Source organism: Diadema antillarum, unplaced genomic scaffold (assembly GCF_040938485.1).
Source record: "Diadema antillarum isolate AM-2024a unplaced genomic scaffold, OU_Dant_1.0 scf00000019, whole genome shotgun sequence".
Lineage (NCBI taxonomy): Eukaryota > Metazoa > Echinodermata > Echinoidea > Diadematoida > Diadematidae > Diadema > Diadema antillarum.
This window is the reverse complement of record NW_027270908.1, coordinates 33,897-178,075: the sequence shown is the minus strand read 5'-3', so window position 1 is coordinate 178,075 and position 144,179 is coordinate 33,897. Positions and strand designations below refer to the sequence as shown.

At 39.1% G+C, this 144,179-nt stretch overlaps 7 protein-coding genes across 7 annotated transcripts in view; 4 read left to right on the top strand and 3 right to left on the bottom strand.

Annotated features, from left to right (window-relative positions):
* Window positions 1–1,301, bottom strand: part of LOC139728406 (polynucleotide 5'-hydroxyl-kinase NOL9-like) — a 13,625-nt gene extending 12,324 nt beyond the window's left edge. The window contains exons 1-2 of the mRNA XM_071639349.1: window positions 736–1,301; window positions 1–39 (exon numbers count right to left, since the gene is read on the bottom strand). The exon at window positions 1–39 is cut by the window's left edge and continues 391 nt beyond it. Coding sequence (XP_071495450.1) covers window positions 1–39; window positions 736–1,301 — 605 coding nt within the window. The remainder of the gene's footprint in view (window positions 40–735) is intronic.
* Window positions 1,302–4,763: 3,462 nt separating this feature from the next.
* On the top strand, window positions 4,764–23,852 carry LOC139728228 (guanine nucleotide-binding protein-like 3 homolog). Its single transcript, XM_071639194.1, has 14 exons — window positions 4,764–4,854; window positions 11,804–11,859; window positions 12,361–12,498; window positions 13,291–13,407; window positions 14,039–14,261; window positions 15,901–16,004; window positions 17,082–17,226; window positions 17,832–17,919; window positions 19,020–19,131; window positions 19,565–19,773; window positions 21,307–21,443; window positions 22,039–22,265; window positions 23,055–23,244; window positions 23,737–23,852. Exons 1-14 carry the CDS (start codon window positions 4,833–4,835, stop codon window positions 23,850–23,852), a joined length of 1,884 nt encoding a protein of 627 aa, XP_071495295.1. The 5' UTR covers window positions 4,764–4,832.
* A 10,798-nt stretch (window positions 23,853–34,650) lies between these two features.
* LOC139728395 (mitogen-activated protein kinase 14B-like) lies at window positions 34,651–64,620 on the bottom strand. The gene is made up of 10 exons (XM_071639339.1): window positions 64,332–64,620; window positions 44,971–45,103; window positions 43,839–44,009; window positions 42,319–42,396; window positions 41,031–41,145; window positions 40,238–40,309; window positions 38,868–38,947; window positions 38,303–38,427; window positions 36,384–36,511; window positions 34,651–34,724 (listed from the first exon to the last, which is right to left on the bottom strand). Exons 1-10 carry the CDS (start codon window positions 64,481–64,483, stop codon window positions 34,651–34,653), a joined length of 1,128 nt encoding a protein of 375 aa, XP_071495440.1. The 5' UTR covers window positions 64,484–64,620.
* Window positions 64,621–65,077: 457 nt separating this feature from the next.
* Window positions 65,078–84,282, top strand: LOC139728217 (methylglutaconyl-CoA hydratase, mitochondrial-like). Its single transcript, XM_071639184.1, has 9 exons — window positions 65,078–65,234; window positions 74,129–74,196; window positions 75,025–75,112; window positions 75,823–76,002; window positions 77,965–78,021; window positions 80,039–80,226; window positions 80,944–80,994; window positions 82,509–82,556; window positions 83,921–84,282. The coding sequence occupies exons 1-9, from the start codon at window positions 65,078–65,080 to the stop codon at window positions 83,996–83,998; spliced, it is 915 nt and encodes a 304-aa protein (XP_071495285.1). The 3' UTR covers window positions 83,999–84,282.
* Window positions 84,283–87,874: 3,592 nt separating this feature from the next.
* On the bottom strand, window positions 87,875–109,893 carry LOC139728383 (cadherin EGF LAG seven-pass G-type receptor 3-like). The gene is made up of 14 exons (XM_071639329.1): window positions 108,694–109,893; window positions 107,478–108,248; window positions 106,461–107,081; window positions 103,586–103,757; window positions 102,996–103,200; window positions 102,580–102,689; window positions 100,663–100,958; window positions 99,476–99,639; window positions 92,336–92,482; window positions 91,758–91,868; window positions 90,909–91,068; window positions 89,957–90,216; window positions 89,093–89,276; window positions 87,875–88,068 (listed from the first exon to the last, which is right to left on the bottom strand). The coding sequence occupies exons 1-14, from the start codon at window positions 109,661–109,663 to the stop codon at window positions 87,875–87,877; spliced, it is 4,365 nt and encodes a 1,454-aa protein (XP_071495430.1). The 5' UTR covers window positions 109,664–109,893.
* A 350-nt stretch (window positions 109,894–110,243) lies between these two features.
* Window positions 110,244–111,316, top strand: LOC139728208 (cadherin EGF LAG seven-pass G-type receptor 2-like). The gene has a single exon (XM_071639173.1). It carries the CDS (start codon window positions 110,306–110,308, stop codon window positions 111,314–111,316), a length of 1,011 nt encoding a protein of 336 aa, XP_071495274.1. The 5' UTR covers window positions 110,244–110,305.
* A 5,133-nt stretch (window positions 111,317–116,449) lies between these two features.
* Window positions 116,450–130,482, top strand: LOC139728660 (cadherin EGF LAG seven-pass G-type receptor 2-like). Its single transcript, XM_071639599.1, has 2 exons — window positions 116,450–119,748; window positions 129,625–130,482. The coding sequence occupies exons 1-2, from the start codon at window positions 116,853–116,855 to the stop codon at window positions 130,473–130,475; spliced, it is 3,747 nt and encodes a 1,248-aa protein (XP_071495700.1). The 5' UTR covers window positions 116,450–116,852; the 3' UTR covers window positions 130,476–130,482.
* Window positions 130,483–144,179: the final 13,697 nt, after the last annotated feature.

Below are 144,179 nucleotides of genomic sequence, written 5' to 3'. Positions count from 1 at the left end.
TACATCGGGTGGGATGATTGGGTGGCTACCTGGAATATTCTTTTTAGTGAACCAAGCAAGCAGGGCAACTACGGGTATCATTGGTAATAATATGGCATAGATGTGACATCATCAAGAATTTTATATACACACAAGTTTTGTTTCAAGTGTGTACTCATTGGGATTGATTTCAGATTTAGGACCATTTCGGTTTCTACACATGGGACACTAAGCAGGAAACCTGAAATTCCGCTCATCCCCATGTTATCAGTTGGACCTGCATTATGTAGGTTATCTATGGAATACAATAATGTCACATGCCTCATAGAAATTATGTACCTTCATGTCTACATGCTGGTTGAGGATGTGTGAGCATGGCAATAGTGGCGCTGTCTAACTACAACATTATCTTTTTACTCCAGTCATTAATATACATACATGTTCAAGAAAAGTGTTCAAGGAGGGCTTTGTCAAGCCCTACTCTGATGCGAAAAAAAGAAGAAGAAAGACCAAGAACAGAAATTATTGAAAAAAACATTACTTTGATAACTCTGCATGGCAAACTGTAACTCAAATTCCGTCATTAGCTTCATAATGCACTGGGGTGGATTGAGAGACGAAAATTGTAGCTCACAACTGTTACATTTGTACATGCTTGATTCTTCTTGTAATGTAACACTGTCATTACTGAGAAAATTAAATACTAGAAAAATACAGTTTCACATGATCATGCCTGGCTAACACATGGTTACTCACTTGTAGGGTGGACTCACTGCATCTTTCGGAGAGTCACAAAAATCTCTGATCTCACTGTTGTCTTCTGAATCGTTGCCAGGGCTACCATCTTGGACATCATTCCCATTCTCCAGGTCCGACTGCTGGAAGGAGGAGGATGAATCTTGAAGGGACACACTGCCAAATGACTCTGACAGTTCAGTTGAGGGCGAGCGCTCGTGCATGACTACAGCATCTCTGCGGACCATTTTGAATGACTCATCACTGCTTCCCGACTGGTCACCTAGAGCATCTTTAGAAGAGGGCCCAGAGGGGCTGATGATCATGACCTCTGCACCATGACCACTGTTGGGATTGGGCTCCAGGTCATTCAGTGGGGAAAACTGATTATTACCCCGCTTGACTCTCTTGCTGGAGGGTGTACCTAGGGGAGTGCTGGCTAAGTGGTCGACCTCACTGGCCCCCTTCCTTGTTGGGGAATTCTTTCGTTGATCTGCTGGTACTTCGAGAACCTCAACCTGCTCCCTGTCCACAGAAGAAGAGCGTGCACCCTCCCTGGTTCTTGAGCGGGATCTCTTTGGTCCCATGATTTTCACTTGCAAGTATCACTATCTGCAAGTAGGGTGGAAAAGATCAATTTAAAGAAGAGAATGAAGATAGAAGTGTGTTCACCTTTAGCATGATCGATTCAAAAGAGGCCTCAGCTTTTGATCCCAGCAGAATTTTCGTCAGAGGCAAAATGACAAACATACAGGGTATGCAGACACAAGACAGTGTTACTGGACACACACACAACATGCACTGTCTGGGAGGGGCAAGGGTCACAGAACAAAGAAAACGAAAGGGGTAGGATAGGAGTTTTGCTTTGTTTTGTTTTTGTTTGTTTGTTTTTTGCTGCACTTGTAGCATACACAAATATTTCAAAATGTTGAACTATCATGATATTCGAGCATAATAAAATGTCTCTCATTAATGGAATCCTTTTCAGTGATTGTTCTACACGATATACTGTAGACAATGTTCGTTGAAAAAAGAAATGCCGATGGAAAAAAAAAATGTCCATACGTGACAATAGTCATAGTATTATTCATAGGACTAGCATTAGTGCACTTCCTATACCAGGCTGTCAACAATTTTTTTTTCATCAATAGCATATGTACATGCTATATCTCAAATGCTATCGCCCTGGTATTGGCCTAAAAGATAGACCATGCTGTATTTAAATCCTGTCCTGTCCTCTAGCTCTACTGCAATGCTGCACACTGGCACTGGTCTGACGGTTCCTGACCAGAACAAAAAAATCACTGCCTGACCACTAACTTTTTCAGGAATGGACCAGTAAAACATGGAAAAACTTGGTACCTACTGGTCTGACAAACAGGTCTGACCAGTAGAAAAAAAATGGGTTAGTGTGCAGCCCTGTCTACTGTACACTGAATCACAAATTTATATGACAAGGATCAGACTCAAAGCTTGTGAAATTTATGGTATCTACAAATCTAGAAAAGTGCAAACATCTTTATTATTCTCTTTCTTTAAGATTTTAAAACGTAGAGGTGTAGACTCTATTCAGAAGGTAGTTAGGAATAGAGCAACTGTTAGTCTGAGGGAAAACACCTTATGACCTGTGGTAGGCTGCTGTAGCTGAATGCATGCTAGTGTCTATTTGGGTGCGAAAGTACACTAGCGCCAAATAGGGTGAATAATGCTGAATACGCACTTGGTACTTGAATAATATGGTACCGGTAGGTGTCCAACACATCAACACTGTGCATTGAAACTGACACTCCTCTATCTATGCATTGCATATAACAGAACAATGATGCACGCATAAGACTACGCTCAGTGGTTTGTTACTCTTCACTGGGGATTTAAATATGTATCATACATTTTCACTGAAAAAAAAATGACAACAAACAATAGCAACAGCAAAACAATGACACATAAAATCTACATGTAGAAGTAGATAATAAATGCATGTAGGAAAAGCATTACATGCACTTCACACCTGTTGGCAGTACAGGTATGGCCCACAGGGTAGGGATGTTAATTTCAAAGCACAGCACAACTGAGTGATGAGAGCATCAAAATACATGTCACGTATTCAAAGCAGCTGCAAAATTTGACCGAAAGATCGGTCTGTATCTGTCCGTCGGGGAATGTTCCGCGGAGACTGCGTCTGGCTTCACGGATCCCCTCCGTATACAGACCGAAGTCAATGATGCCACCTCCTGTGTGGCAGTAGCGAACAGATCAAACGTTACTATAAACCAAATTTCAGGCAGCTTTTTTACATTCAAATAAGTTTGACATGACATGACACATTATGCAGCAATATTTGGGGTTGATTTCTCACATTTTGCAATCGAAATACTCACAGTAACTCGGTTATAACGCAGAAATTTTATCCATATCGCAACATCGCCGTCCGCTAGCCGTAAGTCGCCATTTTGAATCTGTAAGCCAATCACATGTGAGGTACGTGTTTCAGTAAAAAAAACACGTAGAAACTACCTCGCATGTGATTGGCTAATAGATTCGTACTGTATGTTGCTGCAGTTTGAACGTGACGACGCGACGGGCTGGTTGATGTGTGTTTTACATTGAAAATTCGACCAAAATGTTGGATTTTTCATTCATCTGGTGAGTGAAATATACTCTTGAATAGTTGATTCCACTATACAAGCTTAAATTTGCCGACCTAGGGCCGTGAATTAGACGCAATCGAGAAGGGTGAGGTACCTCACCCAATTTTCCATAGAGACAGTGGTTAAGAACATCCACACAGCAATGGGTACTGCAACCTTCCGTCTGTCTACGGAGGACAGCGTTAATGGCAAAATATAAAAGAGTCCTCCGGACAGGCGGATCTTTCTGTCTACTGCAAAATGTACCTCAAATCGCATTTTTAATGCACGCTTGTGAATTCAGAGTAGATCTATTTTCGTTAAAACTTTACATGCGAGTAAAATTTCAGGCAAATGCGAGATATTTTAAGTGTCAATTGATAGAAAAACATTAGGGTGTCGATGTATTAGACACCCAACCATTATTACTATTTATTAGATGTCTACTGTACTAGCTATTACTATCAATGTATTACACACAAATCCCAATTACCAACAAGGTGTGACTAACGTTGTTAATAGACATGAATTTTCATATAGAGATCATTCTTTGTTTCCTCTAACAGTTAGATCTAGACTAGTGTTAGTCAGTCTAACACTGTTAGCTAGATTCAGTAAGTTTATTTTAAAATTTTTACTACCAGACAAGTGCAGAGATGCAGTGGACTGTTGGATATCTATTTTTTCCCCTATTTTACATATCTATAATCTAGGCTAACATGTTTTTTATCTCTTGATCCATGGCTGTTTACAAAAATAATGTAATCCTGCCCCATATACATCAACGTGTTTTCAGGCGAGGTACATGTACATACTCGGTAGTGAAGGGTAAAATTTAGTAATTCCCTGCCCTGGCCTGGATAGTCTTAGATTGGGTTCGCACGACCACGAACGAACGTCGCCATGCTATGTGCAATGTGCAGGTTGTAAACCACGGTATCTTGCTGCGGTGGGATCAGCATGCGGGACCATAACTACACGCAGCCGCGAAGCGACAGCGGCTGCGTGTAGTTAGCGGGACCATAAAGCCAACCCAATCAGCTCACGGACGGGCCCATCTCAGCTCAAATCGGAGAAATACTAATTCGCTAAACACTGATTGAAAATTACAAATGTTTCCCTAGTTGTACCTGATATCACGGTCGGTGTCTGGTCTACCTGGATCGTCAAACTTTCACGCAATAACCTCGTAGAGTAATCTACACGATAAATTTGTGAGCTTACATACTGTAACCACTCGCTGCACAGCATACGCAGCAGCGCATTGGGCATACGACCCACTAGCCAAAGAGGTTCTACCTCTAGCGCGCAGTAGTGCGGACACGTACACACGTCCAACCACGTGTGTACAAATACGGCGATCGGTGAAAGACAGTTTTCTTGTGCGATTAATTTGGTCAAACTGCTCTAGCGCGAGTAAATGTCTGATTGTTTCCCAACGTGCAAGAAAAACTAGATTTGTATACGACTGTTAGTTAACAAGAACACAGCATGGTTAAAAAAGGACACCCACGTAAGTTGTTTTTTGTTCTTATCTCATGTTTTCTTGCGAATGATGCTGTAACGTCTTAGTCCCACTCCTTCATATATGTGATGTGTTCTTAATTCTGTCGACTCTGGAGACTCTAGAGTCTCTAGAGTCTTCTAGAGACTCTAGAGTCTTCTTCTCTAGAGACTCTAGAGTCTTCTTCTTGTTCTGTACACAGGCATGTTGTGGACGTGTTTACATGGTTTATGTACAATCTATACATGTTTATGTAATTTTATATTCTTTAACTATGAAGGGGAAAAAAGCCCTAACAGTTAGATCTATATTATGAGGCTTTAATGTGTAGACCGGTCCTTTAAGTTTTACTTTTAGTTTTTACACCCAAAAGGGACTGTACAGTACTGGTTGAGGTGGGGATTCATGTTTTGATCATTCCTAAGTGAGATAATGAGAAACCTCTTATGAAATCTGAAAGAGCATATAATTTTAAGAAGGATTCAACATTTATTTGATGAAAATTGGTTTTCAAATGGCTGAGATCCAAAAAAGTGATAATGATAAAAGGCGACAGGCCACGCCTTTTATTAGGATCTCTTTGTTTCACCTTGTTTTTGGATATCTCAGCCATTTCAAAACCGATTTTCATCAAATAAACTTTTGATACCCCTTAGTCAGAATTGCATGCTCTTTGACATCTCATAGAGTGGTTTCTGAATATCTCGCGAAACGTTAAAAGCTAAATCCTCTCCCCGACTAACCCCGTCGCGGGGCGCTGTAACACAGTAACAGCGCCCCGAAGCAACCCATGCAATTTTAGGAAGCACTCAAATGCACTGCAACACGTAAACAACTCACCGCTCAAAAGGACACTTGGATTCGCAACGAAAAGCCACATGATATAAAACCATTATTGTTGAACAATAGAAACGACTATGTATTTCTCACCATTACCTCCGAAAACAAGATAAATAGTCATCTTTGAGACCGTCTAGTCGAGATACTGTCCGTTCGCCGTTTTGAACGTATCACGCAAATATACTGATCTGCGCATGCGCAAATGAATATTCATATTTTACGTCATCTGCCATATGTACAATGTTGCTCGTATTTGGTTCTCGGTCTCATTTAATAAAGGACACTTGTTCGTACCAATACGATAGGTATCATGGAGTTCAAAGATGCTCTAAGTGAAGTAGAGGAGGATGCAAAAAGAATTAAGTTCAAAGTGGAGCATATAGAAATTATCAAGAACGCAGTGAAACAGAATGACACCTTCCTAATGTTGCCAACTGAGTTTGGCAAGAGTGCTTGCTTTGGTTTCATCACCAAATCTTGGAAGTTGGATAAAGCAGGGCTGCACACTAACCCATTTTTTTTTTTTTTTCTGCCGGTCCAACCTGTCTCTGTCGGATCAGTAAATATCCATTTTTCCTCCCCATTTTTGTACTGGTCAGAACAGAAAATTTACTGGTCAACAACAACCTGAAAAAGCATTAACTGGCTTGCAAATTTATTTTCATGTTTTTGTCGACAATAATATTACCTCCCCCCCCCCCAAAAAAAAATACATTTTGCAAATAAACATTTTGTAAACTCAAGTGCCTTGTTTACGGATCATTTTCTTGAGAAGGAACAAAAAGGAATCATTTGTGAATTGATTTGTTGATACGAAAAGGAAGTAAAAAAAAAAAAGAAAAAAAGAAGGGACTGAAATGCGGTTTTTAACTTTCCTCCGAAAATTTCTTCCCGTATCTTGGCGTTCTTGAAAGTACACTGCAGGGTCAAATTTGTAATGCTTTGTACTCCTATCTCTTCTTCGTGTATAGAACCATTTTAAAAGAATTGAATGTTTGTGAATCAAAGTGTTAAATGATTATGAACAAAATCAGATTGTATCAAATGCGTTTGTGACTTTTTGTCAACATCGGCGCACGTGTAACACGCGTTACTTAAGTTCTACGCTTTTCACATTTTTGGTGCTCAGCTGGATTGTAATGATTATATGAATTATTTTTGCTGTATAGTATTTTCTGATGCACGTGCCAGAAGGGGTTCTTTATTTTTCTCCCGATAATCTTTTCGCATTTGTGCATGCGCTCTTGAAAGGTATATACGGCAGCATACGGCATCAGGGTCAAATTCACGATTCTTTTTGCGCTTATTTCTAACTCAAATATCAGCGGGATTGTGACGATTTCATGAACTTTACTTCGGATCACTGTTCGGATGTAATCTGTTGTGATGAACACACCAGAATTGTTGACAATGCACCCTTTATTTTGCTCCGGTAATCTTTTCGCATTTCGTAAATGCGTCCTCTCGGATTAGAAGAAATGATACGGCCGAATTCATGATTCTTTTTGCACCTCTTGTTCTCCTCAAACTTCAACGGGATTGCCATGATTTCATGGATTATTATTCGGCTATAATCTTAATGATTCACGTGCCAAGAGGGGTTGAAATGTGTTCTTTATTTTTCCCCGATAAAATCTTCGAATTTCGTAAATGCGTTCTTGAAAGATCATAACACGGCCGAATTCATGATCCTGTTTGCGCCTATCAATTTAATATCAGCGGGATTGTGACGATTTCATGAATTCCTACGGCTGTAATCTTTTACTTTGCACACACCAAAAGGGGTTGAAAATGTGTCCTTTTATACTTTTTACCGATATTCTCTCCCACATTTCGTAAATGCGCGTCCTCGCGGATTAGAAGGTATTCACGGTCGAATTTATGATTCGTTTTGCGCCTATATTGTCTCCTCAAACTTTAACGGCATCGCGGTGATTTTATGAATTATTTCGGCTCTAATCTTTTGTGATGCACACACCAGAAGGGTTGAAAAAACATTCTTTATTTTTCTCCCGAAAATCTCTTCGGAATTATTCATGCGTTTTTTGAAAGACAGTATTCAGGGCCGAATTCGATATCCTTCTTGCGCCTATCGTTTCCTCAAATTTCAACGGGATTGCCATGATTTGATATTCGGCTGTAATCTTTATGATGCACCACCAGAAGGGGTTGAAAATGTGTCTTTTATTTTTCCCCCAATAATCTCTTCGCACTATTCGAATATCACGATTTTTTTGCGCCTATTTCTATACCTCAGATATCAGCAGGATTGCGATGATTTCGTGAATTCTTTCGGCTGTAATCTGTTGTGATGCACGCACAAGAAGGATTGAAAGTACATAGTTTTTTTTTCCCCGATAATTTCTTCGCATTTGTGCATGCGTTTTTGATAACCAACATGGCATGCAGGACCGAATTCAAGATCCTTTTCGCGCCTACTGTTTCCGCAAATTTCAACGGGACTGCGATGATTTTATGATTTTTTTTAAATTTTTTTCTCGTCACATTTTGTGCATGCGTTCTTGAAAGGTAAACAACAGGACAAATTTTGTTATCCCTTTTGTGCCTATCTTCATTATGAGACCATTCTGAAGGAATGAAATGAAAACAAACGCAATCAGATCTTTATACTGCTGTAATTTTTTCAATTTTTCTAAAAATCTGCACAAGTAAACTCGTTCTATCATGTCATCTGCCACGCTGCTGCAAAGCCGGGATCGGATCATGGGTTAAAAATAGGCATGAGTGAAATGACCACAGAAATGCGTGCGCCTCTACGAATACATACTCCTTGTCTGATGGCATGACCGCCGATCGCAAGCAAACGAACGATGTAAACGCGTTGGGGAATACCGGCATGCATTTCAGCAGTATTGTACATACACGTATGTATAAGGCTTAAAAGGGTATTGATCAAGCAAGACAACATAAAAAAAAAAAAAAGCCATGGGGAGCAATGGAATACAATCCCAATGACCATGTGGATGGATCTGAAAGGGTTAATTTCTAGTTTTTCATTAACCAATCCATTATGCCTTTAAGATGAAAGCCAATCTAAAATTTTATCAATTTCACGACAATGATAAAAAAAAATCCAGCAGAACAGTGCAAGAATGATAAAAATCGGATAAAAAATAAGGAAGTTATGACATTTGAAATTTCAAAAATTTTCAGAAGACACTTCTTGTCCCATTGCTATGAATGAATGAATGAATGAATGAATGAATGAATGAATGAATGCAAAGAAAATGAATGAATACTCAAGAGTCAATTTTATTTATCTGTATGTCACAGTACATAGAAATTTAGCTTCCAATTCTTCCAACTTGTTACACACAATAATTATGAAACACACACGCACGCGGACACACACACACACATACACACAATCAAACAGAAAGTGACAAGCCTGACAGAAAAAGAAAGACAGGAAGGATCTCCTCTCATGCGATAGAAGTCTGGGGGGGGGGGGAAGGTCTCTCAATAAATAATCAAACAATTCTCAACTATTGGAAATAAACAAAACATGTATGTAACAGAAGTGTATTCAATTCAAATCACAGTAGAAAATGAACATGAAGCAAAAATGAATATGAGTCCCCAAGAAGCAGAGCTTGTGAGTGGAGCCCATTGTGAATGTACAACATTTAATAAAACTATAATGTACAGTGTGAAAGGAAACTTGATCTACATAGATGAGACATCTGGGGCATTTCCTCTGCAGACTGGGGAAAAAAATAAAAAACAAAACAAAACATACCCTCTATCATGAAAATCACCTATTATTTTCTAATTCCTTCACATCTCCAGATGTTCATTATGTGTGCACTTCTTTATTGCAAATAAATAATGAACCACACATTCGAAATGCGCTTTAAAAACGAAATAAATAAGTGCCGGTAGGCCCGATAGTAAATCATCGCCCAGCATGCATTCTATTTGTTACGTCTCATGAATATTCATTTCAGTTCTCAGCGAGCCGTCCGTTTTTTTTCCACACGCATACATTGCGTATTACAGTATGTGCTACGTTTTATCCATATTAGCGCATGCGCTGTGTAAGTCATACTACAATACGAAATGCGGTAGGACTATAAAAACCTCGGATAAACTCTTTCACAGGGCTCTCAAAACAGATCATATTGTAAATCGACTTCGCCTGCCGTGATTGTAAGTATCTTATCTAAGAGTAAGGCCACTAATTTCGGTATAAAACCCTCTATTTTGGTCTCTGGTCACGTAAATGCTTAGCCATATCAGGTGCTTCCGTGACAGGATAGGTTTGCTGTGCGACCCCTTTACGGTACGTATTTGTCCGTATGGGGTCGCTGCTGCGGTTACTCCCCGACCAGAACTGTACACACCCTTTAACGTTAGGTTGTAAAAGTTATTGTGTTTGACCGGACAAGTATGTCTAATTCTGCGAAAAAACTTCTCATTTATAATAATGACATTTGCTGGGTCAAACTGACCCTGCAAATGTCATTGCTATAGACATGAGAAGTTTTTTCGCGGAATTGGACATTCTTGTCCGGTCAAGTATTGTGTGTGCGGTGCATGGGTAGTTTGAGATGCTACAAGTTGTAGTTATGGCCATGGAAGGTATGCTTTTCTTCCTTTTCTTCAAATTAGTCGGCAAGAGTTCCCCTTGGGACAGCCACCAAAAACTAAATAGACTCTCTACCCTACCCCATCACTTGCCATGCCAAATGTGCATGTCTGCGTGCATTCGTGTGTAAAGCTAAGGTGTAAGGGTAGGGTAGTGTAGAGCGAGTGCCACGTGTACCGGTACGTGCAGTGTCACAATTGGGATGGCTGTCCCATGATCCCATAGGAATTCTCTCCCATTAATTTTCTAATCATTCCTAGGGATTTCTTGGACTCCAGTTGGAGATACAGCTACAGCTGTGTGCATACACTGGATACAGACTCGAGAGCTGAGTCTTAATAAGTTTACTGTTCAGAAAATACAACACAAATTGACCACCTGTAGTTTCAGAGCTGATAAAGGGGGAAAATTATAGGAAAAACAGTATTTTTTTTTATTTGTTAAATTGGCAAAACAGTTGTAAAGAGAATTAATAATAACAAGTAGCAATCTACATAAATGAATGCAAAATGCCATAGTATTAAACAACAAACAAACGAGTGTTACTATCACCATTGATCACTATTGATACAAGGCTTGGAATTCAAAGAATAGTTCTTGTAATACAGATATGTATAAACCAATGGGGAAATCCAAATCAAGCAGGTGCGGTGGTAAAATGTAAAATCAGAATGTCTGATGTGACAGTGATTTTCTTTACTTTGTGTCGAACAGTCAGCCTGTGTTTCCAGACATAGATGTTTCATGATGTACATGTAGTCTAGTATTTGTCCTAGTTTCTTTTGAAGGTGGAGAAATGTTTGCACATCAAAATTTTGTTGTGTGATATGTTTAAATCAAAAAGCTACTCAGTGAAATTATGATTGTGTTGAAGCAAAGGAGCTGGCTGCTGGAAGCAACATCTGATGACTTTACACTACATAATATGAAACGGTCACGTTTTTCTTGGAGAAACTCAATTCTATTATCTTTTAACTGCTCTTTGTTTAATTTCACTACTTTCATCAATATCCTGTTGGTTGATTTCACTCATTTTGAATTGTACTGAAAAGTATACACTTTGTATGTGATGAAGGATTTGATTCAAGGGATGGTACAGTATTGGTGGAGATAAGAATTGGGCTTTTAAGTTTTTGCAAGATACCAAGAAAACACTTATGAAATACCCGTACAGAGCATACCATTTTAAGAGGAATTTAAAGTTTATTTGATGAAAATCAGGTTTGGAATGACTGAAACATCCAAAAACAAAGTACAGCGTAAAACAAAGCGATCTTAATAAAGTGTGGGTCCCACACTTTATTAGAATTGTTCTGTTTTAGATATCTCAGCCATTTCAAAACCAATTTTCATCAAATAAACGTTGAATTCCTTATGGAATTTCATGCTCTTTCATATTTCATAAAAGGTTTCTCACTATCTCACCAAAAAATGTTAGAAACTCAAATTAGGTGTCAACCAAAACTATTGATGTTTTATTGCCTATTTCCTTTCAATTTTTCATTTCAGGTAAAATGAAGAGCAAGCGAATGACTTGCAAACTGAAGTACAAGATTGCTAAGAAGGTTAGTCTTTTGTTTTTATAAGTAGAGAGAAAGTTTGCTTTTACTCTTTGCTTTACATGTGTTTGACTTTAACATAGATTGATTGTATTTGTGGCTGTTCTTTGTATTTTAAGATTAGGGAGTTTTTTGCCAATTGTATAAAAACATATCCAACATGTGTAATAAAAGCAAACATCATATATGCAGATGGATTTTTTTCCCCTTTATGTCTGGTAAGTCCCATAATTCTGTTGTGAAAGAAGGATGGATGGAATTTTTTTCATTCTCACAAACTTATCCTGACTATTTGAATGTCATAAAGCTGTATGCTTCCTGACTCGGTGAAAATTGAATGTTTGAATGAATCAGTTGATAGAAACTGAATGAAAGAAAATTTGGAGAGATGACAGTTGCAATGTTGTTTAAACTCATGTATTACGTTTTTACATTTAATTGTGCATTATTAAGTACATCAAGAGTTTGTGCAGGACAGATTATTTTTATCACTTGTGCGATAAAAAGGTAAAACAACATAATAAGAAGGTGAAGAGAGAGGAGAAGAAGAAGGGAAAGACACGCCCAAAGAAGGACCCTGGAATCCCCAACCTGGCCCCATTTAAAGAGGCCATCCTAAAAGAAGCAGAAGACAGAAAACACAAGGTAATGTCTTTTTCTATTTCTTTCCTCGTCATTTAGTGTTTTGGTATGTACAGTGGACTCCCATTACAAAAAAGTCCTCGGGACCGGCAATTTTCTTTCGTTATATCGAAATTTCGTTATAACCGAACAAATAAACAATAAAGAACAAAGAGCAGATGATTTTGCGGCCTGCATTTTTACTTCGTCATAACCGTGTTTGTTATAACGGGAGTGTACTGTATTTTGCGCTGTGAAAAAAAAAAATCAATCAGTAATGATAGCATGAAAATGCCCTGTGTTCAGCAAGGAGGAGTTCGTAGTCAAGCTTTTAATGATTTGTATACAGTGTAATATGAATATTACTTTTATTGGCTATCTTTGCAAATCCTACACAATGTTTTAGTGATCATATACATGTCAACTTTTGTTCATACGTGAATGTTCATATTATTGGTTAGTCTAACTTCAGTGTTGCATTTGTGGATACTATTTATTTTTTTTATAATACTACTTTGTAATTTTTATTGCACCAAATCCACTCTGTAGAGTGCTCAATGGGCATTGTATACTATTGAAAATGCTAATCTTTGCAAAACATTTTTGATAGAAGTTGTTTTCTTACAGGTAGCAGAGAAAAATATTTCATCTTCAATGTTGATAAAATTTCATGCAGCCTCATATACTTACCATGATGTGAAAAAAAAACACGATAGTCACTAGAGAAGTGAAGAAAACATAATTTCGTTTCTACTGATAAAGTTCATATCTTCATCATCTAATTATGATGGAATAATTGTCTAATGTTGCACACAGGCAGAAGAAGAGAAGAAGCGGCAGAAAGAGTTGCGACAGCAGGAACATCTCAAAAATAGAAAGTTGAGTCAACTCCAGAAGGATGCAGAGAGAAGACAAAAGGAGTTTGAGAGAAAGGTACAATTATGACCTCAAAAGTAAACAAAAGTTGGATTTTATTCTTCAAGTCCTATAAGTATATAACTAAATGTTTGTTGGATTTAGGATGAAAAAATATTAGATCCCACTTCATTAATTAAGTCATTGCAAAGAGCAGTGTGCTAACCCAGTGAAGTGGTTCACCTACCTGCCCAGACAAGAGAAAAGCAAGTGAATGTTGTGATTCCGACCCCTCGTGGTTTGCCCAAGGTGACTAGCAGTAATCAGCAAACGGTATCAATCAGATGCAATGCATAAAAGAAAATGGAAAATATATATTAAATCATTGCAAAGAGCAGTGTGCTAACCCAGTGAAGTGGTTCACCTACCTGCCCAGACAAGAGAAAAGCAAGCGAATGTTGTGATTCCGACCCCTCGTGGTTCGCCCAAGGTGACTAGCAGTAATCAGCAAACGGTATCAATCAGATGCTATACACAAAAGAAGATGGAAAGTATGTACATGCAGTATTTGATCTTATTCTGTTAGTGAACAAATGCTTTCAAAATGGCTAATTTTAATCTCACTCATGTACATTGTAAGACTATCTCTCAAACCACTTCTGCGTCAGTAAAACCGTTAACCCCTTTGATCCAACATTTCTCATGCCAGAGTGAGGGTGCCAAGTCAAAGGGGGGCAGCACTCCTGCACAGGACGTCGAGAGCTCGCGCAAGGCTTACTACAAGGAGTTCAAGAAGGTGTTGGAGGCCTCGGACGTTATCGTGGAGGTCCTGGATGCCAGGGATCCCATCGGGTCCAGGTGTGTCCAACTGGAGCAGGCAGTGATGGCTTCGGGGACCAACAAGAAACTTGTTCTCCTGCTCAACAAAATAGGTGTGGAACATATTTATACCCCCGCCAAACGAAGTTTGAAGGGGGTATATAGGAATCAGCGGACGGTCGGGCGGTCGGGCGGTCGGGGCGGTCGGGCGGGCGGTCGGGCGGGCGGTCGGGCAGTCGGGCGGTCGGGCGGTCGGTCCGTTGCAAATCTTGCGTCGCGAACTACTTCCTCAGTTTTCAACCGATTCCCATAAAACTTGGCACAGATGTGTGCCTTGGGTTGTAGATGTGCAAGACGTATTTTTTGACAGTACCCAAAAGTACGTTGCCATGGTAACGGCATATTATGGGCAAAAATGGGTACAAATCTTGCGTCGCGAACTCCTCCCACAGTTTTTGATCAATTTTTATGAAATTAGGTACAGATGTTCATCTGAATATGTTAATGTGCAAGACACATATTTCCGCAGTGGCAAAAAGTGCGTTGCCATGGTAACGGCATGTTATTGGTAAAATATAGGGCAAAATGCTTCATGGCAAAACTGCTTCATCAGTGTTCTTCCAATTCTCATGGAATTCATATTGAATGTTTGTCTTAGGATATAGGTCAGCATGACACATTTCTTGACAGTGACAAAAAGTATTTTGCCATGGTAACAGCTCACATATTATGAGCCAAAATGATGGAAAATTTTGTGTTGCAAACTACTTCCTCAGTTTTTGCCCAATTTCCATGAAACTTGGTACAGATGTGTGCCTTTGGTTGTAGATGTGCAAGACGCATTTTTCGACAGTACCCGAAAGTACGTTGCCATGGTAACGGCATATTAATGGCAGAAGATCAAGGAAAGATCTTGCGGATTTAACTACTTCCTCAGTTTTTTGACCAAAGGTTATGAAATGTTGTTTTGACCAAAGCTTATGAAATGTTGTTTGGCGGGGGTATAACCAGTCGCTGTAGCGACATTTCTAGTTTCTGAAGTAATTGATACATGTGTGAAAGGAGCATTCATGTAGAGCTGTTCTTACTAAAGGCAGTTGGCCTTTTGTGTGACGAGCAATGCGAAAGAGTCCCAAATCTAACAGTTTCTGGTATTAGAAATACCCGGAGGTAGCAGTAGATAAGCAAGACAAGTGAGGTGTTATGGGTACTGCCGTCTAAGGACTTTGTTTTTGCTAAATGACAAATACGGCACTGATAAGTACATGTAACAACAATTTTTACCTTCATATATTTCCTACAACCTCGGTAAAAGGACAGTCTTTTGCAGGGTTGACATTCAGTTAAATGTAAGATACACCACTCAATGCAACAGATTTAACAGAGAGTGATGCATCGCTGGCCCCTGCATGCACCCAGTTGCAATCACTGCACACACGTATGTGTGTGTGGCTGATGATTTTGAAGCCCTATCTGTAACATCACGCTGCTCAAATTCCCTTTGTCGCTGACAGTTTGTAACTCAAAAGCGATCAAACGTACTGTTAGTGAAATAACCTTTCTTTTAAGAGTAATACTTGTTACATTTCTAAAACCTGGAACCAAAGAAACAAGGTCTGTGATTAGAAGTGTACATAAATTTATGATTTTAGACTTTAATTCAGAATTCTGATGTTCAACAGTTTGTCTCTAATTGCATCATGATCTTGACACTGCATGTTTAAGACACTGTTTACTTGAAATCCTATTCAGATTTGGTTCCTCGAGAAATCGTAGAGAAATGGCTGAGACATCTGAGAAACGAGTTCCCAGCTGTAGCATTCAAGGCCACGACACAGACACAGAAGTCAAACCTGGTGAGCTTTAATCTGAGCTGTGATGAGTGGGAAGAGCAGGAACATGGTTCTTGTAGTCAATTCAAATGTGTGTGTGCTCTGATGAATCCTTTGTTGTGTTTGTTTGTGTACATGGACTGATGCAGAGTATCTGTTATTAAAGGGGATGGTTAGTAACTGATCATTGGGAGTCAGTGGGAATGCTGGGGGATGATTGTTCCAATTCTTGTGGGATTCATTTAAGAGTACATTATATATCTATTGTTGTGTGAAAATTATTCGCTTCAGATTGGTCTCATATTCAAGTAATGTGCAGTTCAATGTTTCAGGTAAGCATGACTGTACAATGACGGGCTGTTAACGATCGCCCCGACACTACAGTCATGCTAACCTGGAAACATTGAACTGCACATTACTTGAATATGAGACCAATCTGAAGCGAATAATTTTCACACAACAACCAAAAGCCTCGCCAAAATTCAGTGTCTGATAAGATCAGAACCTGTGTGTGTGTCTACATTGTATTACTTTGTAAAGAAGAATCTCAATTTGAGACATGTTCAGAGTGATTGCATAGCACAAATTGTATGTAGTTTGAATCTCACACCCTTTTCATAAGGTTTCATTGTAGCATGGTTAGCCACTATTAGATTCTCTTCTAAGCAGAGTTTACCATGCCCTGTACCCTCTTGAGTTCAACCAATATTGCTCTTCAACATCATTTCAATGACCACATCAAGATATCAGATAGTTTTAGAATGCATTGCTCAGTCCCATATATCTATTCTGATGTAATGTGGTGGGGGAGAGAAGCAACACACAGTTCATCTGATCAACAGTATGTTACCTGCAGTGGCATAATTAAATATGTCAGATATATTTTAAGTGTTTAAGGTGGTACAAAGAATTGCATTTGGAGATGTGACCGTATGTAATATTCTATGCAGTGTTCACGTCAGCCACTGAGTGATCTAACAAGGGATTCATAATGAATATAAGAAGAGGTCCAGAGATCTACAGTGAAAGCTGTAATATTTGTTTAAAACCAATATGTCTCTCAAGTGTATTTCTCTTATTATGTTGTATATCCTGTCACAGTCCCAGTCAAAGGTCCCGGTGTCGGTGTCATCCTCAGACCTTCTGCAATCCAGTCAGTGCCTTGGGGCTGATGCTCTTCTCAAGCTCCTCGGCAACTACTGCAGGAATGCTGACATCAAAACCTCCATCACTGTGGGCATCGTAGGTAAGGACAAATTGTAGAAGTTCTCTGGCGTCTTCTGACCCTTTGTGCGCTTTGAGTGATGATGGCACAGAAAATCCCATCGGCATTGTACACATTATCCAAAGTCCATCGCAATTGAGCATTCAAAGTGATTCAAATCTAATTTTTGAATGTACAAACAGGTTTGCATCCGTAAGTTTGAATAACTACAGTGTAAAAGAATGTCTTCCTACACAACTCAACACAGCAAACACATTTAAATTTTTGATTACAACCGATGGTAATATGAAGTTGATTTAAGCTACTTTTCTGCTATTTTTTTTCTTGAATGTTAATCCATGTTTATAAATGGAGGTACAAATAAAGTAGGATCTATCTACTGCAGTATAAGTGATATTGATGAGCTGGCTGTGACCAAGGGGACAATATCAAAAGTTGATTTGTGATAATTTGTGATGTGTAAAAGTTGCAGTTACTATTGCAACAGCCAAGAAACAATCAATGAGGTTTTAGTGTTTAGATCTTTGGAGTGGTAATTGCAATTGTGGTAGTCTGCAGTGATTGTAAACACCTCGTGAAATAGGACTCAGAATTGGTGACACAATGATCCTCTCCCACTGGCACAGGTTTTCCAAACGTCGGGAAGAGCAGCGTCATCAACAGCCTGAAGAGGAGCAGGGTGTGCACCGTGGGATCAATGCCAGGAGTGACAAAGTACGTCGGTATTATCGTTTCTCCTCACATTTATCATTGGGAGCAGTTTTGTGAGTCATGCTTGTGCCGGTGCTGGCGGTGGTTATTGTGATGGTGACAGTAATGGTGTCAGAGTTGGGTGTTGGTACTAGTGGGGTGATGGTGGTGATGGTGATGGAGGTGATGGTGATGGTAGTAGCGGTGGTAGTGATAGCTATGGTGATGATGGTGGTGGTGATGCCGACAGTGATGATGGTGGAAAGTGGTGATTGTGCCAGTGGTGGTGTTGTTGGTGATGGAGGCAATGATGGGAGTGGTCGAAGTGGTTATGGTGTTTGTTGAAGTGGTAGTGATAGTGGTAGTAGTGGTGGTAGTGGTAGTGCTGCTACTGACAGTGGTGATGCTGGGTAGTAGTGATGGTGCTAGTGGTGATTGTGGTTGTGATGGACGCAGTGGTGGTTGCAGTTTTTGTTGAAGTGGTGGTGATGACTGCTGCTGCTGACAGTGCTGGTGCTGGGTAATAGTGATGGTGCTAGTGGTGGTGGTGGTTGTGGTTTTTGTTGAAACAGTAGTGATAGTGGTGGTGGATAGAAGTGATGGTGCTAATTGTGATGGTGGTGTCATTGTTATTATTGTTATAATCTTTTGTATAATTGTTTTGTGCCAATCTTGAAAATAGCAGCTCCAATATGTAACAGATCATGGATTATCCTGATCAAAAACAGGCAGTTTAACACAAAATGACTGCTTCTATTGCAGAACAAATTCATGGTTTCCATGTCATGCTTGATATATATATATATATTTTTTTCTTAACATGTCATTGAGTATGTGTATGTCATGCTGACTAAGTAAATTATGTGTGTTTTACAGGCAAGACATTTTACACACACACACAAAAGATAATGCAGTGTTGATACTTGTCCTGTATGTGCTTTGATCCAAAACCACCTGTAAAAGTTAATTCTTTGACATTTGTTTCATTAGCAACAGACATCAGAGGAAAAACTCATCATGCTAATGTAGCACCTTTCAGTCATCACCTGTTTTTGAAGTTTATCAACAAAGAAATTGTCTGGACACCTATCATATTGTTTGTCGTGATTCCTGTGTAATTTCAGAGCCAAGCAAGAGGTGCAACTGGCCAAAAACATCAAACTACTCGACTGCCCTGGTGTTGTCATGGCAACTGGAAACAGCGAAACGGCCATGGTTTTGAGAAATTGTGTCAAAGTAAGACCCTTTTGAAATATGCTTTTGCTTAATGCTGATGTATCTACATTTCCTTTTTAAGGTTAATTATTGTCAAGCACATTCTGAAGGAGGACCATGTTCTTTTTGTGTATGTGTATACCAAATGGGAACCAATCTGATGCAAATGCTACAGTAGCTGCCATCTCAAAGAGAGGAAACAAGTGGCCAGATTAGCTTCAATTCCTTTGTCACCAGCTTTACTGCAGAGGTGATTAGGTACAGTGTTCTATAATGAACATGGTTATAATAAAGTTCTCGTCGTAACGAAGTCAAAATTCCTGTCCAAACTTTATCATTTCTATTTCTTTATATACTGGTCCTGTAATTTTCAATATAACAAAGGAGAACTGCTGGTCCCAAGGCCTTCATTATAACAGGAGTTGCCTGTATTTGTCAATTGTTTGTGGGGCAGATTGAGACGGTGTCTGACCCCGTCACCCCTGTGGAAGCCATCTTGAAGAGGTGCAACAAGCAGTCGCTCATGATCCACTACTCCATCGCTGACTTCCGCACCACGGCGGAGTTCCTCTCGCTCCTTGCGCGGCGGTATGGCAAGCTGAAGAAAGGAGGCGTGGCTGACGTGGAGGGTGCAGCCAGATCAGTTCTACAAGATTGGAACAGGTGACTACTGTGTGGAGCTGGAGTGAAGGCTTAACAGTAGATCACTCTTTTCTGCTATATTTATTTGCCCTTGGTCAACATATATATTCATTATATAGACTTGCATATTTATGTAGTCATATAGTGAATCATCGTTGTATTGCGGATTGTCTTAATATTACTTTCAAAACACATTTATGCAAAGTATGTTCTATTAATTCTTTATCGATACATGATATAAATACAAGTTGATGTGGGGGAATGTTTTAGAAAATGTGAAATCAACGTTTTAGAAAATGTGAAATCAACACAATGGAAAGAAATTTGTTTTTGTAGTTCTTAATCTGTTGAAGTGTATGTGTGACTTGATTCATGACATATTTGAACACCTTGTAACCAGTGAATAAATAGTGTAATCATGAATGGTCTCCAGTCTCGTACCATATATTGCAGTTACAGGTAGTGTTGCAAAATCTAGTACGAGCCTGTTCATATGTGACATACTGAAGACAGGGTATAACCCGTGATTGAAATGATTGTTAATGTATAAATGCTGCTATTAATGATATGATAATGATCAACTGAAGGATTAAAAAAATGGAATGCTTACAAGCTCAGAAGATGGGGGGGGGGAGGGGCAGGGGATGTATTACTGGATCTCATTAGAGCCAACTAGGGAATTAGGGAATGTGTTATTGGGGTAAGATTGTTGTGCTCTCATAAGAGCACCCAAAGGATGATAGTGCTTTCAGTTTTTCGTGGCTTTACAAGGGGAGTTATATGTGACCCTGCATCACAAAACCAACAAAAAGTTGCCAGACATGGATTTTTAGTTAAGGACAGATTCTGAAAGAGCAGACTTTAAGCTTAGAAATTATACATAACTCAATGCAGACGGACTCTCCTAACCTATCTAAATGTTGGAAAGAATGCACACACACTGGAAAAATGCTTAGTGAGAAAAGAGTCTTTTGAGTATAGGGTCTATTCAAGCGCTTAATCTTACCAAGCCGCACCAGCTGTGCGATTAATGGGACAAGAAACAGGATGTAGAACTCTGTAGCAGCAACAATGAAGGGATTATCAGATTAAGCTGAAATTTAGCACGCTCTATTAACACCTTCAATCCATGAATACTACCAACTTTCAAGGCAGTAGTATTATGCTTTCAAAAGTTATTAGAGTTGAAAGAGACAAGTGTGTAAAAGATTTGTAAGAAATAAAAAGGGGCTTCTAAGACATACCTAATCACGCTATTCCACCAAAAAAAAAAAAATCATCTTGAAAAACTGCTGAAAAATCAGTTTCCCATGCATTTCATCATTCTAAACTTCAAAATAGTGAAGAAGAAGAATTGCTCTTTTAGAAAATATGAAAAACTCTAGAATGACTAGATTTACCTGTTTCACATATTTTAAGTCCTCACTCAAAATCGGGGTGTGCGACTTTTTTTGTTGGTTTTGTGATGCACGGTCACATGTGATATCATCAAAACATTCAGTCTGGGTCAATCAATTGTTCCTTCCTTGATGACATCACATTTCCTTTGTGCAGTGGGAAGATCACATACTTCACACATCCTCCAGAACAGCACAGCTTACCGAGTCACTTAGACGCTGCCATTGTCACTCAGCTGGGCAAAGAGTTTGATGTTGCATCGCTAGTCAAGGAGGATGAAAAGATGCTGAAAGGTAATTCAGGGGTAGTCACCTGCAGATTTGTGTGTGTGTGTGTGTGTATTCTTGATTTTGCAGTTTTGCGAGCGACTCTTTGTAGTTTTCTATGGAAATAGGCAAATGTATTAACTGAGTGCTTTGGACAGTTCAGTTATCAAACATCAGAAATACATCAGAGATGTGCTACAATTTTATTTGTATGGAATGCCGTCAGAGCCATGAAACAAATCCAGAGTTTGATTTTATTTAAGTCTCACATGCAGCTTGGAATTGCCAGCTAAACAATAGTTTTTGTGCATTTTATTTGGAGGATAGATAAAAATAGATTAGTTTGTGAATATTTGACAGACATGCTATTGCCAGTCATGGTGCAGAGTACACCATTTCTTCCTTAGAAAATATTAATCTTCTCATCACCTGGGACCATGTTGTGTTAACACGTTGAGGACGGATTGATTTTGCTATAACACACATTTTCCTTAGACGCTTGCCCGAGTATACTCGGGACTCGTCCTCAACGGGTTAACGTAGAGATGTAATGAATGAATGTTTTGCAGTGATGTACTGTTAGCTGAGTGTCCGAAATTTTCACAATGGACTTGTTTTGCAGGATTGAAGACCAAGTCCGGCGGTGCCGAAATGGAGGTTGAGACAGTGGGCCAGGTGGACGGAGTGGTGGACGACAATGACCTAGAGTCTGGCCAGGGGGCGGAGCAGGAGGAGGAGGAGGAGGAAGAGGACATGGGTGGGGAAGATGAGGAAGAGGAGGAGGAGGAGGATGGAGAGGAGGAAGAGGATGACATGGAAAAAGATGATGAGGAAGAAGAGGAGAGTGAGGTGAGATTTTTTTTTTTTCATTCCTAAGTCTCGCTCTCAGGAGAGATGTTAAGGAGTGTCATGCTATCATAATATTCCTTCTGACAGCCACATCTTAGTACATGCCATTTGAATATGTACATCATGCTATGGATGAGGTCTGAGTGTGTGTTCTCAGATGTGTGTTAATAGTGTTGGAGTAACTATTATGATGTCATAAAAGAAATGAAGTGTGTATGCAGTGAAGCAAGACATATTTGTTGTCATGTCGTGAGGTGTGATGTATGGTCGAAGTGTGATAGAGCAACAGTCAGATGAATCTTTGGGCAAAATCTGATGAAAGTCACCATCAAATGTTATATAGTACCCTGAATTTGATTTGTTTGTGTTAGATAGCAAGAAGCACTGGACTAAGTTTATTGACTGTTTTTACATTTAATATGTATAGAATGTAGCTGTTGTATCATGAAAGAGTGTGTTTAGACTTGGAAAAATGTGGTGGTGTTCAGGCAGGCAGGCATAACGAAGGCTAAATTCTCTAATTACGCAGTTGTGATTTAGACTCCAGTTTAGTGGAACCATGCATACAGAAATTCATCAATCCTTAACACATCTATTTTCCGAGCATCATGGTCCATTTTTCTTCTTTCATTATATATCTAGTTTCCTAGATATGCATCTTTGTATCTATGTGTCTATCCACACTATTGATTTATCACATATTTGCTCATTGTTTATGTGCATATTTTCATGTTCATCTTTTCTTTATGTATATGTCAAATATTTACTTTTTGTGTCTCTGCCTACCAGCTGAAGGAGGTGACAGTGTCCCTGCCATCGTCCAAGTCCAGTCCGGCCAAAGGCAAGGCCGCATCCCTGCCCAGCAAGCGTAGGTCAAAACTGGCCAAGGTGGATACAAATTCCGCGCTGGGCAACCAGCAGCTCAACAAGGTCTCCAAGCTTGCCTTCAAGAAGATGCTGAAGAAGAGGAAACGATCAGGTATCCACCTTTCTCTGCCACTTTCTTCTCTGAATGCGCCTCTGATTCAAATGCATCTCATGTGCCTCAATTTAAAATAAATAATCACTCTTCAAGCACCATAATGACTTTTGAACAAATTTTCTGTCCCTTCCCACACTTGATGTGAGAAAGAACACTGCTCTGCGCAGTGACATGGTGATGCCTGCTTTGCAGGCAGATGGTTGATACATTTGCTTCCAACCTTTCCAAAAATACCATGTAGAAGCGTTACAGAAAGCAATCAATCATTTTCTTGTCGTTGGAAACTTGACAGTTTGTCAGTTCAAGTGATAGACTATCGATTGTGAAGTCAAAGTCATATCACCATGCTTGTGGAGTTTTTATTGTCTACCCAGCTGCAAATGGAGTCTAGGTGTAGCTGATGGGGAGAAAAAAATATTAGATAGTATGAAAATTTATTGATTCATTTGTTCAAGCATTGAGTTTTCTTTCTTTCCTCTCATTCCTTAGACAAGCTGGCCACCAACCTGTCCGATGAACTCAACCAAGCGTTCGATTTCTTCAAGTCGGGACGAGGGGACAGCGATGACGATGACAGTTACAGCTTCAAGAAGGACTTCTTTTGAGGCTTTTCAACTCCTGTTGCCAAAAGACGTTTAACAATTTTACTCATTTGAGGTCGCCCTCATCTTATGGGGAGAACCTGACTCATTGTGGCGTGAACCACACTCATTATGACCGTGAACCACCAACAGACCAAAGTTGCATCAAGAAGTGGGTGCGTTTGTGCTACAAGACCTAAGCACATCTTTTGTGAGAGAGGAGACTGACATAAGAGCATTCTTTGAAGGGGATTCTCAGCAAGTCATCAACCAAGTTATGGAAGATGTTGACCGTGGACATCTCCTGCTTATACGTTTATCTCCATTCATTGTCCACACAACCTCTATCGTGAGCAAGTCAAAACTTTGTTGTAGTGAACATCAGCCGACTAGCTAATGCAGAAGTAACCAGAATCAAAGGCCTGCCTGTATCCTGTGATGCTAATTGATATTTCCCTCTTTTATCCATACCTTAAATGATGATTTCTTTGCAGTACAGTGGAACCTCATATAACAGAATCAGATATAATGAGATACCCACAATAACATAATTTTTCAGGTCCCATTCCATTTACATTCTTTGTTTTTATCTCTCATACAAAGAGATACCCAATACAATGAGGATATTTTAGTGGTTCTAAACAGCTTGTTATTACAAGTTTGCCATGTATTAACTCGTAACCATCACGATTCTAATGAAATTTAGTCTGTAAGTTTAGTGTATTGTGTGGTAAAAACTCCACAAATTTTTTAAAGGTGATTTTAGAATTATTTAATTGCAATTTCTCTTTGAGAGAGAAACAAAAATATTTAAGTATCTTGAATTTCAGTAGCAACAGCTTTATTAAAAGTTGTAAAGTTTTAAGTTTTAATTTTCTTTTTTTCTTTTTTGGTCAATTGGTTTCTAAAGTTCTCAAACCCTTCTCAGTATGTTCTGTGTCAGTTGTTCCATATTACATCCTGGCTGTGCAGCAAATTCTCCCTCTTTGATAACATGCCTGACAGAGCTTGTTTGAAAATTGGGGGGGGGGGGGGGGGGGTACTGGTGTAGTACTCTGATAGCGTTAGTGTTGAAACAGGGATATACAGGCACATACAGCTGTGTGAACTTTCACTTGATGTTGTGTGATGAGCTCCCTACACCCTGCCCCCCCCCCCCTCCAACTCCACTGCAGTGTCTTATTGGTAACTATCAAGCCAACCAATTCACAGAAATAGATCAGTATATGTTTGAGTTCAGTAGACACTGCATGTACAAACCGTTGGGAATTCAGCACTGTTATAACTACTGTATTTTGATAGGAGATAAAACCCACTCCAAAGTAAGAATGCCTAGTGACAGGCTGCAATAGTAATGAAGTTTTCCTTATGCGTGCAGATGTGCTGTGAATTCTATCTTGGAGCTGGAAGTATGAACTCCTGGGTTTTGGGGGTTTTTTTTTAAGAACAAATCACTGTGCGCATGTATGTTGCTAAAGACAGAGTATATTCCTTTCACAAAATTATGATTATTTTTCTGTCTAATGATTTCTGTTGATAATATGAAGAATTGCTCACTTTGTTTCATATTGTAACATAAATACATGGTAACTTTATGTGAATACATAAACATGACTGTTTAGAATTAAAGATGATCTGTATATCCTATCAAATGTGTATTACATGTCTTCATGTGGTATATTCACTCAAACTGAAGTACACTGTAAAAAGGCACATAAAAAGGCACATGTGTGTGTCAGGTACGAAAGGAGTAAATGTTTAAATTCGTGATAAATGATGAAGCTTCTGTGTTTTCATCCATCTTGAGGCAAAAAATGTCATTTAAGGCCCCTTGTGCTAGTGTATTAAAAGTGTTGACACACAGGTGAGAGCAATGTGTTTTGTTACAGTGTACTTGTCACCTGTTAATATTTTATGAACTGGTCCAGTTCGTGTTCTCTTCATATTTTGGAATACAGCAAATTCTTGTAGGGTAATCATATATGATGTTCATATTCTCCCAAGCTTTTTTTTCTTGGTGCCCTAGAAGAAATGATGGAAAACAATTTGCATGGCTGTGGGATGGAAAATATCAGGTGTGACTTGTTTAAAATGTGATTTATCATTAAAATAACCCTCTTTATTCTAGTTTACAACTGGAAAATGTAATGTAATGTAATGTAATGTAATGTAATGTAATGTAATGATATATAATATATATATATATATATATATATATAAAAAGATAAGTAACAAAGCTGCAACAAAGTTCATGCTGTATTCACCAACGGTTTATTTCTTCACACAAATTTTCGGGCGTCTCGCCGCCCTTTCTCAAGTGTTGTCTCAACACTTGAGAAAGGGCGGCGAGACGCCCGAAAATTTGTGTGAAGAAATAAACCGTTGGTGAATACAGCATGAACTTTGTTGCAGCTTTGTTACTTATCTTTTTATCTTGCCAACACGTGGACTACCTTATCAACATATATATATATATATATATATATATATATATATCGTCGCTGGGGTGACAAGACCTTGTATCTGCAATTTTGGTGAAAATTACTTTTTTGTATTAATAGTCAAATAATGGGTTAAGTGATGTCCTATCCAAATCCCAACTGTCTTACTCCAAAAATGAAGCCACCACGGCATGTCAAAGGAAAGGCTATCCCATTCGCTATAGTGCTTTGGCCGCCATGTTTCTTGGCTCTCCTGAACATTTGACATTTTGTAGATACGAGGTCTTGTCGCCCCAGCGACGATATATATATATATATATATAATGACTAAAGACTAAATAACAACAATGAACAATGTGTGCATTTATGATAAATCTATGCACATATTTATTTTGCAGTATAACTGTATCAATACTATTTCCCAAACACACAAAACAAGGGCAATACATGGGTGCTGTCAGATCCTGACACCCAAGTACTTGACATCTCTTTTTTTTAAAGGGAACAATCACTGAAAACCCACATGTCCTCTCATTACAGACTTCCAATGACAGTTTAACTACATTAGTATTCTTCCATGAAATGTCCACAGATAAACATATGCATTGACATTAACCTGTCATCATACACATACACGTGTATAGTAAATGTGTGCGCACAATGACTTGCTATGTGAGGTCCATTGAACAAGGGTGCCATATTTATGTCTGCAGTGGTAATACTTTTTTCTTTAGTCCCACACATTATTATATTGTTGGTGTAGACATATAGTGTTGAGGCAGTCATATGAAAGCATTTTTTGTGTCCTCTCTTCTTTGCTTTTTCGGGTTCCACCTTACATGGAACACAATCTGCAAGAAATCTACCACCAATGTGGATGTGTGAACACAAAGAAATATGAACTGCAATGTTCTTGTTTTGCCCGATACGTTTTACACCAGATAATGTATTGAATCTTCCTCTCAGATACTAGCCTTTTGACAAGGCCTCGTGGCTGAAGATTGAGACTAACTCGCCACACCGAGCACCGCGAGAAACGGGTGAACGCGAGACCGAGTGGTGCACCCACGAGGCCTTTTGAAACCTGTTTTTTTTTTTCCCTACCGCCTCCCAACAAAGGCAAATATGAATTATTCATATATTCACAAGTCAGATCTCAGTTGGTATGCTAATGAGGACGTGTCAACGCTGCGCGGGCAATGCAGGCAGCTATGGATGAGCGAGCCGCCGACATGTATACTTATGCGTATTCATTAGATGCGACGGCGTGGTGAGCAATGCGGTCGCTGATTGGATGCTACCCTTTTTGGTAGGAGAATCGGCAGGACAAGGCTCAAGTTAAGATATTCATGTCAGGTTTCAAAAAGCGGCGGCCGCTTGGTCTCGCATTCACCCGTTCTCTCGCAGTCAGTCTCTTTTTCAGCCACGAGGCCTTGCCAAAAGGCTACTCAGATACTTGCTCTGGTAACAACATTTTTAATTTAGGTGTGAACCTTTCTGGCAACTCTCTGGGCTTTTTCCATACACTGAAGTCGGTCAGATAGTATACTCGTGACTTGCAGATTACAAGAAAATGCCGCCTAGACATCCCAACCCAATTTGAACTTCAATACTTCACATGGTACAGCAGATTAGATACAGGCTCAACATCTGATACATCAATGTCCACACTTGTTTTAGATTTGCATTTGCACTTATTAAGTTACAGTGTATTTTGAATTTTCACCAAAGTTACAAGGTTTTCATGCACTTTTATACATACACCCACATACAATATCTTTCTCCTCTTGGACAAATCTGAGTACAACTTTTCAAGACTTAGTAATTTGAAGTGCTAATTACACATAAATATTACATCTGACATTATCAATTGGCTGAAATCAAGGAGGATCACAATATGACAAAAATAGTATCTGTATAACGTCATTAGCTTTACCAATAATAATAAAAACAATAAGAAAGAAATACAGTTTTCCTCTACTTCAGTTTACAACCCATCACATTTAAGTTTGACCAAAGAAGAAAAAGCAGTCACTGAAAATCGCATACAAATTCATTTAATGACTGCATGAAAGAAGCTCTAATCAACACCACATTCTCGTTCTATGCCTATTCACTTGCCACCATCAAGCAAATATGTAACATCATGTGTATATATATATGCAACATTCCACTGTATGTACAACTTTGAGGATTGTAGGACTAACATATACATTGTGTAGGTATTTATATATGTACATGACAAGAATTCTAATTTAAAAAAAAATATGCGAGCATTTGGTAGCAGAGTTGATGTTGTAAGGAAGGCACTGCGAAACAAAATTTTTCTCAAGCTGAACACAATTTCACACATCCTGCTTAACAAATGCGCTCTACGAAGACCTGCAGACACAATACAATTACCTACCCAACTATTCAAGAAAAGCCAACAAATACATTATTTCACAGTACCATCTTTTCAAAAGGTTTGCAGTCCCTGTCTTCACAGTAAAAAAAAAAAAATGGTACCGCAAAGACATGATTAAAGAGAAATAAAGTTATGAAGTATATCTTTGTAGTCAAATCCATAACTTGTGTCAGAAGTGCAAGCAATACTGTTATTTATGTCTGATTTAACAAACAGTACGTGGAGTTGTACTAATGATTAATCTGTTCACTGAGAGCCAAGCAAAAAGAACAAACACAACATAAAAAAAAAGTATCACAAATCCTCCAACGCTGAAGTTTCCAAGTGGCGTAAAAGCAAACAAAAAGAAGATATTTCAAAAATTTCACACCTGCATAATACTTGCGGTTGAAAGAGCACATCATTTAATAGCAGAAAAAGAATGTGTAATATTGCATGTCCTCAAATAGCTTGACAACATAATAAATGCCCGATTCTTTTAAGGCCACTGAAACTAATCCTTCAACTCAAGGATCTGCAGAAGCAGGTCAAGAGGTCAACAATCCAGTGGGCTGTGCTGAGTTAGATTCTGGCACATTCTCGTTCAATGGTGATGTTTTGTACTGAAGACTGATTAATTCTTACTTTCTTTGTATTACATTGCCAATGGCTCTCCACAACCTCGCGACAATAACTTAGTTTGCAATTTAAATCAATCAGCTTGAGAGATACTTCACACTGTACCTTTGGTCTTTAAAATGCAGCTGTAAATAGTATCTCCTTGGTATGTTAAATATAAGACTTCAGCAAAACAGATTATTACTAAATTTTGTCCGTTAGGATGGCAGTTCCCGTTAATCTTGTGCAGGCCATTGTAGGCAGTAGGCAAAATTTCATAACATGACACAACATTGGTATCAGAGAACAGTTCAGGTCAAAGTTCAGATCAAAGTACAGGTCAGAGTTCAGGTCAGACTACTGACGGGCCAACCTGTTTTGATATCTGATGTTGGGTTTCTTTTCTCCCAAATGGATCTGAGAGACACTACAATTACCTTAACATATAACTTATAAACCATCCAATTCATTTGATGAATGATATATTGTGACTCAGCAGTCAGCGTTGGGATATAATTGGAAATATGTTGTACCTCCTCCCACTTAAAGCTCCAGAGATCCCCATCCCTCCGTCCTTTTGACACTAACTCACATAATCAACGAATGAGGGTGTCTTGTCTGAATACTTGCACTCTAGAATTTGCAAATTTGATCAAGATGCTGCTCCATTTCTCATTTCCTTTTTTTTTCTCTTTATTTGTAGTGGGGTTTTCGCAAGAGGGTTGACGTGATTAAATTGATTCCATGGCTCTCTTGGTTGCTGGCAATTTGATTTCATATTCACCAAAGCAAGGATAAACAATTCCCTATTTGGGCAAGAACTGATAATACTCCAGTTTCCTCAGTATTTTTTATTTTTGTCATTATCAATCTTATTAATAGATTTTTTTATTATTACATTGTGCTGGATAGTTGGCCAAAAGAAGAAAAAGAAGAAGAAGAAGAAGAAGAAGGAGGAGGAGGAGGAGTATCTATACTGACATCACACAGTGTCAAGTTATTTTTTAGTACTTGCACAAAAAGACCTCTCTACACATTGACAAAATAATAGAAGCAATGGTTTCCTCATATGACAATGTAACCTAAGCCAGGAGTGTGGGGCAAAGCAATCTACATATGTACATTATTTCCACTTATTGCAAATACAGAGTGGTATAACATTAAAAAAAAAAAAAAAACATACCTGATTTTTATGTGTCATGCAAACATCAATGTATGTTTGGAGTAACATGTTTGCACATATGGTTGATTCTCAACAATGATTTTCTCCTGGCTTTCCAATCTTGTAGTTTATGCCATGATTAATTACACACTATCTGATAAGTGTTTAATCATTACCATATTTATGTTTAAAAGCATTGGTATAAATTATGGTCACATTTAAACCTCTGTTGTCTTTATACATGAAATTACTGCAGGCAAGTCACAGACACATGTCAACATTCAACATTTACCAATGACAAGTTGCGCAAACTTGCATGAAACCGTTTCAGGACCATTAGCTCAAAATGCCCTACGGACTGTATGCAAACAAGCTGTCACTGGCACTGACAGAGCTAATCATTACTCTCTTGCACATGTGGGCTACAGGCCTGTTTTCACGGGGCACGTGAAGGATTTGTGACGGATGTGGATGCTAAAAAAAATGGCAAAGTCCAACATTCATAACTTAGGCTGCAAATGACTGCCGAACGAGAGCGAGGGTTAGGAAGCATCAGCAATTGTTAGCAGGCTTCATTTTTAGTTTGGCGGGAATTTACAAATTTTTTGAAAATTCTTGGGAATATTTCCGGCATCCTTAGTCATGACATGCTTGCGATCTGTTCTCAAAAATGTGCTACGAGCTTTGTTCTATGCACAAAACCTGCTCAAGACAGGTGTGATGTTTGCAAAATCTTCATGAAACCCTAAACAGATCCTGACAGTTCAGAGGAAGTCTCACATGTCTCACAAAAGTAGTGGACTCCATCCTATCACTTCTCGACCTCTCTATGAATTGGTCGAACATTCCTTAAGATATTCTCACGAACATTTGTTGCATATTCACGGGCAAACGCACACCAAGTAACATCTGATCTACTGGGTGTATTATGAAGCACATGACCGAGGTGTCCGATTGGTTTACAGCTCCATTGTTGGGACACATTTGGCGAAAAACTTCTTTGAATAATGGACCCCTCCATTTTTTCAATATTGGCATCCTTTGCAAATAATTCCCGTGGCCTGTCAAAACAGGCCTGAGTCACAAATGAGTGTGTGTGTGAGCATGTCTGTGTGTGCACATGTGAGTTTGTGCGCCGTATGTCTGACTGTATGTGAGTATAGGAATGTGTACATTTACGGACATATGTGGCTTGATAATGCAGGCTGCACTGCAGAGAACTGTGTATGTTGCCTTTGAGTATAACATTTCTGCAGTACCTGACACACACATAGCTGTTCACACAACTCATGAGCATTTTGCTCTATACATTGTACATACCCATAAAATTGCTTCTCATTGTCAAGATGGCAATCCATCCATTTTCCTCCGTAATTCTTTGTTTGTGTTTCTTTTACAAAGCCAGATATTGCAAATGACGTTTCACCTGCATGATTCGCTCACAAAGAAATGAAAAACTTACAAATATACATCAAAGATTCAAGATGGGCTATGCTGATATGATCACTTCGAGGGCGTCGCTCCAATAAAGTTAGATCTCCATCTTGCTTCCTGGTTTCTATGACACCCGAAATCATGAACTCATGGCCTGCTCGGGCTGGTAATCAATGATTTCCTTATAGACACGGTCTGCATAAAATCAAGACAGAAATTAGATTTCATTACATTTCCTTTTATTTCTTTGTTTTTTTCATTTTTACATCAAATGGACTCATACTTACTTTGGAAAGTGGATAATACATACTTAATATAACAGTATATATATTTCAGAATAAACATACATGCTTATGCCAAAATCTTCATTAAAAAATATCAACGATTTGAATATCTTTCTATGTTGACAAAATACTGCAGATTACTGCTCTAAACGATTATATGATCATGATGGTGGCCTCTTGAACAAAAACAAGGATTTTACACATGTCTACACTTTGAAAGTCTGAATATCACTTGTGTGAAATGACACATGCACACACACATGCACAGAAGTACACATAAACATACAGGATAAACCATATGGTCTGGAGAGTAATGAAGTGTAGATTATTAAGGTCATTTTCACTGTATTGCTTAGCATGTGTAAGTCATGATCACATTTTTTATTTTACAGACATGCTTGGCTGGAGAATGAGCAATGAAGAGAGAGAGCATGGAAGTGGATGGGGATGGAGGGATGGTCAGAGAGGAATGGATATTGAAAAGGTGCCAGAATTGGAAGATTAATTGTGATGGATGGATGGATGAATGAAGAGCTAGAAGGATGGATAGATGGAAGAATGGACAAATATAAGGGGAGAAATAGGTGATAGGAAAGGGGTGGGCATAGAGATGGAGGGATGGTAAGAGAAGAATGGCTAAGGAAGAGATGCAAGAATTGGAAGAGGGATCATGATGGATGGATGGATGGATGGATGGATGAATGAAGGGTGGATGGATAGACAGATATGAGGAGAGAAATATGTGATAGTGAAGGATGTTAAGGGAAACATAGGCGCCGGAAGTGGGGGGGGGGGGGGGGAGGGGGGGCGGCCGCCCCCCCAATCCAAAAAGTGGGGGGGCAAAACGCATTTTTGCCCCCCCAAAAAGCCCCCCCAAAAAAAAAAACCAAAACAATAATAATAATAATGATAATGAAAATAAATGAATAAACAAATAAAATAAAATGAATATGTATATATATGAATAAAACTTAAAAGGTAAAAAATATGGCTACAAACGGCAGCTTTTGGACTGTAAAATGTCAAAATTTTCAAGCTCGCTCGCTTCGCTCGCTCGCATCCAGCAGTTGAGCCCGGTGCGCCTCCCCCTTAATTTCTAAAGTGAAAAACATAGCTACGACGGCAGTTGTTGGACTCTAGAATGTCAAAATTTTCAAGCTTGCTCGCTTCGCTCGCTCGCATTGAATCGTTATGCCATTCTCCTAATGTTGCTGACAGTAATTGCCAGTAGTTGCGCCCAATGCCCCCACCCCTTAATTTCCAAAGCGAAAGATAAATATAGCTACAAACGGGAGTTTTTGGACTGTAAAATGTCAAAATTCTCAAGCTCGCTCGCATTGAATCGTTATGCCATTCTCCTAATGTTGCTGCCAGTAATTGCCAGCAGTTGCGCCCGATGCGCCGCCCCATTAATTTCCAAAGTGAAAGATAAAGCTACAAACCCCAGTTTGGGGACTGTAGAATGTCAAAATTTTCAAGCTTGCTCGCTTCGCTCACTCGCATTGAATCGTTATGCCATTCTCCTAATGTTGCTGCCAATAACTGCCAGCAGTTGCGCCCGATGCGCCCCCATTTATTTCAAAGCGAAATATGTAGCTACAATTAAAACTCCAGTTTTGGAACTGTAGAATATCAAAATTTTCAAGCTCGCTCGCTTCGCTCGCTCGCATTTTATTGTTATGCCATTCACCTTATGTTGCTGACAGTATATAATTTGTCGATCGTTTCACACCGTCATTCCATAATCCATGTAAGGAAAACTTACAATGTTCCTCAATGACTGCGTTGTTGAATGTATCACATTCCGTAATCTATGCATTGTAGTCCCATTATTGCTCACGCACACACGCACAAGCATACAGACCGTCAAAATTACTTTATGGTTCCCCCCATGTTTCGACCCACCGTACGCCACTTTACATATATATATATATATATATATATATATATATATATATATATATATAATAGATGTGTGTGCGTGTGTGTGTGTGTGTATGTGTATATTGTGTAACATATGCATGGTCTAATCTTGAGCCCCCTCCAATGTTTGCCCCCCCCCAATCCAAAACTGCTTGCGGCGCGCCTGAAGGAAAAGAATGAATGTATGGATAGATGGATGGATGGTTAAATGGGTAGAAATAAGTGAATGTACATTAGAGGATGCTGGAAGGTGGGATCTGTGATGAGGGCGAGATGGCCATGAGTTGAAAAAACAAGGTATGTTGAAAATTGTGAAAAATTGACTCTGTCACATATTTCATTTTTTCTTTATGGTGTAATCTAACTCTCAATCAAAATCTTGAAATAAGAATGCACCTCATCAATGTCAAAAATAACTTTTTGTATTTTTGGCCTGCATAGGCAAAACAATACTTGCTTTGGAGCTGGATAAACTCCGTACAATTTCAGTAGGAAAGTTGAACTTCAATTACATTGCAGTTGTAAATATTGTAAACGTACAGTAAGTTAATATGGTTCTATGTTGAAATCGATGCTAGCTGATACAAAATTTAGCCACATCAACGTAGTTGTTGATGAAGACTTTCATTGTTCTGCCGTAGCAATAGCCTGGCAAGGTTCATACAGCGAAAAGACGTATGGTTTGATTTATTAAAATCGTTCCAAAAATAAGGGCTCTGGTAAAGTTCAATTTGCATTCAAGATGTTATTGATACTGTTAGTCCTACCAAGGTAACATGAAATAGTAAACAAAAACAGAAACCAGAAATGTCGCTAAGGCGACTGCTATGCCTCCGCCATAATGCATGATTCTCCTAATAGGTCTATAGTACATGTGGACAATGTATAATTATATTTTCACAATATTGGCAAAATATTGAAATTACATGTTTGTCACAAATGTGCTGAATGTTCACCTTCCTTTACCTAGGTTTAATTAGATGAATAGGAGAGCATGTATTTGGGGATTCAAGGACTTTAACTTGACTTTGACCCATTCATAAGTGTATGAATACTGTAATTTTCAAGGTATGGAGAAAAAGTGTAATTTCTGTATTGAAAAGTACACTGTTACCATTTTCTTTTGGCCTTTGACCCTAAAATTCATAGGATAATCACTGTCAGGCAGAACATGCATACATATGTTGTAAGTTTCAAGATAACTTGAGCCACTTCTGAGATATGGAGGAAAAAGTTAGTTCAGCACTTTCCCTTGATCATTGACCTTTTGACCTTTGAGGCAACCCCCCCCCCCAAAAAAAAAAAAAAAGAGAAAAAGATAATTTCCAGATAATCTAGGTTATACATGCATACACCAAGTGTAAAAAAAAAATTTGCTGGCATTACATAAATACATGTATGAGGGAAATAGTAGAAAATTTGAAGTGCTGCACTTGACCTTTGACCCCTGACCTTTGACCCTATGAACCCTAGATTCTCTAGACAATAACTGCCAGTCAGTACATGTATATATACTATGTTCCATGAAGATACCTTGAACAATTTCCAAGGTACGGAGAAAAAAGCGAAGTTTTAATATTTTAACTTGACCTTTTGACCTTTGACCTTTGACCTCATGACCCCAAACTTTCACCAGAGAATCTTAATTAGGTAATACATGTATACACCAAGTTTCAAGAAAATATCTTCAGGCATTGCATAGCTATGGAGGAAATAGTGAAATTTTATGTATTTGACCTTGACCTTTTGACCTTTTGACCTTGACCATGTGCACCCAAAAGTTGATAGGCACAACTTCACCCCCTAATACACACACATGCCAAGTTTCATTAGGATACCTTAAAAGGTTTTGATAGTTACCCTGTCCACAAAATTTATTACGGACGGACGGAAGGACGGACGGACGGACAAACGGAAGGACGGACGGACGGACGGAAGGACGGACGGACGGACGGAAGGACGGACGGACGGACGGAAGGACGGACGGACGGACGGACAACCCGAAAACATAATGCCTCCGGCACCACTTCGTGGCGGAGGCATAAAAAAGAGCTGTACATTTGCAAAATTTTACACTCAAATTGATGGAAAAAAAGAGGTTGCATGTAGATATATTGTGTTGCCATCCCCCACTGGAGAGTGGTTGGGAATTTATTAAAAACAGATGACCAAGAAAAGGGGATAAACTTTTGGAAATGATAGACAGTTTACAGGTGAGAGGACATATTTGGTACGAGGGTAGGTGGAGGAGGAAGAGGAGGAGGAGGAGGAGGGAAACTTTCAAACTTTGATTCATCCGCGACTCACCCTTCCACTCTTCTATCGTTATGTCGCTGTACTCTGGGCCGTCGTCAAACATCGGAGCCGTTGGCTCATCATCGGGGTCGTGGTACTTGGCCAGGTACGGATGGGTAAGAGCCTGTGCTGCACTTAATCTGGTGAGATTGAAAAAAAACACACACACACAAAGTTACAATGTGATAAATACAAATAATGGACATCAAAACAACCCTCTGCAAAGGATTTCTGAACCACACACAAGTCAATCCTAGTATATGGATTGATGATGAATGAAATTTGAGAGGAGACCCAACTGCATTGTAACTATTTTTACTTCAGTGATTTGGAGAAATGGCTCGACTACAAAATCAGGAAGGTCTCAAATTACAAATGTTTTACGGTTGATATCATGACACTCTCTTCGATGATACGCAATTAATGCCTTTCGTTGTTGGGATTACTTTCACCAAAAACTGCATATGAAAAGGAGCCTCCTCGGTTCCCTTTCAAGTTAGTGACGTGTGGACTGAAATACTGCTTCACATCTGAACAAACTGTACACACCACATATTTAGCGAGTCTAATTTTTGCCAAGTAGGACTTACCTATACCTTCACGCACAGTTAAATTCACAATTGTGGAATATATTGTAATTGTGTGAAATGATCAGTCGGTCTGATGAAGCATCACAGAGAGGATGTGAAATGTCGCTACTCCAAATTACACGTAAGTCCAGTTGACTAGATTTACTGTTTAAAAGATATTTTACCTAGATGACTGAGAACTTTCACAGACAATTGTGGAATATAGTATCATTATGCACCTTTTATAATATGCATGTACAGTGTACTGCATACCAGTACACATACAGTGAATGTGTGCACTTCACATTCAAGTCAGGATCAGAGTAAATATTTCCACATGGTTTTACATTGAAGAATAGCAACTGACACATGAAATTTGCACCAATAAAAACCATGTGAAATACATGGCTTAAACATTATACCACATTGACAGAAAACAACATTGGCACAAAAGTGTAGAATTACAGATCATCAGCGAGCTAATCAAAGTGAACAAATGGGGTCCACAAGGGTCCTTAGGGGATGATTTAGTTTTGGTTGAGATGGGGATTCAGATTTCAACTTTTTGTGAGATAATCAGAAACCACACATGAAAGATTACAGAGCATTAAATTCTAAGAGGAATTCAAAGTTTATTTGATGAAAATAGGCTTTGAAATGGCTGAGATATCCAAAACAAAGTAAAACAAAGTAGTCCTAAGAAAAGGTGGGTCCAACCTTTTATTAAAGGGATCGCATAGTTTTGGTTGAGACCTAATTTCAGGTTTCTAACATTTTTCGGTGAGATGATGAGAAACCTCTTATGAAATACGAAAGAGCATGTAATTCTATGAGGAATTAACTGTTTATTTGATGAAAATTGGGTTTGAAATGGCTGAGATATCCAAAAAGGCGCGATTCTAATAAAGTGTGGGACCCACACTTTATTACGATCGCTTTGTTTTACTTTGTTTGACTTTGTTTTTGGATGTTTCAGTCATTCCAAACCCGACTTTCATCCAATAAACTTTGAATTCCTCTTAAAATGGTATGTTCTGTACTATATCGTAAGTGTTTTCTTGGTATCTCGCAAAAAGTTAAAAGCCCAATTCTCATCTCCACCAATACTGTACTATCCCTTTAAGACCTCTTTGTTTTTAGATATCTTAGCCACTTCATAACCTATTTTCATCAAATAAACTTTAAATTCATTTGAGAATTCTATGCTCTTTATTATTTCATATGTGGTTTCTGATTATCTCACAAAAAGTTAAACTCTGAATCCCCCATTTCAACCAAAACTACACCATCCCTTTTAAAGCTGCTGCTGCTGCTGATCTGCTGTGGAGAACCTGTCTTCTTCTTCTCCAGACATTGCCCTACCTCTTCTCTTCATCCAGATGCAACATGTGCTCCAGGAGGTCCACAGCCAGGGGGTTGGCCCCAGTGAAAATGGAACAGAAGTTCGTCTTGGGGTGGTACGGCATGCTGATCACGTAGTTCCTGGCCTGAAAATGGAGCAAATGAGACGAGAATCTGTGAGAAAGCAACATATACAGACAGGCCGGGGGAGAGAGAGACAGACAGAAAGAAATGGATAGATAATAGGGGTGAGAGAGGAAATAGGAGAGGGGCAGACACATAGAGTTATAGGCCACATTCAATCACTCAAAAGGGAACCAAAGTGAACCCAACCATACCACACCACACTGTAGCATGCCGGATTTGGAGTATTTGAGTGCTTTGTGGAGAAAGCATACCTCACAAGTAATTTTCACAGGATGCTGGTTCCGCCATGGCCAAACAACAGAGGCTAGACTGTATGTACAAATTTGTCTACAGCTAAAGAAGGAATTCACTAATAATGTTATCTAATTCATTCTGAAGGATAATTGCCCATAATCTGCATGGATGGACGGGAAAGACAAGAGCAAAAATAAATGCTTACACTTTCACTTTCAATCTTCTGCAGGAATGAATCATCTGGCTTTCCAGTGACACCGATGATCTTGTTCAGCTGGTCTATATCTGGATGGATATGATGTTAAGAACACTACAATTGTATTGCAAATTATATTTTCTACACAGTTTTGGTAAAACACTCTCAAATGCCTCTCACACAGATATTCACATTTCACAGTGCCTGAAGTCCTTATGTACTGTGACATGTACTAATTACCTCCGCCAAGGGAGGAGGTTATGTTTTCGTTACCGTTGGTTTGTTCGCTAGTTACTTCGTTAGTTCGTTTGTCCGTGTGCAAAATAACTCAAAAAGTAGTGAACGGATTGGGATGAAACTTGCAGGAAAGGTTGAGAATGACACAAGTAACAAACGATTAACTTTTGGTAGTGATCCGAGAATTTTTGGGGGAATTTATGAAGGATTTTTGATATTTTGGCAAGTAAGGTAAATGAACTTGGGGGAGTTCAGGCTGCACATATTTGAGGTTTGCATGCGCGCACTAAAGTGCGTGCTCTAGTTTCTGCTAGGGCGAGGCGCGCCGTGCAGCTGAGGGTTTGTGACGTAACAAAAAGGCTTCTATATTAGGAAATTGGGCGACTTTCAGCACACAATGCTACATAATTATGTACGTATCTATATGGGTGGAAATCACTGATATCTCTATGGAAGAACAATATCAGTGGTGGAAATGAGCTGCATGCTTGGCGGAGGTCTGCCCTCTCACAGTGCTTTTCTAGTTTCACATAAAATCTAATTGATGTATCATTTTGTGTTTTTGTTCTGTATCAAATTTGATTATTATCACTTTTTTTTTTGCAATTGACACAACTGCTGCATATTAAAAGAATAAATGAAAAAATGTAGCCAATTCAAGAGGCTTCTTTTCATTTTATAGAGGATGTGCACAAGAACTGAACTATACCAACGTGCTTCAGTTGTATTTTATTTATACTGTAAAACCAAGAATGTTCGCATGCATTTTAATTTCGTGAGTTTCATGGGAACCGAGATTCGAGAAATTAAAATGCACACGAAAGTTCTTGTCTATACTACATGCATTGAATGCCGTAGCAACTTGTGAAAATTTTATGCCACGAAAAAGGCAGTTGGCCCCAATTTGTGAAAATTTCATGCTGCAAAAATATCTTGCTTTACAGTAATGCATTGCATTAATTTGAACAGAACCGTTTTGAACTGAATGAAACAGAAGTGGTGCAGAGTAAATGAAAGGCTGTCAAATTTTTGGCGCTTCAGCCAGTGAGCACAACTGCCTGTGTTCAGTGAACACAGAGATACACAAAATGCCAACTGTCGAGTCTCTTTGTACAAAGAGTAGGTGCAGCTCGAAAGGATACGGTCGTTGCCAGGGAAGAGGGTCTTCTGCGATATGAGCTCCGCCATGATGCAGCCGACGGACCAGATGTCAACTAGAACATGAGAACAAATCAAATGTGGGTAAAATCATCTCAGTATGCAACAAATCAGATGTATACAGACGTGATTTTTGATTTGATTAGATTTTGATTTGACTTACCCACAAAATGCACATGCATACATTATACACAAATGTGCACATAGCTTGTACATGGAATATGTCATCTACATTTGTATGGATCATCATAAGCTTTGAAAAGTTTGACTGGGACGTCCAGTAAATGTGACTCACACATAATTATGTACAGAAATGATATCACGAAAATAATGTATTATGCATGTTCAATGGCTTCATAGACCGGGATAGTCAATAAGTAGTAAGTAGCGGTAGTAAATAAATAGGAAGGACAGCAGAGACCCATTCTTGCATGCTCAGGTAGTCTACATGACAAATAAGACAAAATTAACCAGTGCAATTCTCACCAATTGCCCAAAGGGATCAGCAAAACTTTTGGGGACTTAAAAATATTGAATGGAAGTGGTTTACATCTAAATCAAATATACTCAAGTAACCTTTTTGACTGTCAAGATAGCAATATTTGAGGGGAAAAAAATGCCTACAGAATTTCCTCTCATTCCAAAAAAAATTATGTTTCCTCCATGGCAATGCAAACTAAACATTATGATGAAACGGTAAAATTGTACTCCTGTGACCCTAACAAATTCTAAAGAAAGAATCAAAGGGTATTTTGGTTTGTGGAAATTAACACCAACCTTTTTCGGTGTAGTGCATCCAGTTTAGCATAATTTCTGGCGCCCGATACCACCGCGTGGCCACGTATCCCGTCATTTCGTCGTCGCTGCTGCGGGCCAGCCCAAAGTCGAGAATCTGGCGGAGATGGGGATGGAATATTGAAATCACGGTTAAATGAAAAACTCACAACTTGCATACTACATTGTACACCCACTGTTCTTCATTTTGACTCTATGAAGATCTATGAAATATTCATGAAATAACTGGTTTGTTGCACGGAAGGAAAGGTTGTAGGTGTAGGTGAAGCAGATCTATATAATTTCTCACTCATTAAAGGGTGTGCACAGTTCTGGTTGAGGTGAGGATTTAGCTTTTAACGTTTTGCGAGATATTCAGAAACCACTCTATGAGATGTCAAAGAGCATGCAGTTCTAAGGGGTATCAAAAGTTTATTTGATGAAAATCGGTTTTGAAATGGCTGAGTTATCCAAAAACAAGGTGAAACAAAGAGATCCTAATAAAGTTGTGGCATGTTGCCTTTTATTATTAGCACTTTTTTTGATATCTCAGCCATTTGAAAACCAATTTTCATCAAATAAACGTTGAATCCTTCTTAGAATTACATGCTCTTTCATATTTCACAAGAGGCTTTTCATTATCTCACTTAGGAATGTTCAAAACATTAATCCCCACCTCATCCAGTACTGTACAGTCCCTTTAAAGCTAGTACAATCTTCTATGCAATTGTATTGTGTATGCTTTAACCAAAATACATTTTGTCACAATCATTTTCATTAATATCCCACACAAACAGCACTTATAAAGACATCTTTAACTGCTCGTCCCACTTACCTATTACTTTAGTTCTGACCACATACAACCATCTGCAAGGTTATGTAGCCTAATTTTTGATATCAACATAAAGTGGATAACAAATAACAACAAGAAAATAAGCAGAATCCTTGATCAAGACCAATGAAATATTCATTCCCAAAGTACTCCCTCCTTTGGAGAAAAATGCAAAATCAAAAAACAAAAAACAAGTAGCACATTATTCTATCTGCCCCAAAAAAGTTTGGGTGTCATGTTACTGGACAAAATAAACTTTACTACTACCAAGTATCCTGCCAGAGCACTAAAGATTGTACACTTTATTGCATCACCGGGTATTTCCATATAGAGCAATACACCTTGGATTGCGACATAAACGCATTGGTCCAAAGTCCAACCTGCTCTACACACCAATAGGCAATCTTTCTACAGGGAGGATAGCTCATACTCTGGCTGCAGAGCAATCTGCACTCTTACCCTGAGTTCACAGTCTTCATTTACGGCAATGTTGCTTGGCTTCAGATCTCGATGAATAACACCAGCTGAATGTATATACTGAGGGGGCAAAAAAGGGAGAGAGAGTACAAAAAATGTGAAACATTTGTGAATATCATGACAAGATACTGTAAAAGTGGAAATTTTGCGTATTTCGCGCAACCAGAAACTAGCGCGAAAATAAAAGCATGCGAATATTTTTGCTTGCCATATGCTCCTTTGCGTGATGTCTTTGATTCCGCGGAATTAAAAACATGTGAAACTCTTCTTACCTGGCCAAGCGCGAAAAATTAGTCGTGCGAAACTATCCACTTTTACAGTACAGGTCAATAAGCATAAATATTTTTATAGAATGGGTAGCAAAAATCATGCGATATCATTGGTTGAGAGCCGTGTGTTGATTTTTACTGGCTGCACGCTACCTCTTGGAGGACAGCCAAGCTGTTAATGTATTATCACGCATTCGTAGCACGAGTTTGCGCATTTGTTCGCGCATTACGTGAGAGACACCAATTGGCTGGAAAACCATGCATCCAGTACTTTTGCCATGCATCCAGTAATTACTAGATGCATGGCTTTGTCTATGGCAAGCCACAAAGAAATGCATCCAGTAAATTTGCCATCAGGTAACATGATCAAAAATGTTTTGTTTTTCTGTTTTTCTGCGAGAAAAATGTCCCCCATTCTATGAAACAGATGATGTACATGTCTTTTCAAGCATCCGTACGTATTGTGTGCATGTGGTAATTGTGGGATTTAGCCTAAACCCACTGGGCTTCGCCTCGAGGTTAAGCATTCCATAGTTACCTTATGCACACAATTCCGACTGATGCACTCAGATTTGTGTGTTAACTGTATACTGTGTTTTAAAGTAAAAGTGCAAGAGCAGACTATGATTCTTTCGGGAGATCCACGTAGTCAGGTGAGGCAGAGACAACAAAGGGTAAAAATAATGCCGTACGAAGTATCTCATTAGGTTAATGGCACAAGTAATCAATCTAATCAGCAGTATACTTTTTATAGTCCTCTTACATTCTTGTTATCCTGCTCAAGTCAGTTTCGTCCTGTCTCGGAGATTAGCCACAATAGGGGCACATACAGACAACACGTATCTCTCACAACTATGCTGGTGAACAGCAATATATAATGTAGGTGGTAAAGTGGGTGGCTGTCTAATGATTAGGGTGATAACAACAATTTTCAACATCTACTTCATAATTTGCATGACAACAAACAAATTGAAAGACATATTAGAGATAAAACAGATTGAAATACATCGCACAGTCAGGTAGTACGCTGGACGGACACAGCCGTGGCATTCTCATAATAAGTGCTTGTATAACGGCAGATGCATAAAATGCTGCCGACTTGCACATAGTGGAGAGACCACATGATATCCCCGCTGCTGACTTCACTGGAATATCTACAAATCGAATCTCCACGTTTGCTCGGCCCCCCTCGAGACAGAAGCCGGATGCCGGAGAGAGGGATGACTCACTCACCTTCAGGCCTCTCAGCACTTGGTAGATGAGAAACTGGACGTGGTCGTCCGTTAGCGTCTGACACTTGATGATGCTGTTGAGGTCCGCCCCCATGAGATGCGTCACAAAGTAGACATCCACGAAAGTCCCCCGGGACATGCTGGGAGTGAAACAGTCCAGCAGACTGATGACCTACAATTGTAAGGTGTGCAGGAATGCAGTAAGTAAGGAAGGAAGGATGTAGAATAATGAAACAACAACAAGAAGGAGGAGGAGAAAGAGAGATGCAAATTATAGTGAATGGTGGGGGGGGGGGGGGGGAGATGAATGATGCCAAAACACAACAGGGAGAAGGAGACGCAAGAATGAAAGGCCGGAGAGAGAAAGAATAAAGCAGCAGGCACAATCGGGAAGGAGACATGAGAAGAATAGAAGAACACAAGAAGAGGACAAGGAGAGATAAAAGGAGATGAATGAGTAAAGAGATGAGAAGATACGTACAAAAAGGAAAGGAGGCAAGGAGAAGAGGAAGGGATGATGTTGAGGGGAGACACAGAAAGATGGGTCGCCATGGGGATGGGATGAGGGCACAGGACAAAGATGATCCTGCCTTGCATCAAATATCACAACACATTGTGGGTATCATGCATTTTTAATCAACATTGTCAACAATTACTTGGGTTCAGGGAAAGACATGAATGATTGATGTGTACGATACAGCAGTTTGCACAAATTATGCATTCAATATTTCTGAAGATAACAAACAATAGGCAATTCAAACTTTAATGACCAATAATACCCTTTAACATGTGACTGATAATCTATGAGCTGTGTATGTATGTGCATAGTACTTGCACAAGTATATAATTATGTTGATCTTTGTATAGTTGTGGTCTGTATGTCTGTGGGTTGGTGTGTGTTGTGTGCACTAAATGTGTATTCAGAATATTGAAGAAAGAATACATGGCATGTGTCATGTAGCTATCAGTATTTCATCTTCTCTGTGTCACATAATACAAACTTAATCCTCTACGAAGCATCTCAGTTACACTGACAAAAACTGCAAGGATTCAAACAAATCAAGATTTGACTTGATATTAAATAGATATTTCCTCAGACCTCGCAATAATATCAAATTAAGAAATGAACTTACATTTTCATGCTTCATGTGCTTGAGTAGGCGGAGCTCTCTGTAGGTCCGTTTGGCATGGATGGCGGTCTGAAAAGGCCTGGCAAGCTTCTTGATGGCCACTCTCATGCCACCATTCTTCATGTCAGCAGCAGAACTGTGATCATAGACAGAAAAATAATGCAGATTTTTATTTTAAATTTTTTTTTTTTACGGGATACAAATGTGTGGAAATACAGACAACTAAATCACATAAAACTGCTACCAAAAAGTATAGTCAAACCTGCCATAGCCACCTTCTTATAGTGGCCACCTTCCGTATATGGCCATTAAAAACAATTCCCCCTCTCCCTCCAAGCGAAAAGCTATAAACCCCCTGCCTACAGTGGTCACGTGTCTATAATGACCACTTTTTTGTCTCCCTTGGAAGGCTTAGATGGTTTGACTGAACTTACACTGTAGGGAAAAGATACAGATAAAAGTGATTTCATTGACATATTGACAGCAAAGAGAAATGAACATGTCAAAAGATACAAATAGATAGATAGGTGGATAGGTAGATTACAGGTCTCTTCTGACTAGTGAGAGATCATTATAAAGAGGGGTTGTTGATACACAGGCACACTAGTACAGAGGAAACAAGAAATGAAAAAGAAAATACATAGAAACTGAAAATCCAGCATGGATGGGATAATGGAATACCACACAGAAGGTACACATTAAGGCCCCGTCACTCTACAGCGAATGCCCAACGAATGCCAAGCAAAAGCCCAACGAATTCAAAAATGTGAAGACAGTTTGCATGTCTGACGTTCTTTGAATTCATTAGCTATTCGTAGGGATTCACAGAGATACGCTGGAGATTTTGGACATGTTTAAAAAAAAAATCGGCTCCAGCGTATCTCTGCGAATCCCAACGAATAGCTAATGAATACAAAGAACGCCAAGCATGTTACATACTACTCTAGTATTACCAATGGATGTGAACATATCTTCAAATTTTCAAATGTTTTTCATTGGGCATTTGCTGTAGTGTGACGGGGCCTATAGACTGGGAGTGTGTGGAGGAGTGGGAGAAGAGAAGGTAGACATCAGACTGGGAGTGTATGTGTAGAGGAGTGAGAGAGGAAGAGATAGAGAAAAAAAGGATAAAAGAGAGTTTGGCAGCGCACTTATTAATCAATCACGCCATAATAATGGAGAGGAGAGAGATAAAGAGATAGATTGATAGTTAGACAGATAGACAGATCAAGTCAAAGAAAAGGAGAGATATCAAAAGGAAGGGAGCAATTGTAAAGCAGATAAGTTATTCTTGTCTATGTTTCAAAGGAGAGAGAGGGATGGGAGGGACGTACAGAGGGCAGAGGGGGAGGGTGAAAAAAAAACAGGGTGGGGAGGGTATGTGGTAGAAGAGTTATTCATCCTTAATGTCCAAATAATGAAGTCAGAGTACAATCATGTAATGCAAAACCAGGAAAGGCTGACTCAGAATGATGTCAGATGCATCCATGGAATACCCTGGTATCCCTCCTCCCAGGACTCAGGTGACGTTCATACAACTTGCATGTGTACATGAATGTAACCATGCTATAATGAGAGGCAGTCGGAGGCATGAAACCAACCCACATCCAACCAGTATCCATACATACAGCATCTTCTGCCTCATTCAATTCCTCTGTTTTTTTTTATCAATCATCTTATTAAGACCATATCACTTCCATTAGTTACAATATGTAGATGCATTTACCCAAGCAACACTGTATCTTGTGCTATAATGTTTTCAGACCCACTACTATCCATGCACTTGAAAGGTGGGTACATCTCATTCGATATAATCTTATATATTTGACCACTTATGGTTACCTGGGTCTGCCCAGGTTACTTTTCAAACTGCAGTTATGAACACACATGTATGTTAACAAAGATATCACATCCTGCATTCACTGGACAGGTTTACTATTAGGGCAGTAATAGTTTTCTGAATGGCCTTCAGAATAAATGAAAAATCATGCTGCGTTCACGTACACGCATGCAATCTACGGCACGAGTTGTGTGTAAAATATGTGCCCATTCTTTACTATATTGTCTCTAAACACAAAAAATTTCAGTAAGTGTGCTACTGTATTAATATTTAACTTTCACAATAATGTACAGAAATTAGGTGTATACAAATTCTGACATCATCTAGGAGTAGTTTGCCCATTTTTTTTTTTTGTGCTGTTTAGTGATTTGTTTCTACCACTCTAAGAACAACATATTAAATGAGCAAATTAAGACCATTTCTTTACATCAAGTGCTGCTATTATTAAGTGTCAACCTCTCATTTTTTTAGACATCAATTTGGAATTTGCATAAATCAAATGTTCAATTAGCTATACACTTCTTCTGGTCCCATCACAATATTTTTAAAGTGCCTGTCTGTTCATTTTTGTTGTTCTTGCTTGTTGTTCACTTTTTGGCTGTTAGTATTACAGTCTACTGTAAAAGTGGAAATTTTTGTGGTGTTGAAATTTTTGCGCATTTTGCGCAACCCAACCAGAAACTAGCATGAAAATAAAAGCACGCAAATATTTTTGCTTGCCATATGTTCCAGAGGTTGCTGTCTTGATACCGCAGAATTAAAAATACTCAAAACTCTTCTTACCCAGCCAAGCGTGAAAAATTAGTCACGCGAAAACATCCGCTTTTACAGTATCAGTGGGAACTGACATGAGAAATTACTTTATTTTCCCTGGATACTCAATCATCTTGAATCGATGCTGGACAATTTCTCTCGTGCTAAACATTTTGGTATAAACAACATCAGCAATGGAGCATTTATGTAGCGCCTCATTTGGTAAGAATTAAGCGTGGCAACATCTTTCTTCAAATTTTCGATTTCTCATGAAGGACTAAGTAGTTTCATCTCGAAGGGTCAGCTGAAAAGCAGATGCTCAGTTAATGAAGCGGTCACGGGTGTTGTCATGCACTGTGTGCCAGGTTTGTTTACACACGTGGCATACTTGTTACCAATTACTGAATGTCTCGTTCAATCACGTAACCAGTGACTGGAATAAAAACACAGGTACTTTGTCTGAAATGTCCATTCCGTATTAAAGTATCATATGTTGGTGCACTAACATTTGAATTACCGGAGTATTAAATACCATAGTGATTTGTTATATCTTATCATAACTTTTGTTCACATTTTGTATATTTTAAAACAAAACCTACCATTGATTATACTGATTTAAATCTATACATTGGTTCTATCCCTAACTCACATTTTAGAACTACTTTGAAGCACTAAAGCTGGGTATTCGTTTCATCTGCAAATGGTAAACAATGCCATTAAAACTTGTTATAGGTCTCCTGTAATGCAAAGCATTGTATACACTTTTCCACACAGACTTGTATCTGGAAAGACTTTGATAGCTCTTCATACTATTAAAGGACAAGTTCACCTTCATAAACATAAGGATTGAGAGAATGTAGCAATATTAGTAGAACACATCATTGAAAGTTTGAGGAAAATCAGACAATCCGTTCAAAAGTTATGAATTTTTGAAGTTTTTGTGCAGTACCCGCTGGATGAGAAGACTACTGCAGTGTATGAATAACTTAGATGTCACATGCGTACAACAATATAAGGAAAATATAAAGGGAATTTCACAAAATTCCATCTTTTGAAAAAAGTACACATTCCCCTGACTCGTTACCGACAAATGTTATGGGTAATATTATTCCCCCTGCCTTTAGAAAGAGGCAAGTCAAGTGCTCTTTTATTATGCGAAAAAAGTGAAAATATGTTGAATTTCTTTTACATTTTCTTTATATTGTTGTACGCATATGACTCACAAGCTGTAGTAGTCTCCTCATCCAGCGGTTCCAACACAAAAATTAAAAAAATTCGTAACTTTTGCATCGATTGTCCAATTTTCCTCAAACTTTCACTGATGTGTTCTACTAATATTGTTGCATTTTCTCAATCCTTATGTTTATGAAGGTGAACTTGTCCTTTAAATCAAGTGATGGCAGTTTAATGCACAGATTGACAAAGCAATACAACTGTCCATCACACTCATTACTGGTGTAGCGTGCATGCATAATTTGTTCTCTGCAAGGCCTCGCATATGAATGGAGGGTGGTTCAGGTCGTGCACATTCTACATCTGGCTACTTAAACACTGACTCCGTACACTGTATCATTAAATTTTGAACTTTACAGCGGCATTTCTGCGTGGTCAGTGTACATAAACAGCTCTCTGCTCATTTGTAGGATGTCACACACTATATACGGAGCACACATCATAAAAACAACCCAGTACTCAACATCCAGATATAAAATAATCTGTAGAATGTTAGCCACCAATGATCATTTATGGGTCCGAGACTCCAGAGTTCAAGTGCATCAAAATGAGTGTGATGAGCAGTCATATTACACTGTCATTCACTGCATCAAACTGCCATCACTTGGTTAAATCATAAAGAGCCATTGATAGCGAGAAGGTCATTACTAGGCCCTCAGATTTATGAGTAGATAAATTTCTGACCATGGCATGCAGTAATGATCAGAGAAATGTACTCATGCAGGTCACATTCATGTTGAGATCAGAGTTAATGATTTTACATGATTATACATTCGCAAATAGCACATGAGTCATGAGATCTGCGATTTTAATAAAAACCTCGTGAAATATGTGGCGTAAATAGTACCTTGACGAGTACCAGTAGCCATTATCCATATACAGTGTATACTCACATTGTTCTCAACACACACAGACCTCGGTTTTTTATGTACTGTGTATGCCTTATTGTATAGTGAGTCTTATTCTTTGCAAATCAAGACTTCTCAACAAATTCAAAAGTGGTTAAATTTGTAATAATGGAGTGCAGTAATGAATGGAGAAGTGTATGCGTGCATGTCACACTCATGTGGAGATCACATTTAATAATTTTGCATGTTGTTAAATTCATGAACAGCATGTGACTCTCAAAATTTGTGACAGCAAAAATCCCGTGAAATATTGGCACATGTTCTAGAAAAGCACTCTGAGAGCGCAAACCTCCGCCAAGCAGCTACTTTCCACAGATAATCTTGCCAAGAAATTTTTCTCCTCTCCACTACTGGGGAAGTTCAAAGCTCTATGGGCTCTTCCATAGAGATCGGTGATTTCCATCGATACACTTGTAGGTATACATGCTGAAAAAAAAATCGCCCGATTTTCCAATATAGAAGCCTTTGATACGTCATAAACCCTCAGCTGCATGGCTAACCTCGCCCTAGCAGAAACTAGAGCACGCACTTTAGTGCGCGCATGCAAACCTCAAATACGCGCAGCCTGAACTCCCAAGTTCATTGACCCTACCTGCCAAAATATCAAAAATCCTTCAGAAATTCCCTAAAAATTCTTCGATCACTACCACAAGCTAATCGTTTGTTACTTGTGTCATTCTCAACCTTTCCTGCAAGTTTCATCCCAATCCGTTAACTCCATTTTGAGTCATTTTGCACACGGACAAACTAACGAACTAACTAACGGTAACGAAAACATAACCTCCTCCTTTGGCGGAGGTAATAAACTGCTCAGACAAAAAAAAAAGGGGGGGGGGGTGGCCATGTTTTATTTATACATGGCATTCAGCTCAAGAATGTCTTAAACTGTGGAAGTTTTCGTGCATTTTACGTGACAAGAAATTAGCATGAAGAAAAAAGCACGCAAAATTTTTTGCTTGTTATGCCTCTGTACTTTGTGTGTCAGTTCAGCACAATCAAAAACATGCAAAATTCATGTCTCTCCTTCTCTCAATACATGTACGTGTGTGTTTGTGTGTTCATATCTGTTTCAGGTAGAGCATATTTGTATTCTTTACAGCCATAGTCTGTATGCTGCACGTGGCTGATAACCATTGTACTTTACACAGGAATTATTAATCAAGTGCGACAACATACAAATTGCATTTGATTTGTTTAAAAGAAAAACAACAGCAACAGGTTTTGCTATTACAGTCTACAAACATATTCATGCTACTATTCATTAAGCTTAATCAGCATAGTATACATGTAGCTGTAAACTTTGAACAGTGTGCAGTTGACAGACATGATATACTGGCTGATGAGGATTGAAATGAAATTGTAAGATGTATAAAATTGCAATGCAGAAAATACATGTAAGTACCACTTATCAATACTCGTAATTCAAAGCTACAATGTAAGTGTGAGCTTGCTTCCATTACAATTTCAGAAAATGGGAATGGGAATGAAATAAGATGAAATAGAATAATAACACATAACTAGGGTGTGTTTATCAACTCCTATTTTTGGCAGAAACGGGTTTTTCAAACGGCTTTCAAGGACTTTTTTAGAGATGATAAACGCAAAGCTGTTTTGATTATGGGATTCAGAAAGCCCTTTTGAAAACTGCAAATTTGTGCTTTCCGAAACAGGTTTCAGCCAGAAACATGTTTCTAGAAGCGAGATAAATGCAAAGCTGTTTTGAAACGACTTTGTACTGCGCTTGCCGTATATGACCCCTTCTCCTGATGGATTCTCAGGTCAAAATGGCACAATGCAGCTGCATAGTTACACGGCCAGTTTTCGTGTTGGTGATGAGTTGATAAAAGCAACTTATTTTGGAAGCCGTTTCTTCAGGGCTTTGGAAACGACTTTTGATAGTGGGTATGGAAAACCGTTTCAAACTGGGGAAAGATGATAAACGCAGCCTTGGTCATATCTCATTCATTTGGTGTTTCCTCTGACTTGCTGCAAATTGATACATGTTTACACGTATCTGCAAACAGTGAATTCATGGCACGTAAAAAATATTCTTAGGGAAAGAGAAAATCAGATATGCAAATTTGAATGAGAAGAGAGTAAAAATCATTTACGTTTTGTGGATTTCTTTTTTCTACTACAACATGATATACAGATACTGCTGTACAGTTGTATGTGTGCCAGGTCTAAAGGAATCTTCTGTTACAGCTATTCTCTGCAGCAGCCAATAGCATGTCACATCAAAAAACTGTCAACAGCAATATCTCACAAAATTTCATCATGTTAAAGTATAATTTCTTCAGATGTAAAGAGATAACATCACTGTTTCTTTAATACAGAGTTCAGAAATACTACACTGTATGGTACATTGTATGTGACTGTCTCATGGGAATTAAAGCCATTAGAAAATGAAGGGTATACATGCATATATCTGGATAAGATTAGTTAATCAAGGAGAAATTATACAAATTGACGAGATGTACATAATTTGTATACTGTAAAAGTGGTTTCTTTCGCGTACAGAAACTTTCGCGGTTTCCATTAGTGCGGACTTTTTCGCGTGTGTTTAAATTCGCGGTCGGTAATGATAGCGTTGCACAAGCGACGAGTTCAAAACATTTTCGCGTGATGTTAAATTCGTGGTTCAACCTCAAAGCACGAAAAGCGCAAATATAAACCACCGCGAAAGAAACCACTTTTACAGTAGCAGGTACATTGTAATTTATTATCTTCACTCATTGCCTGTATGATGTCACATGCATAGAAATTTTTGCTTCCAATATACACTGTGCCAAACACATGATCTTCTGTTTTTTTCCTAAGTTGGGAGTAAGGTTCTAATTTACTTCTACAATACAGGATGCACAGGGCTGTACACTTGAATGACGATTTCGTCCTTGACATGTACTTTGAATGATTAAAGCAATGGTGCTGTCTTTTCTGTGAATGTGAAATTTGTCACAAAAAAAAAAAACCTATAAAAACTAACATCACAGTCACATGACCCAGATGGCAGTCTCCGTACTGCCTCCCTCTACAGACCTAAAAAAAGCATTTTGATGAATGGTAATAATAATAAAAAATAAAACGAAACATATCATCATTGCCAAAATTGTATTGTTTAAAAAAGGGGTACTTTAAGTGTATACTATGCATGCTGTGTCATGTTTCATAATTTTTTTTTATTATTAAAAAAAAATTATGTTTTCTTATTTTTGATGAAAGACCAACATACATTTTGACAGCTTTACAATTGTATAGTAATTAGTAAGTTGTTAAAAAAATGACTTGCTGATAGATGACTTTAAACTGACATTCTCACAAATAAACCATAAATATTATTGGATTTTACATGAAGTTTTTGTTATCGGTTTCTTGTTCTACTGATCTCTCCAGAAATTACTTTCCTGGAGGGGTAAATTCTCTAATATTTTTGCAATCAAGAAGAACACACACTGAAAAACATAGGCCCTACTTGTTCTTAACTTACAGCCACATGCTTAAATGCAGGAGTAAATTCAGTGGCAGGTGTGGTGGCTGGTTTTTGCCTTCATAGTTTAGGTTGGTGCGGATATAGTGCACAGATAGCAGCTTGAAAAGGAAGTGGGACTTAGTGGGGAAAAAAATATATATAAAAAATATACACTCACTATACGAAACACATACACACAATCACACATCCTCTTTGTACAGACAGTGGGTTTTGTACACTTCAGGAGTCATTTCCTATCAAAATCCAACTTTGCCCTTTCTCTTTCATCTGTGTACTGTGCAGAAGTCCGCAACTGTGAATGATGTTGACTGTTGAATGTTCCGGTCACAAGTCTTTTTCCTCTTTGCTGCATAGAAGCAGTAAATTATGATGTCATGCATACATACTGTACAGTTTTACATGTACAAATTATGTATGTATTATATATATATATATATATCACTTCACTGAAGAACTCATCACTATCAAACATAACTGCAGCAAACTGATGCAGGTGTATCAAAATTGGTGTGCTATTTCTCAGAACCTTCTATCAAAGACAAATTTGTGTTTCATAGGTAAAAGACACTCTTAACCTGTAGAGGACGAGTCCTGAGTACACTCAGGCAAGTGTCTACGGGAAATTTGTGTTGTAGCAAAATCAGCCTGTCCTCAACGGGTCAAGTATGCACAGGAGTGTTGGCACAGACCAATAAAGAAGAAAGGAATCCATACAGAATATTGAACATTTCACACAAAAAATGTTGTGGAACAGCACTGGTCCCCGCCATGCTCAATAATGTGCTTTGGTTTGTAGTGATTACTTTTTTTCCATGAAAAATGACATCACAGTAAAGACGTTCATATTTAGAATCATGAGATTGAGGCAAGATGTCAAGAGCCTTGATATGGGAAGCATTCAAAGAGTGAATATGGCTTTACATCAAGTGTGGTAGGGAAAAAAACACACAGCATGTGACTGACTGCTACTAGTTGTACCTACCAAAGATAACGTGATTACTTTGCCGATGGTGATTCACATGTTGCTGTTACGGTTGCAGTCATTTACATTTGCTACACACCAAACACATTTATCCAACGTGATATACTGTAGCTTTTACAAGCAGATTGTACATTTTGTGGTAAATACCACATCAGCTATCATTCAGTTCTAATTAAAGATATCTGCTTGTAGATTTACACTACAGTAGTTTGCTTGATTTATTCTAGAATAGATGGACGAATATACAGCTACATAAACTGCATTTGAAAAATACTATCAGATACGTGTACATGCAAATCACTCTGAAATATTTGGCATAGATATGAACTCTGCCAATAATGCGGCAATCAAAAAGATAGCAGTACTAGACAAATTCAGGCTGAGAAAAAGAGGAGTTTGGTATATTTTACAGCATTTTTCTTATTCTGTTTGATTTTGTATCCCACCTGCAGCTTTTGTGGCATGCATAATGCAGGGATTTCTTTTGTACAGTGTACATTCTATTGCACCCGCTAACGTCCACCGTCAGTGCCACCTGATACAATGAAACCCCATCCCTGGCCACTATCTGAATTGATGAATCATACGCAGGTCTCAAAGATCTTTAATAGCATGGCCCCACCCCCAAGCAGACGAGGGCACTACATCCAGCATCACAAGGGAGGCACCAGCACTTCAATACTCGACAATATTTTCATCATCAGGCCAGCCTCCTACCACAGTTACCCTGTACCTTATTTTTTTTTTGGGGGGGGGGGGTGGGGAACAACTGAGGATTTAAAAAAAGAGTGAATTGAAACTGACATGACTCAACATGTTACGCTGTATACATACAATGCCTTGCTTTGGCAGATTGCATACATGCCTGGATGTTGGTATGAATGAAAAAAAATCTTGCCCCTCCCCCCCTTTTTTTTTTCAAGTCAATGATTTAGCAAGGTACATATATGCATGTACTTCCCTCAAAAGAAAAAATATTTTTTGCTTTTTTTTTCAAATCAATAACTTAATACCTTTCCATACAAGACTCATCGTTACTATAAAATCATAATTTTGAATTACACTCAAGCAAAATAATCAAGCATGTACATTGTACATTACTATACTTTTTTTCCCTAATTCATTTATTAAATGGAAAATTCAATAAAGACTTTAAGGGACGCCTTGTGAGATACATGTATTGCCATCATCAGCATATCTTTACTTAAACACAAGATTGTGACTTTTGTCTTTTTTGCTGTTTAGTACAGGCATGCGATGTGGTAACATTCTATAACTCTCTTCTTTGTCAAATTTAGGAGAAACATTCATCTGGGTGTTTATTTGAGAGTTTTAAAACAGGAGATGAACATACATTAGAGTCGGCAAAGTTGGGGGGGGGGGGGGTAGAGTGGAGTTTCTCTTTGACACTCTCCTGAGAGGAGTTTTTCTTTAGCACTGTCCTGGGTGCTGTTTTTCAATTCTTATAAACATCTGAGCATATTTCTGGCAGCTTGTCATGAAGGTAATGATATACAATGTACTGTGTCAATTTGCATCAAGCCTAAATTTCAAAAGCTTTGACACAGTCGGGGTGAGGTGACACTTCAATTGATAACCTGGTTGCATGTGGTGTCCATGGCATTTTGAGATGCAGCATTAAAGAACTGCCCCTTAAACACTTGACACTAGAATTGATGACCTGTTTACATGTGGTGTCCATGGCATTTTGAGAGGCCCCTCAAAGAAGTGTTTGCCATATCATGGCAAACATTTGTACAAGTGTACATGGTGTACTTGGAAATACAATGTACCAACACTGTATTACATGCAGTAAATACTGCTGCACAAACAACAAACAAACAAACAAACAAACAAACAAACACAAATGTACCATTATTGCTTCCCCTTCTAATTTTGAATTGGACTTGATAATGTCAAGACACTGTATTTGGCACAAGTACTTCTTCACTCTGAGTGAAAAATACAAATACAACTGGTGATAATTCTAAAGGTAGGGAATACCTTTTACAGACCTCCCAAAATGCAGCAAAACATTAAATATGAACCTCAGGGGACTTGTTTAGGCCACTGCTGAGAAATTTGGAAGTCAACAGTTATCTACAATTTGAATAATGCACAAAACTCAACTACTCAGTAGTTCTGTGTGTCAGCCACACTTAAGCCTTTTTGTTGCAGTCTTCTGTATTTTTTATCTATAAACACAAATCTAAAAGTATAAGAGCTGATGTAATAACATATAGAGTGTGTGGCAAGAATGTATATAGAAATGTTTGTAAGTTTTGTTGAACTTTCTTCACAAAATATACATGATGGACACACATGCAGTGCATGGGTCTGCAAAGGTAGCCTAGTAATGTACTGGAATTTACGGTGAGCCCCGAAAAAAATTCAATTCAAAATCTAACGGTCAATAAAAATGTACTAAATGTTACCTTCCACTTTCAATACTTTATGGGAGTTTCTAAAATGATACTCTCTTCAACATACCACTGTATTTATACAACTCTTCATTTAATGCATGCAAATGGGATTCCCTACCTTTAAGCAAACCCTATTTACACTAATAGTGTGTACATGCTTTCTTATTTCATTCCTCCCCGGTCTTATATTATTCATTCATTTAGTTGGTTTTTTTTTTCAGAGGTTAATGCACTTAATGTGCATGGAACATTAGGAGACAATTTTGCAGTCTAAACAAGAACAAGATCTCACAAAATAAAATGTACACTGTGCAGAAAGGAAAAGGTGTTTTTCTACTACATGCAGTTACATTGTATGGCTCCAAAGAAATCCAACAATGGGGGAAAAAAGTTGTAGGCATAAACATCATGTGAGTACTTAGGTAATACATGAATTGATGTTTAGAATGATCAAATTATTGTAATTTATCCTCAAAATCAAGCCATGGAAATGAGATCTCCATGTGTACAGAACGCATTTCACTGACATGGCATGCTATCATGAGTGACAGATACAGTACATGCCATTCATAATCTGTGAGGTAATTATTCATTACCCAGCATCTTGGTTTCTAATCACATGCGCGGAAGGTCAGGGATATATGGGTTTCTGCTATACCACAAGGGAACTAAAAGCTTGTACATAAAACCTGCATCTGACACGAACAGGGTGAAATTGCCCAATGCATTTTAAATCAACTTCACTCAGGTTCATTATTTTATGGCACTACTCAAATATACTGTATGTAACGTATCGTAGTTAAAGTTCCTGCAATCTTGACGAATTGAATTTTCTCTGGTAATTTATTACCTTAGGGCACGATATTATGCTGGTTTTATGACAGCAGCCAAAAATAAACTGATGCACAATTGTATGTGTGAATGCAGACCATCTGAAGTCTGTCTTTACCATCTGTGTATGACGCATTACTGATCACTTTAAAGTGGTAGTCCTTCTTGTATGTTGGTCAAAGGTAAAATTTCCAAACCAAATGACAAGAGAAAGAAAGATAGACAGCAAGAGATCAAACAGCAATTGACCTATCAAGAGAAGCTCTTCTGGAAGGCCTGTAGAACTAGAATCATATTTGCCCTGACATGTCTCAGTTGTAAGTAAAGGGAATGTGTGTACTTCATACAGGTTTGTTTGGGTTTTTTTTCCCCATACCTACATTCTTGCAAAATTGTTTTGATATTGTTTGGTACTCCGATATCATAAATTGTAGGGTTCCCATCTAGACAGGCTCACACAAGGAACTATGAAAATCAACATTGAAATAAAAAGTGACAACTTTTTAAAAGACTGCCAAATTTTTCTCTAATGCTCACTGTTTCACTGATCTTTCTGCATTTATACTGAATCTACTTGCTCGTATTTAATGGCTTGGCTAATTTCCTCCCTAAGCTTATAGGTCAGCTCGGGTTACTGCAAGGGCAATTTTGCAGCATTATGTATTCATAATTTCTGAGCAGTTTCAGTTCCAAAGGGGGTCCTTCATAAAATGTCGGCATGGCACTGAACATTGGTCTGCATAAATATTTACACAGTCTTGTTGACAGATAAGCACGTAGCCCAATGCAGCGCAATAACTGCGAGGGCTATATTGCACATGTACTGTACATGTATGACTGATGGTGTACGATGTCTAGAAATGCTGATCGCTACTCTGGCCAGACATAATGGATTGTGTGTATCTGTGTGAGTTGTGTGTGTGGAAGATGCACGGCTTGATGGAATGCTAGTTTACCCATCCCTGGAGGCCAGTGAAGATCGGTGCATGTTATTGAGCAATCATCTCTCGCTGAGGGCAAGACATGACAGCAATGCTCCCGCAAGCTCCTCAGCCTAATGTAATTCACAAAATACCATCACGACACTTTGAGCACCACAGGAATGCTGGTGATGTGTCAAATATCTACAAAGAATGTGAGATACACATTTCCTCACAAGATAGGCTCTCTCCCATCACTACAAGTACATGCTTCGCGCTTTGATCCCCGATCACAAAGCTACATTTACCTGGTGCACGTAGGGTAATGCCTCAGTACGCAGTCCGACTCTGTGGACACAGCTAAAATTGATTATAAATGTCCACATTCATGGACAATGGCTTTAGAATTATATGATTTGCTAGCAGTATGCATACAAAACACCAATGTTTAACATACTCAATGACAAGTTCAAGGGTACTGATAGTCTAGCAACTTCTTCTGACTAGTAGTATCAGATAGTAAATTAAAGGCAATTTGTGAGGGGCCCCCTTTTCTGATCCTCAAAACTGGCATAGCATCAAGGAGAATAAAATCCAAAGAGAAATGTACCAGGTATTGCCTGTGAATGCTGGGAAGCAAACACAGCACTGAAAATTTGTAGCAATTATTGGAATATCGTTACGTCACCTAAACCTAACAATCAGTGAACACAACTTAAATATTCATTGCGACTGGGTTATGATGCAATTCTTACAGGGCCTACAATGATTTTGCAGTTGCTTTGTGCTTGTTAGTTTTAATGACAAAAACAGATATACTGTATGCATTTGGTTTCTCCATTCAATGGTGTGCATGACTTCTTAAAGAGCATTTCTAATCAAACAACACTATAATCTATAGATGTGATCTACACAGTTGCAGTACAAAGAATATACAAAATATGCATATTGTTGGCTCATCAGCACCAAATGTCATGACATTACCGGTACTCTAACATCAAGTCTTTTTGTTTGAATTTCTCTCAAGCTCTCACTGATCAGTTGCTTTGACTTTACTGAGGATATTTTGACTTTGAGGCAAATATTACCTTTGAAACAAGATTGTGACTGTTTAGTGCATCAATGATCTTGCATGGGGCACACCAGCAAGCCGTTAAGTACCACAACAGTCAGCAAAAAAAGTAGGAAAAATACAATTCAAACTACAGCAGGAATATGATGATTTCAGAGGCTGATGATTAGATACAGGGTTACAATGTACAACACATTACAAAATCGGTGGATTTACAAACTATATACTGAGAACTTTGAAAACATTTGTATTGCATTCACACATTAATTAAATCAACTATATTGTAAACTGTACATGTACATGGTTTACTACAATTGCATGTTATATGTACAAGTAAATTTCTCAGAGCCCTAATGTCATCACCTGAGTCCCAAACCAAACATGTACATTTACAAGGGCATGTAAAATCAGAGCTGCTTTTTAAATCTTTATTTTCACAATATTATCGCACACGACAGGCTTTGGTTTGCATGTTCGTTTGTATGTATTTGTTTTGTTTCTCAACATGGTATCCTGAAATAGTATTCACCTGATATAACAGGAGGCCCATTTTTACACACACCCTGAATAAACAGCACAGCATGCCTTCATGGATATGTGTGGTTGCTGCCAGGGATACTACCCCACCCCCTCCCCCTTCAAACTATTGACTTACAGTATAATCTGAAGGATATCACACTTTGGAAAGATAAAGCCCAATGGTGTTTGTCTGACAAAGTATGACATGAGGAAATTAAATGCAATATTTCCCACACTTTAACATTCATATTTCATTTCTATTTATGTGTTTAAAGGCATAATTTACCATTTGCAGAAGAAAAAAAAATCCCTGCATTAGTGCTTTAAAATAGTTCTAAAATGTGAGCTAGGGATAGAAACAACCACTGTAAAAATCTGAATTCGTATTTATAACTGATGTTAAGTATTGTTGAACAATACACAAAATATGAACAATAGTTATAATAAAAATGTTTCCAGACTAAACCATCTACAGTTACGGTTTAAAGAGAAAAAAACTGATATCTCCTTATACTTTAGGCTTTATTGCCAAAATCTTATATGGTAGGATGTTTTGTGATACAATAGACCTGCGCATATGCATCAAATGTGATATCTTGGAACATTTTTAAATCACTGCTCCCAAAGGTAAACAGGACCTTTAAAGTTGCTACTGTAGATGCTGGAGATCTATTCTATGGATTGGAATGAGATGGTAAAAATTCGAACACTTTGAGCCTACAGTGAGATGTACGAATGCCATAAAAATTGTACTGGTATCAACATCTTAGGTTGCAAATATGATCCATCTGATGTGACCGAATGGAGGTTGATATACTGTATCCTCATCACTTGCAATAATCCAAAAATTATTGCACATCATCAGTAAACAATGCAAATTACAGTACTTACACATTGTATCATCAAACTTATAAGTGATATACATGTAATGTCACTGCTTCCAAGCACTTAAACAAACTGTGAAGTAGAATTTGAAAATGTGTTTGTTTTATTCAGCAAATGATATACAAGTAACTTTCTGTAAGCCTGTTCTGATAGTAGCCTAGTTTCATAAAACATAAGGGACAAGTTCACTGACTAGGAAATAGCACATTTTACAATGTGTAACGTCTTCACTTGACAAATCACTAATATGCTTGTATGAGATGTACAGTGTACATATCTCATGTGGCTGATAATGATTTCCTTGACCTGCCTTATTACTCAAAGACAAGTGGACAAAGGATCCACTTATAACAAACTTGGGCATTTCTGAAAGCTACACATACTATATTTTGGTAGTTTGGGTTCAAATCTGATGACATTCTGATTCCACAGGACTCTTCACACAGAGGTTGATTACTTAATATGAGGGTAGTGAGGGGGAGGCCCCTAGAAAGTTCTAAAACAATTGAAGGTCCCCTGCTTTACAATTACAGAAGCTGTAATTGACATTTACCCTTGCATAAATGCTGCCGACTAGCAAACTATTGTACATGTATGGAATACAAGAATGAAATCTGATTTTCCAAATGCTGAATTCAAGCATACCTCAACAGTTGTTCACTACAAATGTTTATCACAGATAATGAAGCAAGGTTTACGCCTAATATGAAGTGTTAGTCTGTCAGTGTAAAGTACTGCACTATTAATGCTGATAAAAGATTTATTTGAATAGTAACTTGTATTCAGCATTTAATACAGTTCTGTGGTTTGCTTTTAATTATGATGGTAATTTGATAATAAATTAATATGGTCTTCTTTATCCAGGGTTACCTCTTCAGTGGTGCTTTTGCTCCATAGAGGGCACTGCCAGATACACTGTATACACTTAAAATATGTATATCTGGGTAGAGAGGGACATGGTGGTTAAAAGCATCTTGTCCAAGGACATACTAGGCACTTGACAGGATTTGAAATCAGGACCTCACACTGAAAGTCCTATCCACTATGCTGTGGTGTCCCCACTTTTTGTAAGGGCATGTCATTTCTGCGAACATTCTCATTCAAACAAACCTTTCTTTGTCAAGTTATTCTCACTTGAAAGGCATATTATAGGCAAGACTTCCATATGTACCCCCCGCTATGCATCATGTATAAGTAACAATCGCTAACATGAATAAGTTTACATGTGTAGGTGGCTTTGGGATTAGGATTAGAGTTTACTCAGTTTAGGATTAGGGTTAGGGTTAGAGTTAGGGTAACATTGATCTCGGTGTCCTAATGAAATGCGGACTTCAGAGAAAGCTCATACAATGTAGATCTAGGTGTATAATAGTGGGGGTACATATGGAAGTCTTTCCATACTATGCAACAGGGATCAGGATTCTATTCAGCACTTTCTAGTTTTGTTTGTTTTTTTTGTGAAAGCGTTCCTCCCATCTGGTCCAGTTCAGAGAGAAATTTGCCAAATTTTGAAAATTCTCTGGAGTCAACTAATGTCAACCTCACTCCTGGTGCAATCTTTATTTTTTGTACATATTGCTGTAAATTTGAAAATCTTCAAAGTTCCTTAGCTTCACTGTCTTCTTTTATTTTGTACATTATTTGTACATCATTTTTTAGCTCCCAGTGACTTAACTAAGATAATGTAAGTTGCATAATATACATGTACACTGCAGAAGGCTAACTTTAGTTTCAGATTGTGCAAGCAGAAAAGATTAGCTGCGATAGTAAACTAGACATGTTTGCAGAGAGTGGCTTGTTTTACACCATATGACAAGAAAACTGATGTCAATATCAACCACATAATCACTTTGCTTTATATTTCCGGAAGTGATTCTAAATTAGCTATTAATTTATGTACCGTACTGTGATTTGCTGCAATTTGAGATACTATTGACACTTGACATGGATATGAAAGTACAAATCATTTCTGATAATGGCATACGTCCTGGCAGTGAGGTTTAGTCCAATACGTACTCATAAATAATATTCATTTCTGGTCAGTTTTTCTTTTTTCGTTTGTTAAGTAGAATTTTACATGAATATCTGTGTACCGTTCGAAGATCCGATGGATCCTGTAGACTGCCAAACTCTTAGCTACAATATACAACATGTAGAATCCATAGCCGCATTCACTTGGGATAATAATTGAGATCTGAATCTTGAGATTCTTTGGTTACATTCAGACGGGCAGAAATATCCCGCTAATTGCTGATTGCAATAATTTGTCAACCGAACAGTACATGGCCAAAATCTACCAAAATGGTGACCCTGAATTGTCCTTGTGTTTCCACAGTCATGCTGTTCAGTTTAAGGATTAACAAAATCTCCAGACTTTTTTCGCTCCAGCATCCACATACACACACAGCACATATAACGCACACACTTGCAGCAGTGCCGATCATCTTGCTAGTTTTTTCTCAAAGTACACAACTGCCTTAACTTTGAAATAATTGCAACATTTCCCTCAGCTCAGGTATTTTCCTGTTAGCTGTTGTGAAAGAGAGTGCCAGTTATTATGTGAAATGATGTGATATGCATGTTTTGTGACAGTAGAATTTGCTGGCTTGTGATAAGTGAAGGAAGTGTCCGGAATCTGGAGCCATAAACATGGATTGGAGGCTGGCTGAAAACTGGGGGTTTTTAATACTCCCACTCCCAGTTTTCAAAGATGTATAGTGAGGTGCCCGCACCTCGTCAGGGGCCCGAATACCGTCACCCCGCTTAAAATTGTTTTGATCGCACTGAACAAAAATGTATGCCCAGGACTGTGTTCTGTATACGCTTGAAACTTGGCAGGGCTACCACAACCAGGCAAATTGTGGTGAAAACCGAACAGTTTTTCGCGAAAATCTGAAATTTTCATGGGGCTATAGGAATACGTGTTATAAGTCACCCGCACGCATCTTTTACGTGTATGTCTATGGGAACATCACGGTCACCCGCACACGTCTTTTACGTGCTAAGTCTATGGGAGAGCGGGTGACGAGTTGCGGGCCCCTTCCTTAGCGCGCAACTTTTTCGCATCGTTCGCGTTTGACGACGATAGCTGCAAATTTTCAATATCGATCAGTGAACTTGTGATTCCATTGGAATTTTCAGCATTTTTCCTGTATGTGAGTTGGATTTCAAAGAATTTCAGTGGCGAAATGTGATTCAAATATGGGCAAACATTAACTATGACGAGGTGCGGGTCACCCAAGTATACTGTAGGGCGTTACAAGCCGAAAGTTTTAGGTTTTATCTATCCTATGAAGGCGATAAATCAAGACAACAATAAATCAACACAACCAAAACAACCCATTCAAACATGCCCCCCTGCCCTGCACAGTAATTTACAGTGCTTATGCCAGCTACATTGGGCATGAACTATGAAGCACTCAGCATGAAGCACGGGTGGTGCTTGGTGGTGGTGCATGGTGTCCCGTGTAGACTGTCGACGGCAGCAGCAAAAATGTACTGTACTCACCATACTTGTCCGTAGGCGCCTGATCCCACAGGCTCCAACTGCACGTACCGATCAGGGACTTCCCACTCGGTTTTGTTCAGTTCCATGCGATGATATCCCGGCGGCAACGGCAGCGGAGCATTGGGATTGGAAGCAGACATCTTCTTCTGCATCTCCCCTGTTCGAAGAAGAAAATGTTTGAAAGGGTTTCTCCCACGATTCTTTCTGTTCGTAGCACGTAAAACCAAAGTTTCACGGTCTGTCGCCGATTTCTAGGGCGTCTCGATCCTCCTGGATCCTTGCGAGTTGATTTTCACAGCCACACTATGTACTACAGTATATGTGCGTACGTTCACTCGTACACGACATACACATCACACACACCATACACACTTCACGCACAGCGCACCGACGCACCGCGACAGCCTCGGATCCACCACTGATGATGCCTGCATGGTACATGTATGTACCGTACGTTCATTCACTCGTATGCGCGCGCTGCATGCGCTGCATGCGCTGCATGATATGATATGATGCACAACTTACAATCATGACAATCGAATGGGAAAGTGAGATGATTTTGTCCCATTTGAAGGTAATTGCCCAAAACATTAATATTAATCAAAATATAGTAAATATCTAACTGAACAAAATAAGATGGATATCTTCTGTGTTTTAATTTGCATTAGAATTATTATTTTTTCTTTAATACCACCTGCATATCAGTAAGGCAACTGGCAAGCCGAGGAGGAGGCGTGGTTTTCAAGATGGCGACTTACATGGCGAAACTCCTGCTGCGATCTTCTGCCAGTTCTGGTTTGCTAAAGTCACGAGCAGTCGTAAGGAGACAATATCTGCTTACTCAAACGTGTAGATATAGTTCATCCCCCGATGACCTACGTGTTAATTACCTCGACGATGGAGGTTTGTCACATTTTACTTCAAGTTTTTAAACAGATTGATTCTAATCATGGTATGCTGTGCTGCTATGCAGCGCCAGCTAGCGCGCAGCAGCGCAGCGGGCTGAACGCGGCGGCGCGGCATGCGAAGCTCTGTAACTTGCTGCAGGAGGCCTACTAGTACTCGCTACAGCTCTGCAGCTGCAGCAGTGCAGTGCAAATAAACAACAGCCAGTGCGTGGATGCGGATGCATGCATACTGAACGTAGCTGCAGCATTACTAATTTTATAGGGCTCCATCTTCATGCCCCCATGGTTCAAATGTGCATGGTCCCGGTGACTGTGTTAGGGCGCACGGCGCAAGTTTCCTACTTATCATTAATATCAAAATGCTTAAATCATGTAAATTTATAGAGACCTACGCTATCGACTCCTCTTTAGCGCTTACGCTTTGTATTTGGCCCACTTCCCCGAGTCCGAAGAAGTCCGATTCACGTTATTCAACGTTAGTCAGTGGTCGGATCACAGTTCAGCTCATGATTCAGCTGAGGGGGATGACAGCTTTAGCAAACTTCTTTCGTGATGTTATAATATTAAACAAGCACATACATATCAGTTCGGAAAACCCACTCACAAGGGGGGCCCCTCCTTATAAGTAACCCGTCCCCCTTATAAGTAACCCCGTCCCCGTTAATATAAGTAATGCTTGAGTGCAGACGTGGCGACTGAGTACGAAAGTCTCCGTACTCAGTCGCCACGTCTGCACTCAAGCATTGCCGCGCCGCCGCGCCTGGCGACACTCACGCCAGTAATCGCTCGCATTTCAGCATTCGCATGGGTCGTTTGACATCGCATTTAAATCCATGATTTTAGATATGATGCCTCGAACCGATTTTGCTCAAATTTCGTGAGTAACTAGGAAACTTGTGAAGCTTTATGGACATAATCAAGCGAATTGCCGCAGTCCTTTCATTATCGCGTTGCATTGCAAAAAAGCGTGGAGACTCCTTATAAGGGGTGCCCCGGGGGTTACTTATAAGGGGGACGGGGTTACTTATAAGGGGGACGGGTTACTTACGGGTTACTGATCTGACGAGCTGAGACCGGACGCATGGACGCATGGACGCTTACTCTTAGCTTCTCCAGTTTCCATAGCTACCAACTTGAAAATTTCTCCAATCTCTCTTTATTCTTTTGAAAACAGGGATGGCAACTGAAATATAACCGGATAGATAGCTGAATACTAGGAAAACGTTGATTTCCCTAGGAAAAGAACCAAGGTAAGCGCACATTCGTGGGCTTTTTCCTTTCTTCATATCAGACCACCACTAACCCATCTTATGTATAGAGCACGCTAATCCGTTCATTTAAAATTCCCGCCATATGGCGCTCAAGCTGCCTCCGCTTTCTGCGCCGGAATTCAACCGTGATTCCGATGCGGATGCATCTGGAAATATGGAAGATGACAACTTCAAAACAGTAGACCACTTTAGACGTAGAGGTAAACGCCGCAGACAAGGCAGCGTAAACTCTAATGAAACCCCAACAGGTTATTATACCACCGCCAGTGACATGTCTGAAACTGAAAACCCACCCCCACGGACTCCACCAAACCTCACTATCCATTTCACCCCAGTAGAAAGGAAAAATCTCCACACCTTAAACCCTCTTGTTGTTGCAAAGGCCATCCAAAAACATGCCGGAAACACCCCCGTAGAATACGTAAAGAGAACCAGAACTGGTATTCTTATCAAATGTGCCAACCTCCATCAGCTACAGTCTCTTTCACAAATGACCGAAATTGGCAGTGTAGCCGTTAAAGTGCTCGAAAAAGAAATCACTAGCAAAGGTGTCATCAGTGGTGTGGTATATCCACCGACCTCACTGAAACTGACTTATTAGATGCCTTGAGTAAACAGAAAGTCTCTAAAGTGGAGCGCATACTGAGGAGAGGGAAAACAGAAAACACTCCCACAAAATCACTCGTATTAACATTCAAGACCCCCAACCTCCCAGCCGCCATACTTCTTGGTTACGAACAGTTCACGGTCAAACAATACATCCCTCCCATCGTTCGATGTTACAATTGCCAGTCACTTGGACATGTAGCAACAAACTGTCGCTCGAAACAAAGATGTGTCCGCTGTGGAGGGCCACACTCCTTTCAAGACTGTACACAGAAAGAAACCCCAAGTGCATCAGATGCCACGAGAAACATTCCGCGGCATACAACGGGTGCACTGAAATAAAAAAGGCCAAGCAAATCCAAATCATCCGGGTTGAAAACAAAATAAGTTATGCACAGGCCACAAAAGTCTTCAACGAAAGAAAAGACAACACTGCAGAGCCAACCAAAATCACTGAAACCCAGCAAACCATGACCGCTCCCACAGACAAAAGCGCAGACCCCCCAATAAAGAACAGAATAGGCCATAGAGAACAAACTCAAAACATTGAAAGAATGGCGACGACTCCAGAAACAACCCAAACTAGCAAAGTTGATCCGCCCAGGGAGTTAGGAAGAGATCCGCCAAATCCAAAAAGAAATAACGCCGGAGAGACTAACCGCCCAAATTTCGTCTTGACTGCCACAACCGAGTCGCTTTTAGCATTCCTGATCTGCATGATACAGTCACTCAGACAAGAAATGTCCATATCTGAACTGATTGCCACAACAGCAGAAGCAGCAGAGCGAATACTAAGCATCCCAAAAGTTGATATCATCCGTATCAATGCATATATTCGCACATAACATGTACGTCCTTATGGCATTCCTTTCTATACTTCAGTGGAATGCACAAGGCCTCCAGAACCACGGAGATGAGCTAAAGAAATTTGTACAGTCACGTGAAAAGAACCCTTTTCACATCATATGCATCCAAGAAACTTGGTTTTCGGAAGAAAACATTATGCAAATACCAAACTATATATGCTTCCCACGAAATAGGAAGAGTGGCCCCCGAGGCGGGTGTGCCATCTACGTGCATAACACTATCCCTTTCAACTCGCCAACCTCTCATGCAGAACTCGAAATCCAAACAATAACTCTCCATATAAAATCTTCCCGTTTGACTGTAATAAATTTCTATAACCCCTGTCAAAAGATTGATCAAAACACAATTGAGGCACTTTCGCAGTCAATCAGAAGCAATCGAAATGATACTAAAAATGTCATAATTCTTGATGTCTTTAACAGTCACAACACCCTGTGGGGAAGCGAGCACACAAATCGCAATGGTCACCTCGTCGAGGAATTTATCAACGACCAACACCTGGTCCTGCTAAATGACGGCGCAGGCACAAGGTTAGATCCATACTCCGGCAAACTGTCATGCCTTGACCTTACCATGGCAAGCCCAAACATAGCAAATAAAAGCAACTGGTCTGTCCTTACCGATCGCTTCAGTAGCGACCATTTTCCATTGGCTATAACAATTAAGAATTTCTCTTGCAGTGTTGAAGTAAATCAAGAAGATCGATTAAGTCGTTATCACTTTAAAAACGCAGATTGGAATACTTTTGCAGAATTATCTGAAACCTTGTTGTCCGCTGACATTCAGCACGAGGACACGGAAACTTTTTATGAGAATTTTATTACAAATTTGACAAAAATTATCTCAAAATCAGTCCCTCAAAAGAAAAAAAAAGACCGTCCAGCTGTTCCCTGGTGGAACAAGCAATGCTCTGAAAAAGTGAGAGAAAGAAATAAAGCAAAGAACAGAGCAGCAAAATATATGTCTCAGCAATACCTAAATGATTATAAAATAAAGAAGGCACAAGCTCAAAAAGTTATTAGACAAGCCAAACGTCAGTACTGGGAAAACTACTGCGCCAAACTGAACCGCTTTACCCCTACCAGTGAAATATGGAAAACCATAAAAACAATGAATAATGTTTCTTTTAAATTTACTAGGAATATACCTGCGTTATTTGTAAATAACACTGAAGTAATAACAGATGAAGAGAAGGCTGAAGTTTTTGCGCAATTTTTTGCAAATATCGGAAAAAAGAAACCAAATACCGCCCTCTACGATACCGTTCTAGAGAGAAACCGACATGACGAACTAGAAAAATATCCTTCAGTACTTAATGAAGATTTCTCCATGAACGAAATGTCGAAATCTCTGGATTGTGGAAAAACATCCGCCCCAGGACAGGATCAAATCAACTATCTTGTCTACAGCAAATTGCCCCCTTCAGCACGAACAACCATGCTTTCACTCATAAACCAAATCTGGAATACTGGCCACGTCCCCAAAGCCTGCAAGCACTCTATACTCACCCCGATAGCAAAACAAAACAAAGACCCCCAAAATGTCTCCTCGTATCGTCCAATCGCCTTAACTTCCTGCTTTATTAAAATCATGGAACGTATGATAAAATCTCGTCTCCAGTGGTACTCAGACAAACACAATCTAATTCCAGCACTCCAAAGTGGCTTCAGGAAGGGACGTAGTACTACAGACAACATAGTCAACTTAGAAAATAGCATTCAAAAAAGTCTAGGAAATAAGGAGCATACATTAGCTGTATTCCTCGACATCGAAAAAGCATTTGATTCTCTTTGGATTGATGGACTTATATTCAAACTAAGACGTATAGGATTAAAAGGGAACGTGGTTCGCTTTTTACATAACTTCCTGACGAATCGATCAATTCAAGTGCGGATCCAAAACACAAATTCTAGTCCCCAAACCATCAGCAATGGTCTTCCACAAGGAAGTATACTCAGTCCCCTTCTTTTCAACCTCATGATGTATGATATACCCACTGATCCCGCTGTAAATATGTCAATGTACGCTGATGACTGCGTACTCTGGAAATCAGGGAAAAATGTAAAGTTCATTGGCAAAAAAATCAATGAATATCTTGGAAAATTGAACTCCTGGTTCAGCGAATGGGGCTTCAGATTATCCGACAGAAAGACAACCCCAGTAATTTTCACAAACTCTATTAAACTTGAAAAACCGGAGATAAAAATAAATGATAATGTAGTGAAATATCAACAAAGTCAGAAATTTTTAGGTCTCACTTTTGATCAAAAATTAACATGGAATACACACATAAATGATGTTGTTGATCGTTGTAAACCCAAAATAAATATTTTAAAGAGTCTGGCGGGAACTACATGGGGTAACTTTTCTAAAACCCTTCTTATGGTGTACAGAGCACTGATCAGGTCTCTTCTCGACTATGGATGTGAAGCTTATGAGTCCGCCTCAGAAAGCTCAAAAAAACCACTGGATTCCATCCAATATCAGGCTCTTCGAGTATGTGCTGGTGCAGCTCCCGCCACATCTCTAGAATCCCTTCAAGTAGAAATGGGAGAACTCCCCTTATACATCAGAAGAAAGATGCTGACTACAAAATACCATGCGTCTTTGACGAGAATCGCAAACCATCCGGTATCACAAAGCACAAAAAACTGCTGGCAATACGAGTATATGAAAGAGAAAAAATCACGTAAACCTTTCGGACTTAGAATTCAAAGCGCAAATATCACAACAAAACTCGAACCTCTCACTCCCCCAGTAATCCCCTTCTGGCACTTAAGCGAAATCAAAATCTCATTAGAGCTAACTGAGTGGCTCAATAAAGACGACAACCCCTTAATTCAAAAACAATGGAGCCTAGAACTGATCAATTCCAAATGGAAACATCAACTTCACATATTTACTGATGGATCCAAACTGCCTAATGAAGGCAATTCAGCTGCCGCCTTTTACGTGCCATCACTTCGTTATTCCCAATGCAAAAGATTACGTGATCACACATCATCATATCGAGCAGAACTATCTGCAATCATCCTCGCCCTAAACTGGCTTGAGCAATTAGACCTCCACACAGGAGCTGTCATATTCAGCGATTCGCTGAGCTCACTTAAAGCCATCAAATCACAACCATACGACGACAACTTCATCACTGAAATCAGGACAATTGTCACTCGTCTAGAACATAAAGGCACGGACATCTCACTCGAATGGATTCCGTCACACTGTGGAATTCACGGCAATGAAGCCGCTGATTCCCGAGCTAAAGAAGCCTTGACAAAACCTATCGAAATCTACAACGACCTTAGTTTTTCAGAGATAAAGTCAGTCCTCGTAACTAAGTATAAAACAGAATGGCAAAGTAAGTGGAATAACTCAACCTCCTTTCTAAAAACCATCCAATCATCTGTAAATTTTCAGCCATTCACATGTCATCTTTCCAGACAACGTGAAATGATTATACACAGGTTGAGAATGGGCTGTCTCGGCCTTAACTATGATTTAGCAAAAATAGCAAAACACCCCACAGGAAACTGCCCCTATTGCCCCACTCCTGAAACAGTTAAACATTTTCTAATAGAATGCCCGAAATATACAATAGAAAGAGCCATGTTAATGGCAGAAACCAACACAAATCGTGACTCTGATATCATTAAACTTTTAGCGTCTCAAAATCGAAATATTCAAAATTCCATAATCACATTTGTGTACAGGACAAATCGTTTGAGTCAAGGATAAGTTTGACGAACCTTAGAGATTATAATGTAGTATTTTTATAATGAAGATGTGTATTTGTACGATCTCAGATGTATACATGAGTAGGTATGTGTGTGTATATAGGCATATACACACATGCATATTATATTATATGCCGCAGTATGTTAAGTATTACTGTATATTAGTATTTGGAAGATTAGTGTAGATGTTTTATTATACATTAGAATATGTTGAAGGTATAGGCCTACCACCAGTGCACCTATCTTCATCATTTGCACTCTTGATTCTGCCCACAAATGTTCGCTACATACATATTTAAAAAAAAAGATAAATAAAATGAATATATTTGGATTTGGATTATATCGGAATATTGTTCTCCACGCGCTCAGGCATGACGGTCGCCACCATCTTTCTCGAGTTACCTAGGGCGCACGCCTGAGAAGCCTGCGAAACGCACTTCGCCGGGTTGGTAAGACAGAACCGAGGGTGGCAACGTGGCCGTTTTGACTGAGCGAGGAAAACAATAAAATTTTTATAATTAAAATAAAAATATGGTTGGAAATAAAACAAATATGGATATTATGATAGAATTTGAATTTGTTAAGAAATATTGATAATTAATCTATAGGGAAATATATATATGATATAGTCTGGCAAAAATAGTCAAAATTATGACTGATTGCCATTAAACCTAAAACAACAACAACAACAACATATAAGGAGGGGCCCCCCTTGTGAAAGGGTTTCCCGAACTGATATGCACGCATCCTTGCATTACTACAGACTGCACGATGCGCAGAAAAGACAATGAAGGCAATGTTACTTGCAACAGCTACGCACTTTACAATACTCTTGATGACAGCTCAACTTCGGTAATCTTCGTATCTCAATGCTAATGGTGATCGGCAGTATCATCAACAGCGCCCTCTACGCTACTGGGACTATGCTCCTTTAATAGAAACAATATAGACAGACACGTCACTAGACAACTAGAACACTGTCTGTTTTATATGACTTCTGTTATCTATAAAGTTGGCATCTCATGGACAGTTTGTCATTTATGGTAGGCCTAGGTCCAAATGCAATTAAAAGATGTAAATGCGACCAGCACTGGGCAGCAGCCCCAAACGCATACTACGTAGCGTAATGAGGCTGCGGACTGTAGCATTCAGGATCATGACAGGGATAGTATCGCGGATAAATATCAACTTAAAATGGAAAAATTTCTTCAATTTGAAGACTTACAGGTGAAGTTAAAGTGTTGACAACAGGTAACATGCAACGTTTGGTTCTGCCAAACGTCCCTTTCTGTTCGAATTGATGACTTAATGTGAACCGGTCGAGAGGAACCTGGGAGAGCTACACTGAATTGACTGCCAGCGCATGCGCACACATCACCGGTTTGTGCACAAATTTCAAATCCATTGACCGGATGAGATGTCTGTGTAAGACTAGAGAGTTAGGAGATGCAGTTTCATACAAAAAGGAGAAAAGAGGATTTAAAGATATGGTCACTCAGGCGTGCTGTGCGGAAGTATCAGTGAAAAATGCAGCGAAGCAGCGCCTGTAAAAAAAAAAAAGATTAAAAAATGGTCCAGAAAAACTGTCTGCAAATACCTGAATTTCCTTTTTTTTTTCTCTGTTGCCAAATTTTGATAAAAGGTAGAGAAGGGATTACCCTCCCATGCAAGACAAACATTAAAAGTTTGAATCGGTCAACCCATATGGCCATTTTGGTCCATAATTGAGAACCCTAATCTGCAACTTTTTGTGGGTTTGAGACGGGCACACACAAATGGTCTACATTGTATGTTCAGATTGAAGATTTTATGGTTACAAGAATTGTAAATCTGTATCTATTTCTCTTGTAGACAAAAATTCTGTTTACCCTTCACTAAAATTTCGCACAATGTATATGTAGGCATACTACATTTCAAATTACAGTGGACTCCTGTTGTAAAGAAGTCCTTTGGACCGGTAATTTTCTTTCATCATATTGAAATTTCGTTGTAACCAAACAAATAAACAATAAAAAACATAGAAAGGATAATGTTGGACCTGATTCTTATTGCGTTGTAACCGGAATTTTGTTAAAACCATGTTTGTTATATTGGAATTGCACTGTATACCATTTAAAGTAGATATGTACCGGTATATCATCACCGGACAGTGGGAAAGTGAACCATAACAATATTTGCAGAAGTGACCTTGTACAACATTTACTTGCAGTAAGACCCTAGATATTGTTTTTCACAATCGCCAAGTATCCTTCCACCTTGAATGTGTCATTTACAAACACACAGGAATACTGCATCATAGGGCATTACACTATTAGTTGCTTCAAAATTTGTGAGAAAAAGTGAGGAATTTCATAATGCACCCATAGCAGTTTGTTGATAAAAATAATTTTGCTTTTTTTTTCTAACAACAGAAATTGTTGTCCTTGGACTGAACAGACCTGAAGCCAAGAATGCAATCAGCAAAAACCTTCTAAGACTAGTAAGTATCCTTTGATATTTGTATTTATGAAATATTTTCTCTCAAATAAAACACCCGTGACAAAAGTTCATCATTCCAGTGAAGGAAGGGATGAAAGACAAATCCAGATCATGAAATTTGCAATACATGTGCCAGCTACACGTATATAAAGATATACCAGTATCTGGTGCATCAGAATAAGAAATTATCTTTGTAAATGTCTTTATGTATATGGCTTAGATTCTACAGATACCTGTACACTCTTTGTTTGTTTTTTACATATTTGGCAAGAAATCAAAATAAAAGAGGAACAACTCGATCCTCCAAGCATAAAGTATACCTTCTTTATGAGTTTTGAGACCTGCTGGACCCTTTGTTTGTTTGTTTGTTTGTTTGTTTGTTTGTTTGTTTGTTTTTTACACATTCAGCAAAAAATCAAAATAAAGGAGGAACACCTCAATTCTCAGCATACAATATACACTCTATTTGAGTTTTGAGACCTGCTGGGCCCTGTTGCTATAGCAATTTCCAAATGAAAATGATAGTAACTTTTACTGTACAAGCTGTCAGTGCAATAATCAGACTTCTTGATGCCATTTGGGTTGTACAAAAGTTGCTTTTACTCTCAACAAACTTTGGGAAATATTCTATGCCTATTTAAAACATTAGATATTGTAAGAAAAAGTCGTGATTTTCGATTCTGTTTGTTGGCTGCTAGTCTAAATAACAAAAGGATACAGCCCCAGCACATTTCACCTAATTTGTAAGACTTTGTAGTTTTTGTATTATGTGACATTTTCATATGAAAGCTGAAAATAAATTGAAATTGAAATTGTCTTTACATTCTAGATGGAAGAGGCGGTGATGTCGGTAAAGTTTGATAACAATGTCAGAGCAGTTGTCATCAGAAGTGAAGTCCCTGGAATTTTCTGTGCAGGTTTGGATCCATGAATTCATCCTTTGCTTTCATTAAATACATTGTAGTCTTCTTTCATTTGAGATGACATTTTATATTACTCAACCTCAAAGCCATAATAAGTGAGTCTGATGACTTGTGCATTAGTACAATATGTCTTTAGTTAAGTAAAGTTAGATAGTATATTTTGAAGTTTTTTTCTGAAATGATAGAGCATGTTTTTCTGCAAATGTTCCCATTTTTTACCAAAATTAGATATCATGGTTCTTCAGATTATTTTGATAATAGTCCATCATTATCATTTTTGATCTGCTGAGCTTGGAAGAAGGGCTCTGATCAGTATGTTGATATGTAAAACCATTGACATGGACAATTATAATTATATGTGTCACTAGTTCCCATATTTAGCTCTCTAAAGGGCAATGTAAGTAGTACAGGTATGCAGAAATTTGCTTTGAGAAGTAGATACTGTAAAAGTGGACATTTTCCGGCGATTAACTTTTTGCGCTCAGCCGGCTAAGAAGAGTTTCGCGTGTTTTTAATTCCGCAGAATCAAGACATAAACTACTGAAACATATGGCAAGCAAAAGTATTCGCGTGCTTTTATTTTCACGCTAGTTTCTGGTTGCGCGAAATGCACGAAAATTTCAACACCGCGAAAATTTCCACTTTTACAGTAGTCCTGAAATGCCAAGGAACGTATATTGTGATCCAATGTGCCGACACTTTAGGTGCGGATTTGAAAGAGCGTATCATGATGAAGGAGCACGAGGTGGGCCCAGCCGTCAGTAGAGGGCGCCAGCTGATTCTGGATCTGGGTGACTTGCCCATGCCGACCATAGCTGCCATCGACGGGGTCGCCGTGGGCGGGGGAATGGAGATGGCACTAAGCTGCGACATGAGAGTCGCCTGTAAGTTGTTTGCAGTTTCGCTTTCGCAGTTGATAGCACTGATGTGTTATCTCCGTCTCCCGACTGTGTTTTTACGTTCCCCCAGGAGCCGACCTGAAGGAACGGATAAAGATGCCACAGGAAGAAGTTGGTCCGTTTGTCGCACGATTGCGCAAGACCATCCTCGAGTTTGGTGACCTGCCCATGCCTACCATAGCGGCTCTGGACGGCGTTGCCGTGGGCGGCGGCCTAGAGATGGCCCTGTCATGTGACATGATGGTAGCTGGTGAGACAGTCCATTAATCCAATGACAAACAAACATGCATGTTTTCTCCTGGGCTGGCTTGATGATATCATGCTGTTTCCTTGATAGGTTTTGTTTGCTATGCTGATTGTGCTTGTGCTTTTGCCAGAATGTAGACCCAGCACACCTTTATCTTTCTTTACTACTGCCATTCTATCCATTTTAAGGTAACCAGGACTCTGACTTCAGATTGCTCCAGTCCTCTGCTGCAGACTTCTGATGTGCTCACTTATAGAATACCAACCTTTCCACCTCTATATGTACATATCTTTTTCTTGCTCATTGCGGATTTGATAGAGCTACATTTGCAACTTTGTTATTACACCTTATTTCATTTCAACATTTTTTTTGTCTTCTCCAGAGTTTTGAAATTAATGACCATGCTTATATCGACACCATATTTCAGAATTTTTATCCTTGTATTGTTCCTTTAGAGCTGAGATGTACTATCATTATACTTTCTTGTTTCCTGTTTTACATATAGGCCAGGATATTATTTTTTTTTTGTTCATACTTGGCTGGTCATGTGCTCACTTTGCCAATGTTTTAGCACTCTGAAATAGCCTTGTTAGTTGAAGATCAGAAAAAAATAATGAATAAATGAAATTTATAAGAAATGAAATTGGTGTTGCCATAGTGAATATTGTGTAAATATTATATTTCATATTCAGTATAGCCTTATGTCAAAGTCTGAAATGCTCAACTCATTTCATCCAAGGAAACCACAATCATGAGCATAATGCATGCTAGTTTGTACCAGTGAGCTGTGCTAATGTTGCTAATGAGTAAAATGACCCTGATGTTTGTATTGTGCTGTGGAAATTTTAGGTGATTAATTTGTCATGCTGGATTGCTTTCAGTTAACTTGCTTGTTAGTGATTTCAAGGGTAAAGGCATTCTTGTATGTTGTCCTTTGTCTCCTCCATTCGTCTATGTCATTGTCATGCAAATTCAGTGGTGCATTAAATTGAAAAGAAAAACACACACATGTACACACAAACAAAACTTCCAGACTGCAAAATATTCCATGTGTAGGTCTGTAGTATTTCATAACAAATGAACTTATCTTGCTGACAGAAACTTTTGCTCTAGAGGCTTTTGACAGCATGTATCTATACACACCAATATCACAAAATAGGCCTTTGAAAGTTTGTCTCTCTTTATTAATTGATTGATTAATTAATTAATTAATTTATTTATTTATTTATTTATTTATTTATATGTTTATTTATTTATTTATTTATTTATCTATCTATCTATCTATCTTTCTATCTATCTATCTGTCTATCTATCTTTTTATCTTTTTTTTTGCACTAGAATTAATTAATTCTTTTTTTTTTGGGGGGGGGGGAGGTTTGACGCATTGCAGGAGTAGCATTTAATGCATGATATGAATCAGAGAACACAGTATCTCGGTGTGTGCTGTATTTATACCAAGATACCTTGTGTGTTGGTTCTGGAAATGAACTTGCCATTTGACCAATAGTGTTTGGATAGTATGAAAATTAGTTTCTTCCTATGTGTCTCTGTGAATGCACAGTTTGTTGGCTGTACCTAGACATCTTACTGATACCTTTGTAGTGTGTAGTCCCATTTGTCAGTTTCTTTATTCATTAGCATGTTCAATTTTCACTGGCAGCAAATTGAAGCGAATCAATTGTTTTGTTTCTCCTTTGCAGCATCAAGTGCCAAAATGGGACTTGTAGAAGCTAAACTCGCTATTATTCCAGGAGGAGGTATGTGAATGATTATCATGAGTGACTCTGAAATCACTTTAAGTTGTTGAAATCACCCCTCCCCCCCCCCCAAAAAAAAAAAAAGAGAAGAAGAAGAAAAAAGAAATGTGAATATGTAGTAAAATTTCATGGTTTGGATGTGAAAATGACATGAATGGAGATATACATCTGAGGTGTATCGTCATTGTTTGGATGTGAAAATGACATAAATGCATATATACATCTCAGGTGTAGAGTGAATAGTGCCTCAAGGACCAAATCTTTTAAAAGCAGAAATGATTTTGTTATGATAATTGTCAACAAAACAGCAAACAAATGGTGTGGATTTATTTTGCCACACAGACCTGTAGAGCTCAGAGGAATTTCAACCCACCAGGGCATCGCCAATTTTCATCATTTCTTGTGTGTTTCAGTGAACCAACCAACATTATATTGAGATATGAGAATAAGCTGATATTTTGCATTCAGATATCAACCTCAATTTTTTGAGTGCATATCTCACATAAGGGTGTATTCCTAAAAACTGAAGGAACCTTCAATTGGAAACAGTATAATCCCACACGGGAGCAGGCTCCGCGTGGGGTATACAGATCACCTACAACCTTTATTAAATATCCATAGTGAGATAAACATTATGTTTATGTGCACTTTGTGTTTAGTACTTCTGCTGAAAGTATGTAGTGTATCATACATTGGGTTTGGTGAGCACAGGAGCTGTATGGGGTCTAGGGCAATTACCCCATTGGAATTACCCCGAACCCTTCCCCTTCCCCTAACCCTAATCTTAATCCTTAACCGAATCCTAACCCTAACCCAAACCTAAACTTACCTGTAATCTGTATTCTAACCTTGTCACTAAACAGTATTTAGCCGGGGTTACAATGTAATTGTCCGGGGGGTGGGGGGCAGCATTGATTCATTATAATGAATTTATATATATATATATATATATATATATATACAGTGGAAACTCGATATAACGAGATGGTCGGGACCGAGTCATTTTCCTCGTTATAGCCGATATCTCGTTATATCAGTAGGCATAAAAGAAGGCATAACATAAAGACATTAATTTGCACATGTGGGACTACCCATCATATTTCAATCAATACTGATAACTTGATATTGTGTGTGAGGGAATAACTCACCTTTATGGGTAAGAAGATGTTTTTCGCCAAAAATATCCAATATCAAGAATGTGTTCCTTATTAATTGTAGATGTTTGACTTTGTAAATTTATATAGCTTGCGATTGTATCAAGATCGTCTGTGGATTGATATGTGGTTATCGTATGAGTGTGTGTTGCGTGGAAAGCTTGAATATGGTCTGCACAATGCTGTGTGTGTATGTGACACATTCTGTATGTACATTATGACTGCGTGTGTGTGAAGATGGGGAATTCCCTACGTAGGAGGCCAATCACAGCATCAGATTGCCTCACACCTGCTAAACGTCACGATGATGTCATGTATACATATGGCCGTCCCACCACATTTTCTGCATGTATCAGTGTGCGCGCACACACACACTTACACGTACAACATGCAGTGCTAGCTGGAGTGCACTGAAGAAAATGATTATGTGTGTACAAGACAGTTTTGGGCGCATCAAGCTTTACAATCTCGGAAGATGATAGCACAGGCGAAGTAAAGCTTTACCGAAGGCATTTTGCTTTACCTCGCTATAGCAGGTTTGATTGACTATGTTTTTCTTTGTTTGGAAGTCACAAAATTTATCTCGTTATAGCAGTTATTTCGTTATAGCCGATCTCGCTATAAGAGTAGCATTTTACATTGATTTGTGTGGAAGGAAATTTGGGACCGAGAAAATGTCCTCGTTATAACCGATATCTCGTTATAGCAGTGTTCGTTATACCGAGTTTCCCCTGTATATATATATATTTTTTTTTTAAAGAAGATGAAGTGGCGATCCAAAATAGGAGAAAAACATAAAGGAGAAAGGAAATGAGAAGACAGTGCATTTATAATATATCTTTTGTGGTTTTATCTTTGTGAAGGTGGGACGCAGAGGCTACCCAGATTGGTTGGTCCATCAGTAGCCAAGGAGCTCATGTTCACTGGGCGAGTGGTGGACGGACAGGAAGCAGCCCGCATTGGACTGGTCAACCACTGCGTTGACCAGGACGACAGCAAGGAAGCTGCCTACACCCGGTCCCTTGCCCTGGCCCGAGAGATAGCAACACAGGTACGGCTACGAATTGGCTTTCAAAGACTGATATCTGAGAAGAATACAATGCACACATCCATACACCCCTCCCTACTTGCATACACACAAACACATCCATGCATGCCAACATACACAAGCACTGATGCACCTGCATGAAGACAAATTAATAAGTGTAACACACCAGCACACACACAATCCATGTTTTTGCCTAATATCAGAACAGTTTCCCTGCATGCAGCTGTCTGCATCTTTCTTTGTTGGTCTGGTTTCTGTGGAATCGTATGAGTACTCTCCGACCTATATGTGATGATTTGCTTTCTATCTTGTGGTCACTTTTATGGGTAGTCCTTTCTGGTGTTGTCACCACATTTACATTGTGTAACATGCATTTTTCGTTGCCATTCTCCTTTCGGAATACAAAGTGTGTGTGCCCTGATTCAGAGTACTGGTAAAGCCGGTGAATGAATGCTCAAGTCTGCCATGGATATGTTGCGAGAGGTTTTAATACAGAAGCAAATCTTTTAATCTGCACAGAAATAAAGAAACAGACTGCTTGCCAGTGCAATTTTATGTAAAGTTAAAACAGTTACAGGTTGGCCCTTTAGTAAGACTGTCATTACTTAAGTTGCACTTCACACCTCGTGTCACCAACAGAAAGTTGGATTAAAGAAATATAGATTTGCATAGATAAAATTATTTCTTTTTGTATCTTTCCTCGTTTTTGTCTTTTTCCAGGGTCCAATTGCCTTGAGAATGGTGAAGAAAGCTGTAAACAAAGGAAATGAGGTATTCACAAATTCTGTGTCCAACCCGGGGAAAAAGCTTAATTGGAATTGTGTTGCCTCATGTCATAATGTTGTCATCTTTTGTAGACTTAAGGCCACCGCACACTACACGATCAGACTGGTCTTAAAGTCTTAAGCCAAGCTGGGTCTTAAGACCAGTCGTACGACCGGACACCGCACACTATACGACCCGACTGTAAAGCGCGCGCAGTGCGCACATGCGTGCGCTTGCATTTTACTGCATTGTGAATGGCTGAAAGCCCATGACCAGTCGGTAGAAATTCAACATGTCAAATCTCTACGACTGGCGCTAAGACCCAGTCGTACGACTAGAAAATGGCAAGACTGTGACGTCACACTTCTAGTCTTAAGGTCTTAAGACCGGTGAATCGGGGCAAAATCGTGTAGTGTGCGGTGGGCTTTAATGATACAGTGAACTCCCATTAAAACGAAGTCCACGGGGCTGGCAGTTTTCTTTTGTTATATCGAAATTTTGTTATAACCGAACAAATAAACAATAAAAATACATAGAGTGGATAATGTTGCAGCCCTAATTTTTACTTCGTTGTAACCGGAATTTCGTTATAACGGGAGTGCACTGTATGAAGAATTTTATCGCAAAATGAGCTACCTCCATTCTCGTTAAGTTGAGATATTTAAAGCTGCTAAAAAAAAATTTGCCACTGAGGTGAGGTATCACCTGAAAGATTTTATTTTGCTCTATTTGATGATGAACTTGCTTTAAATTGTCAGAAATGGTGCTTGGCCCATGTTGTGATGAAACTTTTTGTGCATGCAGGAGTTTTAAAAATGATTAATGTTTACACTATCAAGATATCTATGAACAAATATATTTGTAATAAGCCATTCACAAACTTGAATCGCTTCTGTCTTTGGGAATATTGATTATGACAAGGCCAGTTAATTCAATTTGTTCACTTATTGAAGCATAAAGCTATTACTTTCAACTGTTGTTTTCTTCCTAGCTTCATATTTACACAATACAAAAAATGCTAGTAGCATGTATGACCATGCACTTCAGATTTGTGAAGAATAATCACTGATGAGCTGATTTTGATACAACATGCATTTCCCATTGACACCTGCCTGAGTAAACTTGGGACTAAATGTAGTCTTCAACAAGTTTAAGAAAATGTGTTCATTTCATAATAAGTCATTGTGTAATGGCAAAGAAAACCATATGATAAAATGACCAAGTAAACATCAGTTTCCATTTTTGTCAACCTTGAATTTCATTTTCAGATGATCCTATCTCTTTTCTGTGACAGGGAGTATGATTTCTGACCACAAGTTGATGTTTTTTTCCACTTTTGTCAGAATCATATACAGATGTGAAAGCCAGACATGATTAGCTAATGATCATATGCCTTGCTGTACTGCCAATTAATACTGGTTTGCCATCATGACAAACAAAGAAGATCATATATTTTAACAAACATTACCTGCGTCAGTCCTGACCATGTTCATGTCTTCATCATTTCTCCCTATATACAGGTCGATCTGGCAACAGGACTGGCATTTGAAGAAGCCTACTATGCTCAGGTAGGGCTTTACTATCTGTCATCCTTTCTTTTTTCCATCCTTCTTGTCTTTCTCCCTTTCCTCTGTTCTTTCTTTCATTTTTCTTCTTTTTTGATTTAATTAAGCAAGCTAGTGCTGTGATGGTTATTCACCATTGCCAGGTCTATGTTGAAATGAAAGATGGGTCCCGATTTGATTGTCAGAAAGTAAAATTCTTTGCTTTGTTAACTCTTTATGTGCCATGGCGGAAACCCCCTGTGTGCCACGTTATTCTGAGACATGAAGGTAGTCATGCTTTGAGAAAGAATTCTGTTTTTTCCAATTTGTATAACTTCTACAAATTTCTGTTTAGATGGGCATAATAGTAGGCAAAGTTAAAGAGGAATACCAAGCTTTGTTTCGATATAAATTGTATGACGACCCTATTTTCCATTTTTCTTTTGAATAACCAAATGCTACATTACTGTAAAGGCATGACTTTTGCACATAAAACCGTGACAAAAACTTAGAATGTACGAGCAAATCTAGTTTGGAACATCGCTCGATAGTCGATCACCACATAGAATGCAGGCCGTATATATGAGAGGAACAAAAGCACGAGAAACGTTTTCATTGTGCCGCGGGATTAGCAGTAATTAGCGGTTTATCGATCGGTCTTGGCGGCTTTGTTTGTTGAGCAGAATATGCGAAGTTGGCACGCCGTCGACTGAGTCGGACATGCGACCGTGGCACATAAAGAGTTAAGTGGACAAAGTGTAGAGTGATAGAAATATAGTAACCTATGGTCCCAGTAGTTGTGTTTTGTGCAGTCTGCACTGTGAATTTATATGTCTCAGAACAATATTGTGTGGTGATTGTTAGGATGCAGGAGTAGGGCATTTTGTAGTGTGCAGAGCACATGTTACACATTCTATAGTGTGTGAGTATACATGCATGGATGTAGCTAAGTGAGGGTTTAGCTTGGGATTTGTACAGTACAGGTGTATCTGTCATCTCTTCAGTGTAATGTGTGTGCAATGTTTGTAGTCTGATATCTTGATTTCAGTGAGTTGTCAATGCACCCCCTCCACTTTTGGCAAGTTTCAACATGAATGAATCCACTGAATCGTTGCTATCTATTATTACCAGTATTTCTGTTGTGAGATTTGCAGTGGGCGATTTTCACTTGTAAAATATGTGATTATCTTTCTCAAAAGCACATAGTGCTTACAAAGTGTGAATATTGTTTTTAAAAAATGAAAATGTCATTAATACCTACTGTAAATTCATTTTGAAACACATTTACATACATCTTCAAAATCTGAAAATAGTAATTCATTATTTTTTAATAGTTTTTTGTCTTTCTTTGTTCTTTGTCTCTCTCAAATACTCGTGTCTTTCTGCAGGTCATTCCGACTCAGGATCGCATGGAGGGTCTCATTGCTTTCAAGGAAAAGAGAAAGCCGAAATTCAAGGGAGAATGAGGTTTTACAGTGTCTACTGTTGGTGGAGCAACAATCAAAGAATTGTTAAGAAATCTTTACAAAGGTCGTAGCTCTTGTTGAAAGGCCTGCCTAGGGTTCCAACTTTGTTTGCAGATATTTGACGCAAGATCAAGGAATGAGAACGACTATTTTCATATTTCTTCCTGTAATTTTGTTGTTGTAAATTTAGTGTCACCATGCCGTCCTGAGATTGTCATTCCCATCTAAGGACAGAAACTGCAAGACTATCTTTTAGTTGAGAGAAAAATTACTGCTTTGTTCTAAAGGACCAATTGCTTCCAAATACATGGATGTATATGCATCATGCCAAGTTCATGAGACAAATTTTAAGTCATTGATGTTCTATTGGCATTCTGTGTCCCTATTGCAGCCTTATTCAATTAGAGCTACAACCTTACAAGATAGGTTTCTCAGATGAAGAAATGAAGTTTGGTTGTATTCATGAATGTGAAGATTTCATCTGCCATCTTTTGCTCGATAATGTGGAATATGCTCAAGATAAACAGTATTAAGATGTGTCAACCTCCAAATGATGAAGACACATGGATGATGAGGTGCATTGGATTAAAATGGGTAGTGGTCACTTTGGTGAATTTAATTTTTTTAGGAACGGTACAGGGTTTTGAAAAGTCTCTTGTGGAGATTCTTACAATGCACTAGAGCAAAATTTGTTCTCTTGGGTTTGATAACAGGAGATTTAATGGGTCAGTTTTTCATTGGGTATCATGCAAGAAATTTATGTCGATGGTGAGGCAAGATTTGTGTAACACATATTGATCATGAAGTGTTGGGCGGACAAGTTCTGCATTAAAAATGATGAGATGAATATGGATGAAAATATGTACAGCAGTTTACTTCAGTGAGAATGTGCATCAACTAGGTATACACTTTGTAAAAGGTTATATGTTAAATCTTCAAAAGGTTGATGGCTTGTGAACTTTGGTAAATTGTGTGCTGCTAGACGAGTAACAAGGAGGAACATACGTTTGATTTGGAACATCAAATGTTATGGTTGGGTAACAATTAAGCAATAACATTTCTCCAAACTGAGTGTATGAACCCAGAAATGTATCATTGATGTATTCAGAATGTCAAAAAGATGGTAAATTTTGTTGCTCCTCCCTTTTGCTTTGATGGAACAATTTTTGATTGGTGTGCAGTTTTATTTTATTTTCTTTTTTTAACAGCATTGCTGGTTTGCTTTTCTGGTCACTATGCTTGCTCACTTGCTTCCTTTGCAGCTGTGGTGTTTTTACTGTTGTCATCCGCGTGTTTTGTTACTTGCTTGTTGACTGTCGACAGATCAATGAGGAAATATGATTTTATTGAGGTTATTGCAGCCAGGATAGGCTATGTGTATGAGTCAGTAACATACTGATATTCGTACACCTGAATCAACGGAGGCAAAGATGTTGACTTTTCTCCACATCTGTGTCTCATTTTAACAATCTTTTTGTTTTTATATGTTTATATTTTTACCTGCTTTCTCCCTTGCCCCCCCCCCCCCCCCCATGCTCTCCATTTTTTGCCTGTTATGCTTGCTCTTTTGCCTGCTTGCTGATAACTTCAATTAATTTAATCTGCACTGGTCATGACTTTGAAATGAAGTTGGTGAAGAGTAAATGATTTGTGCCGGAAGAAAATGTTTGAAAATTACCAACCAATACACATATCGTGAACATTGACCTGCAGTCATAATTCAATGGGGCACATATGCAGTCACTCATAGAAACACATTTCGGGATGCTGATAACTCTACACCACAAGTGCATTACAGTTCCATCTTTCTACCTTCGTCTAGTGGTGACCCAAGTTGCATATTGTAGCATTTAGTGTCTTAAAGACAGAATGTGTAAATTATAGGTTCAAACTACCTCCAGCTATGGCAGAGCTACAATGTAAGCAGAAATATTTCTGTTGTTCATTGTGACAATGCATTTCACGCAAATGCATCAAGGTATTTTCATGTTTTTAAGATTTTAACTTCCACTTGAAATAATTTTCTTTAGCTTTTTATTTATGGATTTTTAAAAACGTTATTCTGCATTTGGAAGTGACATATTTTCTGTTTGACATCCACTCCCCAGCTGTCGAAATGAGGGCTGTTAGTACGAAAGGAAAATGGAGGATTTGTCATCCCCCTTCTTGTAATAAGTGTCCAATTGTGACTACAGCTTGTACCAGGGTACTTGTACCACATCATCATTTCATCTTTCCATTGATGTTGTAAATAATTTGTGATGAACAGATGTGCATTAAAGATCAATGCTAAACAGCAATCATATTCTTATGCAGCTTTCATTTCTCATTTGAAAAGTATTATTTTTCCAAAAAGGCCTTTTTAACAGATTAAGACCATTTGAACTGTAAGTACATGTATATTCTAATTATAACTTACTATCCACCATTTGCAGATTGACCATAACAAAGCACAAACAAAAGTTCTGGTTTATCTTTAGGAGACACACTGAACAGAGTACAGATATACAGTCACTTAATAAATATTAGTGTGCAAGATGAGGAAAATAAAAATAAAATGTATTTGAAACTTATGATATGTCACAGGTTTGTTGCAAAGGACTCTCCTACAAACAAAGTCCTCCAGGGCCAGTAAAATTGCTTTGTTAGATTAAAATTGTATCATATCAGAGGGAAGAAAAATCATTTACATTGTGATAGTGAGTGGTAGTTTGTTGTATTGGTGTTCTGTGTGACAAATGACCAGTGTATTGAGTGAGCCTGTTAATAGCTAGGGACCGTATTTGGAAGGACCCTATGTGATTAGAAAGATGATGCTTCCCCAGTCAACTTAGATTTGTTTTGTGCTTGATATCAATTTCTTTACATGATCCAGAAAAGCAAGCAAGCTATTCACATTGGTAAAGGCATGCTCCAGCACAAGTTTAATGCCACTCACTGGCTGGTAAAGGAAACATTAGCATATTTAGAGGTTTGTTTATTTAAGACTTGGGATGTTGTGGTAGGTTGTTGTCTTTTTTTTTTTTACTAAAATGATCCCATGAAAAAGGTGCAATTAAAAACCAATGTCGTGTAGACAAATCAAAGGTTTGGCACAAGGTATTAAACATTTAAAAGACAGTAATTCACACATCTACATCAGCCACATTTGTCGCCCATTAAAATAATATAGTAATGTTTCTCAAAAAAGAAAAGATGACAGAACATTTGATATCTCACATGCACAGTAGGCCCTATGTGTGTTTATTCAAATAACAAAAGTTTATAACGGTACTAAAAGATAAAATGACTTGATGATACTAAAAAAAAAAAAAATCTGTTTTTCCTACTGATGATAATTACCATAAGCTATAATGACAATGAATGAAAGTATTTTGTCATTACTGCCCCTGTCAATAGGAACCTACTATTATCGTTACAACTATTTGTACACCACAAGTGCTAACTACATGTATTCCATGTTCAAAACTGCAAAACTGGCTAAATACTGGTTAGTGGTAAGGTTGGAGTAAAGATTAGGGTTAGGGTTAGGTTTAGGGTTAGGAGTTTGGGTTAGGGTTAGGATTAGGTTCAGAATTAGGATTAGGATAAGGGCCAGGGGAATGGTCCGGGGTAATTGCCCAGGGGGTATTTGCCCTAGACCCGGGTATTTAATGGCGATGTTCCTTGCCCAAGGCAACAGTAACACTTGAAAATGCTGATTAGTAAACATTATCACTGTGGCTCGCCATGATTATTTAAACTCTTATTCCATGTTCACATATATTGTGTAGTGAATTTTGCGTATGCAACCACTGTGCTGATCAATCCCAGTGCCTACTTTTTCTCTGTGGTTGAAAGGTGCCATAAGAGCTGTTGCATCCCAACAAAGATAGTCTACTTATACATGTATTCCAAGGTACAGTTCAATAGGTCTGGCATCTGCCATCTTTTTTCAAAGTCGCACGACCGTGTAGCAGTAGCAGTGCCGTAGCTCCCCACTGGGCAGTCTACAGTCGCTGTCCCGCCCCATTGGGTTCTCGGCCACCAGAGACCCTCATCAAAGTTTTTGGGACAGAATCCATGGATAACTGAGGAGGGGAAGAGAGAGAGAGAGAATCAGTTATATACGTGAAATATACAGTTAGTATTGTAAGGACAATAATTTGGATAACATTCTGTAAACATTAATATTTTTGCGTGGAAAAATTTTCACATTGAGTGGCTCAAAAACATATTTGCAGGTTAATGAATTTGCGCTGCTCAATTTTCAATCCATTCAACACATGCAGATAAGATTATTAGATTTTTTAATGGGTTTTAGAATTCGCTCTAGCCAAAAATAAGACAAAATATGCAAAAATTAATGTGCCACACAAATTTCTGCATTTAGTATCAAAGAAAACGCCAACACACACAATGTCAAAATTACAGATGTACATGTGTTCATGGCAATTTTTTATGTATACACCAGTAATGTCCAGTGTTTAGTACTTTAGGTCTACTGATTGTAGCAAAAGGAAATATTTATATACTAGTTTTGTACAATTGTCTTTTATATACCTGATATATATTACTGTTGTACAACAAAATTTCTCTCTTATTTTTCATGTGGTTTTGAGGGCATAATGTGTGCTTGTATTTGCATGTGTGTGCTTGGAATGCTACAGATTCACAGCCAGAGTCCTAGAATGTGATATCATTACTCAAAACATGAAAACATCTTATAAACAAGTGCTACAAAATATATCTCTATCTGTATTCTATAGTACTGAGTGATGATGGTATTGTAAACAAACTTTCTAATCTACCACGGGTTCGTTTCATGAAGTAATCGCAAAAAAGTCTTTACATTAACCTCAGAGGTTGCTCATATGTAGCAATATAGAAAAGTAAATCCATTTCATGAAGTCTCTCATAATTGTGTCATATGAAGGAAACATCTCTCATAAGACTTTCTTGAAATGGACCCCTGTTCAAAAAAAAAATCCTTGGTGTACATCATTTAATGTGCAATTTTTTTTTTTAAAGCACATTAAAAAATCCTAACATAAAGTTGTTCTTTTAGTGAACATCAACCAGAAGAAAATAGTTTCAGCTGGTCAAGGTTACTACCTTCGCATCCACTGGCTGTGACCTCTGCATGGGGGTCATCACAGGCATCGCATCGCCGGCCATTAACCCCCCTCCTGCAGGAGCACTGACCGGTCTGTTGGTCACAGTCTTGACTGGAGGATCCAACCTCATAGCAGTCACAGGGGTAACAGGTGTCACTGTCTAAGGGGCGATAGAAGTGTTCCTGTGTGGAAGGAGTCAGATGCAAGACCGCTTTCATTGAAATCTGACAATAATGAGATAACACTTGATAATATATACCAAGGGAATTTTAATTGGTGTAAGATATCCATGGGTATACGATGCAGGAAGTTTGAGTGGTTTGGTTTCATTTTTTTTTTTTTTTTGGTCATCTTTTCTCTTCCTCATGGTTTGCTAATGCCTTCACATCCAAGAAAGGTCATTTTTAGCTTAACAAGCACATGATAAAAAAAAAAAATCAAATAAAAGGATACCGTTCCAGAAGTAGGGGACAGCAACAGTAATTATGATTACGAAACATTTCCTTTTCAGTAATATTGTCAATAAACATTTTTGCACTTCTAATCTTATACTAATCAGAAAAATAGCCAGAATAGCATAATACTCCTTTTGTACTTATACCTGATAACAAACAGAAATGGAACCTCATACATTTGACAGTACCAAATTCTTAGACTGAGAAAGAAGTCACAAAACAGCTTTGTTGTTTGGCTTTAGATAATGCAAGTGTGAGACATTTCAACAAAATCATATGATCTAGATAGGCTACAACATGCATTTCAAAATCTTTTTATTTTTAAAGGAGAAAAAAGAGGACTTTTTGTAAAATCCAATATTCTAATCTACAATCAGAGTTCCAGGTCCCAGTCTCCTGGTCCTCACCTGGCAGTGGCATTCCCCTGTGGTCATGTCGCAAGCGGGGTCAAACCCCATCTCCTCATCACACTCGCAGGGGCCGCAGACCGGGTATCCCCACCAGTCATCTGGGCACTCCTCCACCATGTGCTGGCAGTGGTCGCCATAGAAACGCTCCGAGCAGGTGCAGCTGTAGCCAAGATCCGTCTCCGGAGAAAGGTCACAGGTGGAGCCGTGCTGGCATGCACCCAGTTCGCACGCTGACAAGCATTCAGGGCCAAAATGACCTGAAAAATAAGTTGAAAATGCTCCCAATTTTTTAAATTCAAAGAATCAAATTTTTGCAAATGTTATCAGGAGTTGCTGCTCTGACTTTTCCTGTGTTGTTGTACATTACATTATTGAAGAAGCTCTATACATTTTATTACGTGACCTTGCACCACTGATTCCACATACCTAGTGTGCACTGCCCTGCCCATCATGGCACAGCTCACTTCTGAGATACTTCAAAGGATTACTATTCCAGGACTAAAGACAGATCAGCAACAACAATAACAAAAAATACTGTCAACTACCCAAAAACAAGAATGAAAGAGACTTACCAGAATTATATAGACTCCAGATAGAGATACATTACAGAGCTGCAGAAAATGCCAACTTCAAATGAGTAAGAATGAAAATCACTTTTCATCTGCTTTCCCTGATCACTTTTACTGTGATCTATTAAGAACCCAAGCTTTTACTAGATTTTATTTTGTATATTTAGGTATACCCAAAGATTTTGCCAGACTAACTTATATAGTCTACTACAATCATTACAATTTCCACTGTTTTTTGTCTGATCCTTGGAAGCTGAGAGCAATGATAATACATTATAATGATTTAAAATGCCAGTGAAAAATAGAATAACAGTGGTTTGGGAGAATTATGACAGACTGTGGATGGATCAAGATGGAACCTGTGTGGGAGAAAAGCCCACCTTTGTCACAACGGCACTCATGTAGGTCCCACAGATCCACACACTGGCTCTGGGTGGGGCAGTCTGCATCCAGGCAGGAGTCTGAGGCATTGCAGCCATCCTCCACATTGGTCCTCGCCCCCACAGCGGGGTCCAGGGGGCTACCACCGATGGACATTCCCTAGGGGTAGGGTTGGGTAGGATGGCGGGGGACAGGGGATCAAAAGAAAATGTATTATGTCAAGTTTTCAACTCAAACTAATGTATTATGATGTAAAAAGATGTAAATATGTTGATGTTTCATGTATTTTCAAACTAGAGCTACATGTATTCATTGTACTGTACTTGTTACCTTTTTAGAACCTTTGTATTAGACAGGTATCAGACTTGATTAGCATTCATGCTGTTTTCTGGTACCTTTTATCATGATTTCATGCAGGTGTCTTTCATTATGTATTATGCCATGTAAACATGTGAACATAGATAATAATAAACTTCAAACTTCAAACTTCAAAAGGGAATGAAATCATATTGAATACAAGTACATGGATAATGGAATACAAAACTGCAAAAGTCAATGTTCAATTCGATTACATTCAAATTTATGCTATTCTTGATTGGAATCTGAAATGAAAATAACGAGCTGGTTGTTGATACATTTATTCATCTGAGATGTTTCATCTCTGAACTATGGCTTCCTAAGGAGATCATGAATATTCAATGGGTCCTGTGATGTCATGCACTAAAACCTACATCTACACACTCCATGTTCATGCTACTTTCATACTACCATGTACCGGTTATTTCACTTAGCAAGATATAATTTATCCCACAGTCATCAACACACTGGTGAGATGACAGAAACAATACCATTAGGCATCCAGCGAAGCCATTGGTGAGAGCGCCCTCTGTCAACATCCCTCCCAGCGTCACTCTGATCACCCTCTCTCCGTCAAGGCTGTCCAAGGCTCGAACAGACCTCTGTTAGTACAGGAAATGTTTATTAGACTGGAGTTTACACACCTCTCTGAACATAAGGACTTAATATCTACATAAGATAGCAAACATGGCGATATGACCAAGGACCATGGCACCATCATTAATTCACGTCCGAAGGAACAAACAATTAACAGATATAATTTTGTTAGAAAACACTGGGAAACATGTAAACCCTTTAAACTGCCTTTACTTTTTATCATTTTTTTATAGATATATGGAGCTCACTGTTCTACATGTATAAGTTGTCTTATTTCATTTCATACACTGAAGTCAGCCTCAATGTGCAACATGTGTTCATCTAAACAATAACTGTTATTTTACCTTTACCAACATTCTTTTCAAGAATGTTGGAGAGTATGTGCTATTACTAAATGGAAGACTTTTCAATTCTAAAATTCTGTTAAACAAGTACAAAGCTTAGCTGAAAGTGTCTCCTCATGGACACTCACCAGGTCCCAATCAAAATCCACTGAGAGAATCACTGTGTTATTCTCCCACTCTGCCAAGAAGTCATGCCACTCCCCGTCACTGACTGGTCGCTGGTCAAGCTGGACACTGACTGAGCTGGTGACGTAGTGGATGTAGCCATCGACCAACTGCAAGGGGGGCCAAACAATGAGACTCTTTAGGAACAACATGTTGAATTTAGCCTTTTGCTTACACACGCAGGGTGTGTCTCAACACACATACAGAGACTCCAACCCCAAGCACCTTCTAATCTGGAGATTCTCCCTCCTGAAACCCCTAGCAAACGGGAGACTCCAACTTGATGTGCGCTTCTCGCACATCACGAGCGCGAAGTGCGAAATTCCTTGCAGCAGGGATCCAGGGCCCCTAGCGGACCCTGGAAACTCTAGGGTTCTAGATGCTCTCTTGTGTTATCTACGGCTCATTTTTCAACGTACGATGAAATTAAGTAAGAAATCATTTCAAGTGGGAGACACAGAGCCAGGGCGGGAGAAATTAAAACTCAAGCAGGAGAACGGGAGATTTTGCAAAACTGGGCTTTCGGCGGTGTCTTGGCATTTATATGCCTTTAATTGGAAAGGAGGATTCTTAGTAATGAGGAGACATTGTAGAGTTGATGTGAACTGTGTGAGTGCCTTTATTCAACTGGTTCTTCCAGTGTGTCCTTTGCACATGGGGCATATCATGTTACATCCAGCTTTAGCTGGCAGGTTAGTCTTTGCTCAAGACTTATCATCGCAAAGACTTCTCAAACATATATGTATATCAACACATCTCCCTTTCTTTAAAAGGAGATAACATTGTTATCGACTATTTACATACACATGACAACCTCTCAGAGTTTACTTTAACTCTTTTGACTTTCATGCATGTGCGTTTCAAACATCCAAAATCTTTGCTGTAGTTTCATAACTGAGTTCTTTGAGTTCAATGTTTAGAGTTCATATGCGACAACCGGGTTTCACTGCTTCTTAGTGCGCGTATTTAATCTTTCGCGTATTTTAACTAAATCCTGTCTTTACATTATCATTAGAGTCCATCATGTTTCAACTATTAACTCTAACAAATTCGCGAAAAGTTCTTCTCGAGCGGTCTTAATAATTCGCGAAAAGTTCTTCCTCTCTAGTTTCACTATTTACAAATCTAAGCGGATGGGAGGCTTCACGATGCGTCCACTTCGGGTAGATTTCACAGACGTCGCGTTTCGTGTAGTCTCGTCTACCATCGGGGCGTTGACGTTGTCGTCGTCGTCATCGTACCTCTGCGCTGGTTGTCGCTCGTCTTGGCCTCGTCTAGGATCAGGTCGAAGATGACGCCTATTTCTGCGACGAATCTCGCCAGTCTCTGTCTGGACCAGGTACGACCGATGTGGTAGTGTTTTCTTGATGACACCACCTTGTGACCATCTGCCGGTATTCATGTCTTGGAGTTTGACATGATCTCCTACTTTCAGGTGGGGTAGGTCACGAGCATGTTTGTCGAAATGCTTCTTTTGCTTCTGTTTCTGCCCTTCTTTCCTTTCCTTCACCGAGCGAGCATTGATGTGCTGGGGGTCAAGTAGTTTTTCGGCCATAGGCAGATTTGTTCTGATTCGCCTGTTGAAGAGCAGTTCTGCTGGCGATTTTCCACATTCTAGTGGCGAGCTCCTGTAGACCTGTAGAGCTCGAAGGACTTCTTGTCCGCTGTGCTTGGACTTCCGCATCAGGTTTTTGACAATCTTGACGGCATTCTCTGCTTGACCGTTCGACTGCGGGTGATATGGACTTGTGGTCGTATGGCGAAAGTCCCATTCTGCTGTGAATTGTTGGAACTCACGACTTGAGAACTGTGGTCCATTGTCTGTGATGAGTTCACACGGAGTTCCGTGACGGGCGAATACAGCTTTCATACTGTTGATCACTGCTCTACTTGTTGTGGTCGACAGTGAACACAGTTCTATGTACTGTGAAAAATAATCCACAATCACCAGGTACTCCTTGTTGTCCAGCGTAAGCAGATCTGCGGCCACCTTTTGCCATGGTCTATCGGGTACCATGTGAGGTTGAAGGCTCTCTTTCTGCTGTTTTGGCTGGTACGTGAGGCAGGCATTGCAGTTTTGCACCATTTCTGCTACATCGTGGTTGATCCGGGGCCAGTACAGGACATCTCTTGCACGTCTCTTGCACTTTTCAATTCCCAAATGCCCTTCATGGATCTTTTGCAGCATCTCACGTCTCATTGTAGCTGGTACAACAATCTTACTTCCTTTGAAGATGATGCCTTGTGCCTCTGACAGTTCACTTCTGATGTTCCAGTATTCTCTGACTGAGACTGGACACTGTTGTTTTCTCTCTGGCCATCCATCTCTGATGACAGCTAAGAGTTCTTGTAGTGCTGTGTCTTTCTTTGTCTCATCTACAAACTGGCTTCGTTTGTTTGACGTGACTGGCATGTTCATCACGAAAGCATCTACATAGACTTTGATGTCTTCCTCTCTCATGACATCTGGTTTTGACTCTGGGTCGACTGCTCTGGAGAGGGTATCCGCTGTGTACATGTACTTCCCTGGTGTGTATGACACTTTCAAGTCATACCTTTGAACTCTGATTAGGAGTCGCTGGATGCGCAGGGGACAGTCACACAGGGGCTTGACGAACAGGGGTATTAGCGGCTTGTGATCTGTCTCTACCTCAACCTGTCGTCCATATATGTACTGGTGAAATCTTTCACATGAGTACGTGATAGCTAGCAGTTCTTTCTCGATCTGCGCGTATCTTGTCTCTGCATCAGTCATGGCTCTAGATGCATACGCTATGGGGACCCAATCTTGGTCATGCTTCTGAAGCAACACTGCTCCGAGCCCATTCTTTGATGCATCAGCTGACAGCTTGGTTGGTTTTGCACAGTCGTAGAAATGCAGCACTGGCTCTGTTGACAAGGCTTTTTTCAGCTCTTGCCATGCATGTTCCTGTGCATCGGTCCACACCCACTCATTCCTTTTCTCTAAAAGGCTCCTGAGGGGCTCTGATTTGGTTGACAAGTCAGCGATGAACTTTCCTTGGTAGTTGATCATGCCGAGGAATCTCTGGACATCCTGCTTGCACTGTGGTCTTTCCATGTTCTGTATGGCTGCCACTTTCTTGGGGTCAGGCTGAACTCCTTGATCACTGATGACATCTCCGATGAATGTCAGCTTGTTGACACGGAACTCACATTTTTCTCGGTTGAGTTTCAAGTTGTTCTTTCTCGCTGTCTCTAGAACTTCTTTCAGCCTGAGGTCATGCTCTTCCTGTGTAGCTCCCCATACAATGATATCGTCCATCATTGTGTTCACTCCTGGAATATGCGCAAAGAGCTGGTGCACTATCTTGTGATACACCTCTGGAGCACTGCATATTCCGAACGGAAGTCTCAGGAATCGGTACCTTCCGAAAGGTGTGATGAAGGTACACAACCTTGAGCTTTCATCATCCAGCTGAATCTGCCAGAATCCACTGGATGCATCTAGTTTACTGAAGTACTTCGCTCCGGCAAACTGCGCGGTTATTTCAGCTCTCGACGGTAGCTGAAAATGCTCTCGCTTTACAGCGCGGTTTAGATCTCGCGGATCTAAGCAAACTCGGAGTTGACCGGTCTTTTTCTGTACGATCACGAGAGACGACACCCAGTCAGTGGGCGTATCTACGGGCTCAATGACGTTCATGCGTTCCATTTTGTCTAACTCTTCTTTGAGTTTTTCTCTCATCGGAAACGGTACTTTTCGGCATGCGTGTTGGACAGGTCTCGCATTTTCTGTCACTGTGATGTGGTGCTTACCGGGCACACATCCTAGACCTTCAAACACGTCTTCATAGTCTTCGACCGACATTTTTTCATCATGTGTGTTTTTTGCGACATTCAACACACGTTTCACCAGTTTCAACTTGTCACACGCTTGCAAACCTAGTAATGGTTGACGATTTCCGGGAGTCACTAGAAACGACATATTCTCTGTCAAATTCTTGTGCTTCACCTGTACAAAGCAACGACCTTTCACTGGAATTTCAACTCCACTGTACCCTGTCAACTTGACATTCGCCGATGACAACTTTGGTTTTGGTTTCAACGTCTGATACACACTCTCTGGTAGTAGATTCGTTTGCGCGCCTGTATCTAATTTGAACAGCACTTGACGTTCATTCACAATGAGATTCACTTTCCATTCGTCACATGACTCCTGTGACTCGACGACATCAACAAGAAAACTCTCATCCTTGGAATTACTCTGTAGTTCATTTACCTGAACACGACTTTTGCAACACTTCGCGAAGTGATTCATTTTTCCACATTTTTTGCACACCTTTCCTTGTGCAGGGCATGAATACATGGCATGTCGATTGCCACACCTGCCACAAGCCTGGGAATTCTGACCATGACTTTGACTTTGACTTTTTTGCTTCCACCTTGGAGGTCCTGATCTTTTACCGGGATTGACTGCCTTTTTCTTTTTGTTCAAAGCATCAACAGGGACTGACACATCTGCCTTTGAACCAAGCTCTTGTGCCTGAGCTCTGGTAATTTCAGCAGCACGACAAATTTGCAATGCCTTTTGAAGTGTCAAATCATCCTCTCTGAGCAAACGCTCACGCAAACCACCATCTGTGATTCCACAAATTACCTGATCTCTGATCAGACCATCAGTCAACTCTCCGAATTCACACGATTGTGCACGATTTCTCAATTCTGTGACATACTGATCAATGTTCTCACTCACACCCTGAGATCTGGTAAAGAATTTATGCCTCTCATACGTGACATTCTTCTTGGGAGTGCAATATTTCTCAAACTGTTCAAGCACTTTCTCCAACTTCATCTCATCACCCTCAGCAAATGTGAATGTGTTGTATATATCAAGGGCAGCATCACCTATCACATGCAACAACATTGATGTTTGTGCTTTATCATCTTTCCTTGACATTCCAGAAGCAACATTATACAGAGTGAATCTTTGCTTGAATCTCTTCCAATTCTCAGACAAATTACCCCTCAAATCTAGTGGTGCTGGTTGGGTTAAGTTTGCCATGTTCACTCTCTGAGCATTCACTCACATGAACAGTGTTAACAATTAGCAGAAAACTGTATCTTTTCAACAAGTAATCTTATGCTCAATCATTCGACACTTTCACGAGGTGAGTATGTTGCATCATATACATGTGGCTAATCTAGGCCGAATCCTTATCGCTCTGTTCACCGGCAGTTTAAGGCACTAGCCCATGGGCTTGACCAGCTGGCACATAACTCACAAGAAGCTCTAACATTAACTCATAAGGCCAAGCCTAGTCTACACTTTATCAAGGCCACGTCACTGGCTGTAGTGTTCCCAATACCTCATGCACTGTGCAGTCTGGTCATTTGGCCTCTAGAACTTTCTGTTCCTAGCTGCCACAGTGCTGATGCAGGTCATTGGACACACAATACAGTCATGCACATTCAGGTACGAGTATGTCATACACACACACACACACGCTGGGCTAGTACATCTCAACACACTGCTGCTTGGCTACTGTACTGCATGCTAATGTACACATAGCTCCATGCATCCTCCACTCTTTCAAATGAAACGGTCTAGCCTGTTTCTTGCGTGGATTATTCCTTGTCCTAGTCCCTTCTGTACTTCAGAATGATGTAGACAGTTGACTGACACCATGACTTGGACAGTTGAACCACTCTGACACCATGTCTTGGCATTTATATGCCTTTAATTGGAAAGGAGGATTCTTAGTAATGAGGAGACATTGTAGAGTTGATGTGAACTGTGTGAGTGCCTTTATTCAACTGGTTCTTCCAGTGTGTCCTTTGCACATGGGGCATATCATGTTACATCCAGCTTTAGCTGGCAGGTTAGTCTTTGCTCAAGACTTATCATCGCAAAGACTTCTCAAACATATATGTATATCAACACAGGCGGGAGATCTCCCGTCGAAAGCAGGAGAGTTGGGGTCTCTGCACATAAGATATACAATATTATCATGCTTCATTAACCCGTTGAGAATAGGCCAATTTTGCTACAACACACATTTCCTATAGACACCTGCCTGAGTATACGCGGGACTCGTCATCCGCGGGTAAACTTACATTCACTACTTGTTACTCTGCCAAATTCAATAAAGTTAATTGGCTCCAACTTGGCAATATACCACCTGATGAAGACTTTTGAACCACAAAGATCTTCCCACAGTATTTCCATTCTAACTGATACGAGGAAGAAGACACATTCTATAATGTATACCACAAAAAAATAATGATATCCATTTAATGCACCCTAATTAGACCATAAGACTTAGACAGGTGTGCAAGAGTGAGCTCAATACTAGATGGAAGCAAAAACAATCAAGTATACAAGGGTTTGAGATCTCAACAGAGAAATGTTTTGTGTCTTTCAGCCTAGACTGCAAGGTGCACCGTCCTGCTACGTGGCCTGTCAGAGTGATTGGAAACTCTTTGAAGATGCAAATCTTCTATGTTCTATATTTCTGATAGTCTGTGAACAGTTCGTTAGATATTCAGTTCTTTCTTTCTGCTGTATATCGAGAACTACCATTTGCTGCTCTTATCACATGTTCAATAAATTAAGACTTTTATCGCAAATGAGCTAGGCACCATTTCTAAACATTTTAAAGTACATGTAAGTCCATCATCAGATCGAGCAAAATTAATCCTTTCCAGTAACACTTCACTTGTGACATAACAAGGAATATCTTGGAAGTCATGATTAAATATATCCTGTACTTTATTATTTTCTTTGTTTTTTAGCAGCTTTAATCACAAATGTCTCAACTTAACGAGAATGGAGTTAGCTCATTTTGCAATAAAACTCTTAAAATGTCCCATAAACAGGAGAAGAAGGCATTTTACAGGCTTACAGGATGTCACACCATCCATGATCTACCACATCAGAGAGAGAGAAAAAAAAATAACCCACACTACCTTTGCAGATAAAAAAAGAAGAATCTATGAGATACAGCTACCTAGGAAGGAGTGTAGACTCGTATTTATAAGCTATTGCATTGTGCAATTGCATTGCATTACGTTGAATGTCCTAAGACAGACATAGTATAAAAGATGTGTTTGGATATTTCATTTGTGTGTCTCCCAAAACAAACCTCAATTCGAATGTTGACATCGTTTGTCAACTCAAGAAACATCAAGACTCCACTGGGGTCCCTAGTGCGGAAAGCGATGAGATTGGTCCACGGTAGGGTGATTGTCTCGTTGGTGTCAAAGGTCATGTAGCCATCATTCTGGACACGAACAGGATCTAACATTGCTTCAACATGGAAAAAAAACAATACTACTCATTGTAAGATCATACAATTGCAATATATAACATATTTTTACTCGTATAAGACAAAGATGAAAATGAGAAAAATGAAGAAGGAAAAGAGGAAGGGATAAAGGAAGTAGAATAAGGAGTGGGAAAGAAGAAGGAAAAAACAAGACTGCACATGGTATTAAAGCAAATATATATATATAAGGGTTTAAAATTTCTAGTCACAGTGATATACGCAATTCATGACCAATATATTTGCATTTCCTGTTTTGTACAGATAAAGAGAAAAATATGATTAAATGCAAAGACAATGACATGAGAATAATTCTGCTGACCACTTTCACTCCAGATCGCTTCACTCAGTGGTAGTTTTATGTCAAAGTTGACAAATGCTCTAATACTGCCACCAAATGGAATCTTCTGGAAAAAATGGTATAAATTAATGCTGCATCTTTCCAAAGAATGTTCTACATATCATATTTGAGGTAAGTTCTTGCAATCAGATCTTTTTTAAAAACATTTATCTACTAAAGATCCTGTTTCTTTATGGATAGAATAATATCAATATAATTACTGACATTATTTGAGATTTCCTACAGACAAATGTGAGCTCACAGAAATACACCTACAATCCAGGCATGACATTGTTCATTATTTTTTATTTGATGCACTGTGAGCAAAACTCCACACCATCCGACTGATTTTACAGACACTGAATATAAGCTGTGCAGACCAGGATAAATTGTTTATACCAGTTGTGACTTAATTCATCTTTGTTGTCTTCCAAGAAGTGTCAGAACTCTGTGCAATAATGGGTATAGAAGAAAGCACGATGTATCACATCCTATGTATTTTACTGGCTTTATGCACTGCACTTGCATTTGTGCCACAAGCTACACTTGGTGCATCAGGCGGATGCATCAAAAGTCACACTTTGGAGAGCAAAGCATTAATCATTGTGTAATACCAAAAAAGAGGCATTGTTAGGGACAAGAGAAATTGCCGACAGACAGAACCTACTTTCCTGGCAATTAACCCCTCCACTCTGGGAGGAACAGTGACAGGTGTAGCGGTCCCATCCGCTCTCACAAGTGGCTCCCGTGTGACAGGGGTCTGACTCGCAGAAGTCGGACTTGTGCGGGCAGCCGGGTTGGGTGCCCACGTCCTCCACGTTGGTGGCGAGATCGAGGAGCTCGTTGTCGATGTAGACGTCCCGGATGCAACCGTCAAAGTCCAAATCCTCCCCCTGAGCTCGGCTGGAGTTGGAGATGTCTGGAAGATTGCCCAGAAAGAATGGTCCAGTCAGGTCCAACAACCTACAGATAGAATAAATTGAAAGATGTTTTAGTGCCCTGCAAACACAAAAGGATAAAGAAATAAAAAATAAAAATCTCTCATTTTTTTTTGACAATGAAGACAAACAATCATATTAGAGGACTACTTAAGTCAATTAACCTTGAAAGAAAGGGAATTGTATTTCTCAATCTGGTATCATCTTTTTGTATTTTTGTTACATGCTTTGTTATATTTAAACTATGTTCTGATGTGTATATGAAATGCAAACATTTTGTTAGATTACATTCTTCTGATAAATAAAATGAATAGACTTGAAAAATGAATTTGAATGGTGTTTTTCAAAAGAATAACCATGTAGAAATCTAATTTTTTGTGTTTAACATCACAAATGAATTGACCACCTATCTCTATTTAATTGACTTAAGTGAAAATGAAAACATATAGAATGTTTTCATCCTGATTAGAATTTATCACTCTCTAAAAAGAGCATGAGGGCGTCTTGACATTAACAGGGACTAATTCTGAATGAAATCAACAAATTCAAACCACAAAAGCACATAGGTATTACGTTATTAATGTAAAATGAGATAGTCAAACTTGGCAAAGTATACAGTGGGGTTCATGAAACAAGAAGTAAATTTCAAATAACACTGAGATGTACAGTGTGTAGCAACTCTTGTAAAGCTATTATTTCACCTTTTATTCATGCACATCGATTCAAATACCATCACTGCAAACAATAATGCTAAAATGTTCACTATCAGTATACTCTGTATCTGATACTGCACTTTGGATATGTATCCAAGTATGTCATGTTGTGTATAAGTTTGTTCTTGTTTGAAATTAAACAATAACCCAAACCAAAAGCAAACTACTTTTACAAGGGTCTAAACTGTGGAGCTTAGTGTCAATTGTAATATACATCCTTGCAAGCCACATTATGAATCGGTATGAGACAAAAATACTTTCTCATTTTACCATTTTTTATCCTACTTTATTAGGTTATGAATACATCTCAGATTTAACCCTATGCATACCCATACTGCGGTCTGCCTTGTGGAAGTAATTGCTCTACACATTCTACACACTGGGCTATGCTTTGCTACTGACAAAATTGTAGCAAATTGACAGAAATCTGTCATTTAGAGAACATGTGTCATTTTCATTTAAAGAACATGACACATACGCAGGGCGGTGAGTTGGTTCAGTCGGTAGCACGTCTGCCTCACGATCCTAAGGACCCGGGTTCAAACCCAAGTCTGGACTGAGCAATGTTGTGTGTAAACATACCGTCCCCTCTAGCAAGAGGCAAAACACTCTGTCCCTCGGATAGGACATAAAACGGAGGTACCGTGTATGAGAGAGTCACAGCTCATGCACGTAAAAGATCACGCTTTATTCATTCATCGCAAAGAGCAGGGTGTTTAACCCAGTGAAGTGGTCCCACCTCACATCCAACTGGACCCCATGGAAGACCAGTTTAGCATAGCTGAATATGGGCTATCCAGCCATCTTCTCAGATGGAAGTGAACAAACAATCAAACAAACAAACAAACAAACAAACAAACACAGTTGATGTCAGATCAGAAGTAGCACATTATTTTATGCATACCTCCCCCCCCCCCCCCCCACCACCATTACCTGTACTCCCCACTCCCAGTTGCTGAGGCAGCACAGCTGTAGTCAGGGTGATCACCGTCATATGCGAGAGCAATGGCCGCGTCGCATTCATCCAGAATAATGGTAGCAGTCTGTTAGTATCAATAACAATAAATATACACACTTAATAAAGATTACATATATTCCAGAAATGTAACATAATGTAGAATTTCAATTCCACAATCTCTGCGATAGTGACAAAAAAAAAATTTACTACAAATATAATGTAGTCATTGTGGTAGGGTAGTATTCTAAGGGAAGGAAAATTCTTCAACTGTGGACTAAACAGAAAGTACACGGGTGACAGGAATCACCGAGGACGCAATTCACGATTAAATTGTTGCACATATAAAAATTGACTGAACACACCAACCATCAAATAGTACCATGGTACCTACCATCAAATAGTATTCGATGACAACCGTGTGCCACTGCTCGTCACTGACTCCTCCCACTCTGCTGGCCGTTACCGTGGTGACATCACTTCCTGTCGAGAAGGAGAACTGCACCTGATCGTCGACGATCTCAAGGGCGATGAAGTCATGCTGCTGGTTGTAGCATCCATTATAGAAGATCATTCCACTCGGCTTGCGGGTGGCAAAGCTTAACAGGAGAATGAATCACTCACTATGATTCAGTTTCAGACCGCAGAAAGTGAACTCTGACTTCTTTCCCCCTTCACTAACATTCACCAACCCTTTATATAAGATATATATGCACACACATGAATACATGTGTGCATATGAATATGTTTAACTTAACAACCTCTCTTCTCCTTCTTCATCTTCCTTTCCAGTAAAGTCCATCAATGACTTGTATCGTCGTAATTTGGGGGGATGTGTGGTGTGCTGTGCAATTCCCTACTTTTACCACCACTTATGATTATGTGCACACAGAGTTCTATGCTATCATTGTGTGGTACATACACACAAGATATCTAATTGTATGAAAACTGAAATACTCATGGAAAAGGCAATCCAATTCTAACCTTACGGACAGTTGGAACCTCACTCTCTGAGTTAGGGAGGGGAACATCATAAGTGAATCCCCCATGAAGCTCCGTGTTCTCATCTTGCAGTAGGGTCCATCAGAGAGGTCAAGGTCATGGCAGATCCAATCAAACTCTCCACCAAAGTAGTTTTCTGTCTCACAGTTTACACCTGAATCATTTCAACAACAACAACAAAGTCATAACAAATTGAGGGCTAATACTTGGTATGGTGTTGATAATTCCAAAGATTGGTTAATCCAAAAATGAAAACAGATTCATTATTTCAAAAGTTTGATATTTTGAAGGTTTATTAATCTGAAAATTTTAAAAAGGTGCGTACTAACAGACATTCAGAATTACGAACCTTACTTTGTTTTGGATTAATGAAACCTTTAGAAGAACAAAGTTGTTGTTGGTTTTTTTTATTCATGATGAATTTATGCAGATTTTTCAAAAGACCCTACATGCTTGATTTGCAGCTAATTCTTAACAAGTCGATATATTTCAGAAGACAATGAAGTTCCTACGTGTCCTTTAAATCAGCAACACATTGTTGCAGTTCCTTTTTCTATCTCAAATTGGCACATTTTGGTATAGATGTCTTTTTGATCTTGTGCAAACTTAATGAATAAATCAGTTCCATATAATCTCAGTTTCTCTACATATACACTGAATCCAGATATATCACATATGTAATGAAATTCTGAGGAGCTGATTCGAGATAGCAAGATGATATGTGACAAAATTCCATCATCACAAAATCACATCATCAAAATGTCACTAATTATGGGGAAACTTAGTTTGAATTCCTTCAAGATCCTGAACACACTTGTTGTACACAGGACACTGTTGTTATCAGCACATAAGAATAGAATCAGCACATACAAAAACAATTCAGGGATGTTAAAGGGAACCAAACTAATATATGGCAAAAGGCAGATGAAAAAGATAAGCATAAAGTGTGACAAGAAATAAACACACATAAGCATAATCATTTCACTATGGTGTACAGTGCACTCTCATAATCTCAACTGGTCCCAGATATCATCATTTGCACAGGAAAACTTGCAAGCTCACTGAAATAAGATCAACTTCACAAAAGATGCCACTTCATTCTGACCTTCTCGATTCAAGGTGGCACTCTATAGTACCGGTAAATCGGTCAAAATATCATCCTACCCTCACATTTTCAGTGCAGTGAAGAGCTGTTAAACCCTGAAGAACCCTAGAGGTTTCAAACTCTGCTCTCTGAAGGAAACAGTGAATTTTAACATTTGGCATGGGTTCAAACAGAATTTGTAATGTTGTTTTTATATCTAAGATTAATTTGCAGGGTAGCATAATACAAGAGTGATAAAAACCAGATGGAGAAACACGAACATTTCCACGCACTCACACAAGCGCACGTACACCAAGGCAGGTGTAGGCGGTGGAGTGATTTTCAAGAGGAGCTGCTACCAGCAGTCCAAGTGATGAGTAGTTATAAGAGAGACTTAGAACAAATAAGATGTGCCACTTCAAGAAACAGAAAACAGAAATTTGATTTGTTCATATTGCAGCTTCTGTTTAACTGACCCATATGTAACATAATCACGTCTCTGTACCATCAAATCTTTGCAGTATCCATTGACTGAAGCTGAGCAACACCAGCAGACCTCTCAATTCAGTCAAGAGTAGGTCTCTGGAAATAGTTGATATGAATCTGATATATTGCTGTTTGGATACTTCACTTGATATACTTTGCCTGATTCACAGCATCAGAGATACAATTGCATCCTCATCAATGAGTCTGAAAACAGTTAGCATGTTACTAGATGTATGGTAACTCAGTTGAATCTACCAAATGAGATCAAAATCTACAACATAATATACTCACTCCCATTACTCACTTGCAACAAAAAAATAATCATCCACCATTATCATATGAAATGTACCATTTGTTACAGATGGCAAAGGCAAATTTTAGAAATGTGTGCGTGTGTGCGAGTGTGTTTGTGATAACACAATATATGAGGAGTCCATCTAATATTTGTGAATAAATTTTGTGGGGGCACTGCAGCATAGTTGATGAGACTCCTGACTTTTCAATTACAGGTCCCAAGTTTGCATGGCCGGCGAAACCGGGGATGCCGGGGGGGGGGGGGGGGGCGCTTAGGCCCCTTTGCACCATACAAAGGAATACATAAGGTGTCACCACTTTGGGCCCTCCCCCACCCCCACTTTTTTTACCCCGGAAGTGCATAAGTGGCACTCAAAAAATAAATATAGACCTTGAAGTGTGAGCGCAGTAAGGTTATTTTTTTGGGGGGGAGGGGGGTTGAAGACCTTTTTTGTTGTTGTTGTTGTTGTTGCTGTTGTTGTTGTGGCTTCTCAGCAGAAGAAACCTAGAAGTGCCACCAGAAGTTGCGCTGAAGGCTTTTTTTTTTTTTTTTGTTAGCTCATGAAACCCGGAAGTGGCCCCCACCTTTTGAAAACGCTCCGCCAGCCCTGGTTTGGATCCCATCGAGTGCCTTTATCCTTGGAAAATCTTCAGTGACTGAAATACATACTCAAGTATGTGAAGACATCTATAAATCAAATTCCATTTTAGACACCTCGTAGACATTGCAAAACTTCAACAATGGTCAATGTTTGTACATTATAATTATGTACCTCATGGGACATAATAAAGAACTCTCCAGAAAGAGGCCTGAATCATGGTCTTGAAAATGTAATGCTTTACAATACATTTCTTTTTAATTTTCCATTCAAATTTTTCTATTCTCTCATCTTCGCTTCCCACTTCCAACCCCCTCACCCTCCACACACACACAATAAAAGACTTCCTAATGAATGGCACACATTTTGAGTATGCATATATTCTGTAGCCTACCTGTAAATCCATCTTGGCACAAGCAAGTGTACCCCTGCTCTTTCTGAATACAGGTACCTCCATTGGCGCAAGGGCTCGAGTAGCAGAAGTTAACCTCTGTGAGGCAGTAGTTTCCTGTATACCCTGGAGGACAGACGCAACTGTAGAGGATCTCGGGAAGGACGGAATGGAAGATCACCGTTGCAGTGGCAATGACCTCACCTGGAGTCCAGGAGCTGACCGTTGCCACGCACTGGTGGAAGCCACTGCATATCTCCTGCAGACAGAGGTCGTCACTGAACGGCAGAACGGTGGCGCCAAGCGCCGAGGAGAGCTGGTTTCGTTTGACGTATATCCTTTCTTGGAGGTGCTGAGAGGTGAAGAAAGTGCCGTCGGGGCGCTGTGCCGCAAAGGTGACGCTCAGGAGTCCAGGGCCTTCCGACTGGACGCCAAAGACATGGATGAAGTCCCGGTGTGTAGGGATGATCCTCTCCATGGTTTCAGTGAAGTGGACCAACTTTGAGGACAGGAACTCGCTGGACTGAATGCCCTCCATGTGAACCGTCACACTGTTGGCGAGCATGTCAGCAGTCACTAAGAACACGTGGAACGTGCCAAGTGCTGTCACTACATTTATTCCGTCTATAAATGAACAAAGAAAAGATGAAATGGAGATAACATTTTCACTACTGTAAATGAAAAGAGCATCAAAGCATATTGGCATTGCTGAGGTTATTCCAATATTTTCTACATTTTCTTATTCAGTTGAAGTTAAATAACACATCTGCAGAATGGTATTGTATGAACTTAGAACCATGGGCAAAATCTTGTTCTCAAAGAAAATCAAAGGTGAGCTTTATTTTTTCTGCATTGGTTGTCAGTATGAATCTAATGGATATATACCATGCAATTATTGCATCATATAGAAGTGCCCTGTTTAGAGAAAATCTGCGAAATATAGTGATCAGCTAATCATAGAATTTCACTAACACACACATACACGCACAAAAAAAAAATCAATGTAAAGATAGTCCTTACCAGATGCTTTTACTATGAACTCAGTAGTCTGTGGTAAAATAAAGAGGCGTCTCCGGAGAAACCGGTGAAGCCTTATTCCACCAGTCGATTCATTCAAGATTAGATGATTGTAGTCATTTCCGCGTATAATGGAGTACCACAGCACATCTGAAATGTCAGGATCTGTTGCAGGTACCTTTGCGACATCACCTTCATAAAAGGTACCCTCATAGCTATTCAAAAATATCTCAAAGTCATTCAGAATAGGCATATTATCATTGTAATCCGTCACACCGATGTGAACGATCACATCAGCAAAATATGGTACATTGATAGCGAGAATGACAAGCTCATACTCTCTGCGAGATTCATAGTCAAGTATTTCCAGTGTAGTGATCATCCCGGACGCATAATGTATCTCAAAAGGGAAAAGATCTTCATCCAAGATGGTGTAGCTGATATGGCCATTATCTAGGGAGTCCGGATCAAGGGCAGTCACTTCACCCACCCATTCCCCTGGAACACGATTCTCCTTGACTGTGAAGAAGTACTCCTTCCGGGTAAATGATGGTGGATTGTCATTGACATCGAGGATCTCCACGGAGATCGGCACTGCCGTTCTCAAGGAAGGAACACCTCGGTCATAAGCATATGCCACCAAGTCATATGCAGCCACTGACTCGCGGTCCAGCAATGAAGCAACACGAACAGTGCCGGACATCTCATCTATGACAAACCGCCCATCTGCATCAGACCCCCCTTCAAAAGTATACCCGACTTCACCATTTGATCCTGAAAAAAAATAATAATAATAAAAGAGAAGAGATGTATATATATATATATATATATATATATACATATTCACTGAAGAGTACATTATTTGTAGGGAATTAAATCTGAAAAAGATATTGTTTCATTTGAAGTAAATCCACATAGGCCTACTAGCTTCCTTTTTATTTCAGTCTGTATGTTGTATGTGCGTGCCAATATCATGACATTAAAAAAATAGGCCATTTTTAGGGTCAAATCAAAGTTTGGATCATTATTTCATCTATGATGTGTCTTCCCCACTCCATACCTATACATACAAAAACTTTTTCTTTTTTTAAAAGAAAAAATAACAAGCAAACAAACAAACAAGAAGTACTACAAAGCTGCCTTCAAAGCGATGGGAATCAATCTTCTGAGTCAAAATCCAAATTATCGTAAAAATCTAATGCAAACAACAGAAATTTACCTGTATCAGCATCCAAAGCAGATATTGTCAGCAGAGTAGAGTAAAGAGGGCAGATTTCTTCAATTTCTCCTTTATAATGAGATGTAGGAAAGATAGGTGGATTATCATTGATATCTTCAATGGAAATTTGAAGGAGTGCTCTGGACTGCTGGGGAATATCTCCATGGCAAGTTGCAGTTACAGTTAATACATAGTGAGACACTGTTTCACGGTCCAGCTGCAAACGGGTGTGTACTTCTCCTGAATGTTCATTGATTTCAAACTCCGGTATATCATCCATGCTGAAGCTTATTGCAGCATTGGATCCCGCATCACCATCGGAGGCTGAAACTTGAACAACAACATGGCCAACGGGAACAGATTCACTGACGAAAACACTGTAAGTCGAGTTTTGGAAAATAGGTGCGACACTCCTTGTATCTGTAACCTGACTCGTTATATTTACAGGGATGGGCTGCTCAAATATGGGGTTGTGGTCATTGCGATCATCCACATGAATGGTCAGGTTGGTGGTGGCAGATTTTGGTGGTGTGCCGTGGTCAGTGGCAGTGAGACGAAATGTATGAGACTCTATCGTTTCTCTGTCGAGAGCCATTGTCGTCACTATCAAACCTGTATTTGGATTGATGTCAAACATGGCTCCACTCCGAGCATCCGATTGAGCCGTCATGCTGTAGGTGAGCCGCCCGTTGTCGCCATCATCATTGTCGGTTGCCGTGATCGTTGTCACAATGTATCCTGGACCCTCGTTTTCAGGAACTCTTCCTACATACATCATGCTGTCAAATGAAGGGTTGGTATTTTGGACTTGTCGTCTGTATCGATGAGAAACAGTTTTGCCAGACAAGATTGTCCTCTTCTGACTTCTAGTTGTACTCTGTCTAAAATCTGCCGCATGAACGTTAACGGCTGCAAAAACTTCGCCATGTAAAATGGCAGCAATCACCAACAAAGTAAACAGATACGACATCACGGTTCCCGATGAATTTTCTTCCACTTGACTTTAGTTGATGTTCGGCAGCATCCGTGGCCTCCAGCAAGCGTCACACAATATTATTATTTGGTCATCTCACTGATCGAAATGTTCCGACAAAGTAAGTCAGTTCTTCAAACTGGAATTGAAAGCAACGCGTTTCGTCTTCCAAGGCTTTTGAGCAGCCTGCTATCACGAAATTCCGCTTTAAAACTTGTCACAGGTGACGCAAGTGCAAGCTGTATCTGGTAGGCGAAAGTCTCTTTCCTCCGCCGGTCTGCTCTGCAGACGACTCTATGGGGGCGCACCAAGAGAACGTGACACCGACAAATCACAGGAGAGCGTACAGCCGTCTCTTACAAACTTCAGGCTTGATTTGAGCCAATGGGCGAGTTTGGAAGAACTTTGTGGGCGGAGCCTACCTATCAGATTACCTCTTCTATTTAGAGCCAATCTCTCTCTCCACAATCTCTTTCTGATTTTATCAAGTGTGTGCGTGCCCAGTTTGAAAACAAGGTAGGCCTACCATCATAATTGACTCCATCGTTCTAATTGTGCGACATTTGTTGCAGGCAACTAATACTGTGTTTACTATACAAACTGATTTTTAGTGTTTGGGAGCTTCTAACAGGAGTCGTGATGTTGTTCCTGTTCGGTTTGGTGGTAGTTGCTACCATTCTACATGGCGAAGTTTTTGCCACCTTCAATGTCCATGTGGGACATTTTAGACAAAGTACAAGTCAAACAAGAGTGAGGCCACTTTGGGAGATGTCTGGTCATAGTAAACTTGTTTCGTACCGATACAGACGACAAGTCCAAAATACAAACCCCTCGTTTGACAGCATGTTGTATGTACGAAGAGTTCCCGAAAATGAGGATCCTGGGTATGTTGTGACAACGATCACGGCAACCGACAATGATGATGGCGACAACGGCCGGCTCACCTACAGCATGACGGCTCAATCGGATGCTCGGAGTGGAGCCATGTTTGACATCAATCCAGACACAGGTCTGATAGTGACGACAATGGCTCTCGACAGAGAAACGATAGAATCCCACACATTTCGTCTCACTGCGACTGACCACGGCACACCACCAAAAGCTACCACCACCCACCTGACCGTTTATGTTGACGATCGCAATGACCACACCCCCATATTTGAGCAGCCCATCCCTGTAAATATAACGAGTCAGATTACAGATACAAGGAATGACGCACCTATTTTCCAAAACTCGACTTACAGTGCGTTCGTTAGTGAATCTGTTCCCATTGGCAATGTTGTTGTTCAAGTTTCGGCCTCCGATGGTGATGCGGGTTCCAACGCTGAAATAAGCTACAGCATGGATGATGTACCTGAGTTTGAAATCAATGAAAATTCAGGAGAGGTACACACCCGCTTGCAGCTAGACCGTGAAACAGTGTCCCACTATACATTAACTGTGACTGCCAGTGACCATGGAGATATCCCCCAGCAGTCCAGGGCAATCATTCAAATTTTCATTCAAGACATAAACGATAACCCGCCTGTTTTTGCTTCATCACATTATGAAGGAGAAATTGAAGAAAACAGCCTTATTTCCTCCAGTTTCATGACAATAACTGCTTTGGATGTTGATGCGGGTAAGTTTGTGTTGTTTGTCTGCATTTAAATTCATTCAAGCGGTCCATAAAGGTTTACGTAGTAACAAGACCATAACAGTGTGTGATATCTAATTCCTATAAAACTCGTCAAAAGTCATTGAGAACATTCGAACTATTCCTTGTTTTACTTCACCTTGGCAAACAAAAATACAAATGATACAGGTCCACGAAGAACGTGCATGTGTTTAAAAACAATACATTCCCATTAACAGGGAAGCGACCAAACAAGTGCAGTATGTGTTGCGTGGTAGAAGAGTGATGGTATACGAAATTTCCGGAACAGACAAGAGATGTGAAAAAAAAGCAGAGTATGTTTGATAGTAATTTTCTTACACAACGCGTAAGTGAATTCAGATAATGTTATAGAGAGGAACTCAAAATCAACCGAAGGTGCACGATGAGCAGCAATTAAAGTTCAAGTTCAGATTTATTTTTCTCCATCTGCAACATAATAAATAGCACAAACGTACAATGTTAATAAAAAGGGAAAAAAATAAAAAATGAGTATGATAGGATAGCAGGGTATATCATACATTTGATGAGAATTAAGAAGTGAGACATTATTTCAGTGATTGATAACTATAAGTTTTGGAGTGAGATTGGGACCCACTAAAAAATGAAGCTTGAAGATTGTGAGTTCCTCCAGTCAATATACATACATTAAAAACAACCCCAACAAAACAAAGTTGCGTGGTCACCAAATTCTGTACGTTACTTAATTATTTTTTAGGCCGTTGTCCAAGTCAAGCGATTCGCTTATTGATAACGGTCTCCTCCACCTATATTTAAAGATTTAGATTTGCTGTGAAATATATGTATTATTTTACATGATTGTATATTTGTGATGTGAACTCTTGTTTATATTTTCATGACTTGTGAATAATATGTTTGATATTGTCATACCTATTTTTTATACAAGTGGAGAAATAAAACTTACTGAAACTGAAACAGAATCATTGAGCTAATTAATCATGTATTCAAAAATATGCCATATTGTTTAGGGGGGCGATAAAACTAAATAAAGTGTATAAATCCGGCAGAGACGAGACTTACTAACAGGATATAACAAAACAGATACATGAGCAAAGACACATGCACCTGTAAGTACGAATAAGATCATCATCTCAGTGCTTTACGAAATCTTGGCCAATCATGTATAATGAACGTGTTTTACGCTAACAGTGACCAGTAACAAAGGTAAATTTTATTCTCCAAGTCGCCTAGTAGGATGTTTATGAATTGACAGATTTGTATGAAACGTAGTAAGTAAGGCAGGTGAAGTGCTGTCTCCGATATAAACATAAACGGTCCTTGTCGAAATAATATAAATCTTTCATTTTTAACATTCATTTTTTTTTCAATAAGAAAAAAAAAGTGAGTCTGTGTGAGATCGTCTGAAAGAGATAAACATAATGCGGAGTGTGTTTTTGTTTTGCTCTGTTTGTTTGTTTGCTGTTGTTTTTGTAAGAGGCGTAATCTGTCTATTACTAAGCATCGCAGCATTGGAAAAAATGACGAATGTTACCCCAAGTCAACAAGCCATAAAGTAAATAGAGTGAAATCAGGGTAGCGGAGTAATTGGCGGTGAAACTATCTGTGTTTTACAACACCAGTGTTTAGAGGTATAACTGTGGGGTCTATATGCACATATTACCGACTTGGAATTTCCAAGCGATTATTGTCAACAGTAATCCTTATAAACTTAATGTGGGGAACATCTTCTTTGGGAAGTTCATCAAAGAAAAAAGCAATGAGAGCACAACTTCAACTTTAACATCGTATTCAGGTGGATGAGAAATTCGCTTGACTGAGTTCAGCTTGACGTCTGCCATATAGAGCACAGTAAATTTCAATTCAATTTTCTATTTTTATTTCATTTTTCGACAAGAATATACAAACATCACTTTTTTAATAATAGAAAATAAGGTGTGTAAAAGTATGTAGGATAAAAGAATGTACACTGATGATTGTAGCACCTTACGATAATTATACATCGAATTAAATGTGATACAGACGAAAAAAAAAACTATCAACAAATCAAAACCTTAATTGGTTGCAGACAAGTTGCTATACCAGTGGCGGATCCAGGGGGAGCACACCGGGAGTGCCCCCCTTATTATTATCATTTTTTTAACAAAAGAAATAAAAAGAAAAAAAGGGGGCGTGCCCCTTTAATTTTGTAAAAGCGCCCCCACCCCCTTTACGGAATTCCTGGATCTACCCCTGTATACAGCCATCTCGAAGATAAAGATTCTGATGATTTTCTGTTCCATTATCTCTGATAATTCAAGAAAGCTTACCAAGTGCCCTTTCTATCAAAATGGGAATTTACCCTCGTATATGTATGCCGATGCAGTGATTTCAAATATATCGTAGGAGAAGACATTGAAGTTTTAGGAACAAAGATACATTATGTAGTCCGTAACTAATAAAAAAAATAATGAATTCTTAAAGCTTTAGTTTAATCCATAGCTGGATTAGAGTATACTACAACAGTTTGAGATGTCAGTTGTTGAACAACATAAAGGAAATGAAGTGATAATTCCACATATTTTAATTTTCTAGCATAATTTGATTTGATTTATTGGCTCCTGTAGTTATTAAACGAACTTATTCACGCAGAGGAGAGAAGATGTGGTGTAATGGAATTTATCCCCCCCCCCCAAAAAAAGAGAATGTCGTCCTATATATACGCCTTAGACCAGTTTTAATTGAATAAGAATTTCAACGTAATAAAGTCAGATCCTGGGTATCTATTCCAAGTTTATCGAGTCACTGCCAGCAACAAGTGATAGCCCGATGGTGGTGTCGCTGCCCAGAAAGCAGTAGATGACTGATTCAAATCTCACTGCTATTGTTTTTCCGACATGTTTGTTGATAATGATTATTGTAAAATTGTAATTAAATTGTAAAAAAGAATGTCGTCCTATATATACGCCTTAGACCAGTTTTAATTGAATAAGAATTTCAACGTAATAAAGTCAGATCTTGGGTATCTATTCCAAGTTTATCGAGTCACTGCCAGCAACAAGTGATAGCCCGATGGTGGTGTCGCTGCCCAGAAAGCAGTAGATGACTGATTCAAATCTCACTGCTATTGTTTTTCCGACATGTTTGTTGATAATGATTATTGTAAAACCAGGAGTTGCGATCTTAAACTTTAGAGGGTGATATTTTGTTAAAATCTGTTAGGCTTCAGCCAAAGTTGCAGTATATAGCTTTGTTCGGTTTCAGCCCATCTTCTCCCCTCTGCACGAATGATAATTTACTGTTTTCTTTCCGGTCTTTACTATTTCATTATTTTGAAAGGTTTACTGACGGTACCAGTTGTGAAGTCATAGGTGAAAAAAAAATCAGGAATATTAGATATCAGTTGCGTGATTAAAGTTTTGCGGATAAAAAAAAAAGCTGCTGAAAACTACTTATCCAATAGTAGTGAGCCATGGAGTAAAAATGGAGTCAAAAGGGGCCTGAGCTTTCAATCCTAGCAGAATCTTCGTCAGAGGCAAAATGACAAACAGACAGGGCAAGCAATCACATAAGGACTACACACAACAAGAACAGTCAGGGAGGGCTAGGGACACAGTACATAGATAACAAAAGGGACGGGTTGGAGGTCTTGGGCAAGGAGCCCAACAGGTAAAGGGCATGAAGGGAGGGTAATTAAAGCAGGAGGGGGGACAGACAAAAGCAGAGGAGGGTCAGTGATGATCCAGAGGACCATGAGAAGGATATAAGGATGAATAGGGAGGCAAAGTCAAACAAGATAAGGAACAACAGAGGGATAAAGAAAGGAAAAGAGTGAAATGTAGCAACAGCATAAGGGGGGGGGGGGGAGGCTGAGCAAGCAGCGAGCCCTAACCTGGTGTACCAAGAAGAGGCAACAAAATGAAAGTGAGAGTCAACCAACAAATTCAAGTTACCAAACATTTCAAAGTATATGTAAAATAATAATAATGATAATAATATTGATAATAGTAATAATTATGATAATAGTAGTTATATATGAAAAAAGGGGAAAAGCAAAAAATCCTAAAGGACAGATGTATGCATATGTTGATATGCATGCATATGCATATATATAATGTAGAATATAATATATACTAGTACATGATATATATGATTATATATACACAATATTATTATATATATGCACATATAAAAACAAAATAATACAAGTGTGTGTGTGTGTGTGTGTGTGTGTGTGTAGGTGAAAAAGGGCTGTATGAAAGAGACTCTGACAAGAGGAAGGAATCAATCGGGAATAAAAGGGTTGCAGTAGGAATAAGTTTAAATCTTATAAGAAAGTTTCTGTCTGAAACTACAGCTGAAATGTTTTTTCATGCTTTTCATCTTCTCATTTGGATTTTTCGAATTCGCTGTTTTGTAATCTTCCAAATAAAGATGTCACAAAACTTTAACGGTTGAAATATTCATACCTGCTGCTTTTTTTTTCCGATGCACTGTTACGAACAAACATCCAAAATAAAACATGGATTGGGATCGTGCTTTCTCCCTTATGGGACCAAGACTGTGGAATCAACATAACATTCCGGTACACCAACTGTCATCTACAGAAACAGTCAAACCAAACGTAATTTGTTCTTGTCACACTGAGGATTACATAACTGTAATCCATAATGTAAAATCCACAACAAAAAATTATGTTCCTCAACTAGTATGTATTTGTTTTTTCCCCTTCCCTGCTGTCATGTTTGTAAAATGTACTAGTGTATTATTTCCTCCTCTTCTTCTTTGAAGCGCAATGAGCACCGCTACTACTACTACTACCTCTACTACTACTATTGTGTTTATTATCTATGTTGACATTGTAGGGTTTGAGTTCTGACAGTTAGTGAACACTGAAATCACGACATAGCAGTAAAGAAGATGATTTGCTATAGGTTTATCTTCTCGGCAAACAAAAACTAATGTCTGCCATTTATCTTCTCATTTCCTGGCAAACAATACCTGGATCAGATCATTGTAAAATAGAAAGTTGAACATATTACTAGATACCGCTCTTCATTACATACGAATCGTATACACTATGCTGCCATCTTGTGACAACACACGGAGAGTGAATACGTTTCTCCACTTCGTACACTGTGCGATATGTGATGTTTTTCGGATCTCCTTGCGGTGCCGCATCACTGGAGCGCTCTACCACCACCAGCGTTTGGGGTACATGCATCAGCCCCTTCTACTGGCGACCGCCGCGCCGAAGCCCTCCCAATAGGAACGCTTCTCTCTGCTCTTCTGCTAATACGTCCGTTGGTACTTCCCGTGAGAACGTCGTGTTCTGTGGAAACGGATTTATGAAGTCGGAAGACAGGACATAAGGGTTAATAAAGTGCTCGGAAAACTTTTCAAACACCATGGAAGTATGTTACGTGATGCCTCCGGATGGATAAACATTATGTGATTTAGTTTCATGGAATATATCGGGACTCGGATACCATAAATCGTGGCCAGAGCAGAGAAGCCAGAGTGAATTCTGCGGTTTGTCGTCGCAACGTACCGACAGGCGGAGCGGTATTTGAAATGATGTTGCGGGGCGCTATGGCGTCCCTTCTCCGCATCTTGTGGGTGGCGGCTGTTTTCCACAGCTCGGCTTTAGCCGCGTTTAACGTTCACGTCTCGACATTTCTCGAACCTGACATTTCTATATTTAATATTTCGTTAAGCGGTGAGTGGACATACGTGTTGCATCCAACTTTGACAGGTGAGGATGCGAAGGAACGTGTTCAAATTGACAGCAGCACTGGGGATGTATCGCTCAGTGGCGAATTAGACTGTAGCTTACTCCATGAGAATCCTTTCACTTTGTATGTACAAGCACGAACAAGCAGGACTAGATCTGATCAAACAGAAATGAAAAATGGCCTGTCATCATCTACATTGGTGCCAATAGCCATTCATGTTCATGGAAATGGCTGCCATCCAAGGAAAGCGAGGAAAAAAGATTTTGATTCTCAACATGGCCATACTCCATTAACAGCAACTCAGCCTCAGCAAATTCTTGTTGAGTATCCCGAAGGAACATGTTGGTTTATTGGAGATATCCTACTACAGTTGAGAAGTTTCCTTCCATCATCTCTAAAAGGATGCCCGGTGGTCTATGACCTTCTTGACGCTAACACAAACCAGCTTGGTGTTGACCCCAAAAGCGGCATTCTGACCATGGAGCAGGATATCTTGTGCGTTTTGCAGCACCAGTCAGAGAGCGTACTTGGATCGATGCACATACCGGAGTCATGTTTATCGAGGGGTCAGTTTTACCGCTCTGGGGATGAGGAAGATGAAGTGATTCCAATATCAATCGAGCTGCAAGCAGCAGACCAGGATCAAAGAAGTGACCAATCACATGGAGATAAATCTGGCCACGGCAAGGTCGTTTTGAATCGTTTTAGACGGCAGGTCCGAAACACCTTCCCTTCATTCAGCAGTACTGTGTACACACAGAGAGTCCCCGAGAATGAGGATCCCGGATATGTGGTAATAACGATCACTGCAACTGACAATGATGATGGTGTCAATGGCCAACTCACTTACAGCATGACAGCTCAGTCAGATGCTCGGAGTGGAGCCATGTTTGACATCAATCCAGACACAGGTCTGATAGTGACGACAATGGCTCTTGACAGAGAAACAATAGAATCCCACACATTTCGTCTCACTGCGACTGACGGTGGCACACCACCAAAATCTGCCACCACCTACCTGACCATTTATGTAGACGATCGCAACGACCACACCCCCATATTTGAGCAGCCCAGCTATGTTATTACCACCAGCGAAAGTCAAAATCCGGGAACACTGATAACCAGAGTTCAGGCATCAGACGGGGACATCGGGGACAATGCAAATATTCGGTATAGCATTGTGAATAGCCAAAGCCCCAACAACGTGTTCACAATCAATCCCTCTAGTGGAGAAATCAAAACACGAGAAAGGCTTGACAGAGAGCGCATTGAACGGTACAACTTGATTGTGATGGCGCAGGATATGGGAACAAATCCAATGAGGAGAAATTCTACAGCAGAGGTGTCCCTGACAGTTCTAGATGTCAACGACAACTCTCCCCAATTTTCACAAGCATCATATGAGGTGTCGGTCAGGGAAGATGTTGGTCCGCACGACCCTGGTAGTCAGATTCTCCATGTCATCGCCACAGATGCCGATACAGGTGCAAACGCTGAAGTCCACTACAGCTTGACGTATGGCAATTTTGAAGGGCGCTTCCGAATTGACTCCAACAACGGATACCTGTCACTTCAGAATGCGCTCGACTTTGAAACTGCTAGAAGCTACCGTCTGACTATACGTGCCCAAGATTCTGGCAATCCACCGCGGGAGAATACTACCACTGTCACTGTGACTGTCATTGACGTTAATGACAATGGACCCCAATTCACCCAGAATGTGTACCAGGGAATCGTGAGAGAGGATGTTGGTGTGGACTACTCGATTCTGTCTGTCAATGCAAGAGATGATGATGAAGGAGATAATGCTAGGATAACATTCTCAATCCCTAATCCTCCGAACAACTTTCCGTTCGATATCGGACCAACATCAGGCGCCATCACTACAGTCATCAACCTTGATCGTGAGTTGAATCACCAGTGGGAATTTAACGTCCTTGCCGTTGATGGTGGGGAGATTCCAAGGAGTGCGACGGCTTCAGTCATGATCACAGTCACCGATGTAAATGATAACCCTCCCACATTTCCGCAGGAGAGATATACAGGTTCAGTGAGAGAGGACGTGTTCAGCGGCTATGAAGTCCTAACTGTCGTGGCAACAGACCCTGATGAGCAGAACACCATTTCGTACAGGATCGCTGATTCAGAGGATCCCAACAGACGCATCCCATTTGGCATCAGGAGCCAAAACAACGAGGGAGCTATTCAAGTTACCTCTCAGCTGAATTACAATTCCAAATCTTTCTATTCTCTCACAGTCACCGCTTCTGATGGACAGTACGATAGCACCTGTCTAGTCCTTGTGAACGTTACAGATGTCAACAACTACGCTCCCGTATTTCAAAACTCACCGTACAATGTATACGTCAGCGAGTCGGTTTCCATTGGCCACGTCGTCGTCCAAGTCTCGGCCTCCGACAATGATGCGGGATCCAATGCGGAAATAAGCTACAGCATGGATAATGTACCGGAGTTTGAAATCAATGCAGAATCGGGAGAGATACGCACCCGAGTGGAGCTAGACCGTGAAGCAACGTCCCATTATACGCTGTATGTGACCGCCAGTGACCATGGTGACATACCCCAGCAGTCCAGAGCATTTGTGCAAATTACCATACAAGACATCAATGATAATGCTCCTGTCTTTGCCACAGCGAAGTATGAAGCAGAAATCCAAGAAAACTCAGCTCCACTCACCAGTATCACCACTATCTCTGCATCTGATGCAGATCAGGGTAAGTTTGTATTTAAATAACAGTAAATTCATCGTCTTGCATGAAAGGAAACATACTACGAACCATAATGAAGATTTTGATCACAAAGTGGATAAAGCATTATTTTTTAGCATTTTAGTTTAGTCTATCAATAGAGTAATTTAAAACCTTTCAAATGATTCCTCTCTTGTTACATTTAACAGGGAATATTCTTTGAATTATGATCAAGAATATTCCACATTTTAAGGATATTTTCTGTTTTTAGCAACTTTCATCCAAAATAGAATTAGCAATAATGGAGTTTTGTGATCAAACTCATCATCAAGTAACCTTGACATGCCAATATTTCTCATGAAAGTAGTATTTCTCACTGATTGTCTCTATTGGATTATTAAGAAAGTGTTAGTGTTAGGCACCATGAAATAACTGGTCATTAAGGCCGGCATGAAATGATGATGTGAATATACTACCAATTATGAGAATATATCACCACTTTCTCTTTGTTTATAGTCGTAAAATTGACATTATATTTCCTCAACATGTCTTCAAAGTGTAACAAGTGGTATCTTAAGCAACCATGAAGTACCTTGGTATTCCTTAGAACTCCACTCCACAATCCAATGAATGAAAAATTAAACTACAAGATGAGTGCAAACAAAGTCCAGAAGGGAATAAATGATCTTATATCGAAATATTTACATTCATAGTTTGTAACATTTGACATAACATTGTTTGCTGCCAAACTTTAAAGTCAACAAAGTGTTTAATTTTACTAAATCATACTTTGGACAATGACAGTGAGTGCTTTGGCCAGCAGAATGATGAAGGATACTGAATAATGTTATTCTTGTATGTGGGTAACAGAAGTATGGAATTGATATGAAAGAGAACAGGTCAACTTTCTTCTTTATAACTTTATCACAGGTGTAATGGAGAGTCCTTTTCCTTTAAAAGTTTTATTTTCGCAAAAAATGCAAGACACACGTACAGTCCACTTAATAGTGTACATTATTTGCCATAACTATATCAGATAAAGATAGAACCATGTGGAAATGTAAATCCACTACCCAAAGTATGCAATTTTTGTTTGTAGACTAACTTGTCATGTTGAAAATTCCTCTCATTTGTAAGACATCAGCATACTTCATGTACATTCTTTGTACATTTCTCTGGATAGGATTGTTTCAAGTGAAAAAAAATAGAAAGAACACTTTTTTTCTTCACATCTTGGCCTGTGTGTTTGTGTGTGTGTGTGGGGGGGGGGGGGGGGGAGAGAGGGGGAGATGGTTGAAGTTGGCAAAATGATTGTCCTCTTAGCATTATTTATGGGAGTAACATACTTGCCCGGAGGTGCACAGCATAAATGCTGCAGGGCACCCATCATGGAGTCCATGTAATTGAAACACGGTGTGCATCGTGCACACTTGTGTTGGCACCTCCATCCCTCTGACGGATTGCCATTCTATCTCGCCCCAACGCAAAATCTGTAAACCAATGATGTTGCCCGGCAGATTCACAACTCATGCCTATGTGATCATATATGCCTGTATCGTCTGCGGCATGTTGCACTCACCAAAGCTGTCCTAAAAGCCTGCGGCGCATAACAACCATTTTTAGGGGATTTTGTTTCTGCGAGATAGGCGGTCATTGCCCTGTGAAGTTAAAGCGAGCTATGACAAGCCTTATTACATTTATTTTTCTGAGTGAGTGTAATACTGAGAAATGAGTACATTCATCCTTTCTCACATTTCTTCTTATGAAGGTCTTGCTTTTTTCCCACTCGTGACAATTTTGAATATGATTTTCCCCCAATGTTCTGGGTAAAGACTTTATTACAGTTTTAAGATACTATCATCACATGCATTTACCACCTCAAATTTGATTGTTGGAGTAAAAAAAAAAGAGGAATATGTAAAAACAAGACAAAAAAAAACCCTGTTTTGGGGATTATCAGTATATCTGGATTTCAACCTCCACCATGACAAGAAGAAAATAAAGTATGTTTCTCTCATATGGCTATTGAAAAAAGAAATAATTCTTAAATGTGAACAATAAGGTAAAGTATATGTAACTACTTTATAACTACCAGCCTATATTCAATGATGGCTATGACCAGAGGGAGTCTTTCTAAGAAAGCCAGGAAAAAAAATAATTGTCAATCCCAGGCAAGTTTGCTTTTTAAAACAAAAAAGAACAAAATAAAAAAAACACATCCTAGACACACTGTTTATAATGTAACGTCTACTCTTTATGAGATGATCTTAAAATTAAGACACCAGTTTGTGAGGAAAGAAAAATTGCTTCCCAATAACCACCACTATTCCCCACATTCCTCGACTATTCGTTGCAACACTATGGAAGGAAACACTCTCTGTACACTTAAAGGGGATGGCTAGTAACTGATCAGTGGGAATCAGTGGGAATGCTGAGGGATGATTGTTCCAATCCTTGTGGGATTCATTTAAGAGTACATTATATATAATATCTATTCTTGTGTGAAAATTATTTGCTTCAGAATGGTCTCATATTCAAGTAATGTGCAGTTTAATGTTTCCAGGTAAGCGTCCCTGGTCAGTGACGGGGCATTAATCTGCACATTACTTGAATATGAGACCGTTTTGAAGCAAATAATTTTCACACAACAGTAGATATAGGCCTATAGTGTACTCTTAAATGAATCCCACAAGGATTGGAACAATCATCCCTCAGCATTCTTACTGATTCCCACTGATCGGTTACTAGCCATCCCCTTTAAATACATTGTATCAAATACAACAGGCGCAGTCTAGTATTCAAAGTTCTGTTCAAAATGCTTTTGTCTGTAACAGCCCTACACTATCAGTAGCAATATATTTACAATGTAAAGTTGTGTGGCTGTCGTATGAACATTTTTCTGTGAGAACAATTTTGCAAGCATTAAATAAAAAAAAACAGGAAGAAAGAAGAACATTAAAACACAATGTAATCACATGCTGTTGGGCTTTGGAATTCTACTGAAATTATCTGTGCAGTGGGCTTGGAAGGAGCAATTGGGGGAAAACTTCTTTCCCCCATTGAATTGGACCTGCCTGAATAATGTGTGTGCGTGAAACGACAAAGCAGGGCACGCACTGTTGACCCTCTCAGGAGTGGACTCTGAATCGTGTGTGTTTGCACTGCGCTAGTGAAGTGTCCGCAAGTTAAGAAAGAAGAATGTGTGCGGGCATAACGGTTGAGAAAGAAACTCATCATTTTCTGGGGGATTTAGGTAAGAGGGTGCCAGACACAAAGAAGGGAAGAACATATTGTTATCACTGTATCTCTCCCCTTTCTTTCTTTCTTTTCTCTTTCTCTCATGCCTATCTTTGCATGTGCATTATTTGAATCTATGGAATCCTTTGAGATTTTTTTTTCTTTGTAGGTTCGATATCTATCACTCATTAAGCAAATATGGAGAGATGGTCCATTCAAATACAGTATGTATTGATAGATGATTCATTCAATTTGAATGTGAATGGAAATGCAGTATTTGAATGGGACTCCCCACATATCATGTCCTCCTGAAATTTATATCTGTGATCGTACTTCTGCTATGGTGACAATCCTAACCATGTCACACTGGATAAATATTTATATTCTTCCATTTTGTACCAATGTGAAAATGACTGGTGTGAACAATGGTCCATTTATGGCCAACATACTGTAGGCCTGATATCCTGCACAACTGGTGATATGTAAGGCAAAATGTGTCCAATGTACACCTATATATGTACAAAATGTACAGACAGTTAATAATTGGGGCATAAATGGCACAATTTAGTCTCTTTTATACATGCCCAAAAGCCAGTGTTAAAAAAAGAAACCAGATGGATGTAAAACAGCTAATTCGTATGTGTTGACAAAAAAAAATGTAACTATCGCTGTTTGCATTGTCATGTGAAAATCCTTCTACAGTGTAACTTGAATAGTTAAGTGTGAGACTGCTATGCAAAAAACAACAACAACAAAAATCCATAATTTTTAAAATCCCATAATGCAACTTGCCATGCTTGGTCTGTGCACTGTGTGCCCGGGGTCATGCTCTGGTCATTATTTAGGCATGCTCAGTTTGGTGATTAATGTGCTTCAATTCCATTTAATAACTCTTGTTTGTGAATGCTGATGGGCCTGGTTAATGTTTTCTGACAATCTCTAGTCCACCAAGAAAGTCAGTGGGATCTTTTTTATATTCATAACCTGTGATTCTCACACCCACATGACCTTTAAGGGGAATTCTGGACCAGTTAACACTCTAATAGTCTGAAAAGAAAGAATAGAATTTCACTAGCAGAACAGTGAAAATGTTATCAAACTAGAATAAAAATTATTGAAGATATAAAATTGTGAAGTTTTCCTAATTTTCACAAAATACTTATTGAACAGTCAATATGAATGTACAATAAGTGGGTTTATGATGTCATCACCTCACAACTTGTAATGAAATTTTTACATAGAATCTGTAAATTTCAAGTTTTTAGATCAAATGCAATTCTTACTTTGTCTCAGATCCTGATATATCAGACTGATCCTTATTTTGAAGTCAGTCAAGAATAACATGTTTTGCACAAGTTTATATACATTTGTAGCTGAATTTTTGTTACATTTTTATACAATGAATGAAATTATATAAGGTGATGACATCATCAGCTCACTCATTTGCAGACTCGTATCAACTGTACAAAAACTGTTGCACAAAATTTAGCAAATCTTTTTCACCATTTCACAACTTCCTTACATTTAATCTGATTTTGATCAGAGTGTTTGCCTCTTACTAGAGAACGATGGCATAGTGGCATACAATATTGCTCAGTTGAACGCAAACCCATGGAACCATTTAATAGCAAGCCAGACATGATATTGACTGAACCACACATTGCCTCTTTCAATTTTAAAGGAAGGAATGTCACAGTGTGGATCTGTACAGTAAATTAAAGTTTGGCTGTACAATCAAATGAATAAAAATGCATTAAGTGTAATGGTCAATCATCCAGTGAGCCTTAGATAAAATTGTCAGCTGGTCAAATGGTCAACAAGCAAATCATACAATGCAACCAGAAATAGAATGTCAATTACATCGTGTCCAGTTGAGAAATCAAACTTCTTTTGGTACCATTGATTCCACAATTATATCTGTCCTGCAGTCCAAAACCCACATTGTGCTGTAGCGTATAGCAGGTATTCTACAAATGTAAATAATGCTAGTTATACGCATCCGCACACTCTTCGCACAAGATATGGTACAAATCCTGCACGCATTCCCCTTGTGTATGCACATCTTGATGTGTTGCCGTGGCAACCAAGCAGTGCGGTCGACTCTGGCTGACCCTCTGGAGGCGTTGGAGTGGTCATCCCTGTGGCTTGGAAGAAGGGATTGTGGATGATGGCCGATGGAAAGTGAAATGAGTGACTTCTGCCTGGATGCCACTCTTGAGTGAACTGACTCAGAGATTTAAAATAAGGCGACTGCTGCATCAAGTTTCATAGGAATGCAGTCTACAGCACAATACACTGCATCAGCAGAACTTTATTAATGCCTGAATTGAAGGATGCACACATTTCTATACCGTACTCGTCATCTCTGCTTTTATTTCACTTCTAAATAATACAGATCTATGCTCCATTATGGTTTGTATTTTTCCACTAGGATTGATAAAAGTACATCTAGATAAAATTTCATGAATTAAAAGAGTACCAACCAGATTGGAAGAAAAGATAGTATTGTTCAAAATCTGTTAAACTAAGGGAAAATTTACCCCCAAACATTTATCAGATAATTTGGCAAATTCAGAAAAATTCAATAAAGTTATTAAGGAAAATTTGCCAATCCATTAAAAAAAGCCTTATTTTTTTTTATATGTTGGTTCAATCCATATCATAATTGTTGGATAAGAAGGCTACAACATTTCATTAATGTCACAATAGTGGAATGATTTAAGGAAAATGTAGAGAATTCTACAAAATTTAATCTTTTTTTAAAGGTGAAAAATGCACATTGTTACTGACAAATAGCATTATCCCCCTGCCTTCTGCAGTAGCTATAAATAAAATTGAGTGCTCTTTAACTGTGTTAGAAAGAATGAAAATATTGATGCATATTTTGCGTAATTTATGTACAATCAATTAAGGGGAAAAAGACAAGTTTATAATACAAAGGGAATGTATTGAGCAAATCGTGCAAATTTAGCGTAATGACTGCCTATCTGTGTATTTGTACATAGAATTGAATGTGTTCACAGGGGATCTTCACATTCCTTGATCACAAAGAAAACAAAAATGAAATGCATTGCTGATGAAAATCACATTTAAACAACATAAATGTTATTGTCTTCACATTTTCAGACCTTGGATGTAATATACATATATAGATCTTTGAATAAAACCCAAAGAATTATAGAGTGAAGATATATAGCAAAGTCGCATTGACCCTATTAAGTGTGTCATGCCGTGAAGTCTGGGCAAGCATTAATCTTTATGCAATCAAACAAGATACTCTGCTGTTTCAAATTACATTGTTGTACAATGGCAAATATTTGAAATGTACTTCTGACAAAAGTGCACATTTTTCTCAACCTTACTGTACTCGTATCAAATCAATTGTTTTGTTGTCTTTTATAATCCAATTCTGTCGTTCAGTTGATGACATATTTTTATGTTCATGCAATAGTCTACCTTTTTTTTTCATGAAAAAGAGAAAGATAAAAAGAATGTCCATGTGTCGGGAGAGTAAATATGAAGAAAGCGGATACCATGTTTGGGGGGACCAGTCCAGAGTCGTCGTTCGCGTAACAAGATTAACGCACCACATGTGTGACTAAACACACTCCCTGATGAGTCAATTGTGAAGTGCTCCTCTGTGTACGCACATACAGATAACTTGCAATGCTACCAAGGACAGCTAACTCGGGGAGTCGCATAATTTCCATTGATTGCTCCAGCGATCCATCGGTGTGTGAGGTTTCACAGTCGGCCCGGCTCGGTAGACTGATTCACAAAGGGGGCGATTGATATTCAAATGTGGCCTCTTCCCCCCACTACTCTCTTGGACCGGCTCAATAGTCATGGTGTAGGCGGGGTACGGGAGCGAGGACAGACAATTGGATATGGACCCTCTTTGGTTAATTCATAATTAGTTTATTTTGTGTGCACTTTGCAAAGGGTTCACTTTACCCGGCAGAGACAGATTTTTTTTTCCCCTCGCCTTCTCTCTCATATGAGTGTCTCTCTGTGTTTTCATATCTTTTGTCCCTCTGTTTGCAAGAGGTGTTATCCGAGGAAAGAAGCTTTGTGGACATGATCTTTCATTCCTGTTACCGTGCATGGATTATCAGATTACTGTATGACACAGATGCTTAGAGTGGAAGGCTACCTATGAAAAAATTAAGCTCGTTATGAAGGAGTATGCATGTTTGTGCTGGAGTTTGCATGTTTGTGCCCTTGCAATGGCTCTTTTTACAATTTACCTTTATAATAGAGATTTCCCAATTGATGTTCTGACATTGATACCTTTTCCTTCACATTTTTTCTTGTGTGCAGATGACACACATTTATTTTTCAGATGATGTTTAATAGTGATCCAACTTTTATGCTTGACCACCAACAAAGAAAAAACTGCAAAATCCTCATTCATACAAACACATCATATGCAGGATGTTAAAACAAAAGAAAATATTACCAGAAAGCATTAAAAAAGAACAAGATAATGGCTCAAACTCCAAATAAAACAACAAGCTGAGAAAAACCCCACAAAAATAAACACACAAGCTAACAAACAAAACCACACATACACACAGAAAATATGCTGTACAAAAATATTGATATGGCTCAAGATTGTAACTGCTACAGTAGGTCATCTATCATAATTCATTGCAATAATGCAGTGATGTATAATATAAGAGAGATTTCATGCACATTTATTTTGTATGTACTTGTACAAGTTCTATCAATCAAAACGAGTTTCAGGTGAAATTATATGACAGATCATTCATCAGCACTGAAATAATCGATATGATTTGCTTTTAGTCAAATTTGTTAGATCTGTTTATTCATCTGAGATTTCTCTATCTGAGTGATATCATACATCATGTAATAACAAAATTTGCATAATTGATAAAATGATTTTACAAGTGAAGAACAAGCTAGTGAGGTGTGGCATACACTTGTAGAATAAGATCTTCACTTTCCATTTTAATTCTAAACATGCAGATAAATAACAACCATTTTACATCTGAAGAACAAGCTAGTGAGGTGTGGCATACACTTGTAGAAGAAGATCTTCACTTTCCATTTTTGTAATTCTAAACATGATGCAGATAAATAACAACCATTTATTGTGGATTGACAGCATGTGGTAGACATCTATACATAACTACACGGTATAGACAAATAATCAAACAAGGATATGATGAAGAATTACATTGTACAGTATATTTTCTTTGAAGGTCATGAATTCATAATGAAGACTTTCTGCATGAGCTAATGAAAAAATGCAGCAAAATGCTGAAGCACAGTGTGTTCATGTGAAATGTGATGTTAAAGGGTGTGTACAGTTCTGGTCGAGGTGAAGATTTAGCTTTTAACGTTTTGTGAGATATTCAAAACCACTCTATGAGATGTCAAAGAGCATGCAGTTCTAAGGGGTATCAAAAGTTTATTCGATGAAAATCGGTTTTTGGAATGGCTGAGATATCCAAAAACAAGATGAAACAAAGAGATACTAATAAAGTTGGGGCATGTCGCCTTTTATTATTAGAACTTTTTTTGGATATCTCAGCCATTTGAAAACCAATTTTCATCAAATAAACGTTGAATCCTTCTTAAAATTACATGCTCTTTCATATTTCATAAGAGGCTTTTTATTATCTCACTTAGGAATGTTCAAAACATGAATCCCTACCTCAACCAGTACTGTACAGTCCCTTTAACCTTTGAGCAGATGTAGCAAATATTTTGCGTAGACAAACATTAGGTGCCACCACCACAGACCGGCAACAAGTTTAGGAACAGTGGGTACTTGGAAGGGGACAAAAAATTAAGTAACCCAAATATGTAGTGTGATGACTGAATACAACATTGAGCACTGCTCTTAGCTTATTGTTTATCAGGTACAAAGTCTGGATGTTCATGTCTTTCAAGAGACTCAAAATTGCCATAATGTCTGAGTAATGATAACCTACTCGAAGCTCTGCCAAGTGCATATTGTCATAGAGAGGCATTCTTTGTTCTCTTAACACCCTTGTGTTTACTCAGTAGGAGTGCTAATGATGCACAAAAGTAACATAATCATGTAACTGTGTCAATATTGTATGATCATAGTACAAAAATATGTTCGTACATGAAGGCATTACTGCCACATACACAATACAGAATGTTAAGCTTGAACCTGCAAATGGTTGATTTGAAATATCATTTTCATTTAACCTTTTTTTTTTTGGGGGGGGGGGGAAGGTACACTGATGAATAGATGATTTGGTTTTCATGTGCAAATTTTGATGCGTTTGAAATGCCTTTGTACATATTGTTTGGATGAATTTTGATATGTCAGATATAAATGACTCAGATGTGAGAAAATACGATATGCGGTGATATGATATATATTTCACTTTTTTGTTGACATATATTTGTGTGTTTCCCTCCCTTTTTCATATTCTTTTCACAGCTTTTAAATGCCCAAGTAGAATGAGCAAAATGGCACGTCACCATTGTCTCCACTTCAGTTTAATTCGAATTGCTCTTCATAGCTGTTGGAACAGACAGTAATATGTTATTGTCATTTAAATGTTGTTCAGAGCTCTCTATTCATTATGTAATCTGAATCTGATATTTCTAACTGAATTTGTGTAGTATTTATATCATGTTTGTTTTTATTTTTGTTAAACACAGGAATGAACAGTGCAGTTAAGTACACATTTGAAGGCGGGAATGATGGAGGTGGGCGGTTTACCATAGATGAAACGTCTGGGGTCATCCGTGTCGCTTCCATGCTGGACCGCGAGTCTCGGGCCGAGTACCACCTGGTGGCTAATGCCTACGACCAAGGCGTTCCATCGCTGAGCACCTCGGTGATGGTCGATGTGGAAATCACGGACACCAACGACAATCCTCCGTCGTTTTCTGAACGGGAATACTTTGTCACGATCAGAGAGAATCGCATACCCGGAGAGCAGGTGATGAAACTGACAGCGACCGATCCAGACTCCGGGTTCAATTCTCTCATCCAGTATACCATTGTCAGAGGCGACCAGGACTTCTTTGAGATCAACCCAGATTCTGGACTGATCACGTCGTTGGAGATGTTCGACTACGAGGCCCGCAACCAGTACGAGGTGGTCGTCCATGCGACCAACGTTCCGTTTTTCGCAGAAGCAACGGTTTACATCAGGGTGACAGACGTCAACGACAACGCACCCATTCTTGGGGACTTTGAGATCTTTTTCAACAACTATGAAGGATACTTCCTGGAGGGAGATATTGGAAGGGTACCTGCGACAGATCCCGATGAGTCAGACACCCTGGAATACGAAATCATCAATGGAAACGATCAGGATCACCTGCTGCTGAATACGACCACTGGAGGAATTAGGCTGAACCCACGTCTGAGAGTCTCCGACATCCCTCAAACCATCCAGTTCACCGTTAGAGTCACAGGTGAGATTCTTTCTCTTTTCCTGATGCGTGCTTGCCATGTGCTGGGTGCTCTTATCCTCCTGATGATTGTTACTGCATGTAGATGACTGCATTTTTAGTTTGAACCTACCACACAGTCAACCTTCATACAAGTTAACCTCCTCCAGAACAAAGGGTTTTACAAGGGACCCATCCGCCATTTCAAATATCTTTTTTTTTTTAAATATATCGCTTCACCAAGATGGTAAATGACTAGTTCTTCAACTAGTTTTTACCCACAACAAAATGTAATACACTGAAAGGATTGCCTAAAGTCCTCTTTTTCAGGTAAAGCAAATTCCAGCTGTATGTGTGTTTTGCAAGTATTTGAACAATAATATACCAAATGGGAGTTAATTGTGCTTTATTGTATGGCCTTCAAGGTCCATGACTACTTTGGACTAGCATACTTTGTAAAGTGTGTTTCATTTTTCTTCGACAGCAGCCATGCAAAGGAGTTTTCAGTGCCTTCCTTACTATTTAGTAATCATGACTAGAGATGACAAAGAACTGAAGTCTTTTCCAACTTCCTTGTTGAGAAGACATCCGGCAGAAATCTATTTTTTTCGATTTGCCGCAATTCATTGCCCCAGAAGCCGCATGTTTTGCCTGCAAAGTGGAATAAGAACCGGCAGCTGCATTCCATTTTTGGGTGCTTGAATGAAGGATTAGCCTCCTTGTCAATGGGCAGCCCATCTTCCCATCATCAGTGAAATTCAAGATGGGATGAATTCATCACTCATCATCACCATAGTTACAAATGCAGCAGAATTGTGTTTCCCGCTCACCCATCTCGCATGATGGGAACACATTTTTTTTTTTGCCCTTTTCATTTACTGTAAACCTAGGCTGTATGGCATCTTGGACTTGTTGAGTACCACATATTATCATAACTTGCTTTATCACGCGCCACTGCAAGGGAGATGGTTCTTAACATGAACAGACAAAATGTATTGTGGAATGACAGTTCATCTTACAAACATCAAATCATGGCAGCCAGGTTCTATGGAATTTAGCATTAGCATTAGCAGTTTAACTTCTGTTAAAAAGTAAAAAAAACAATTCAACAAAAAAGCAAAAAGATAAAGGACCAGAAGTGACAAGTACCGCATGGGAAGAGATTTAGAAACGAAAAAGAATTTTTACATAACTGTTTTATATTTCCTAATGATTTCATGAAATATATGCACCTGCATTGCACATTCCATTCATTGTCACACATAGCAATAATACCCAAATGTTGATTAAAGGTAGATGCTACGTGGAGTTACAGAAAGTTAGAGAATGGCATTTCGCTTTTTGGGAGCACTTAAAGTCCATGAGTCATTTTGGCTATGGCATGCTGGCATGTAGCCAGTGGAGAAACGGGCGGATGAGCGGCAAGATTGCGTCTAGTGAGGCGAAAGCCGCGGTGGTATTTTGTCACCTGTCGTTAATCATGTCTCATCAGGCTAATCCTCCGCATTCTCTTTATTATGCAGTCTCCTTTTCCATCATTTTTTTCTCTCTCCTCTTCCGCTGGATGCCCAAGAGTGGTACACTACAGGCCTTGACAGAATGTCATTATGACATGACATGAAAGAGGCAGAAATCTTTTATCTTTGTTTGGTTATTATTAAAAGAAAATAAGATGAGAAACTAGAGTAATGAGCAACAGGAAATGTACTTGCTACCTATGGGAGGGAGCTGTGGAGAATATGGAAAATTCAAGAGGAGAATATGAAGAATATCTGTCCATCCTCCTTCCTCCTCTTGTTCTCTCTCTCAGTCTATCTGTCTATCTTTATATCTATCTTTATATTTCAAAGCTGAAGAGGTACCTTTTCATCCCTTGTCAACCCACTTTAAACTGCCACAGAAATGTCAAATTTCTTTTGTTAGTTTAACTCATTTTTATTTTGTCAGATGTGAAAATGAGGATAAATATCTGTATGAACCCTTAGAAAGCTGATGTGCTGGTGAATGTATTAATTAGGAATTATCCAGAGGATGAGTGCTTGTTGATTGTTTGTTTGTTGATTTTATTTGAAAATAAGCAGATATTAAATTGTCTAAGAGGGCTATAGAGGGACCACAAGAAGAAAATACATGTGAAACCACACAGACAGTCTGACACACTCTGGACCAGATGGCGGAGAGGTTCAGTGGAGAATTGGCTACCAGTGGGTTAATGAAGAAAGGAGAGGATGATATGCTTGGAAGTCGCAGTATAGTTTAGGCCTCAGCAACTTGTATATCCTTGTCAGTCTTGCACCAATAAACAAATCCCCAGCCGCAGACACAATTTTGAACATGATTCCCATACGGAGAGACGGCACTTGGCAATCTCAGAACGCGGCCCACTTGTCAGTGAGGCTTTCAGATACGCTCCCCCGGCCTCAGCCATCCTTGTTTTTTATCACCATGTGGAAGATGGTAGCAAGACAGTGAAGATTGCTCATCCTAGTGAGATGGGGGAGATTGTAGTTACTGGTGAGGAGCTGCGACTTATCAATCCTCCTTTTTTTTTTTTGTATGTGTGCCTGTCAAAGAAACTCAGACTTTCGTCTTCGAATGCACCTGTCCCTTGAAACGTGATCCTGATACATGGCAAGAAGATGCTACGATTGGCTGGCTCCTCTCCAGTGTCTGCGCAATGTCCTGAGGTGCCTAGATATCTTTAATCCTTTGTGTGCTCTGGAGTGCTGATTGGTACAGAAAACCCCATAGCATTATACACACCAGTCTGAAGTCCCTGGCACAGAAAGGGTTAATAATGGGATAACAGAACGAAATTTAGAATTCAGCCGTTAGTTTGTGGATGCAGCTACTGAACTGTATCCTTTTAAATGTGTCAGATGTCATTAAGTTATCAATGGAGCACCTAGGGCCCATTTAGAAAAAAAAAAATCCAAACACCTTGAACGAAAGGATAAAGGGTGACTTAGTTTGCAATGAGTATTGAGATGGAGTATTCATTTAGCATGATTAAACATGCCAAAAAGCTGTTTTTCATTTGACAGATAGTTACCATTTAATTGTTACTCATTCTTTTTAATTAATGGACGAGACGATCACAACAGCATTTGAGCAAAAAGATGCAATAGTGTCATTTAGGATTCAGTTGTTTTGATTCCCATACAAAAGCTTGATGCAAAGGAAATACCTAAAATCCTCACAAGCACTTCATGTAACATACATTTTAACACTCTCATTCTGAGTGTCAGCAGCCCAGAATAAGAGGGAGGGCATTGATATAACAGAAAAATGGTTTCATGAGGGAAAAACGGACTGATTATAATGTATGACTGTATGATTCAGGGTGAGACTAGTTTATGAATAGGTGAGTAGGGCTATTCATAATGTGTGTTTCGGTCAGAATGAGCTTCAGTAGCTTTGCAATGTGCACAATGTGTACAATCAGTATGAAGTTCTGCATCTATATATCTCCCCCTACCCACTTTTCCCCCCTCGGAGGACACTTCCAATCCTGGGTCGATGCCGAGCACTGGTAACAAAGGCGTGGGGGAAAGATCCTCTTTAGTCCCGATCAATACGCATACTGTCTGGTGGGTGAAAACAATCCCCCTGTCCTCATGTTTTCACACAACTCAGCAGCTAGGCTAGGCCCCTCTTCTTTCAGCAGAGAGGGAAGAGAAAAGGAAGAAGGGAGAAAAGAAGAGGAGAGGGTAGTGGTGAGAGGAAGGGGATTAGGAGAGTTAAGAGTGTCGTGAAAATGATCTTATTAATCTGCCTATTGTTCTGTATAGCCATAGGGTGAGGTGTAGTCCGCCGAATGGATGCCTTTGATGGGCCAATAAGCCTTCCGGAATCAATGTCACCTTTCATCAGCTCTGTCCAAAATCTACCCTGTTATTGAGTTCTGTAACATTTCCTGTACATTAGATAACATCTTCTGTGAGGTCCAGAGCAGTTTATGTGCTGTATAACACCATCTCTAGGATCCGCAACTCTCCATGTTCAGTAACATTTTGTGAGTTCCACATGTATCACTTTCTCTGGAACAATTAAAATACAATTGTAGCATTGTTTGTGTTCTATTAGAGCACTTTATATGGGATCTTTATCATATACATGCAGGAATCCTACTTGTATATTATATGCATTTTTTTCAATGGGAGACAGTATGTTCTTTTTTATTTTCTCAGTTCATTTATTACTGCCTCCATTACACTTTCTGTTTTCTGTATCACTTTCGGTATTCCATTTCACCAACAAGACACATTTTGCGGTCAGCTCTATACTTTTTGGTTACATACCACTGTCAGTGTTCTGTTGTACAGTATAAATTATGTTCTCAATCTGTCATAACACTTCCGTTCTGTAAAAGCTTATTCTTCTTGGGGCTTCCTGGAAAGCAATTAGGATTTACTTGAATGAATTTTGACATTGACGCCTATTGTAGAGTAATTAGCATGGTTCCATCAACCTTGTAGGGATAAAAGAATCCCATGCAATTGCCTCATTTAAATTGCCTCCATTACACTTTCTGCTTTCTGTATCACTTTCTGTATTCCATTCACCAACAACACATTTTGCGATCCACTCTATACTTTTTGGTTCCATACCACTGTCTTTAGTGTTCTGTTGTACAGTATAAATTATGCTCTTAATCTGTCATATCACTTTCATTCTTCTGTAAAACCTTATTGTTCTCGGGGCTTCATGGAAAGCAATTAGGATTTTAATACTTAGATAGCTTTTGACAATGACCACTATTGTAGAGTAATTAGCATGGTTCTATCAACCTTGCAGGGATAATAGAATCCCAGTTCACGGTCATGCAACGCTTAGAGAGATCTGGTGGCCTGTTGAACCTGGTGCTGTACAAGGTACAATGTTTTCAAATACACACTATCAAAGGGTAATGAAAGTCCATGGATATTATGAATTTCCACACTTCAGGATGGATAAGTAAATGGGGAATATGTATCAATTATATTGGTGATAATTGATGCTCAATTCATCAATATTAACATCAATACATTCCATCAGAATGATGAACAGATGCTCTATTAAGTAGTAGCTTTGAGAATGTCTAAATCTGTCTGTAAAATATAACTTTTTTAAGGTAATGATATCTACAAGCTCACTGATGTACAAGAAAATTTCATCCACATTTACAGGCAGAATGATTACAATTTATATCATAATGTTTGCCTTTCCACTTGAGTAGGTGTTGCTTCACATAGTATACAATATGTCTTGCAGAGAACAACCCATCCACAGCGGTAATTCTTAAATCGCCCATTGTTCCATGTTGCTCAGTTGACGACTACAGTTAGCCTGCAAAAGTACATAACATGAGTGTACTATTATGTGCAAGTTGTGGGTTTTTTTCATTTATCCAATTTTGTATCCAGTATTCATTCAAGCAAATCTTTCTCTCTCTTTCCCCCTCTCATTCTTTGTGATTGTTTGTTCTTTTGTGTCGCCAATATCAAGCTGTGGTTAGAAAATCCTGGTCGTGTAATATCATCATGTTGTCTGAAAAATTGTACCTTATGAAAACAAGAAAGGAAGACACTATTTCATTGTCACTCAATCAATGTAGTTTTTTTCCTTGTTCTAGTTTTTTTTCCCTTATTCTACAACATGTTTTACATTGATGATATAAAAAGAAAAAATATTTGTCAAAAATCATCTTCACTTGCCTAGAACTGTTGGTATAAAAACAAGCATCAACTTTGTGGTACATGTCGTTTATATGATAATTTTGAATGTACAGGTATAGCCAGATCATTATGATGTACTAGTCTAGGTATGCATGGAATATGATGCGCGACAGAACATACATATTTTAACCCTTCGTGTGCTAGGGACTTTGGACAGTGTGCACCACACTATGGGGTTTTCTGTGCCAATCAGCACTAACAGCACAAACAGAGTGTTAAAAGTACTCTGCTGTATATAACAGTGCCATAAAATCATCCAACAAATTGAAATTTCAGCGAGCACCGTGGATGACTCAACGTAATGGTGTCATGCTGCTGATGTTGACGAGGCTTTTAAACATAATGACTCTGAAGTCACTTCAGCCAAATTGCTTTTAATCTCCATTCCATCCCCGGTAGTGTCATTTTGTGATGATCATGTAAATGCATTACATCTTCTTATTCTCTGTAGAAATGCCTCCAACTTATTTGAATCTGTTGCAACACATCTATCTTTCGGTTAGCCACCCTGATGATTTAATACTAATGCAAAGTGTCAGAAGTTTAAAGAAGTTTAAAGTTCAAGTCATTTCTTATTTCCCAGACACATACACAGAAAAGAAGTCATTTTTTTTTTTAAACATTGCCTGCATGATCTACGTATCCTTCAAAATTGTATTCAATAGAAATACTCATTGTATTTCAATAATCTGAATGAATTATGATATGATCTAGGACTTATTGTTTCACCCTTTCTTTGTTTTTGTTTTTGTTTTCACTGGTGGAATTCTGATACTCATACTTTCCCACTGCAGATGGTGGGCGGTAATGAAGCATTCAACTGTCATGTCGTGCATCCTCCCATAAGCCTTACACTGATTCCACAGGCCAATGTGCAAAGTCATACAATCATCATTTTTTTTTTTTTTTTTTGCACTTTAAGATATTTTGTGGACTTGCTAGATCCTTTCCTTTTATTGACACATTTAACATCCAAATATTGTTTTAAACCCAGTTGACGGTTAGTCAGGCTGCATTTCTTGCCCCGAGGCTGTTTTCCAGTGAGTTGTTACTCACATCCCATGGCTACAAGGGGAGACTCAATGTCTTATGCTTTCAATACAGAGCCGACCAAAGTACATGGCTTGTTTATATATCGTGTTGTGCCTTCTGTCAACATTTTATCCTATCTCTGTCCCTGGTCTTTTCATTTTTTCCCCCCTCAGTCTTTTTCTTCTGCCATTGAGTGTTTGCTCCATAGTGACTGTTGTCAAACCAATTAGGCGAATCGGTCAGTGTATCCCTTCGGTGGGCATTAGCCATAATGTGCACGATTCCCCAACGGTCAGTGGTCAGTTACAGTAAGTGTGTCCTCTGATCTTCGCTGTGTTGGATAACAGCAGGGCACTTGCACAGCTTCACTCAGTGCAAAGTGTGAGTGTGTACACTTCAGCGAATGGAATGCAGGGAACGTGTGCCTTGTCCAGGAAAAAAAAAAATATGTTGACTGTTACTTAGTTTGATGATGGACTTGGGCACTGTGCAAATGAATTTTGTGTGTTTTTTCCCCCTTTGTAATGCATGTAGAGAATAAAGGTAGCCACTCGCACTATTTTGCTCAGTAAAGTACAATTTGTAATCATTGGCAAGACTTTGCCAAAAGAGACTGCCTTCATTTAAACTTTTAGAATATAGGACCTATACATTGCAGCTGCAAAAAGCAAAAGTGTGGAGAGACTGTGTATTTTGATCATGAAGGGTGGCTTGACTCACACATACTTGTGAATCCCTGTAACAAATTGTATACCTGGTATATCTCTGTAGGCAGCACACAAGCAACCAAAGAATCTTGACTGTGAGTTGAACACTACCAACGAGCATGTACACTTAGGTGCGCATAGAATATTCGCTGACGGGCAGTTCTGTTCTAGCATGCCTGTGCTAGTCGCGGTTTACGAATGTATCCCGTTGGGCAGCAAATGAAGATCAATTCAAACCTTCCCATTACATTGTAGTCTCCCAACACTACTGGGCCTTTAAAATCAGCATTATCACATATGTTAAAGGGAGGGAAAATCAATTTGTCATTTTCATAAAAATGAACATATCACTTTGGTGCAATAGAGAGTTTTTGGGGCAAGTGATTGCAGCTAGACAATTTGGGAGTCTTCAAAAAGACAATGATGAATGTATGTCACCTCAGTTTTAAGCATGGAAATCTCCGCAATTAAGTAGAAAGAAATGCACCAATAAAATGCCATCAGGTACCTTTGGAATGTTTTGTGATACTGTTTTTGCCTTTTTAAGTCTCTAAAGCATCTATTATCACATTCAATGTACAAAAACTTGTTACTGGACTCAAAATCACCACCTGCCTCAAGGCATTATGGAATGATTTATAATTGTAACCCGCCAGAATGTAATTATTCAAAGAATTGATGAATTCATTCATATGGACAGTGTCTGTGATTGGATGATTCCGCAATCAGTGCATATTGATCACCATTGGAAGCTGAGGACAGGTGCGAGAGCAGATCACATGGCAGCATGTTTTAAAAGCTCAAGATATGAGATCATCCGTGTGAAACGCCCAGCAGTCGGAAGAATTTCTCTCTGGTATAAAGCTCTCTCTTGAAGACGTCTTGTAGATGTTGGAGGGAAAAATTTGCCTAGAATTGAATGATGAATCATGGCCCGTCCCAGGTGACGTGAAAATAATGAACGAAAGAGCGAGCGGGAGAGAGAGAGAAAAAGAATGAAAGCGCAAAAGGAGGGAGAAGACTTTGCATGCAGGAAATTGATCTGTGAAATTTGACTGAAACGGCGCGAAAAACACAAATTCATGCGCTCGGTATAATTGCACCTAGGAGGCAGCCGGGGCCACGAGTGGTGAGTGATTGACTTGAGAAGCCTCTGAGCCATTATGAGGATTCTTCCTTTTTTTTTGTTTGGGACCATTTTTCTTTTCTCTCTAACCTCCTCCGAGACTCCCCATCCAAGAACAATGTGTCAAAGACAGACTCAAGAATGATCATTCATACGATCCGATATTCAGCTGGATTGAATAGAAGAAGATCCGTGCGTTACGATGGCTTTTAGATATATTATGCCTGTGGATTCCGTCTATGGCATTCTTCACAACAATATGGCATTCCATAATCTTCACATTGTTTCTAGCTTGTGATGTGAATCACAAAAAACAAAAATATGCTTTCAAAAGATCTTATAATTCTCTTGCACCACTTTCACTCTTCTGTTTGAAATCACTAAGCTTTCCTTATTAGATTGAAAGGGTTGTCACACTTTTAAGTTTCAATTTATATGTCAACCCCTGCAACCCCATCAAACATTCTGCTATAGAAAATACTTGTAATCTATATTTATTGATTTTGATAAGCCTGTGTGTTTTAATACCTCAATGTCAAAATGTACCCTTTGTTTCATCATATCTTGAATATGTTTTCTTTGTAAAATTTTGTGTATGAAAAAATGTGGAAACCAGACAATTAAATGAAAATTAAAATGAAATATACATTTAAATGCTGTCTGAAGTTGAATATGGGAAGTAAAAAAAAAAAAAAAACAGTCACTAGACTCGATGGAAGATGGGCAGACAAAATGACAGCATTTTAACATAGTTAGAATTTTAATGCTTCAAATCATGAAATGACTTCATATTGGAGCAATAACTTCATAGTGCTGTCTAAACAAAGACAAGTTGTATACAACCCGAGGCAACTCTTTCACTTTGTCACACATCCTCTCTCTTAATTATGTCCTTGAAGTTTGAATTATTCCCTTTTTTTCTTGTTTCTAATGGGAGATGTGCTTTTATTACTTCGTTCTCACCTCTGGGTAAAAGTCGTCATGATTGGAACCATCTGTCACGCGGAACGCTAAACACATTGCTCCCTCTTGGCAATGAACTGGCAGCCTAAAAACTAACAGCGACTGCTAGTTTTTTCGGCCAGTGTCTGCAGTTTATGTCCATGAGGGGCGTCATACTCATTATGTGACACAGACTGTCAGGTTTTTGTGGAAATTATCAGATATTGCCATTTACTCCCCTGAACCAGAAATATTTCTAGAGATGACTTATTCTGTATGAATTGTGCTTTCTATGAAGGGGCTACATAATTTTTCGTTATTCCTTGCTGCATATTCGGGTCCCTGTGAAATTTTGTTTCTGAGTCGTCACATCTGTTTAATCCATGTAGGACTATCATTTGTGAAATAACCTATGGAAAAATTCAACATACAGTCACTGGTGACACAATTCAAAAGGATTATATGAGGCCATTTTTTTTTTTCTGATTTGATTTTTTTTTTCTTAGGTTGCCTGTTTTTAAAGAAAGAAAATGGATTTATGTGTGATGGTATTGATTGTGTACAGTGTTGTACAATCTCTCTGTTTTCATAGCTCATAATGTTTGAGTATTCTTTGATCTTCAGTCAATTTAGATTGGTAAATTGTCAAGAGGAAATGGGGCAAGAATTTATGATAAATATGATGTTTTACATATAAATATGACAAGAAGTAAATAAGAAAAGGAAAAAATAAATTTAACAGTAGGAGAGGGAGCATGAGATGGAATGTAATTTAGACTATTCAACATTTTGGGCCAAACTTATGCACTGCAAACACTGCAAAGTGCAAAGGTGCAAGACAAGCTCTGATATTTTATCACTGGTGCAATACAGCTGTAGAATTGTTGCTACAGCATGATTAAACCCCCAACACAAATTTGACTTGGCAGTGAAATGCTCTCAGGGAAGTTATAAATCCAATGGAAAAAAAACAACAATTTGCACAATTTCCTCTTTATAACTCAAAATGAATGTAATGGAAACAAGCACCAGAACCATCACTTGATTTAGATGCTGATTGATTTTACGATACCGTTTCAGAATTTGCAGTATGTATCTATACAGATCCTATATACATCTCTTTTATGCTCTTTAGTATTTATTGTGAAGCATTTGGAAATAAACTGTGACATAAGACATGACATCAAAAAATGGCAGATGTTATTATTATTATACAAGTCACAAGTGGCACGCCATTCCATGCAATTAAAGATTTACACTTCATCCCATGATGTATGCACGAAAGGCAGCAGCGCGCATGCTTTCTCCAATGATAGACATGTACCGGTAATCTATTTGAGTGCTAATGCTTCTTTTTAGACTAAGGTTGTGTCCCCATGACTAATTTTCCCATTTCGTTCTGCACCTGAGCCCTGCGATACAAGTACACACTCAAGCTTAACAAGTGATGCAACCTATACTGGACAAGATGGGAAGGCTTGGTGGGCATTCGTGATGGCTATGAAGGGGGGAGGTGAAGTGTAAAGGTTATTTCCTCTCCACCAAGCCATTATAAAAGTAGACATTCTGTGTAGCACCAAAGGCAACACCTGGATTGCAAGGTCTCTTTGTTAGTTTACTTGCATGCATTTAGGTGATATTCCACTTGCAGTTGCCCCATGGGTGCATGAAGTTGTTTGACCATCTGATTATGCATTTTGTTGGTAACAAATGCTGAAAAATTGCATTTACACATTGTGTTAACACTCAACAGCATCAGTTGTTTTTAAGTTGGCAATTCATTATCTTTCGCAGATGAGGGTGTGATTTATATAATTGAATGAGTATCAGTTACTTTGTATTACGACTTGTCAAAATACTATTAATTCTTAAGGTCGGATTTTGGTATAAAATTATGATATGAGATTATCTAGAGAAGTGAGCTCAGATTTACAATGTATGGGCAATTCATTTTCTATAGAAGAATTTTGTTAGAAACAGTGATAATAAGAGTACAGTGACATGTAATTCTGCTTTCACTCAGACATCTGTATTAGAATTCAAGGCCACCACATTATAGTTATGTGTGCTTACATTCAGGGTACCAGTGCTCTCACCAAATTTTCCATTGCCTTTAACAAATTCATTTTTTTTTTGCTGTGTAGAATTGAATTAAATTCCATGCTTGCATTACAATCAAATGAGTTTCTATGGAAGAGATCTGAGTGAAATGTCTCAATGGTACAAATCATACATGAACATGTCATCACAATATATTCCGAAACTCTCCTCCCGAAGTGAATAGAATACCTGTGACAGATGCAGGTAGTAGTCCTGGCCTGACTGGTAGTGGTAGTGGTAGTGGTAGTCTTCTCATTTAATCCATCTGAGTGTGTGTTTATGAGTAGATATGTGTTAAAAGGAGCTTGACTTTGCAGGGAGACAATAGTTTGGATGCTAAAAATATGACAGCACTGCAAAGTGCTCATACACTCACCACACCAGGGAGTCGCGATATGCATCTTAGGACAGTGCCTGTTACCACTGTAGGAGAAAGAGAGGGAGTAAGGTAGCCATTGTAGCTCCATGGTTGGAATGAGAAAGGCAAACTTACTCCCCTCCCCTCCCCCCCCCCCCCCACCATCTAAAAACAGAGGAGAAAACAAAATCCTACCTGGGGTGATCAAACTGCCTCTTATCAGTGAGGGGAATCTGTGCTGAGGCTATGTTAAGGGCCAGAGTGATTACACCAGACACTCTACCATGACCTCAAGATGGGGACAAGAGTGGAATGTCTGAGGGGGAAGATGTCCCGCCTGTCACTCTGCTGCTGGGCGGGATGATGGGGAAAGAGGACCCAGCATGTTGCACTTCAGTTACTGATGCCACAGCCATTTCCTATTCCCAATCCAGCAGGATTGCGAGTCTGATAATCTCTGTGTGTGTATGATTTTTCTGCACACTGAAAATAAGATTTGATATACATTAAATGGAATGGTGCGGTGCAGTGGAAATGCTCCTGGACTTTAATGAACAAGAGATCCTTGGATCAAGTCTTGTCTGGTACATTATGTACATCCTTAGACAAGGTGTTTTTTCCACCACTATGTCCTTCTTGACCCAAGTTTAAAACTGGTACCTGGCTTTGGTGAGACGATGATAGTGGCAAGACCATCTTGAAGAATGATATTTAAGAGGCTAACCTGGATGCATAACACTTTCTCATCACCATTATAAATCATTCCATTACAACCTACCATGCCAGCCGATAGTTATAATCTCACTTCTGAGGGTCTTCAGAATATTGATAAAATGAAAGTCAACACTGTCATTTTATCATGGAATTTGTACCTTCGTGTTGATGCAGAAAAGATGTCAATAACTGCTATATGAATAGCTTTGTGGACATTTTTAGAGAAAGTGGCATTGCTGTATTTGGTCATCTGGATTAGTTTATGGAACACATTTACCTAATTTTCCTGCAGAAATTATTTTTGTCCTCCACTGAAGGCTGTATAACTGAGAATTACGACTTTACTGCAAGTCCAGTAATCTTTTACTGCATGGTTTGTTGGCAGTAGTAAAGTATTTGAGGATTGTCGGTCCTTCTAGGAGGCAGTTTATTATCGACCCTGACCATGTTGTGATCAATTTTTCGCCAGTGTTTGATAACATGGCCAAGTCTTGAGATTGATTTTGCAGTTGTCGGTCGTTGACAGGCTTATTTGATGTCATGCCTACACACGTCAACAACGGCGCAGCTGAAATGTATCGGAGCAAGCTCGCACAGATGGCACACAGCAGAATGTCTGGGCCAGCCAAATCCCTAGAGTCTTCTACCAGGTATTTTGTGGAGCATAAAAAGAAAGAAAGAAAACAAAAACGATAAGTAGACTGAGGCCAGCTGCTTATTTAGAGAAGGAAAATATTCGATGAATCATGAGACTGATCTTAAACCTGATTTTCTTGTCTACTCCTAATGTTGGTGGATTATGGAGAGACTAAAATCGATAACATCTCTTCCAGGGAGATGTGTGAATATTCAGTGGCTTCTACGGTGATACACTTTGAAAATGTTTGGTAATTTAGTGCATTCACCCACCGGCACAAATCTACATTCACTTTGAAGATACGTTTCGCTCCTAATCCCCTTACAATACCATGTTATTGGGATCACTGAGAAACATAATTGGCGGAACTTCCTTTGATAGGGGGTTGGCAATCGGGGGAAGAATCTAAACCGTGGCCTTGTGGCAGAGTTGTCCCATTTAGTTATGGTTCTGTGAAAGGTATGTTGATCATTGTTCGCCA

Coding starts and splice junctions, on each gene's coding strand:
- LOC139728395 (XM_071639339.1), bottom strand. CDS start 64,483: ATGCAGAAGAAGATGTCTGCTTCCAATCCCAATGCTCCGCTGCCGTTG. Junction 45,104..64,331: donor GGCGCCTACGGACAAGTATG/GTGAGTACAGTA, acceptor CTATGATCACAG/TTCTGCTGCTGACATGAAGA. Junction 38,428..38,867: donor AGAAGATTGAAAGTGAAAGT/GTAAGCATTTAT, acceptor CTCCATTTTCAG/GCCAGGAACTACGTGATCAG.
- LOC139728660 (XM_071639599.1), top strand. CDS start 116,853: ATGATGTTGCGGGGCGCTATGGCGTCCCTTCTCCGCATCTTGTGGGTG. Junction 119,749..129,624: donor TGCATCTGATGCAGATCAGG/GTAAGTTTGTAT, acceptor TGTTAAACACAG/GAATGAACAGTGCAGTTAAG.
- LOC139728383 (XM_071639329.1), bottom strand. CDS start 109,663: ATGTCGTATCTGTTTACTTTGTTGGTGATTGCTGCCATTTTACATGGC. Junction 103,758..106,460: donor GTGCCAAGATGGATTTACAG/GTAGGCTACAGA, acceptor GAAATGATTCAG/GTGTAAACTGTGAGACAGAA. Junction 99,640..100,662: donor AGGGGTTAATTGCCAGGAAA/GTAGGTTCTGTC, acceptor TCCATGTTGAAG/CAATGTTAGATCCTGTTCGT.
- LOC139728217 (XM_071639184.1), top strand. CDS start 65,078: ATGGCGACTTACATGGCGAAACTCCTGCTGCGATCTTCTGCCAGTTCT. Junction 65,235..74,128: donor TAATTACCTCGACGATGGAG/GTTTGTCACATT, acceptor TTCTAACAACAG/AAATTGTTGTCCTTGGACTG. Junction 78,022..80,038: donor CGCTATTATTCCAGGAGGAG/GTATGTGAATGA, acceptor ATCTTTGTGAAG/GTGGGACGCAGAGGCTACCC.
- LOC139728228 (XM_071639194.1), top strand. CDS start 4,833: ATGGTTAAAAAAGGACACCCAC. Junction 14,262..15,900: donor TCTCCTGCTCAACAAAATAG/GTGTGGAACATA, acceptor AATCCTATTCAG/ATTTGGTTCCTCGAGAAATC. Junction 22,266..23,054: donor AGGAAGAAGAGGAGAGTGAG/GTGAGATTTTTT, acceptor TCTGCCTACCAG/CTGAAGGAGGTGACAGTGTC.
- LOC139728208 (XM_071639173.1), top strand. CDS start 110,306: ATGTTGTTCCTGTTCGGTTTGGTGGTAGTTGCTACCATTCTACATGGC.